This window comes from Nelumbo nucifera, chromosome 5, assembly GCF_055504915.1.
Source record: "Nelumbo nucifera cultivar China Antique chromosome 5, China Antique-T2T, whole genome shotgun sequence".
Lineage (NCBI taxonomy): Eukaryota > Viridiplantae > Streptophyta > Magnoliopsida > Proteales > Nelumbonaceae > Nelumbo > Nelumbo nucifera.
The window spans coordinates 77473417-77617595 of NC_142653.1; the positions used below are offsets into that span (position 1 = coordinate 77473417).

General features: G+C 38.6%; 2 protein-coding genes across 6 annotated transcripts; one reads left to right on the plus strand and one right to left on the minus strand.

Annotated features, from left to right (window-relative positions):
• Positions 1 to 3116: 3116 nt before the first annotated feature.
• LOC104593909 (uncharacterized) lies at positions 3117 to 93020 on the minus strand. 5 transcript variants are annotated; one of them, XM_010254001.3, is made up of 16 exons: positions 92558 to 92904; positions 92342 to 92475; positions 91861 to 91918; positions 91452 to 91667; positions 88962 to 89237; positions 82295 to 82429; positions 82051 to 82176; positions 77233 to 77277; positions 70392 to 70499; positions 64958 to 65100; positions 64744 to 64867; positions 49210 to 49284; positions 43789 to 44142; positions 43612 to 43704; positions 34667 to 34826; positions 3117 to 3468 (listed from the first exon to the last, which is right to left on the minus strand). In XM_010254001.3, exons 1-16 carry the CDS (start codon positions 92747 to 92749, stop codon positions 3227 to 3229), a joined length of 2481 nt encoding a protein of 826 aa, XP_010252303.1. In that variant the 5' UTR covers positions 92750 to 92904; the 3' UTR covers positions 3117 to 3226. The 5 variants fall into 5 exon arrangements, with proteins under 5 accessions (XP_010252303.1, XP_088743918.1, XP_088743920.1 ...); XM_088887792.1 differs by lacking the exon at positions 3117 to 3468 and adding an exon at positions 4203 to 4582 and having other exon boundaries at positions 92558 to 93002; XM_088887794.1 differs by lacking the exons at positions 3117 to 3468; positions 43612 to 43704 and adding an exon at positions 4203 to 4582 and having other exon boundaries at positions 92558 to 93020.
• Positions 93021 to 142041: 49021 nt separating this feature from the next.
• On the plus strand, positions 142042 to 143114 carry LOC104594018 (22.0 kDa class IV heat shock protein). Its single transcript, XM_010254134.3, has 2 exons — positions 142042 to 142482; positions 142591 to 143114. Exons 1-2 carry the CDS (start codon positions 142227 to 142229, stop codon positions 142932 to 142934), a joined length of 600 nt encoding a protein of 199 aa, XP_010252436.1. The 5' UTR covers positions 142042 to 142226; the 3' UTR covers positions 142935 to 143114.
• Positions 143115 to 144179: the final 1065 nt, after the last annotated feature.

The following is a 144179-nucleotide window of genomic DNA, read 5'->3' on the forward strand; positions in this document are numbered from 1 at the left end:
TCAAATATGCTTTTTATATGTGTCTATAATTCCTTTATAACTATTTGAGATTTAGATTTAGTGTTATTCATCATGCATTTATAAGATCCATTCGAATTTCCCTGAAGTATGTATCCATAATTCATGCGATCTTCAAACATATCTCAGCATATATCTTGTACCTTGACAAAGGCCAACTGTCTAAGGATGGATAAATCTAAGGCCCAAAAACAGAAAGCTAATACTAGACCCATTTACAAGGGTGGATTGAAAAACTGTGCTTTCACTGTAAAAGGAGGGAAGTAATTGCTCAAATATTTCAATACATCAGAAAGAAAGGTGGGCTTCTTTGAAACCAAGCAGTTGCCCATAGGCCCAAAGCCCATCCCGGGCCCATATACATCCAGGCCCTGCCTGGACTATAGCCCTCATAATAGGTGTTAAGCCCTGCCTGTCCTAGCCCATGATGCTCAAGTCAGGTTGAACTTTGAATCATTGGCCCCCTTGGAGTGCCCCAAACACTACCAGACTTCAAACTTTACGACAACTTTGCGCTCAAGGACAATTTATGAACTTACTTCCAGTCTCGGACCAAACTATCCATAACTAGCCACAAATTATGTTTTATAACTTGATTCGGGCATTGGACAATTACCATAGTAGAAGTTACTGGTTGGAATTGTTCGTTGAACAGGGAAATCATGTGTAAATTAATCTAAGGCCACATTCGCTTTTCGGGAAGTTACTTATCTGGGTAAGTGTTTCTCAGGGAACATTTACTCAGGTAAGTGCATTTACTCATAATTCTTTTATTTCTCAGGTAAATAGGACAATGCCCGTTTTAGCCATTAAAAGCCATTATTAAAAGGGGCAATTTTGTTCTGCCCAAGTGTTGGCAATTTTTCTCTCGGTGGGAAAGTTCTGGGAGATGGGTATCGCTTACCCAGGTAGGTGATACTCAGGGAAAATAAATTTTCTGTAGACCCTCCATAAATCTGAAAACAGAACTCTTAGTCAATGAAAACCAAAATTCCATTGACCAACTTTCTACCCTCTCAAGTTTCAAAATCCAAAAAACGAATGAACCCTAAAGCAGAGAGACTCCGTGGATTGTTGGAAATGGCTGATCAATCTATGCCTCCTTCGGAAATGACATTTATACTGTTACTAACTCTTCCCATTTTATAACTTGGATCCTAATCGCTGGAAAATCCAGGAGCTGCAGAGATTCTTTCGGTAGAGGTATGCATACTACCTCTATTCTGATCCCAATTGACAGCTCTACTGAGGATGAGGTGGTGTGGAGATGTAATACACATGGGCGATTTACAAATGGCTTGGACTTGCAAGCTCATTCTGCAAGAGCTAACACAATCTTCCTTGAACCCACTGGTATTTGGTGATCCACTTGGAAGTTCTGGAAGATGAAAAATTTACCACCGTGGGTCCATCTCAAATCGGATTTCATCCTCAAAAGATCGTGTTTACACCTTTCAAACAGTCCTTTACAGCCTTGCATTTGGAATATCTTCCCATGAAAAGAATCATACAAGTAAAGAAATATTCCCAATGCAAGGCTACAAGGGACTGAGAACGGTGTGAGCAGTCTTGTAAGGACTGAATCTGATCTCGGTCCATCTGTTCTTGTGGAAGTATCGGGAGCTTCCTGATATGCCCCTACAGGATGTATCGGGGCTTTGACCAGTTCAGGGGGTGGACAGACCTTAAACAACCCCTCAGAACCGGATTTGGAAAAAAAAAAAAAAAGTAAACTAGAACTACCAATACACCTCTATTGACGCATCGGGCATATCGATATTTTGAACCTTGAGTGACATTACTCACCGATAGCAGGGCTTATCTTTTATAAATATGCCCTCTCCATTACTCATGTGTGTACTTAGTCTTTGGCGAATTGGGATCTGCTTCACACAGCACGCCTCAAACCAACTTTACAGTTGCATCCCACCCTGAATTGGGAACATCTCCCATGAACAATAAATATAAGTACAGGATATGTTCCCAATGTATGGCCAAGACATGCTGTGAGGTCAGTGTAAGGCACACATTGTAAGGAGCAGATCTGGACTCGTCTTTGGCACTTCACTCTCTTATTGCTGCATTACATCAATGAGTAATCTTTGCCTGAAAGAGGTCAAAATTACAAAAAAAAAGAAGCACAAAGTCAAGCATGGACCGAATATGGATGATGCTGATTATGATATTCTGCATGCAAATGTTCTTTACACCACTAGAGATGGACTGTAGTTCACAAAGAGAACCCATGAATGATTGTGAACAATAAAATGAATGCTCCATCAAGTGCTGATAAAGCACGTAGCAAATATTTGGCAAAGTCGTAAATGGCAACAGGATGGTTCTTTCGAATTAGGAAAACAAAATGGTATAACCGCATGGAGGTTAAGAGTTTCCACAAAAGTTTTTTGCTTTTGTTTATGTTTTTCGGTATGCACTGCCAAAGCTGATTCAATACACAAATTTTGAGTATCGGCGGGTTGAAAAACTGATACATCTGTTGATATGCACTGATGAGTTTGGATGGCCTCCCCACGCGATGTATTGGGCACACTATGGGAAACGTTTCAAATGCAAAGTCCGGATCTGCCCACGAGAACTCTGCCCACGTTTATCTCAGCCATACACGGAAAACATCTCATCCTCAAAATAGTATTATGCAAGGGGAGATGTTTCCATTTCACGGGGGTAGTGCATTGTGGGTAGGCATGGGCAGAGTTCTCGTGGGCAAGAGATCCAGAGTCTCAAATGCACGGGGGATGTGTGTGAACCTGTGAGGTGCATAAGTGCATTTGAGTTTTGAAGTTTTTTAATATAAATAAATTAAAGTAAAAAAAAAAAAAAAAAAAAACATTTTTCCCATCTTTCTAGTCAGGCTTCAGGCTTTATATCAGGGCCAGACTCAGCACAAGACCTAAGCCCAATGGTCGGACCGGGCTCAGGCTCGGGCTGAATGTTTTATGTTAATACAAAGACAGCCTAGCCCGTCTCGCAAACTGGTCTAGTTGCTCCTCTAAGCAAGTACGTAATCTTGCAGGATACAGCGCTTAGCCTGGAGCAAATGTATTGTTCATCGCAAACCATAGCATATAATGAAAGTATTAAACCACTGCAAGATCCAGCTGTTTATATTTTTATAGATTATAACTGAATAATTGAATATTCACTTAACAAGCAAAATCACACTCAAGACTGGATATTTCCTGAATTGTCACTCAGTTTTGAGGAACATTTTCCTGAATTCATCATTTGATTTTGGCTTCTCATCTCCTTCAGTCCTTGGTTCATTCTTGCCCCACCCAAGGGGTCGGACAACAGCCCTTGGTACCATAGTGGATGTGCTCTTCCCCCTGGATGACACATGAGGTGCAACAGACTCTTTGGAGGCTTCAACAAATCCTTCTAAATCACGATTTTCGTCTGGAGCATCTTCCCCAGCACTTGTTCTTTTACCTGCCAAAGTTGATTAAACGCATTCAAGAAAGGTTGAACCGCTGAACATATTATCAAGATGAATACAGCAGGAGAAATTAAAAGGTTGTTCCATTTAGACTCTATAAACAAATTATAGGTAGATTCTGGAGACAAAACAAAGCTAACATCAATTAAAAATGCAATGGAACTAGAACATGCATGTATTACACATTTATTTCTCAAACGTCAATAGCAAAAATAGAAAAATTAACAGAAGCTGCTTCATTGCAGTCTTTTCTTTTTCAGTGCTTTAATGTTTGTAAATGTCCTACAAGTGTCGCCTTTATGAATTTCAACTGTTTTACACTGTTCCATTGGTGAAACACAAGGACCAAACTGGCTTGGCTTTATTATATTTAATCACAAAAGTCAAAAATGACAGTAAAATCAAAGCACTCTTTATTTCTATGTATGTAGGTATTTGCAGTATCACAGCCCATTCTTCCTTCATAAACCATTCTCTTTTTATTTTTCACAAAATGCTTTTTCTGCTCCCAAATCCCAACTACAACAAAAATGATTTAAAAAGAAGGAAAAAAGTAAAAAACTTGATGACAGCTCATTAAATAGCCCATTAACCCTCACAATGATGCGACAATAGTCAAGAGAACATTTAATTCAAGTTGAGCAAGAGAAGCTACTCCAGGGAGCTTGCATGTTAAAGTCCATTTAACATACATGGAACAAAACAACTGCCTTAAATCATTGGTAAGCACAAATGCGTGGTCTCACTTATTTTGTGAACCTTGAAATTTGTTATTTGGGGGGGGGGGCTCAATAAAATGAGTGATTTCATTAATCAAACAAACAGAAAAACAGCAGATTATATATGGAAACTCACAAATCCACTCTGAACAGTTAAAACTAAAGCAGCCATGATACTGAAAACCCCGTTCTGTCAAGGCATGAGCTACTTCATTACTAGATCTTTTAACAAATAAAAAAGAAACAGAAGCTAGCAGAGTGGTACATAACATCTTTTCATCAAAAGTAGACTTCAGAAGAGATATCAGAGTCAGAGTCCACATGCATAGTTGATCAAGCCTCGGCACTAATGAAGTTTCCAACAAGCAAAACCAATTACTCGTTATTCCTGTCAGTCTCATTAAAAAGTATGTCATTCTCTTATATGGTAAGCTTCTAAATCTACCAAACTACTACAAGAAAAGAGATCAGGCAGTTGTCATCCTTGCCCAGTCCATTGAAAAGGGACATGGTCTCAGTGGCAGTTCAGGAGAAACATCCAATAGAAAAATCAACCATCATTGAACAAAGTAAATGTATTGACAGATGTTTCACAGAAAAATAAAATTCCAATTTTGGTTGAAAAAATGATCAATTGGCTCACTAACAACAAATAACTGTATTTGGGATTTGCAAGTCTAAAATATTTGAACTCCTTGGTCAAAGAAGGCAGTTTGGTCTTTTAATGAACCAATTTTAGGTTGAGTTAACATCTGCAAATTACAAAACTAAGTACTAATTTATTGATAAAAAAAAAAACTAAGTACTAATTGAACAGACTGGTAATTTTCTCTAGGGATGTAAATTGGTTCAGGTGGGGCAGAGTATTTGTTAAATTTTTAATTGGTCCCCAAGCCCAAATCAGAGCTCAATGTAGTTGAAAATTTTCAACTCGGGCAACCTAACTTGCAGTCCAAATTTTCCCACAAAAAATTACACTCTGAATATCAAGTTTAAGCAGCTTGCATTTAGGAAGCTATCATTGATGCCAAAAACTTCGAATCAGGTCATTAAATAAAATCTTCTCTAGTCATCAATAGCTGATCAATGTTAAAATCAGAAAACTTGTAGAGAAAGAAACAGAAAACTCTCAATCAGCAAACGGAATCACTCTAAGTGAAAATACTCACCTCAGCACTTCACAATATGCAAAAGTTCAGTCAAAATCTTCAATATCCACATTTTGCATTCATAGTACATGTAACTCTTTAGAGGTGGCTACCTACTTGGTGTTATCAATATGTAGAGAACACTGATGTGGGCCCCACAGCTACGGTCCCACTGTGTTCATAGGGTAGAAGGTGTTCTAGTCTTTCTAAGGTTAGCTGGTGATCAGTTAGTTATGTCAGTTATTTATTTCAGTCTTATTTTATTTTATTTGTTATGTAAATACTAAGGGCAGATCTGTCCTTTCCATGTAATGAGCATAACCTATAAATACTAAATAAAGTGGCGGCGGCAGAACATTATGCTTCTGTTCCTCCTTTCAACTCTTGTGTTCTACCGCTCTCTCTTCTCTCTTTCTCCTCTCTTATCTATACCTTTTCTTCTATTTTCGAACCTGAAATCCATTAGGGTTCAAGACTGATAGCAGTCCTGAATGTCTACACAATACATCAACTAGTCATTGACTAGCCAATCAACTAGTCAATTGAAGGCTAGATTGACTACATCACTAACTGGCCAGTTGATACTCATGATGTGGTCACCTAGGACCACTAAACATGAACCAGGTCGACTAATCAATTAATGACTAGTCAACCTGGTCAACCACAAATTCATTTAAATCTTTAATTTTGTATCCCTAATTATTAGAAATAATATAGAATATATTTGCATTATGTCATATTTCATGCCAAATCCACTACTGTGAGCTTGTCTTACATTGCCGCTCCCAAGCCCAGATAAAGGAGGGTGCATCAGGTTGGCAGTCGGCACTAAAACTTTAGACAAACTCTCATGATATGGACCCTAATTTGTCTTTTCATGCTAATACTAGGACGTTCTCCAGAAACAACACACTACACCTTAACCAAAGTGTAGTGTAAAGTGGGCAAGGGCTTACTAGGATGGTCCCCGTGAGTGGCCTGCCACGATAACACCTGGTTGTGGTGTCAAATAGGCAATGGTTCTGCATCCTTCTAGACGGGGGCGGATAAAGAAGCTAGTCCAAGAAAAACGACCTCATTTAAGTTTTAACCACTTGGAATGTAGGAACATTAACAGAAAAAACTATGAAATTAGTAGACACTATTAAGAGTACAAGGGTTAATAATATTTCATGTCTACAGGAAATTAAATGGAAGCATAAAAAAGCTAAAGAAATTGATGTTTACAAATTATGGTCTACGGAAGAGGTAAATAAATTAAATGGTCAAGCAATAACAGTAGATAAGGATTTAAAAAAAAAAATGAAATTATAAATGTTAAAAGATTTGGGGACAGAATAATTTTAATCAGACTTGTTTTAGGTGAGGAAATCGTTAACATAATTAATGCTTATGCACCTAAATTGGGTCTAGAGGAAAACATTAAATGACAATTTTGGGAAAACTTAGAAGGATTAATCCAAAAAATTCCAAATGAAAAGAAGATTTTTATAGGAGACTTAAATGGGCATGTAGGGAAAGAAGTATAAGACATTTTTTCTTTTTGATAGGTAAAGAAGTATACGATATTATATGATGCATGAAGGATTTATAGTAGTAACTTATGATAATGGCAATTTTAAACACCTTTTTTCCTTATGAGGATATATCAAATGATGTGCAAGGATTGCAAAGTTGTTCCAGGAGAAAGCTTAACAACGTAACATAGACTACTGGTGATGGATGTACAAATTAGGAAATGGAAGTGAAATAGGGAAGAAAATGTAGAGATAAAGAGAGTTAGTCGAGGGCTATTTTTGTACTTTTACTTTTGTTGAGTTTGGGCTGATTTTAAGTTATTGGGCCCAACTTTTTATTTTTTATTTAAGTTGTTAAGTTAGAAAGTTATTGGGCCTTAGGCCCATTAGTTTATGTTATTTTAAGTTGCGACTGTTCAGCTACTTAAAGTAGCCACCCTACTAAGGGTATTCTTGTAATCTTTCATTCTTTTATTTTAAGTATATAAATCAAGAGGGGTTGGCAGCCAAATCTATTCAATTCTGGCGACATCCCACTCTTTTCTTCTTCTCTCCTCTATTGCTGAAACCTTTCTGCTTCTTCTACTTTTCTTCACAAAGTATTCATCTGAACCAGTTATCAGCAATTTCTACTTGGTATCAGAGCCAGGCCAAAGGTTTCTTGAGGTGCTCTATCATGCAGCCCTAGATCGACCAACTGCATGGTGATATGAGAGGCTGATCAAAGACCTTAGGTAAGCCCAATTTTTGGATTTTCTTTGGTGGATCTGTTCTGCCCTATAGCTGGTCTAGAGTTTCACATCAAATTCAGGAAGAACTAGAGAAAGGGGGAGAGTCCTGTTTCTATAGGACTCTTCAATTTTAACCTAGGAAGTGGCACCCTAATTTTTTTAGGGTTCCTTGGAGTTTTCTGAAGGGGGCGGTTCAAGTCCCATCTGTTTTGGAGGCCTCTCGAGGGAGCAACTGCTTCTTTCTCTTCTCCCACTCCTGTTAAAAGGGAATCTTTTGTGGGAGGACCACCTAGGGTTCCAGAAGGGTGTGTGTGGTGCCTGACAGAATTATTTCTTTTTTCTTCATCTCAGAGTGATTTTCTAACCCTTTGTTGGAAATAATGGAGGGTCACAGAGTTGAAAACAAACCGGGAAGTGAAATGGGACAAGGGAAAGGAGGTGTCGGAGACCTTTCGGGGTTGGAACCACCACTACAATTAAATTGGATGGTACAAACTTTTTAGGATGGTCACAATTTGCAAAGAAGGCCATTGGTGCTCGTGGGAAGTTGGGGTATATCACTGGTGAGGAAGTGAAACCCGAGACTAACAGCTCCTGACGGGTATAGGAAAATTATATGGTAATGACTTGGTTGTGCAATTCTATGCTGCCCCATATAAGTAAAAACTTTGTGTGGGCAAATACAGCTAATGAAATTTGGGATTGGGTTGTAGAAACCTACTCATAGAGTGAAAATGTTGCTACGGCCTATCAGTTGAGGAACCAGGTTATTGCTACCAGACAGGGAGATAAACCTATTGTTGTTTATTTTTCGGCCCTTAAAACCCTGTGGCAGGAGATTGACCATCTGGAGACAATGGTTTGGGAAACTACTAAGGATGCAACTGCCTACCAGACGCTCTTAGAGAAGAATAGGGTTTTTGGATTTCTTGTTGGCCTTAATCCCGAGTATGACATTGCAAGGCAACATATCCTTTCCAGAGATAGTGTTACTCTCTCTCAGGCATATGCCTTTGTATCAGGGGAAGAGAGTAGGAGGAATGTGATGATGAAGAATTCGGGTCTTGAGCAGGCAGCCATGGTCAGTATTGTGAAACCTAAACAGAGTGAACGAGGTGGCAGTGAAATAAGGAATGAAGATAAGAAGGATCTAATTTGTGACTACTGTAAGAAGCCTAAGCACACGAAAGATCCCTGCTAGAAGCTTCATCCTCACCTTGAGTCAGAGTCTATGGGTCAGATTATGCTTTGGCATAATCGTTTCAGACATGTCTTTTCCTTATGTGTTTCTTGTTTCCGAAATTATTTGAGTCTGTTAATTTGTCTAGCTTAGAGTGTGAAATCTGTCAGCTTGGAAAACATTGTAGACATTCGTTTAATGTTAGTAATAAAAGGTGTCCTACTTTTGATGTTATTCATATTGATGTGTGAGGACCATACCATGTTCCTTCTACGGGTGGTTACAGATATTTTCTTTTATTTGTGGATGAATTTTCTCGGTATTCTTGGATTTACTTGATGAGATCCCGTGATGAGGTATTGTCCTTGGTCCGACAGTTTCATCAGATTGTGCTAACATTGTTTGCAGTACAAGTGAAGGTGTTCAGATCATACAATGCCAAGGAATATTTTGAGAAGAACCTTACTTTGTATCTGTTAGAATATGGAGTAATCCATCGGAGCAGTTGTTCTTACAGTCCACAACAGAATGGTGTAGCAGAAAGGAAAAACAGACACATTGTTGACATTGCAAGGAGCATGATGATCACATCTATAGTTCTAGTTCGGTTTTGAGGTGACGCAATCCTCACAGCAGTCTTTTTGATTAATAGGGTATCCTCTCATGTCCTTGGATTCAGCACCCCATTTAGCCTCCTCTCCTTCTTGAGGGGGGGATGTTCCACATCCCTCTCAGGATTTTTGGTTGTGTTTGTTTTGCTCATGTTCTTGGTCCTCACCATTCGAAGCTTGATCCAAAGGCAAAGAAGTATGTTTTTCTTGGGTATGCAAAGAATCAAAAAGGGTATTGTTGCTATGACCCAGTCTCTGGGAGTCGGTATGTTATTATAGATGTCACTTTTTTTGAGTCCACATCTTTTTTCCCAAAGGGTTGTTCTTAGGGTGAGTGTTTTGGAGAAGTAAGTGAGCAGTCTATTCCTCTTCCGGTTCCAATTCCTGTGTCCAGTCCTGTGCTTGATCCTCCTATGTCACCTACCTTACCACCTCCCTTGCGTCCTGTTTCTCAGCGACAACACCTACAACTTTACAAGGAGGTTAATCCCATTGCAAAAAAACCCACATCACTTCCTATCGGTTCCTTGGAGACTCCAGATTCGGTTGACATGGATATAGGTATTCTTCTTGATCCCTCTAATGTTTCAGTTCCTATTGATTCTACTAATCCCATTACAGATGACCTGGACCTTCGTATTGCACTCAAAAAAGGGAAGAGAAAGTGTATTGCTCATTGTATCTCACAGTATCTATCCTACAGTGGGCTTTGTCCTTCTTATCGAGCTTTCCTTGCTTCCCTCGACTCAGTGTCTATACCCAAGGGTGTCAGTGAGGCTCTCTCAAACCTGAATGGGAGACAGCTATGTAGGAAAAAATGGAAGCCTTGATTAAGAATCAGACATGGGAGATTGTGGATCTACCAGAGGGCAAGGAGATTGTTGGATGCAGATGGGCTATATAGTTAAATACAAGGCAGGTGGAATGATAGAGAGGTATAAGGCCAGACTGGTTGCAAAAGGGTACACTCAAACCTATGGCATTGATTACTTAGAGACCTTTGCACCAGTTGCAAAGATGACTTCTGTTCAGATCCTTCTCTCTTGTTGCTACATACTCTTGGCCCCATTTCCAACTTGATGTAAAAAATGTCTTTTTCAATGGGGATTTGCAAGAAGTGTATATGGATCTTCCTACTGGTTTCTACAATGATGTTGAAAAAGGGAAGGTATGAAGATTGAAGAAGTCTCTTTATGGTCTAAAACAGTCTCCCAGAACATGGTTTGATAGGTTCAGGAAGGCCTTGATTGCTTTTGGCTATACTTAGACTCAATCAGACCATATCTTGTTTGTGAAGTGGAGGGGGTCCCTGATGTCAGTTCTGATGGTTTATGTGGATGGCATTGTAGTTATAGGAAATGACCTGAGTGAGATTGACAGTTTGAAGAAGAATCTGCACAAAGAATTTGAAATTAAGGATCTTGGGGAGCTGAGGTATTTCTTGGGCATTGATGTTGCAAGATCAAAGCATGGGGGTCCCTGAAGTCAATTCTGATTGTTTATGTGGATGGAATTGTAGTTATAGGAAATGACCCGAGTGAGATTGACATTTTGAAGAAGAATCTACACAGAGAATTTGAAATTAAGGATCTTGGGGAGCTGAGGTATTTCTTGGGCAATGAGGTTGCAAGATCAAAGCATGGAATTTTTATTTCTTAGATGAAGTATGTTCTGGACCTTTTACAAGAAACAAGGAAACTTAGAACAAAGGCAGCCAGTACTCTTATTGCTCAAAATCACAAAATTAATGCATCAGAAGGTGAGCTGGTAAAGTACATTGGGAGATATCAGAGACCTGTGGGGCGGCTGCTATATTTATGTATAACAAGACCAGACATCTCCTATGCAGTGTGTGTGGTGAGTCAATACATGCATGCCCCACGAGTCCGACATTGGGAGGCTATTGGCAGGATTCTTGCTTATCTGAAGGGACACCTAAATAGAGGCATACTATTTGCTAACCATGGACAGTTGAAGGTAGAGGCTCACACAGATGCTAATTGGGCAGGATGCCTTGATGACAGGAGATATACATTAAGAGTTTGCACTCTTGTTGGGAGTAATCTAGTTTCGTGAAAAAGTAAGAAACAGACAGTTGTGGCAAGGTCAAGTGCAGAAGCTGAGTACAGAGCCATGGCACATAGAGTTTCAGAGCTTCTCTGGACCCATTCCTTGTTAGGAAAAATTGGTATTGAGGTAGAAGAACCTATGATGTTGTACTGTGATAATCAGGTAGCAATTAAAATTGCCCACAAACCAGTTCAGCATGATAGGACAAAGCACATTGAAATGGTCAAACATTTCATAAGAGAAAGGGTGACTTCAGGGGAAGTTTGTCTCCCATACATGCTTCTGATTTGCAGCTTGTTGATGTTCTTACAAAAGGTGTTGCAAGAAACAAGCTGGAGCACAATCTACGCAAGTTGGGAATGTGTGACATTTACTCCCAACTTGAGGGGGAGTATTGAGTTTGGGCTGATTTTAAGTTATTGGGCCCAGCTTTTTATTTTTTAGTTAAGTTGTTAAGTTAGGAAGTTATTGGTCCTTAGGCCCATTACTTTATGTTATTTGAAGTTGTGAGTTGTGACTGTTCAGCTACTTAAAGTAGCTGCACTATTAAGGGTATTCTTGTAATCTTTCATCCTCTTATTTTAAGTAGATAAATCAAGAGGGGTTGGCGGCCAGATCTATTCAATTCTGGCGACATCCCACTCTCTTTCCTTCTTCTCTCATCTTCTCTATTGCTGAAACCTTTCAGCTTCTTCTTCTTTTCTTCACAAGGCATTCATCTGAATCAGTTATCAGCAATTTCTACTACTTTCTTTCTTGTACACAATCTTATGTATATTAAGGGAAGATTTGTCCTTTTATCCTTTTTAATATAAATATCATTCACTTGGGTGTCGACAGTCACTTTTGACACACCCACCAACTGTTGTTCCCTCTCTCTCTCTCTCTCCCAATCTGACTCCGACATGGTATCAAAGCAGGTCACGATCTGAAAGCTTTGTTTATACCTGTGTTCTTTCTGCGCTTTTGGGGTCTCCCTAACAGTATTTGGGAAACCTTCAAGTGCCCTTGAATCTCTTTATTAGGGCTGCTTTGAGAAGATCTATACAGACCAGTTTTCTGGACTGTTGCACCATCAGAAATACTTTTCTTCTCAGATCTCCTCTTAGAAACATCAGATCGGCCTAAATCTTTAGAACCGGTGTCACCTAGAGGAGTACTATTGATGCTCTTTGGTTTGGTTTGGATCGGGTTTGATCTAGAAGGGTTTTGATCCATTTTTGGGTTCGGAAGACTGATACAATTTCCTTTTCTGGACATCTACTGAAAGGTACTTCTCTCTACTTTCTGACTTGAAGTCTTTCTACTCTCTTGAAAGTGTGCGCTGCTGTTTTTAATGGCGTCAAAAAGAATGGATGTTCTCCCTATCAAGTTCAATGGTATGAACTATGCTTTATGGAAGTTTAATTTTCGTTCCATGTTGAGGTAAATGGACTTTGGGGATACTTGGATGGGTCTATAATTAAACCTGATGATTCAGATACCAAGGCCCTTAATCAATGGAAGATTGATAATACAAAAATTGCATCATGGATCCTACGATCAGTTAAAATTGATACTGCAATTCCTATGAGGGGATACTGGACTGCATGTGAGATGTATGAGTACCTAGAGAAAGTATATCAACAATCAAACACCCATAGACAATACCAAATAGAAGTTGATATATTTTCATGTCATCGAGGAGAAAGGAAAGTTCAGGAATACCATGTAGGATGAATTAATCTCTGGACAGAGTATGAGCTAGTGCATATGGGAAAGGATCCTTCAGATTGTTGTGTTAAGTGTCTGAAAGAGCATTTTGATAGAAGGAAGATTATGCATTTCCTAATCCTAATGCATCTCAGACCTGTATTTGAAGTTGTCAAGTCTAATATTCTTAGTCGAGGGACTCTCCCTGATCTGGATACTGTCCTTGGGGAAATCTTGAGAGCAAAAGCTAGGTTTGTTACACAAACTACTCTTGATGGAAGAAAAGATTCAAACTAGATGCTGTTTTGCAACAAAACCTAAGGAGAAGAAGGATTTTTCCCAAGTACAGTGCCATGAATGCAAGGCGTTTGGGCATGTTGCCTCACACAGAAAGAAGAAGAACACATGTACTTGTTGCCAACAGTCCGGACATGTCATTATAGAATGTCGCATTCAACCACAAAAAGGTGGTGGGTCAAATCAAAATAAAGGAACCTATAAAGCTTATCATACTTCCATAAAGAGTTCAAATGCCTCTTCTATTGCTTCAGTGGCTCTAGACAGAATGATACTTCTGGTTGTATGTCTGAAGAAAGGATTCGTAGCTCATGTCCTCGTTTATCTCTTCCGCATTTTTTGCTATTGGTCTATCTAGTAAGTCTCCTACCTACTGCCCTTCATCAAATCACCGTTGGATTATTGACTTTGGCACTTCTAACCACATGACGGGGGCCACATTTGGTCAGTATCCCAAAGCCCATCTCCCTAATAAACACATTGTTATTGCAATCGATGGAAAATTAGATATACTTGGTTGTGATGATTTACATTTATCTACCTCTAAGTCTTATTTTCACCTACCCAAAACCTTATTTGTACCCAAGTTAACCACTAACTTGTTTACTCTGGAGTTTGAGAAGAAAGCTGATTCTATTTCTACTTCTTGGTTGCTTTCTACTACTTCTGGTTTCGAGTCTTTTAATTGTAATAATGATCGGCACTTGTGGCATAAATGCCTTTGTCACCCTTTTCTAAGAAACTCGGTTAGTTCTTTGCTTTTGAAAGTTCAATTTCTATGGCTTCTCTTAAAAATATTAGTAAAGCATGCATTACCCGTGGTTTATGCAAGAGCCATATTTTATTATTTCCTTTTCATTTTAGACATGCTACAACTCCTTTTTATTTAATACATAGTGTTGTATGGTTGTCTCCAGTTATTTCTAGATTGGGATACAAATGTTTTGAAACTATTATATTAACTACACAGTTTCTTGGACTTATTTTCTCCACAAGATAGAAGTTTAGTTTATCCTATATTCTAACAATTTCAGGCTTATGTTTCCACCCAGTTTGAAGCCAAGATGTGTACTACAGTCCAATTTAGGGGGAAAGTACTTTGATGGGGATTTTCATATCTACTTGAAACAATAAGGAATCCAACCCCAAAAATCCTTTCATGATACTCCACAACAAGATGGGGTGGCAGAAAGAAAGAATAAACATATTTTGAGTGTAGTCATAACCCTCTTGTAAGATTCCCATGTACCCTCCTGGTTTTGGGTGGAGGTGACTAGGATTGTTGTGTATGTCATAAACCTTCTTCCTTCATCTGTCCTAAATAACACTTCTTTTCAATGCATCTTTCACAAATCTCCAAACCTATCTATGCTCATAGTTTTTGGCTATGTGTGCTTTATTCACCTTCCACCCCATGAACGTACAAAGCTAATTGCATAGGCAACTTTGTGTCCCTTTGTGGGGTACAACCCTGATCACAAGGGATTTCTTTGCTATGATCCCACAGCCCACTGCATTCAGATTTCTCATTATGTAATTTTTCTTCGAACATGTTAAATTTCCTACTCCATCTACCTCTTTGTTGCACAACTTTGATTCTATAGATACTCCAAGTGCACTGACATCACCCTTGTAGCAACTTCAGAGTTACCTCAGGAGGCAACGGTCTACATCAGTGATTAGTCTCAATGCCCCTCTCCTCTCTACCACCACCTATTGATCCAGTTACTCCACCTATCCCTGTAAGTTCATATGATCCTCCACCCAAACCCATTGCACCCACTTTGCACCGTTCCTCTAGAATTTCTTATCCACCTGACCGCTATGGTTTCTCACCAAACATAGGTCCTTTCCTGTTGTTTTATCCACCACAGACAATCCAATATCTTAACAACAAATTGTAGCAATTCCACATTGGAAAGATGCCATGGACTCTGAGATCCAAGCCATTCTTGAGAATGACACATGGGACCTAGTTAAAGCTCCACTTGAAGCCTCTCTCATTGGGAGTCGCTGGGTTTAGTCTATGAAGTTAAAGTTTGATGGGAGCCTAGATAGGTTCAAGGCTAGGCTTGTTGCATAAGGCTAGGCAAAAATGACCATAGTACAACTCCTATTGGCTATATTTGTAGCAAAACATTGGACAATTCATCAGATGGATGTAAAGAATGCATTCCTACATGGGAAATTGAAGGAGACCGTGTAAATGAAGTCTCCTCCTATTATCATTGATGTCGGCTTTATTCAGAGTTCTTCAGATCATTCCCTGTTTACCTTACATTGGGAGCAGGGATGACAGTTTCTACTTCTCAATGTTGACGATATACTCATTACAAGGAATGATGCAAGAGTTTTTTATTTGAAATGACTGCTTAGTGAATCTTTCAAGATGGACTTAGGTCCTTTGACTTATTTTTTGGGGCTTGAAATAAGCCATAATTCCTAGGGTTACTTTGTGAACCAACATAAATATGCGGTTGATCTTGTTAGAAAGGCCAACCTCAGTGACTCCAAGACAATTGACACTCCATTGGAAAAAAATCTAAAACTTAGTGACTCCTCTTGTGTCATCCCCAAGACAACCACACCTATCTACAATCCATCAGGTTATTAGACAAGGGAGATCGTGTTTTAAAAGTGCAAGGCGCAAAAAAGGCGTAGGGGTCAATTTGCGCCTGAGGCACAAGGTGCAAAGCAAGGTGCATGCACCTTTGTGAAGCAAGGCGCAAAAATAAAATAAAAAATGTCAAAAAAATAGAAAAAATGCAAAGAAATAAAAAATATTAAACATAATATTAATAAAAATATAAACTTTAAATTTTAAAATAAAAGTTTTAAAAAACCTATTATCTAAAATTAAAATACATAAACATTCACATGGAAAGCATATTCAAATGTGAATTAAAAAAAAAAAATCAAACATATAAAACATTTTCAAACAAGTAAACCCACAATCTCTTTTTTCCCTCAATTGCATTACTTAAAGTAGCTAATGTGATGTAAAACATATTACATTCCTAATTCTACGAGCCACCTTTGTGCCACGTCCCTCGAGGTATGCCCGAATAAGTCCATGTTAGGGTCTTAAATTCTTAGCACTCACACAAAAAAAAAATAATGATCTTATAATTTTAATTGTTTTTAAGAAGATATTTTAGTAGGATGAATGAAGGAACAACATTACCAAATAAGGGGTTCTCAGAGCTTCGGTGAGTGAAGAAAGCAAATCGAGGGGCATGGCACAGGGTCTAGGGGCAGAGCACCCGACCCAACCGTTAGGGTCAAAAAAATGCAAAAAACGCAGAATTTTAAAAAGGCACATGCCTGGGCTAATGCACAAGGCACATCAGGCACATGCCTAGGTGCACCAGGCATGCAAAGAGATGCACATAGGACCTAGGCAAGGCGCCTACCCTAAAATGCACCTCGCCTATGCACCTAGGCATGCCTTTTAAATCATTGAAGGGGGGACTTTATCTCATGGCCTCCATTAGCCTCACTATCTATGCAAATGTTGATTGGGCTAGATGCCCAAACACCCGATGATCTACTACAGGTTGGTGTGTTTTCTTGGGCAACTCTCTCATTTCATGGAAGTGCAAGAAACAATACATAGTATTAAAATATTCCACTGAAGTTGAATGCAAAGCCATGTCCTCAGTGTGTAGTGAAATTATGACTCCAAGCTCTTCTACATGACATCCTCAACGAGCCATCACCCTCTATTCCTCTCTTTGCAGACAATGTAAGCGCAATCAAAATTGCATCAAACCCTGTATTCCATGAGGGCACAAAACTTATCAAAGTTGATTGCAACTTCATTCACGATCTACTTCTTGCGGGTACTATTCACTTCCACATGTGCCCTTCGGCCTCCAACTTGCAATTCTACTGACAATGGCAATGACTTGGGCTCGACATATATTTCTCATGAACAAACTAATGCTTATCCTTAAGCATCAGTTTCAGGGGGAGTAAAGATAAAGAGAGTTAGACAAGGGCCATTCTTGTACTTTTACCTTCTTTCTTGTACAATAGTTTATTTTGTACACTATCCAATGTATATTAAGGGCAAATTTGTCCTTTTATATTTTTAATATAAATATCATTTTCTTCATAGTCTCCCCGTAGGTCGATATCACTGTGTCCAGTTCCTTTAACCAACCAACTACTAGTTTAAAATCCTCTTCAATGAGTAATCTTTCGGAATCCCCCACCCCGACCAAACCCAAGTAATAATATGTCCATCTTTATTTTCGAAAATGCTTATTCTAGAAAGCCTTGGGTTTCCCTATATCGCTGCCATCAAAGTTGAGTTTAATGAAATCTTCTTTGGGTGGTACCCAAGCTGAGACAACCCTTCATTTGTTAGTTGAACTCTTTACCACAGCTTCCTAGTTCCTCCAAACATTACCATAAGTGAAGAGAAAGTTTCCAAAGATTTTATCCAATGTATAACCCTTTGCACAATGCAATAAAAAATCCCACCCTCATCAAGGTTCTAAATATCGACACGGGCCGATACGTCGGTATCGGCCTGTGTCGGTGCTTTTTTTTATGTTTTACTTCTTTTTTTTTCTAAATCGATTCAGAGGGGCTGGTTTAAGGCCAGGCTACCCTCTGAAACAGTGGCTGACCTGATACAACCCCTGTAGGGGCATATCGGGAAGCCACGGGCACGATACGTGTCAATACTTTGAACCTTGACCCACATCTCTTTCCCCTCCAAGGAAGATTCTTGCATTTATCTCCTCCTAGACCATCCAAACCAAAGTATCCTTGATACAACTCCATATGATTCTACCCTCTACCCTCCTCTTTGGCAACATAAGGTTGCACATTCAAATAAGCTACTAACAAAAGAATGAGAAAAACCTTTCCCAAATGCCGCAACAAAAGGAAAGGAGATTAGTAAGTGGTAGCAACTCTCTCTCGTAACTATGCATAGGATACACTAGTTTGGGGAAATACACAAGAAAGGCTTTCTTTCTTGCAGGTTGTCCATGTCTTTTAACTTCCAATAGAAAACTTCCCAACCAAAGAGCACCAACCTTGGGCAGTATTGGTCTACATCAGATTTCTTTAGGGAGAAGGATTGGGCCGGGGGAGCAGAACACAAAGTCATGAAAAAGAAGGTACAAGAAAACAATCCTCTAGGATAAGGAGTCCATACCCGACTATCTGGTTTGAAAAGTTGCAAAATAAAGGAATTAAGAGGTTTTCACAACAAAGCAACCAATTCAATCTCCTGGTCTCTCAACCTACTAATAAATAACAAAATTTCATTAGCATAAAACCAAGTTACCCCTAAAAGTGTAACTGGCCCATAAGTACAAAGCCAAACTGGCTCCACAAATAACCATAGCATTGCATTCAAGAGTTACAAACTGAATCCTAGACCTCGTTCACCCCAATCCAAACATTCCTTGATTGCTCCTATTTTAGCTGAGGCATCTGCCAAGCTGTTTGCATTTCTAGGAATCCACTTGAATTAGCTATTCAATTTTCGACCTAGAAAAAGAGCCTCTCTTACTATTGATCTGGTTTTCCATTGGATGTTCTCCTTATTCCATGCCAGCACTGCAATTAATTTCAGCACTTGTATTAAAGCCTGCAACTCTTCTTTTAGAGAATTTGTAACTCCTATTGGTCCTGAAAAGCTTGGCAGAAAGTTACTGCTGCAGTTCCTGATTACTCCAATTCCTGGTTCCCCTTTTGATGATGTGCCAAAGAATTTGTAGATCTATAAAAGGCAACAAAAGATAGTCCTATACATATATTTGATTGGTAAGATAGTCGTGGATATGAATCCTCGACGACTATTATCTGAGACTAGGGGTCACCTTCCCACTTCTAATAATTCATCCAGTTGTACTATTGTTCCTAGTGATCTTGATGCATCCATTGCTTTATGCAAAAGAAAGCATCAAAACAGAAGGGCTACTCATTGTACTTCTATATTCCTATCCTACAAGCATTTATCCTCTCAATATCATGCTTTTTCGTATTCTATTGAGACCCTTCATCTCAAATAGGAAGCTCTAAAGCAAGAAATGGATACTCTTGAAAAATGAAACATGTAAGCTAATTGATCTTCCTAATAGCAAAGAACCTATGGAATGTAAATGGCCATTTACCATAAGTATAGAACACATGGGTCTATTGAAAGGTACAGGGCTAGGTTAGTAGCAAAGGGCTATACATAGACTTATGGTGTAGAATATCAAGAAATATTTTGTTTTAGTGGCAAAAATTAAATTCAATGTGTGTTCTCTCACTGGGAACATCCTACAATTGACAATTACATCAACAATATGTGATAAATGTATTTTTAAATAGAGATGTTCAAGAAGTGTATTATATCACCACCACTTGGAGGTGAAGGTAAGTTATGTTGTCTCAAGAAGCCCATTTATAAGTAGTCACGGAAGGTCTAGTTTAATGGGTAGATGATAAAAAAAAATAGGTCTAGTTTAATAGGTTGCTAACCATGCTCTATTCACTAAGCTAGAGGAAAGAATGATAGTTGCTCTAATTGCCTATTTTAATGATATTGTCGTTATAGGTAATCCAACATAAATTGATGGCCCAAAGATATTTATAGCTGTAGAATTTGAGACTAAGACTGATTAAAATGGTGTCAAACTTGGGCCAAGTCTGATTTGACCTGTTAAATCAACAAAGCTGTGACTTAGTGGCCTTTTTGGTTTTCGAACAAGTTCAAGTCTGACAACATTGTTTCCTAGGTATTTAATTGACATGGTCTAAGAGGATATTTTTCTCTCAGGTAAAGCATATGTTAGATTATCTGAAGTGAAATTGGGAGTCAAACAAGTAGACCCAACTGATCCTAATCATCAACTAGCAGATGATCAAGGAGTGTTACTCAAGGATTATGGCATGAACCAAACGTTACCGGGAAAACTCCTAAAGTTGTGTTCGACTCTGCAAAAGACCTCCTACATAGAAAGTGTAGTCAGCCAGCATATGCACAAATTATATGCATCTCATCTAGAAGCAACTAAGAAAATAGTCTTATTTAAAAAGTTTACCAGGTAGAGGAATCTTATATGACAACCATGGACATCTCATAATGGAGACACATACAGACACCATCTGGGTTGGTTTGGTTCAATCTATGATACATAATCTACATAAGTGTAATATAGTTGTTTTGGAGGCAACATTTAAAATATCAATTTCAGTGTCAATGAATATGTCGGTCATCCAAATATAAGAAACAAGTCAGAAATGGCATAAGAAAATATTTTGTAAATTATAGACATAGTGGAAATATTTTGAAATGTGTGGAAATATACAATGATATTTTATTAAATCATAAAAGCATAATTATGGCCTTCTAGAATTTAATCTGGTTCCAACCCATCAAGCAAAACCAAGAAACTAAGGTTAATAGCCAAAATAATACATTGTGAAGTTGTCCTATAAACATTAAGAGCTAAAACTAAATGATAAAGTTAAAACAAAACCTAAACTCAAAAAATGTGCAAATTAATCTAATACGGAAAAAAAATCTTTTTCTAATAGTAAACCAACCAAGTAATGTATTGCAGAAACAAAAACTAAGATTTAATGTCACATACAAAAAGAATTTCTAACCAGCTAAAAGTAGTTATCATCTGCAATACTATTGCCAACTCATCATGTAACAATACTATCTCACATACTACTACGCATAGTGCAGGTAGCTTTCACTGGGAAATATGCCAATTATAGTAATATTTCAAGATAATACCCATGGAAATGGAAATGCCATATAAACATCAGGAATTATACTGACATTTAAACCATAGTTGGAGGTAATTTAGTGTCAGAGAAATAAGATCTCAGGTAGTCCACTCAAGTTTTCAGCCTGAGTACACATTGACACTCGGTGGTCCGAAGCTGTTGTGGTTGTAATTTCCCCTAAAAGATCTGGAAATCATTATTTTATGATCCTATGAAGTTATACTAGGATCACCAAGCTGCTATCAATATTGCAGATTCTCTTGCTCAGCATGACAAGACCAAGAATATTGAAGTTGATAGAGATTTTATCAAAATGAGGCTCACTGCAGAAGTTGCTTACACTTTGTCAAATCAAAAGAAGCTTTAACCAAGAAGATTTACTGAGGGTGTCAATAAGTCTAAGTTGAAAGAGAGTTTATGTAAATTGGGCATGCTCAATATATCTATTAGGGGTGCAACTTGAGCGGGTAAGGTTGGGTTGAGGATCAATTCAAACCCAATCCTAAGACACAAACCTCAGGTTCAGGCCTAGCCCAACCTGATGTCATGACTGAATTTACCAACCAGGCCCAATCTGAGCTAAACACAACAAAACTAAAGCCATGATGACATGGGTTAAACAAGTTTGCAAGTATATTTGAACACTTTTTGCACATCCATCTTTATTGGGATTTGTAGCCCAATTTAAGAGTAGAATGCATTGAAAAAATGCACAAATGCAATTGATAAATGTAAATATAAATATTTTATATGCATTATATAGAACTAGAAAGGATATTTTTATATAAATAAAATGTATAATTTGTGTGTTTTTGCACATGTTTGTGCATGGGTGTGAGTCTAGGCTAATCATATACATATGTAAAGAAATAAAGATAGCTTAGGGTATATGATAATATAAATGTGTTACATACAAATATACATGTCGAAAATGCACAGTATACATATCCATGTCATACAATGTTGGACAAGACCAACCCGAGTTTAGGTCATACCCAAGACCAAGTTTCCTGGCCTAGGCCCATCCCAGAGCCCAAAAACTCAAGCCCAACCTTTACAAAAGATCAGGTTGGTTGGGTCAAGCAAATGGACAGGCCCACTCAAGTTGCATCCCTAGTATCTATGCCCAACTTGAGGAGTGTGGAATATGTTATGTAAAAACCTCAATGATATCTGAGTTATTTGAATATTATTATAATCCAATCTGCCTTTGAATTCTGTGAGAATAATGACTATAGAAGTAAGACAGAGATGAGAAGAAGAAGAAGAAGAAGAAGAAGAAGAAGAAGAAGGAGAAGAGAAGAAAATAGAGGAGAGAAATCTGGTTCAAACAAGAGAGAATTCTCTCTCTCTTTAGTGGGCCAGATCAATTTATATGTTTCTATTAAATAATAAAAGGACTCCTTTGCCCCTACTTAAGTGAGGGAAACAACTACTAATAGAACATTACACATCAGCAACTCAAACATAAACATAAAGACTAAAATACCTGTACACATTCGACATTAACACTCCCCCTCAAGCTGGTGAGTATATATCATATAGTCCCAGCTTGTTACATACGTAGTCCACTCTCCCCCGACTCAACCCTTTGGTGAACAGATCTGCCCATTGGTTTCCTATGTTAACATATGCAGTATCTATCACTCCACTCAGCACCTTCTCTCTCACAAAGTGACAGTCAACCTCTATATGCATGGTTCTCTCATGAAACACCAGATTAGAAGAGATATGGACTGCAGCCTGATTGTCACAATAGAGTTACATTGGAGTGTCAATAGAGTATCCCATCTCCTATAGATGATTTCTCAGCCACACTAATTCACAAGTAGTATGTGCCATAACTCTATATTCTTCCTCTGCACTACTTGCCACAACTGTCTGTTTCTTACTTTTCCACGTCACTAAATTACCCCCAAGGAAAGTACAATAGCCTGCAGTGGATCTCCTGTCAGATATAGAGTCAGCCCAATCAGCATCAGTATATCCCTCTATTTCAAGTTTTCCTCCAATTCTATATATCAAGCCACAAGCAGGAGCCCCCTTTAAATACCACACAATCCTTAGAACTGCATCCCAATGTGGAACCAAGGCTTCTGCATGAACTGACTTACCACACTAACCGCAAATGAAATATCTAGCCGAGTAATGGTTAGGTAGTTTAGTTTACCGACCAACCGCCGGTACCTTCCAAGATCTTCAAACTCTTCACCCATATCACTGCTCAACTTAGTATTTGCTTCCATAGGTGTTTCAGCTGGTTTGAAGCCAAACAATCATGCTTCTTCCAACAAATCAAGAACATATTTCCTTTGACACAAATTAATACCATGCTTAGACCTTGCTACTTCTATCCCCAAGAAATACTTTAGTTTACCAAGGTCCTTTGTCTAAAAGTGTTCTTGCAAAACGATCTTCAACCTATCAATTCCCACTATCATTCCCGATAATGAAATATCATCTACATATATCACCAATAAGATCTTTCCAGCCTGAGAGTCATGACTGAAGACTGAGTGATCAACCTGGCATTGTTTCATACCAAACTTCTTTACCAGCACACTAAACCTACCAAACCACGCACGGGGAGACTGTTTAAGTTCATAAATGGCCTTCTTTAATTGGCACACCTTACCATCCTCCCCCTGAGCAACAAACCCCAATGGTTGCTCCATATAGACCTCCTCACGTAGATCACCATGTAAGAAAGCATTCTTGACATCAAGCTGAAAAAGAGGCCAATCATACATAACAGCTAGAGATATCACAACACGAACTGAACCAATCTTAACAACCAGAGAGAAGGAGTCCGTGTAGTCAATACCATATGTTTGGGAGTACCCTTTGGTAACCAGTCTAGCTTTCAACCGCTCTGCACTACCATCAGGTAAGTACTTAACAGTGTATACCAACTTACAACCAACAGCCTGCTTACCAAGAGGAAGTGTGGCGAGGTTCCATGTATGATTATGAGTTAGAGTTGGGAGTTCTTCCTCCATTGCATGGCACTACCCTGGAGAGACAAGAGCTTCCTAGACATCCGTAGGGACAACAACAGAGGATAACAAGGAGATAAACTGGCGATGGGAAGCAAAAAGGTGAGTGAGAGAAACATAGTTAGAAATAGGATGAAGGGTGCAACTGCGTTTACCTTTCCACAAGGCAATGGGAAGATCAAGTTCAAAAACTGGGGTTGGGGCTGGTGTGGGAACAACTGTCGGATCTATAGATGATAAAGGAACTGGAGGAGGAGCCGGTACATGTTGGCGATGTGTATACAACTGACGAATAGGTGGACGTTCAACAGGTGGTGGCACCGGAGGTAAAGATTTGGTCACAGCTGGAACAAGGGGAATGGGATCCACAACTGGAAGTGGAAGAGGAGGAGGTGGTGGGGAAGAAACATCACCTGACCCCAAGAAAAACAGAGTGGAATCAAAGAAATTAACATCAACACACACAAAGGAACGTCGAGAACTAGGATTATAACACTTATACCCTTTCTGGTCCAGGAATAGCCAACGAAGATGCACTTAATGGACCGTGCATCTAACTTGTCCCTTCCCGGTCCCAGATTATGAACAAAACAGACATACCCAAAAACCCGTAGAGAAAGGGGAAACGGAGACAAGGTAGGAAACAAAGTGGTAAAAGGAGAATGACCATCAAGAATGGATGTGGGCATCCGGTTAATCAGGAAGCAAGAAGTAAGCACATCATCACTCCAAAAAGGTTTGGGTACATTCATATGGTGCATAAGGGATCGAGAAGTTTCTAAAAGGTGACGGTTCTTTCTCTCAGCCACCCCATTTCGTTGTGGGGTGTAGGTATACGAAATCTGATGGATTATGCCATGTTGTTCCAAATATTCCTAAAATGGTGTATAAAAATATTCACGACCATTATTAGAACGAAGAATTTTAATGTGTACACCAAATTGGTTGCGAATTTCAGCATAAAATTTTTGGAAAATGGTAAACAATTCACTCCTTTCTTTCATTAAATAAAGCCACGTCATCCTTGAATAATCATCAACAAAAATACCAAAGTATCTATAACCATTATATGACATTACTTTACTAGGACCCCAAACATCTAAATGAACTAAAGAGAAAGGACTCGACATACGTTTATCAACCCTAGGAGTAAAGGGAACACGATGATGTCTTCCCAACTGGCATGACTCACAATCCAAAACAGAAAGATGAATCAACAAAGGAACAAGAGACTTCAAAACATTAAGTAACGGATGACCAAATCGATAGTGCCACTAGAGAGGAGAAAGAGGTGTCTGGAGAGTTGTTGACGTACTTCCACCACCATCAAAGTAATACAATCCACCAGCTTCATGCCCTCCACCAATCTTCATCCCCATCTTGAGATCCTAAAAAACACTAGAAGAAGGATAAAAAGTGTTAGAGCAATTAAGAGACTTGATCAACTTACTAACAGACATAAGGTTAAAAGGAAATTTGGGGACATACAAAACTGAGGAGAAAGATAAAGGGTCCACGTTAACATTACCAACACCACAAATGGAGGATGTGGAACCATTAATAAGGGTAACAGATTGTGATGTTGGGCAACGAGAAAGGGAAGAAAACACACTTGAAGTTCTGGTCATGTGATCAGAGGCTCCAGAGTCAATAATCCAAGGATTGGGTTTGGATGCTAGACAAGCCATACCTGAGTGTGCAAGAGTGGTTGCATTCTGTTGATATATGGCTTGAACAAACCTCTCATACTCATCACGAAGAACACTCATTATCTCCTTCCCAGGAACATCTGTGGATGTAGGGGGCATTTGATCAACTAAATTGCTCTCTTGGCCATGGCATGATTGGCCCAAGTTGAAGGTGGACCATGCAAATCATAGCAATAATTGATGGTATGTCCATCCATACCACAGTGTGTACATCTTCTCGGACCAGAACTGCGCCTTCTGCCACAAACTCCCCCTGAATCTCGACCTCCAGTACGACCAGCACCACGATTATACATGGGTCCACCACCACCACTACGGTCATATACCAGTCCACTACTACCACTACGACCATATTAGCTCCCCAAGGTCCACCTCTAACACTACAAAGGCTGATCTATCAAAAACACTAAAATTCTCAATAGATCCAATAGAAATCCTCTTAATTCGAGCTAACACCACTTCTAAGGAAGGGAGAGTTGATCCTCTTAGCATATGTGCCCGCACTGGTTCATATTCAGACTTCACCCCGACCAAAATTCTGGTCACATCTAGTTGTTCTCTCTGTTGTTGTTGAATTTTAACATCAAAGGTGAGGAGGTGATACACATTCAGCTCATTACGAAGATTTCTCATGCTAGCATAGTATTCCTCAAGACTCTGATTACCCTGTTGCAAATTAAAGTATTCTTGATACAGCTGATATACTCTAGTTGTGTTGTCTTGTCCCAAATACAACTTCTTAGCATGGTCCCGCACTTCCTTGGTAGTATCGAAAAACATGAAATTCATACTAACCTTGAGTTCCATATTGTTCCATAACCATGGAATATTCTGTGCATCTTCTTGTTCCCAGTCACCATACTCATGAGATTCAGTAGAGGGTTTTTCCTCCCTTATGTGTTTCACTTTCTTCTTTGCTTTAGGAAAGACTTCTACAGATTTTGCCCAAGGTACATAATTTTCTCCATTCAACTTGATAAAGGTCATCTGAACATTCAGGTAGTCAGTAGGAACCATCACACTAGTTTCACCGTCACTGTTGTCTCCCATGGCTGAAAAAAAGTTTTCTTTTCTTATTACACCTCTCACCACATTGCACACTAAACCACACTGTTCTCAGCACCTGTTATTGCTGAATTCTTCACTCTCTACACAACCCACGACTACTTGAAAACTCACCACACTACTCGAAGATCACTCCCCCTTCAAACTACACTGAAATCTGCATAAACCCTTACACACTAAAACCTGAATTTTCACCACACGATCTGGACCAAATCCACCATTTGATTCACAATAAAAACTGCATAAAAAATCACTTACCTAATCACCAGAAAATCAAACTGTACTCGACACTCCACTGCATCACTCGATTAGCCCTCTTCTCTACATCGATTAGGGGGGCCTTCCTACAAACCACAGCAAACACCCATGAACTGCATGACTGGAGGCATAGAAACAAGCCTCCAAGGGAAGAGGGTGGTCACTCCTTTTCAGCCCCTTTCCTTATCTCCAACTGATGGCGAAGAAAAAAGAAGAAAACCCTAGACTGGATGCGTGAAGATCATAATTCTGGGCAGATTCGATTTTCTCAACCTACCGCTGATACCATATTTGTTGGAAAGTAGAAGATGATTGATTCTCCATAATTTTAGGTCCATCAGTTTAGGAAACTTAATTTCCTAGAATAATGGGATATTAATTGGAGAATCCCACTGATATAGAAATTAGTTTTTTAGGAAAAGTTAGTTTACTATTTTATCACCCTGTAAATTAGCTCTGTAATTCTACATAAAGTTGTGTATATACTCCTTCCAAGATAATACAATCAATTCATTTTTTCTCTCAAATTTTCACATGGTATCAGAGCTGGTCACGACTTAATCCACACATAGTATCTCTTTGGTCATCTCTGCTGCTGGTTCAAGAACTCTCTAACAGTATTTGGGAGGTTCTTGAGTGTCCTTGATTCTTCTTCGAGATCGGCTACAGATCTGAACTCTACATTTTTGCTTCTTCTGGACTGCGGCGCCATCGGATTCATCCTTTTTTCTTGGATCTCTTTGTAGAGACATCAGATCAGTCTGAAATCTTAGATCTGGTGTTGCCCAGAGCTGATTTACTGAATCCCTTTGGTTTGGTTTGGATCAGTTTTGATTTTGAGTGGTTTCGATCCACTCTTCAGTTTGGTGGAGCATTACAGTTACCTTTTTTTTTTTTTTACATTGGCTGAAAGATTCTTTAGGCCTTCATCGGCAACCCTTACTAAGTTTTTCAGACCTTCAGTGTCTGTTTTTTTCTCTTTCTTGAAGCCCGCCCAATATGTCAGAAACCACTGTATCAAATACCACTGCACAATCGGAAGAAGTTTCCTCACATCAAGCATCTGGCGACCTGCAAAACATTCAAGCAGCATATAGGTTGAACGGGAAAATTTATTTGAAGTGGTCTCAGTTTGTTCAAACATATTTAAAGGGAAGAGGAAAGCTTAGCCATCTCTTAGGGACGGGACCGAAGGAAGGAGATCCAAGATTTGATGCATGGGACAAAGCTGACTCCATGATCATGTCATGGTTGTGGAATTCAATGAACCCTGAAATCAACGACACGTGTATGTTTTTATCCACGGCTAAAGAGATCTGGGATGTCGTCCAACAAACATATTCAAAAGCACGTGATGCAGCACAAGTGTATGAAATCAAAGTCAAGACTGGAGCAACTAAACAAGGCAGCAAGACAGTTACCGAGTATGCAAATTTACTGCAGAACCTGTGGCAAGAACTCGATCATTATCGGTGCATTGAGACTAAATGTGCAGCGGATGCAGCAATCCTAAAGAGTTTTATCGAAAAAGATCGTGTTTATGACTTTCTTGCAGGACTCAACACAGAATTTGATCAAGTTAGGGTCCAGATTCTCGGCAAAGAAGAGGAACCATCTCTAAATGAGACTATTTCTCTAATTCGTGCTGAAGAAAGCCATAGGGGGGTTATGCTTGAACCCCAAGTACTAGAAGGTTCAGCCATGACTACAAGGATGGAACAACCGAAAATACTGGAAGGAATGAAGACAGATTTGTCCTCTGCACGGGACAACAAGGAGACTCTTTGGTGTACCTATTGCAAGAAACCAAGGCACACCAAAGAGAAGTGTTGGAAGATGAATGGTAAACCATCGAATAGGGAATGGGGCTACAGAGGAGGACAACAGAAGAGTCGAAGTCAAGCTAACTTCACCACAAATCAGCCGAGCCAAGAAAAGCCTCCAAACAAGACTGAGTTCAATAAGGAGGAGATCGAAAAGTTAAGGGGGCTTCTGGGATCGTTGGAGAAACCTAGTGGTACAGGCTCTCTTGCAATCTCAGGTAAGTTTTCTATTCCTCACGAACTAAATGTCTCAGATGAACCTATTAGGGATTTATGGGTTATTGACTCAGGAGCCACAGATCACATGACTCACTCCTCACTACATTTTAGCACTTATACCCCCTGCCCAAGCAATCGAAAAATAGCCATTGCAGACGGTTCCCTTACTACCGTAGCTGGCCTAGGGGATATCCATATTAATCCATCACTTATACTAAAAAGTGTCCTTCATGTTCCAAAATTGTCCACTAACCTGATATCCATCCAAAAACTCACCCATGACATGAACTGTAATGTGCTTTTCTATCCTTCTTACTGTATATTTCAGGACCAGGATTCGGGGAAGAGGATTGGACTTGCTAAGGAGAAGAATGGACTCTACTATCTTGAAGAATCATGCAAATCAAATATTGTCCAGGATAAGTTATCTCTGTCATTCCTTTCATCATCCAACAAAGACACCATTTGGCTTCATCACTTTAGACTAGGACATCCATCTTTTGGAATTCTGAAAACTATGTTTCCCTCCTTGTTTAAAGGATTGAGTGTTGAATATTTTCATTGTGATGTGTGTGAATTTGCAAAACACAAGCGTGTGCCCTTTCCAATCAGTAACAAGAGAAATTCAGTCCCATTCTTTTTGATTCATAGTGATATATGGGGACCCTCCACAGTTCCAAATGTGTCTGGCTCACGATGGTTCGTCTCTTTTATTGATGATTGCACTAGGGTCTCTTGGATCTTTCTTCTTAAATCTAAATCAGATGTAAGTAGCGTACTCCCAAATTTCCATAACATGATCCAAAATCAGTTTGGGGTCAGAATCAAAAGATTTAGATCGGATAATGCACGGGATTATTTCAACCAAACTTTATCACCATATTTTCAAAAAGAAGGGATTATCCATGAATCCTCCTGCATTAATACTCCACAACAAAATGGAGTAGCAGAAAGGAAGAATGGTCATCTACTAGCTGCAACCCGAGCCTTACTTTTCCACCAGCATGTTCCAAAAACCTATTGAGGGGAAGTTGTGCTTACAGCCGCATACATTATAAATCAATTACCTTCAAGGGTGTTGGGATTTAAAACACCAATGGAAACACTTTCTCAATTTTATCCCGATCTACGTACAACAAATAATCTCACTCCAAGAATCTTTGGGTGCACTGTTTTTATCCATGTTCATACCAATAATAGAGGGAAGTTAGATCCAAGAGCCGTCAAGTGTATTTTTGTGGGTTATTTGTCCACCCAAAAGGGTTATAAGTGTTACCACCCACCTACTAAAAAATTCTTTGTCTCTATTGATGTCACTTTTGAAGAAAAACCACCATATTTCACTCAACCTTATCTTCAGGGGGAGTCCTTGTCATTCATTGAAGATAAGGACAGAGATTTGTACCCGCTTGGTCTACCTACAGTTTCTCAACACCCAAACTCAGCATCTATACCAGTTCAATCCGTATCTGCACCTATCGAACCACCTCAAACCAAACCAACTTCTTCACCCATTCATACCAGACCCATGACAGAGAATGATGAACTTTGTGACTCTATGAGATTGCAGGTATATTCAAGAAGAAGAAACCAGGATCCTAATCTTGTGCAAGTTCAAGATTCAACTCCTAATCCTGAGAATGAGGTAAATACAGTTCCAGAAATTTCTTCTGAATTAGCATCTGACCAAGATCTTCCTATTGCCCTTAGGAAAGGCACAAGAGAATGCACTAAACATCCCTTATATACCTTAGCAAATTTTGTGTCATTTAAAAAATTATCACCATCACATAGGAGTTTCCTAGTTAGTCTAAACACCATTCATATTCCTAATACTTTATCTGAGGCATTATCTAATGAGAAATGGAAAGATGCTATGAGAGAAAAGATGCAGGCTCTAGATAAGAATCAAACATGGGAAATTGTTGACCTACCACCAGGAAAGAAACCCATGGGCTGCAAGTGGGTTTTCACAGTAAAGTACAAGTCAGACGGCTCTCTAGAAAGATACAAGGCAAGACTCGTGGCAAAAGGATATACACAAACCTATGGTGTTGACTATCAGGAGACATTCGCTCCAGTGGCTAAGATGAATACAGTAAGAATTTTGTTGTCACTAGCAGCTAACTTCGACTGGTACTTGGAGCAATTTGATGTAAAGAATGCTTTTCTTCACGGTAATTTAGAGGAGGAGATATACATGGATATTCCTCTGGGCTTCAAAGGAAATCTAAAAGGAAATAAAGTTTGCAGGTTGAAGAAAGCACTATATGGTCTCAAGCAATCACCTAGGGCGTGGTTTGGAAGATTTACTAAAGTTATGCTTGCCATCGGATTCAAACAAAGTCAGGGAGATCATACACTCTTTATAAAGCATTCGGATGCAGGGGAAGTCACAGCTCTTCTAGTATATGTCGATGACATAATTGTGACAGGAAATGATGAAAAGGAGAAGGAAGCCTTGAGAAGATGCCTAGTCAGAGAATTCGAAATAAAAGAACTTGGGAGATTGAAGTATTTTCTAGGGATTGAAGTAGCTCATTCCAGAGAAGGCATCTTTATCTCACAACAGAAATATGTAACAGATCTTTTAAGAGAGACAGGAAAGTTAGCATGCAAACCATCCTCCACACCGATTGAGCCAAATCACAAATTGGGAGAAGCAAATGAAGATCCAACCGTGAATAGGGAAATGTACCAAAGATTAGTAGGAAAACTTATATATCTTGCCCACACAAGGTCAGACATAGCATATGCCATGAGTGTGGCTAGCCAGTTTATGCACAACCCGAAAGAGGTTCACCTACAGGCGGTCTATAGGATACTACATTACCTAAAGGCTAATCCTGGCAAAGGAATCTTGTTTAAAAGAAACACTGGATTAACCCTAGAGGCATACACCGATGCAGAATATGCAGGCTCTCCCATGGATAGGTGGTCCACTACAGGTTATTGTACATTCCTTGGAAGAAATCCTGTGACATGGAGTAAGAAGCAGAATGTGGTAGCTAGATCAAGTGCGGAGGCAGAATTCAGGGCAATGGCTCAGGGAGTATGTGAATTACTATGGCTCAAGATAATCTTGGAAGACCTAAAGATCAGATGGGAAGGTCCAATGAGATTATTCTGTGACAACAAGTCAGCTATTAACATTGCTCACAATCCCGTCCAACATGACAGGACAAAGCACATTGAGATAGATAGGCATTTCATAAAGGAAAAGCTGGATAGCGGATTAATTTGCACTCCATACGTCTCAACGAATGGTCAACTGGCAGATGTGCTGACAAAAGGGCTTTGCAGTGTGGCATTCCAAGGACTTATCTCCAAACTGGGAATGAAAGATGCATATTCACCAGCTTGAGGGGGAGTGTTGGAAAGTAGAAGATTGACTCTCTGATTGATTCTCCATAATTTTAGGTCCATCAGTTTAGGAAACTTAATTTCCTAGAATCATGGGATATTAATTGGAGAATCCCACTGATATAGAAATTAGTTTTTTAAAAAAAAGTTAGTTTACTATTTTATCACCCTGTAAATTAGCTCTGTAATTCTATATAAAGTTGTCTATATACTCCTTCCAAGATAATACAATCAATTCATTTTTTCTCTCAAATTTTCACAATATTATATTCCAATCTGTCTTTGAATTCTGTTAGAATAATGACTGTAGAAGTAAGAGAAAGATGAGAAGAAGAAGGATAAGAGAAGAAAATAGAGGAGAGAATCTAGTTCAAAGAAGAGAGAATTCTCTCTCTCTAGTCGGCCAGATCAATTTATATGTTTCTATTAAATAATAAAATAACTCCTTTGCCCCTACTTAAGTGAGGGACACAACTACTAATAGAACATTACACATCAGCAACTTAAACATTAACATAAACATAAAGACTAAAATACCCCTACACAGTCGACATTAACAAATTTTTTTTTTTGATAAATGAAGAATTTATTAATGGAATAAACCACTGTTACAGAATACACTTGGAGAGGTACGAGCTGCAACCTCTCCAACCCACCAAAAAATAAAAAGGATTACAATTGAGCCCAATACAGATTTTCCCTATTTGCCCCTTGCTTGGCTAAACAATCAGCCATAGCATTGGTAGATCTCCCTACCCATTGTATTCTAACATCCAAATTCCTCATCAAGCACTTGAATCATTTAAGTTCATTTTTGAAGCACCAAAGTGTAGTCTCTGGTTTTTGTAGCCACCCACAACCACCTGATAATCACCTTCTATTAGTAGCTTCTCCATTCCTAGCTGTACAGAAAACTGTACCCCTTGTAGTGCAGCTACTAATTCTTCCCTCGTGGAGCCCCCCTCACCTAAAGGACCTGAAACAGAAAAGTTACAGAACCATTTACATTCCTTATAACCCCTCCCATCCCAGAAAGACCTGGATTGCCCAGACTACTACCACCAAAGTTTAACTTCATGAATCCTTCAGGTGGGGGTACCCAGCTCATGTGCATCTTTGTCTTCAAAGAGCTGCTTGCCATTTCTAACCAATGCCTCCACAGATCACTAAAAGAGAACTGCCAAAATAAATGCAGCGATTTTAGCCACACTATAGCCCTGTATAGGATACACTCCAGATCTTGTTGGCTTCACACCTTCTCTTGGAATATTCTGGCATTCCATTCTTCCCACACTGTCCAAAGCAAAGCTTCTCTTGCAACCCTCCACATTATTCTTCCTCTTCGATGGCGCCAAACAAAGGTAGAAGGGTCAAAAAGCCTGCTTACATCTGCTGGCCTATTCCACCTGCATTCAAAAATCCAGAAGAGCAAATCCCACAAATCTGCTGTAACAGTACAGGAAATTGGTAAATTGTTGCAGTCCTCACCAAAGGATTTGCAAAAAGTACACCAATTGGGTGAGAGGCAGAGAGAGGGCCTTCTCCTTTGTAGATTATCCAAGGTATTTACTTTCCCATGAAACACTTCCCAACAGAAAGCCAAGACCTTAGTGGGGGCAAGCTTACACTAAACCTCCTTAAAGGGAAAGAAATAGAATATAGTGGACGACACAGGGCCTTGAAGAGAGAAGCACAAGAAAAATTACCTGAGCTATTTGAATATTCATCCCATAAAAGAAGATGAATAGGCTAATAACCCTTTTCTTTTGGACCCAAATACTCCTCCAATATTCCAAAGTCCAAACAAATAAGCGAAGTAAAACGTCAATAGTATATTGAATCCAAACAAATGAGTAACGAACAACATACTATAGATTCTATGCATCAAAAAGTATAAATAAAATGTAATATTACAACTACAGCATATGATAAGGTACTTAAATTGTCCTTTCCACCTAGGCATTACTAAAGTGCCAGACTAGGCTTAGCCTTGAAAACCATGATATACACAAAAGGAAAAGAAAGAGTCTTCTTGTCAACATACCATGGTCTGTAATGGTATTGCTTCTAGAGAACTCATGTTTTTGGCTCCGTTTTGGATCTGACCGTACAATACTCAATTTCTTTCCTAGCAATTGTTTTTTGTTCTTTGATACAGCCGCCACAAGATGTGTTTCATCAGAGAAATCAATGTACGCCAGTCCCTTTACAAATTCAAACAATCAGAATATCTGTTAGAAAGATTAAATATGGAGAATCTTGTACAAAGTCAACATCATTGTATAGTTCATTCAACCACTGACAATCAAATGTCTCTGTCAGGCATTTTGTCGAAGGTCATTTTGCAACTTGAAAGTCAAAAGCCATATTTCTACAATGTGATAAATAGCATATAGAACAGATAGCATTGACTCTGGGCTGCATGCAGTTCCAGACCAGAAATCCAAAAAAAAAGAACAAGAAAACTGATTCAAATAAATGATTCCATAAGCATAAAAATTGGTCATATTCAATGAGTCATATCATTCCCGCTAACAAAAGACCTAGTACAGTTAAAAGGATCTAGAGGCATATAGAAAAAACCATATAGAATGCAGGTCAAAGCATTAGAAAAGAACTTCAAAGAATTGGATCAAAGATGATGCCTCAACATATTGGAAATTATATATAGGTTCCTCTAGGGGAAGCCAGCATCAATAAGAAAAGGGAAAGGAACAACAAAATAGAATAGTGGAAATTGATTTTATCGAATCTTCAGAAACAAATGAAAAAGGACAAAAAGGCAAACAAAACAAATTTCCAAACAACAAATAAATAGGCAAAGACAATCTGCAGCTCAGAATTAATGAAAAATGAAGACATTATTGAGAATTTTTTTATCAGCAGACATTATTGAGAAATTGAGAATGCACAATGACCGATCTCTACATGGAACTTGTACAGCTCTAATATTAAAGGCTCCTTTATGATCTCCACCAATGGTGTCTTTATGTGATATCATGTTCTCAAACATGTATACAAACATTAATAATTAGACAGTCACATTCTTTAAATTGCAATTCTTCCAACCAGTGACAAAAATTAAATAAACAAATGCAGACTGTTCACATTCTCAAAAATTGAGAGCTTCTAATGAGTAGCTTTGGACCATACATAAAGTTGCTTTGGCATGTTGAAGAAATTTACAGTGCCTTGGCCAGCAAGCTATCAAGGTTGGTTGGTTCATAGCAAAGAAAATCAGTATGTAGCTTCAAATCATAGTTGTCAAGGTGACGCCTAGGTGAGTAAGAACTTTTTCATGTTCGCCTCGCCCAATGAATTAACTCATTAAGTGCATTACCTAGGAAACAAGGCAGGCACCTAGTTGTAAGGTGGACGCTTATAACTTGTTCAAATTACTTGGAATTTTTTGTTTATTTGTCCTTGCCATTTATTGGTTAGTTCTACTAGTTACAATAGAAACTGTTATACATAATCATTTTTCATTTTTCATTTTTCACTTATGAGAATGCTAAAAAGTAACAACAGGACAGTTGATCATTCAGTTGGCTAGTAGGGTTTTTCACAGCACAACAAAGAGGCAAGACTGCAAGAGCTTAGAGCTGGTTCGTTTCACTCTCAGTCTCTCACACAGTCACACATACAGCTTGTTGAAGGCATTTTTTTAATCCAAATAATATTAATAATTTAATAACCCAATTACCCAAATAAGTGGGTTAGCTAGTCTGCTAGCCAAATCATCAAAACTATAAAAGAGTATCCCGTATGGGAGTTCCCTCTCTTTAAGTGGGAGGGACAGGTGTCCTTCACCTAGGAGGAGGAGGAAGTTACATAATTACCCCACTCCCTATTTAAGCTCCTTAAGGGGAAGCTAGAGGCTCTGACTCTCTTTGGAGAAAACTATCTCAAGAGATTCTTAAGAAAAGCTAAGATAAAGAGAGAAGAAAATATTAGTGCTCAAGGGAAGACAGGGAAGGAAAATAAGTCTCACTAATACAGGTAGGAAAAGAAAAGTTCTCTTCATGAATACTTCCTATATATGTGAAGAAAAGAGTGAGAAGGAAATCTTCTTTGTATCAAAAAGAAAAGAGAGAAATGTATTGTTGAATAGTTTTTCAATTATATTTTCCTTTTTTTTCTTCTCATTCTTGTACACTTAATGTAAAAGAAACGCAAATGAAAAGTTATTTAAGTACTGTATTGTTCTTTTCTTTTGTTCTATGCATTCATTTCTCCAAGTCAGAATCAAGAGGTGTTCTCTACTTTCTTGTGAAGATGTAATTAAGGAGAACGATTCATATGATTACCTGAATGGGCCTTACCCAAAATAATAAAAACTCAATCACTTGATTGAGTGAATTATGTTGCATGAGAATTTATTAAAATTTTCACACCAACACAACTGCAAGTGCAAGAACCAAACAAGTGTGATTTCTCTCTTGTCTTCTTCTCTGTTTCTTTTCTTTATGTTGATTTAGAACAAGAGCTACACCCCATTTTCTTCCTATTCTTTTTTTGAATCTTTTCTCAAGCTTTCTGAATCGATTTCTTGGACAAAAACAGGGGCTCCATCCCCTTCTTTTGTATTAACCTACACTCCTTCAGTTCTTTTAAGTTCTAGCTCCAAACTCGAATATTATGTTTTGCATACATGACTACAAGAACCACAAGCATAAAAGTTAGTTTAGAGGTGTTGTGAGGATTATTTAATTGTTATTTTATAGTTGCTGCTAGTGGGTTGCCCGCTTAAGATGCTGTCAGATATTTTCTTTTTTTTCTTATTAGTTTGTTTCTAGGGAGTGCCGCCAGGGGCATACTTGTAATTTCCATTCTTTTTATATTAAGTTAATATAAATAATGAACTGGCGGCAGCCAGAAGAAGGTTTTTCTTTTTCTCTCAATCGTATCTTCCTCTTCTTCTCTTTCTCTCTCTCATCTCTCTCTCTCCATGAATGATTACATGGTATCAGAGCAAGGTTCTAGGCTATAAAAGAATTTCGGTCTCTCCTATTTGAACCTGCTTCGTCCTCTTTTCCTCCTTTGATTTCTTGGACGTGGAAGACAGAGAAACCCTAGCAGACTACTTGCGGCCCTTCCTTTGGATTCTTCCTTGGTCGTAACATCAAGGAAACCCTAGTCGAAGAAGGGCGATGCAGAAAGAGACTCCCCTTCTTTTCTGTTCGATGCTGTGAAGTCAGTTTCTGGTTGGCACCTTCGTACAGGTGCTGGGCAGGGTATGTGTTCTTGTTTTTTTGTTTTTGGCCAATGGTGTGAAGGCCTTATTACTTGATTCTATACATTCGTTTGGATGCTGGATTGTTAGACTGTATGGGCTGTAGTCGGACTGATAGTATACTACTCTAATGTCTGCCTTGGTTGGTGTTGGACTGATTACTGGGCTGGTTTAATGACTGAACCATCACAAAGTTGATTTCAGCAGTTTTTTGTTTTCTTTTCCACATCCCAGAAATAAATTTCTTGAGGGTTGGTATTCTGTTTGTGGCTGTTGTGTAGTTGTGTGGGATTTGGACTGATTTCAGCAGTAATCTATGGCAAACTATGATTCAACCTCATCAGAGGTTACACCGACCCGCAGTACAGCTGGTATGGGAGGTGAAAACATGATGTTTCCCATGCCCATTAATCCTTTAAATGGTCTAAACTACCTGGAGTGGGCTAAAAGTGTAAAACTTTATGTAACGGCAAGGGGAAAAGCTGGTTACATAAATGGAAGGGTAAAAGAACCCAAGAGTGAGACAGCTGAACATGATAGGTGGGACCAAGAAAACAGTATGGTGATGTCTTGGCTCCTTGCAGCCATGGAACCTGATGTGAAGAAGAACTTTATGTGGGCAGACACCGCTAGTGAGATCTAGGAATAGGCCAAAACTACCTATTCTGAGCAAAGGCATTATGCCAAGGTTTACCAGTTGCAAGCTGAATCCTCAACCTGTAAACAGGGAAATCGTAGTTTGTCTTCCTATTATTCAGCCCTTACTTCCATATGGAAAGAATCGGATCATTATCAGGCTATAGAGTGGAAACATGATGACGATGCTAAGGCCTACAGGAAGTTGGTTTCTCAGTAGCGTTTGTTTGCCTTCTTGTTGGGACTGAACCCTGTCTATGAACCCTTGAGACTTCAGATCTTAGGAAGCAAAGAGTTGTCGTCGGTTCATGAGGTATACTCCCTTGTTCAATCGGAAGAAAGTAGGCGGAGTGTGATGGTTACAACCGAGGGGGAGCAACAAGTTGCTTTGGCTGCAATGAGTAATAACATGGGGAAGAAAAGTGACACCAAGAAGGTTGATGATAAAGACAAGTTGTTTTGTACCCACTGTCGGCGCTCACGACATACTCGTGACACATGTTGGGACATTCACGAGAAACCCAAGTGGGCAGTGAAGAACCAAGAACAGGGTAAAGGGCAAGGTCAGAAGAAGATGAACAGAGCACATAATGCAGCACTATGGCAACCCAAGATACTCAGGTTGTCGGCACTACCCGAGACCACCTTAATAATTCTGACCCCAAAGAAGATATAATGAATTCCTTCAGAGACCACTTGGAGTCATATGGTAGGGCTTTGCGATAGATGGATAACTCAGTCACTGGTACTCCTACTTCATTTGCATCTACATCAGGTAATACGGCTTCTGCATTCCATGTCACTCCCACTGGTTCCCCTTGGATCATTGACTCAGGGGCCTCAAACCACATGACCAATAAGCCAAACTTGTTTCAGACTTATAGCCTTTTGTCAAGAAGGGATAAAGTGAGGCTTGCAGATGGCTCATTCTCCTCCATTGCAGGCCAAGGATCAATATCTCTTCCCCATGGCCTTAACCTGAATTGTGTATTGCATGTCCCTCAACTTCCTATAAATTTGCTTTCAATTAGTAGTATCAAAAGCTCTTTAAACTGTAGTGTAACCTTTTTTCCTAGTGGATGGTCTTTACATTCTCGACAATAAAGCTGGTCTCTCAGTGTCATACTCAGAGTCACATAGTCAGTCAAATAAGAGTCAATTTTTTTTGTGGCATAGTCGGTTAAGTCATGTTTCTTTTGAAATAGTAAAGTCTTTGTTTCCGGTTTTATTTAAGTCATGTTCAGTGTCAGAGTTCCAGTGTCAAACGTGTCAGTTGAGGAAACAATGTAGAACAACTTTTCACTCAAATAATAAAAGATCAAGTGTTCCTTTTCATGTTGTGTATTCTGATGTATGGGGGCCTACTACTGTAATCTCTGAGGGCGGATATAAGTACTTTATCACATTGATCGATGACTACTCTCGCTATACATGGGTATTCCCTATGCATAGTAGAGACGAAGTTCCAAAGATTGTGAAAGACTTCCAGAGGATGGTATTTACGCAATTCCATGTTGAAATACAGATCTTCCAATCCGACAATGCAAAATAGTACTTCCATGGTGAGCTTAATGAGTTCTTTGCCTCCCACGGATCTATTCATAGAAGCTCATGCGCTAGAACAACACAACAAAATGGTGTTGCAGAAAGAAAAAATAGACACCTCCTTGAGGTAGCCCATGGGATGATGTTACACATGAATGTTCCAAAAAGGTTTTGGATGGATGCTATACTTGCAGCTGCTTATGTCATCAATCGCATGCCCTCCAAAGTGCTGAACTATGTGGCCCCTCATCAGTTGTTGTTCCCTCAATCCCCTTTATTTTCCATTCCCATGAGAGTTTTTGGTTGTCGTATCTTTGTCCATGATTTGTCTCCGTCTCGAGGTAAGTTAGACCCTCGGTCCATTCCTTGTATCCTTCTGGGGTATCCCTCCTCTCAAAAAGGGTCGGTGCTTTGATCCCGTTAGTCATAAGTTTTTTGTGTCTATGGATGTGTCCTTTGAGTCCAAGCCATTCTTCCCTGCTTCTCCTCAGAGGGAGAGTAGTAGCGTGGAAGAGGAGAAGCAGGTTCAGGTCCGCCAAGTCTCTCTTCCTTCTATTTCGGACCTTGCTCCCTTTCGTGTCTTCTAACGTACACGTCGTAGAGATCAGCAATGTGATAGAGATGTGGAGCAACCAAACATTGACCAACTGACATCGTTAAACTCCTAGGAGGTAAGTCCAATCCCTATTGCACCTATTAATACCCCTACTCCTATTGTGGATGACCTTGACATTCCTATTGCTCAAAAAAAGGGAGTCAGGTCATGCACTACCAAACACCCCATTACCCAGTTTGTCTCCTATGATCACATTTCCCCCTCATACCGAGCCTTTCTATCCGTAGTTGATTGCATCCCTGTTCCCAGAAATGTTGCAGAAGCCTTAAAATGCCCCGAATAGACAGATGCCATGAAGGAGGAGATTAATGCTCTTCATAAAAATCAAACTTGGGAACTGGTGGATCTTCCAAAGGGGAAAGACCCTGTGGGGTGTAAGTGGGTGTTTACAGTTAAATACAAGGCAGACGGAACGGTTGAAAGGTACAAAGCAAGATTAGCAGCCAAAGGGTACACTTAAGTGTACGGGGTTGACTATGATAAGACTTTTGCTCTAGTAGCTAAGATGAACTCAATTAGGGTTCTCCTGTCATTAGCTGCTAACTTTGACTGGGAATTGCATCAACTGGACATAAAGAATGCTTTTTTGAATGGTGACTTAGAGGAGGAAGTATACATGGTTCAACCCCCTGGATTCAGTGCCAAGGGAAGTGAAAATAAGGTGTGCAAGCTGAGAAAGTCTCTTTATGGTTTAAAACAATCTCCCAAAGCTTGGTTCAGTAAATTTCACATGGCTGTTCAGTAGGTGGGCATCAAACAATGTCAGACTGATCATACACTCTTTGTGAAGAGATGTCAGGAACAAGTTGTTGTATTGATAGTGTATGTGGATGATATCATCATTACAGGAAATTGGAGTTCAGAAATACAAAAATTGAAACAATTCCTTGCATCTAAATTTGAAGTGAAAGATTTAGGACCCCTGAAGTATTTCCTTGGAATTGAAATCGCCCGCTCAGAAAAGGGTATCTTCATTTCTCAAAGAAAATACACCATTGATCTATTACAGGACACAGGCAAATTAGGTGCAAGGCCAACAGATACTCCCATGGATGTTGACCACAAGTTGGGTGACTGTGATGGTGAACCTCTGAAAGATGTGAAACAGTTCCAAAGGTTAGTGGGAAAGCTGATTTATTTGTCCATGACCCGTCCAGACATTCATGCACTCTCCTAAGAAACCACACATGGAGGCAGCAGAGAGAGTTCTTAGATACTTGAAAAAGTATCCCGGAACAAGTCTACTATTCAGTAAAGGTGTGGATGACAGGTGTTGTGGATGACAGAAACTCCACAGAAACTCCCATGCACTCTCCTAAAGGTGGAAGTCTTTAAGATGCTGATTGGGCAGGTGTTGTGGATGACAGAAACTCCACGAGTGGGTATTGCACATTTGTGGGAGGAAACCTAGTGACCTGGAAAAGCAAGAAAAAAAGTGGTAGCAAGGCCAAGTGTTGAAGCAGAATATAGAGCTATGGCACATGGGGTTGCTGAAGTCCTTTGGCTAAAAAATCTTCTAGGGGAGCTTGGAGTTGTTGTTCATAATCCTATGTCTCTTTACTGTGACAACAAGTCAGCCATAAACATCGCCAGCAACCCTGTCCTACATGAGAGGACCAAGCACATTGAGGTGGACAAACACTTCATAAGGGAAAAATTGGAAAAAAGAGAAATTTGCATCCCTTATGTCAACTCCAAGGAACAACTCGCTGATGTCCTCACAAAAGGGCTTCCATACGTGTGGCACAATGAGTTATGTGACAAGCTAGGCATGATAGACATATTCAGCCCAACTTGAGGAAGAGTGTTGCGAGGATTATTTAATTGTTATTTTATAGTTGTTGTTAATGGGTTGTCCGCTTAAGATGTTGTCAGTTAGTTATTTTCTTTCTTTCTTATTAGTTTGTTTCTAGGGAGTGCCATCAGGGGCATACTTGTAATTTCCATTCTTTTTATATTAAGTTAATATAAATAATGAACTGGCGGCAGCCAGAAGAAGGTTTTTCTTTTTCTCTCAATCGTATCTTCCTTTTCTTCTCTTTCTCTCTCTCGTCTCTCTCCATGAATGATTACAAGAGGTTTGTAGGTTAATATTTAAAACAAAAAAGAAAAAAAAAAAAAAACTTGCTCAAGAGGGATAGAGGTCTCTAGGCTTCCTATTTTTATATTCCATTGCCCTAGGTGAGGCCTAGGCACCTGCCTGAGCACCTCATGGTTGCCCATGAACCATGAAGAAGAATCATATGTGAAGCCACTAAAACTAACAACTAAATGTGGGTAGCAAGTTGGATATTGATACTGAAGTTATGTACATAACACATAAATAGCTAGAACAAGATATAAAACATCCACTAACCAGATCTTTGCCCACCACTTCAAGTGCATGCAACATTCAAATAAAGAGTATTAAACCATTTCTTCACCCCACTTTTTCTCCCCTAAATATTCGCTACATATAAAATGTTGCAAGTCTTTGTTATTACTTCTTCCCTCTTTTCTCTCCCCAAAAAAAACCAAGAATCCTGGGCATACTGAAACCAAAAAGTACACTTAAATTTAAAATTTGGATCAACAAACATGAAGTATACATATGGCATGTGGTGCAGCTCTTGACAATCAAAAATGAAACCATAAATTGGGCATTAGAATCTTATGGCAATGGTTTTTGGCTATGGCTAATCAACATGTATCACCCCCCCCCCCCACACACACACACCTGATTTTCTATTGAACTTGTTCCTCAATCTAGAACACACAGTGATTCAGATTGGTGATCTAGGTCCCGTAATGGATGAAACACATACACACACAGAAAAGAGAGAGAGAGAGAGAGAGAGAGAGAGAGAGTTGATCCATAGAACTTGTCAATCTGGATCACACAGTGATCTGGATTCACAATCTAGGTGTCACACAAAGAAGAGAGAAAGGGGGGGAGAGGGAGGGAGAGAGAGAGAGAGACCCTTGATTTTCCATTGAACTTGTTTCTCAATATACGAATAGCAGTAACTCCACCAACATCACTGAAAAACTCACGTAGGTGTTCCTCCTTGGCCTGTGCAAGGTGTTAAAGTTAGTATCATACAGTTTAATGTCAGTACCAAATAACCATGTTTTGCAGTGAGAGAAAGCAACTTGCCTCAAAACTGATGTTTGAAACAAACACAGTGCACTGATCTCTGTACTTCGTGTTCTTTGATGTAGAACCATTGATCCTTTGTTCATCTGTGGATTTGGGTTTGTTGGTCTTGTCATCAATAAATTTCACATCTTCTGCTGACTTCCTTGTTGTATCTTCTGCCAATACTCCCTTTGAGTGATATGCTGCATATTTCTGCAGCTTTGGTTGAGATTGTTCATCTGTTAATCTTGTACCTGATTTTCTTTTTTGGGAAACAACTTTTGCAGGAATCTCTTTCACAGTTGTAATAGAAACACTTTTGGATTCCTGTTGTGCTCTAAATAATCGAAGCTCTTCAAGGCGTGGAGTCACCTGAGGAAGAAAAGGATAGAAGTTATGAACTGACTGAATTTAAACGAAAAAGAAATCACCACCCTTTTCAGTTCAGATTCTCCAGCATGAATATCTGGAAGCAATATCAAGGAAATAAACTACAGATTCAATGTAGCATTATTACTTCATTAACAAAATTACATCATTTCCCATGGCATAAACAACTATATTTCTCATGTTGCAACAATTTCCAGTTTATAAAGAAAAATATCAGTGTTACACCACAACAATTCCTAAACCATCCAAATTATCTTAGTTACATTACATTTAGCATGACCCAAATATCGAAGTATTTGGCTTAAACCTTAAGATTGAAACCTGATGTCAGGATTCAGGATATTCCATATCTACATTCCTTACCAATTTCCTATCGTTAGTCCCTTAACTAGGTAATGTTAAACAGTTCAGTTCCACTAATTAGGTATTCCAAATCCCAAAACAGGAATACAAGCATATTTACATGTCTTGCACATGTTTCAATTATTAACTTTTCAATGGACTTAACATAATGGCACAAATTTTATGGAGTAACAAAAATATTTACATTAATATAACTGTATAAATAAAATAATATGGGCCTGAATTAGGGCCAAGTAGGTACCTTAAAGTACAAGCATTATAGCCTTCCCAATAAGGGAAAGAAGCAATTTTTAACAACAAAGATAACTACATTTATAGGCACTCATAATTCCCTCAAATGATTTCATTTCTGATCCTGTCCATCCTAATTTTCCCATTCATCCATTTCGACATTCGCATTTCTGCCACACCCATATTTTTTGGACATGTTTCTTGTCTGCCCAATTTCCCCACTCATCCAATAGGATTCGCATTTCTGTCCTTCCTAATTTTCCTTTGCATCCAGCTCTAATTCTTCAGGCAATATCCTATTCAATCTCTCCTTTGTTGGGAATTATGAAACAAGGTAATGGAAGAGGTCGCATTCAGTTATTTCTTGATCCACAATCTTAGGTGCACCCTAATTTCTACTCCTATTTTTAACTTGGTCATTAAAAATAATTAATGCCGACTGCACAATTTCTGTTAATGGTCACTAACAGTCACCTGATAGTTTAAAAGAGATGGTAAAAGATGAAGACTTCTAGATAAGTTTAAAAGAGATGGCAAAAGCTGAAGAGTTTTAGATAATAATACTTAATTTACATTGTATATATTCTAATTTCGTCCTATTTATTTTAAAACCTCCAGTTTCTAAGATATTTGTCAATAAACTTGATTTAGCATTTAGTCCTTTGTTGGTTTCATCAATTAATACTATATCATCAGAAAACAAGCACCATAGGACCTCCTCCTGAATAATTCATCCACGAGTAGTGCAAATAAATGATGACTTCGTGCTGAGCCATAGTGAAGACCTATGGTTTTAATAATTGTACTTGACTGTGTAGCATAATATTATGGTTTTAATAATTGTACTTGACTGTTCGAAGAGCTAAGATAGAATGGGAGATTGACCTTGAAGATCAGGGAAGCAAAACTACCGTTGGTGTTGCTAGTTGGTACCAAGTCTTTGAAATGGTTTGGAAGTTTTCTAGAAGTGGGCTCTTCCAGTAGGGAGAAAGATCTGAAAAGAATGTTGGTGGAAGAACAAAGAAAATATATTGTGGAAACAAGAAGAAACACAGCAGGACGTTTCATAACTTTACAAGAGTTTTATGATCTGGGAAGGATGCAGATGGTCTGTTTTCCCGAAGGTAGGAATGGTCAAGGCTGGAAGTAAATTTACGACATAGTACAGGAGATTCTGAAATTATGGGTTGAGGATTCACCACAGCCAAGGTTCTGTGAAATGAAGTTGGGAGATGTTCTCAGTGACTAGATTCAGGATCAGACTCAGGACGGCTTTTTTGGTTGTGAATCCTAATGGTAACTGAAAAATAACAGTGAATGTTGGGAAGTAGTTAATTGACATATTAAGGAATATAAAAGGTATGGTCATTTTAACTCCCTTCGAGAAAAGAAAAGCTTTACTTGATCTGGTGGAGGATAAAATTGAAGTTGCAGCTCTGAGCTTCCAGACTGAGTTTGAGGCAATATCAAATTGGTGTCCCGGCTCTAAAACAAGACATTTTGATTTAGAGGATGGTGTAGTAGTGAGAGTGATTGGTTTTCCGTTTCACCTTTAGAAGCAGGAGTTATTTGAGTCGATTGCATTAGCTTGTAATGGGTGTTTAGATCATTAGATGGACCTTCAGTTTGAATTTACACTTTGCCGCAGTGCAGCTTAACACTGTAAAACCAGATGACATTCCAAAGAAAATCAATTTGTTGGCCAGTGATACTTCGTACAGCATCTGGTTAGCAACCTCAATTGAAGCCACTCTGGAAGGATGCTTGCAGGGTGGAAGACAAAAGAGTGGAAATATTGGTGCTATGTGGCAAAAATCATGTGCACATCGTGAATGATGGAACCCTATTCCCAAAAGTGGTTAAACAAAAGCTAAAGCTATCGAAAGCAGTGGACAAGGAAGAAGAAATGCTAATCTCTTTGCATGAAGAAGGATTGGCATGTAACAGATTTCCTGTCGCCGCTTCGACCAATAGGGGAAACACCATTAATGACTCCTCTGTCAAAATTGAACTTAAAAGGCCAAGAGGGAAAGGCCGAGTGGGTGTTTGAAAATGTAACGAGTAAATCGAGTAAATTGATCCCCTATTCCCATAGTGCTGGGTAGAATCAACTTAGGCTCGAGGTTTAATGGGGGTGGGCCCAGAGCTTGGACCCATATTGATAAAAAAAATTATGGACCGGTAACATATGGGCTGAAGGTTTTAGAGATTGTTTCAAATATTTCACTTAAAAATCATGTGAGCAGAATAAGCCATGTTACTTCAATAGATCCAATGTATGGTCTATCTCTGTCTCACTGTGAGGGGCACAACGGAAAGAAAGAGGAGAAGCATCATTTCAAGAAAGGTAAGACAACCCTGCGTTTCAGGAATTAAAGTGGCCACAAAATTTCTGGCCCTAAGAGGAACTTCAAAAGCAACAATTTGAAAAATAGGAAAGGTGATGGGAATGGCTGGTGACAATGTTTAACCAAGAAAATAGTGTGATCAGTTTGAATCCTGGACAGGAAAGTCTTCCTTCGAAAGACGGACCTCTTCAAGAGACACTCTGGATCTGCTACCCACACTGTTCCAACATCCCTACCAACGGAACACCACTTCCGTGTATTAAGAACATCTTCGCATGAATGGAAAGGAGATATTCCCAATATGCAGCTGTAATATCCCGTGGGTAAGGATGAGGGAACAGCTTGTGGGTAGCAGATTCGAGCCCTTCGAGAGGCCAAAGCAATGGAGAGTTAGTCTTTCTCTGCTGATCTGGAGGTTGTGGGTGTTAACTGTGGGAAAGAAAAAAGCCAGAAATTTTTTACAGCATCAGAAGGGATGGAGCAAGAGCACACTCTGGTTGTTTGCGGCAGAGAAGTAGGGTCTGTTCTTCCCTTGTCTATGGTTGAGAAAGAGACAGTGCCAGAAAATTGAGTTGTTAGGGGTGAAGTTTGTTCACGGGACCTTGATGCAGTCTCTCTTTTGGATGTTTCTTTGGCCACAGTACAAAGTTCTGACACCTCTGAGGGGGTTGTCGTAAGTACTCAAGCAGGTAATAGTTTTGAGAAAAAATAGGTAGTTCTCTTAGAAGTCATAGTGGGGGAATTAGGAAGAGACTGGGCATCTAATTCACATAACCAAAGTCTTTTCCAGGATGAAATATGGGCTCATAAGTGCAGCCCCAAGCAAAAAATTGATGAGTGTATAGAAGGAAAAAATTGATAGACAAAAATTGCTTGCTCAGAGACACTATTGTTGAGAATAGGGGTGATCATGAAAAACCAAACCGAACCGGTGAGACTGAACCAAAAATTCCAGTTAACCAAACTAACTGGTATGTATATATATATAATATACTACTTATTATTTATAATATAATATTTTATATTTATTAATATAATATTATGAAAATCAAAAAACTGAAAAACCGACAAACCAGATGGTTAATCGAACCGTTCAACCGGTTAACCAATTGGCTTTGGTTCGGTTTCGGTTACCAATTTTCCAAAAACCGGTGCTACTGGTTCAGTTTAGAAAAGGTTCATGGTTCGGTTAACTGAATCGTGAGAACCCCTAGTTGAGAATCTATCGAGCTATTTTCTAGTTCGTGGTGATAAGGGAGATAAGTCAGAAGTTTTTACTGAAGAGGTTTTGACAAAAGAAGGTGTGCAGTTGGGGGAAGAGGATGTTTCAGAAGTTGTTGAAGCTTAAGAGAAAGGAGTAGAGTTGGATACAGTTCAAAAATTTGAGCAAAAAGTGGATGTGGAAAAGGTGGTGGAAACTAGAAGAGAGTTTCGGGATTCAAAACCCACAATACCCATTGAATGATGAAAGGCCTCAGATAGGTGACAGTTTTGAGTCTTTTGCTTAGGGAGATGTTCTGTTGGTTGGGCATTTTTGTGGTGTTTAATGAGGGTTGTTGCATGCCTTACAAGCAAGGCGTTTTTCTGAGGAATAAAAGTTAAAAGATTTTTCTTTTGCTCAGGCTTGAGAGTTGGTGCTCTCATGGGTGCTTTCCCATTCTTAGTGGGTGATATCTTATCACCACTATTATACCTTTTTCTTTTCTTAATAAAATTACCTCTTTATTTATTACCAAAAAATATTATGCATGACTAAGAAATCCAGTACTCCATTTATTTCATTTCACATTCTCGGTGGGTTGTCATGCCAAACCACTCGGTTGCAACTGTCTAGTTATTTCATTTCGGTGTACCCTGTTCTTGACTGTTTATTATACATTTTTCTACCATCCATTCATCTGAATAGACTACCATACGCATCTAAATTTCCAAAATTAATTACATCATTAAATAATATCCATCCCAAGAAAGCAATGCTAAAAGATACCGAAGAGAAAACCATAAAACTAATATGGCAGAAATTCTAAATGAGGCAGAAACTCTAAAGTTTCTTTTTTATATATCTTCAACAGAAAAACTCTAAATAAGGCTTGGACTAGAACATTACCTTCCTTACAGCAAGGTCAAAATCTTCCAAAGAGCCAAACTCCCTCTCAAAGCGCAACCAAGAATGACATATGTCCTGAATAAATTTTTATATTAGGAAAGGAAGATATCATCTAAGCCATAATACAGTACATATCACTTCAAGAACAAAACCATGAAAAGATGAAGTTTGTTAAAATGTATACAGCTATACAAATGGATCACTAGGCATATGGTATAACTTCAGTATCATCTCCTGACTCTTTGTTCTTAGCGTTCTTCTATGGCAGATAACAAAATTCAATTCTGACACTTGAAGGAGCATTAATTGGTTAGGGCATTTGAAACAATTCATTCAAATGGAAAGCAAACTGTAAGTTTGAATGCCCCAGTTATCTTCAGTCAAACCTTTTACTCTTTTTCTTTCTTTTTCTTTGATTTCTATCATGAAAGAATAATTCATTACCAAAGATTGCAAAACCACTTTTACAATATGCAAAAAGAAGAACAGGGTAGAATGTATTATTTTTTGATAGGATAACATAGTATGGTTCTCTGCAAACAAACACAAAAAAAAAAAAATGTCAAACCTTTTACTCTTTTTCTTTGATTTCTATCATGAAAGTATAATTCATTACCAAAGATTGCAAAACCACTTTTACAACAAGCAAAAAGAACAGGGTAGAATGTTTTATTTGTTGATAGGATAACAGAGTATTATGTTTCTCTGCAAACAAACAAAACATACATACATACATACATACATATATATATATATATATGTATAAGAGCTTGACACATCAATAAATAAGATAATACATAATACATATATTATGATTAGGAGACTAAAATTTGATGGAGATTTTAAGTGAACATGACTGGATGTTCAATTCAAATAGACCATAGCATTAGATATATTTCATTATAGAGAATGTATGGTTACAGAGATGAATATCTCATTCAAAAGGATCTCAAGGTCAGCAAATATCATTTTTCACACTATGTACCAAGCAGTTATGAACTTGGATTTTTTTAAGTTTGTTAAGAATTTATGTATTGAGTAGGCGCATGGGACTTTGGGCAATTTAGACGTTAACATGTTTAAAAAAGGTATGCTTGTCTTGGTCTATCTTTGGGACCCAACTCCTCCTTTGTCTCCTTGTGGGATCCAGTTGTGAAAGAGATATCAAATCAAGCTATCCTCCTGGAATGCTAGATAGCTGTCAAAGAGAGGGAAGCTAACTCTAATTAAAAACATCCTCTATAGTCTTCCAAGCCATTTACTCTCTTTATTTAATATCCCTTCAAAAGTAGCATGTAGTTCGAAAATAATTCAAAGAGGCATCCTCTAGAAAGGATGGAAAGATGACAAGGAAATCCAGCTCATTGGCTGGGCCAAGACATGCTCCCGAAAACAGAATGGTGGCCTCGGTCTTTACCAGATCATGAAAAATGAAGACAGCTCTTTTAAGCTGTAGACAAGATGGGCTGAATGGCCCATAGACTGTTTTCTTATTTCTTTTCTTTATGTTCTTTGCTGTAATGGGCCTCAACGTGGGCCTTACTTATGTTATGTCTATTTTGAATTATTCGCCTAGTTAAGGGCCTCTCTGTAATTACTGAAATTAAGTTAATGAAAAGGAATTAGGGTGTAAAAGAGGATAAGAATTCGAAAATCTCTCTCTGAACCCTTATTGCCGCCACCTTCTTCTTCCTCTTCTCGCTTCTTGATTCTCTGTTTCTGCTGTTCTCTATCACTTTTCTGCACCATTTTTAACAGTCTGTTTATTTCAGAAGGTTGTTTTTCTTCTTGCTATCAGAGCGGGCTCTCCTTTTCTCTCTTTTCCCCTCTTTCTTCCCATACAGTGTGTATGGAGAACTGAATCGAATGAATAGTTAAAGAAAATATTTCCAGCCCAATTGCTAGTAGTTTTTGGAGAGAATGAGGCTATCCTTGTCGTCACTTTGACAGTATCAAGTGTGTTGCCTGAAACCCTAATTAACTGGAGAAATCTTCTTGCGGGCCCCACAGGGAATTTGACCTTGGTGCTCAGTGATTGAAAGACTTCTTGTACTTCATCTTGAAGATTGATTCAAGTTGCTCAATGTTCTGTGAAGTCTACAAGGTGCAGATAGGTTTTTTCTGTTTCTCCCGGGTTCCGGGTGTGACGCAATTAACAAGTACGACTGCATAGAGGTTGATTCACAACACATTTTTTTCTTGTCTTCATTGATTGTTAATTGAAGTTAGAAGTTACTTTTGGAGTGTTTTAAGAAGATGGATCCTTCAGAAGTTGAAAACAAGCATGTTGTTGAATCTGGATAGGTTCTTGGGGCCTCTGTTGACTCTCTACTGGTTGTGACCACAGTCAAGCTAGATGGAACCAATTATCTAGCATGGTCACAATCAGTAAAAATTCATGTCTGCAGTAGAGACAAGTGGGGGTATATCTCCGAGAGCAAGAAGTCTCCCTCGGAAGATGATCCATCCTATGAAAAATAGGTGCAAGAAAATTACACTATAATCGGATGGTTAGTAAATTCAACGCAACCTCAAATCAGTCAACACTATTTATGAATGAATTCAGCAAAGGAAATATGGGACAGTATTGCTGAAACCTATTCTCAGAAACTGAATGTAGCCAAGGCATATAAGCTAAGGAATGATGTGAAAAAATTTAAGGTAGGGGGAGAGACCTTTAGCTGTTTATTTCTCAATGCTGAAATCTCTTTGGCAAGAAATTGACTTGATAAAAACTGTTGCTTGGGAAAGTACTAATGATGTTGAAACCTACAGAAAACTAGTTGAGAGAAACAGAGTGTTTAAATTCTTGATGGGGCTGAATCACGAGTATGACATCACAAAACATAACGTCTTATCCAAGGATAGTGTTTCATTGTCTCAAGCCTATGCCTTGGTGAGTAGTGAAGAAAGCAAGAGACTTGTCCAGGTTCAAGGGATTGGTCTAAATGACCACTTTGCTAACATGGGGCTAAAACCTAAGGGAACTACAAAAAGTCCAGAGGGTTCAGGTAAGAAGGAAGTTATTTGTGAGTAATGTAAGAAACCAAAGCATACAAAAGACAAGTGCTGGAAACTACATCCGGAGCTTCTTCCCCTTCATTTCCAAAAGAAGACTGATAATATGAAGACAGGAAGTGCCAATATTGTTGTTGGTCCAGATAATGACAGATGCCTAATAGAAGAGAGGACTGCTAGTGAACAGTTAGCAGTTATGAAGCCAGGGTATGAGAAGCGTGGAAGGATGATCAGTCACCTAGAGAGTGCTGCCTCTTATTCCAACCCTTTGGGAAATTCAACTTCTTCTACATTTGCTCATTCAGGTATACCGGCTTCAGCCAATCATGCAACTATCTCAGGTAATCGTAGGATCCCTTGGATTATTGATTCTAGTGCTTCTGACCATATGACCAACCTTTCCACCTTGTTTATTTCTTATGATTTGCATCCTAGCCATGATAAAATCACCATAATCAATGGCTCTCTTGCTCCTATCTTTAGCAAGGGAACCATCAAGGCTACAAACTCTTTGTTACTTCCTTCTGCTCTTCATGTGCCCAAACTAAATACAAATTTATTCTCTTTAAACAACCTAACTTGGTCTTTGAATTGTGGTGTAACCTTTTCTCCTTCCTACTGTGCTTTTTAGGATCTGGAGTCTTAGAAAGTGATTGGAAGTGGTCATGAGGCGAATGGAATATATCTGCTAAATACTCCTGGACAGAGCCAAGGACAACCTGGGAAAGCTGTCTTTGGATCTACATCTTTAGAGTCTGTCAGTCGTGTCATGTTATGTCATTTTCGTTTGGGTCATCTTTCTTTTAATGCATTGAGTTATTTATTCACAGAACTATTTAAGGGAATTAATTTGTCCAGTCTTCATTGTGAGTCTTGTGAGTTGTCAAAACATTGTAGAAGCAGTTAGCCTTTGAGTAATAAAAGATTTTCTTCTCCATTCCATATTATGCACTCTAATGTGTGGGGGCCTTACCACTTACCCTCTATGGGTGGCTATAAATATTTTATCTTGTACAATGATGATTTTTCATGATATACTTGGATATTTTTTATGAAGTCCCATTATGAAGTTCCTAGACTTGTGAGGCAGTTCCATGAATTTATTCTAGCCCAATTTGATACTAGAATCAAAATTTTCGGATCCGACAATGCAAAAGAATATTTTGAAAAAATCCTAACCTATTATCTCATTGATTTGGGGGTTATTCACTAAAGTTCCTGTGTTACGACTCCAGAACAGAATGGAGTTGTTGAAAGAAAAACCCGGCACATTGTTGAAGTTGCAAGAAGTATCATGTTTGCCTCACATGTCCCTACAAGATTTTGGGGGGGCGTTGTCCTCATTGCAACCTACCTAATCAACCGTACGCCATCCAAAGTATTGGGTTTTAAGTCTCCTTCATCCGAGCAAGGACCTTTTTCCTATTCCACTCCATGTCTTTGGTTGCACTTGTTATGTATACGTTCCAAGTACCTAGAGGCATAAATTTGAACCAAAGGCCCACAAGTGCATTTTCCTTGGTTATGCCTCCACACAAAAGGGTTATTGTTGTTTTGATCCAAAGTCTGGAACCCGATTTGTCTCAATGGATGTCACCTTTTATGAGTCTTCTTCTTTCTATGATCCTTCTCTAGAGAGGCAATGTCCAAAGGGGGAGAATTTGTCATAATTGTTTGCTCTCCCCCTTCCTGTCCCAGTTGAGTCTTCTTTTGAACCTCCTTCTACTTCAAATGAGTTAAGGGAAGAACAGTCATCTTATTCTCCTTCCAATATTCCTATTGCCTGCTCCCTCTTATTTCCTACTGGTCCTCTACTGTTAAGATGGTACCAGAGCAAGTCTACTAGATGTGAGAGCAGATCGAACAAAGTCTTCCCACTTCAACTTGTTGTCTTCTCCAGACTGAGAACAAAAAACTGACCTACAACTAGTAAAAAACTTCCTATTTTTTTTCTCTTATCTTTCTTGGTCATGTACCAAGAGAAAATTCAATGAATCTGATTTGCTAAATGTTGTCAGAAATTTGTGAGGTTTAGACCTTTTTTTCTTGGATCGTGTGTGATCCTATAGCTGCGAAAGGGATGACTGTAGCACGCGGATGACATGTTATTTCCTAGTTTCATGTGAGCTAAAACAGCTTGTGAAATATGGAAACAAGCAAAATCTACTTATTCAGCAAAGACACTATGCCAAGATATACCAACTACAAGTTGAACTCTACTTGCAAGCAGGGGGAGAAAAGTCTCTCAGTGTACTACTCAGATCTGACATCAATCTGGAAGCAACTGGATCACTATCAAAATGTGAATAGGAAATGCAATGAAGATGCAAGGGCGTACAAGTCACTTGTTTCTTCTTTTTTTTATCAATAACTTTGAAAATTTTCATTAATTAGAAAACTTTAGAATACATTAGGATACAACAAGAAGCTGTGAAAGAAATCAGCTAAGTAAAATGACCCCGGACAGAATTACTAATGTGCCCAAAACATGTGTTCTTTGAACCCCTTGCTTTGCTAAGCTATCTGCCAAATTGTTGGCAGATCTCCTAAACCATCCCACTTGGATTGACATGTTCCTTGACATGCATTTAAATCTTCGAAAATCATTCTTCAACTTCCATGTCACCTCTTCCCCTTTCTGCAACCATTTTATCATCGTTTTTGAGTCTCCCTCAACGATCAGTCTGTTAATACCCAACTCTTTAGCCTTCTCAACCCCATATGCTGCAGCTAGAAACTCTGCCCTTGCCACATCACTGTCCTCCACAAGACCGGAGTACAAAGCAATAATGAGTCCATTTTCATCTCTAATGGCCCCATGCCTGAAGGGCCTGGGTTACCCACACAACTCCCATCAAAGTTCAGCTTCTTCCAACCATCTGCTAGAGCAGACCAAGCCTCAAAAAACTGTTGTCTCGTAGATGGTGAGGCAGCAATAAGTCCCCAAACCCTGAAAAAAACTTCAATCTTAAAAGCTGAAAACAGCTTCAAGCTTTTTACCCAATGTGCCACCCTCAATGTTATTGTTTCAACTAAAGCTTCGTTGCATTTTTCTTTTCCTTCAAATATTTTATCATTTCCTTTCCTCCCAAACTGTCCAAAGTATTGCTGCTCTAGTCACTTGTTTCTCAGCAACAAGTTTTTGCTTTTCTTTTGGGGTTGAACCCTTCATAAGTCTATTACGGTACAGTTCAGGAGGTTTATGCCTTAGTTCAATCTAAAGAGAGTAGAAGTGTGATGAAATGTACAGAGGGGGAGCTGGTTGCCCTAGCTGTTCGAGGAGGTACAGATTCAAATGTCAGAGGCTCCTTTAAGAAGGATGATTCTCAAAAGAGAGTGGACGACAAGAGTAAACTTTTGTGCACTCACTGTCAAAAGACCAGGCACACTAGAGATACATGTTGGGACCTCCATGGAAAACCTAAATAGGCACAGGAATTGAGTAAGAAATCAACAACTGACTAGAGTAAGAAGACAATCCAACAGAATCAAAACAAATATAACTCAGCTAATGTGGCATCTCAAGAGACTAGTCCCATGGTACCTCAAGAGCAACACCCTAGTTCTAACCCCAAGGAAGAGATTAATAACTCCTTTCATGACCATTTGGATTTATATGGTAGGACTCTTCACCATATGGATTCTGGTCCTACTCCTACCTCCTTAGCATCTACATCAAGTAACACCGCCACTACTTTCCATGCGTCATCTCATACATCCGATTCCCCTTGGATAATTGACTCTGGAGCCTCAAACCACATGATTGCTAAGTCAAATTTATTTCAAACATACAACCACCTCTCTGGGAGAGATAAGGTGAGACTGGCTAATGGTTCATTCTCCACCATAGCCAGCCAAGGAATCATATCTCTTCCATTCGGCCTTACCCTCTCTAATGTGTTGCACGTCCTTAAATTACCTATCAATTTACTTTCCATTAGCAGTATTACTCACTCCTTGCATTGCTCAGTTGCTTTCTTTCCATCATGTGTGTTTCAGGATTTGGCTTTGGGCAAGACGATTGGAAGAGGAAGAATGGTGGATGGTCTATACGTTTTGGAGATTAAAGTTGGTCTTATAGCTACAAAGTCCTTAAGTTCATCTAGTGAGAATCAAGCCTACTTAAAACTTATGTTTCCAGAATTATTTAAGTCTTTGCCAGTTAGTGAGTTGCAATTCCAGACATGTCAATTGAACAAACATTGTAGAAGTTCTTTTCCCTTAAGAAATAAAAGATCTGAATTTCCGTTTCATATTGTCTATTCTGATGTTTGGAGCCCTACTTACTCTACCTACTAAGACTGGATATAAGTATTTCATTACTTTGATTGATGACTACTCTAGATATACTTGGGTTTATCCTATGCAATCTAGAAATGAATTGCTAAAGATTGTGAAAGACTTCCAATGCATGATTTTCACTCAATTCCAAACTGAAATTCATATTTCCTAGTCAGACAATGCAAAAGAGTACTTCCATAGGGATCTCACAGAGTTCCTTGCTTCGTGTGGATCTCTTCATCGAAGCTCTTGTGCTAGGAAACCATAGCAAAATGGTGTTGCTGAAAGAAAAAATCATCTTCTTCTCGAAGTAGCTCGTGGTTTATTACTCCATATGAATTTTCCGAAATGCTTTTGGATGGATGTTGTTATGTGTGTTGCATATATCATCAACCGTATGCCAACTCGGTTACTAGAGTACAAGGCCTCACATCAACTTTTGTTTCTTACAGCTCCGTTGTCCCCCATTCCAATGTGTGTCTTTGGGTGTCATTGCTTCATTCATGACTTGTCCCATACTCACGATAAACCCGATCCTCGTGTCATTCCTTGTGTTTTTCTTGGTTACCCTTTATCTCAAAAGGGATACCGTTGCTATGACCCCGCCTCACACAAGTACTATGTCTCCATGGATATATCCTTCTTTGAGAGTCAACCTTTCTTCTTGATTTCTCCTCAAGGGAAGATAGGGTTGAGGAAAAACACACCCATACTCAAACTCAATTACTTCCTCTTCCTAGTCCTCCTCAATTTCATGTCTTTCTTCGCCGCCGTAAGAGCCAATAGAGTTCAAGAGCCATGGAACCTAAAACTATGCAACCAACATCATCGAATTCTCCAAAGGTAGATCCTCCTCATCAGCCAACTACACTTGTTCCCATTAATATGCTTGAACCTCTTAATATTGATCCCCTTGTTACTAATGATCTTGATGTTCCTATTGTTAAGAGAAAGGGTGTTAGATTTTGTACTACTAATCATCATATCTCTCACTTTGTGTCCTATAAAAATATTTCACCTTCATATCGTGCATTCATTTCTTCCATTGACAGTGTATCTAGTCCTAAGAATGTGGCATAAGCTTTATCCAAACCTGAATGGACAGATGCAATGAAGGAAGAAATTGATGCATTGCAAAAAATTGCACTAGGGAATTGGTGGATCTTCCTAAAGGGAAGGAATCAATGGGATGCAAGTGGGTGTTCACAGTGAAGCATAAGGCTAATGATACAGTTGAAAGATACAATGCCAGATTGGTGGCAAAAGGGTTTACACAGGTATATGGAGTAGACTATGCAGAGACATTTGCTCCAGTAGGCAAGATGAATTATATCAGGATTCTCCTTTCATTGGAAGCAAATCTTGACTGGGAACTTTACCAATTGGACATTAAAAATGCATTCTTGAATGGTGACCTAGAGGAGGAAGTGTACATGACTCAACCTCTACATTTTTGTGCCAAAGGCCACAAAAAGTGTGAAGGTTAAAAAAGTCATTATATAGGTTGAAGCAATCACCTCAGACCTAGCTTAATAAGTTTCACTTAGTTGTTCACCAGATGGGATTCAAACAACGCCAATCAAATCACACTCTGTTTGTGAAGAAAGGTGAAGGGAAAATTGTAGCTATAATTGTGTATGTTGATGACATAGTGATCATAGGAGACTAGAAGACTGAAATACAGAAGCCAAAGAAATTCTTAGCCACTCAATTCAAGGTGAAAGATCTAGGACCCTTATGTTATTTCCTTGGATTGAACTTGCCCGCTCACAAAAGAGCATCTTTATTTCCCAACGGAAATATGTACTAGATCTATTAGAGGATGCAGGCAAGTTAGGGGTGGAGCCAATTGATTCACCAATTGAACCTAACCATCAACTGGGAGACAATCAAGGAGAGTTCTTGAAAAGATGTGAAGAAGTTCCAGAGACTTGTAGGGAAACTCTTATATTTTTCTATGACCAGGCCTGATATTGCTTATGCAGTGGGTGCCCTTAGTCAGTTCATGCACAATCCTAGGACAAATCACTTTGAAGTTGCAGAGAGGATCCTTAGATACCACAAGAAGTTTCCAGGAGTTGGTTTGTTGTTCCAGAAACATGGGCATTTGAAGGTGGAATTGTATACAAATGTTGATTGGGCAGGGGCAGCCGATGACCGAAAATCTACCAATGGGCATTATACCTTTGTAGGAGGAAATTTGGTCACTTGGAGAATAAGCAAATTGTGGTGTCTAGGTCCAGTGCTGAAGCGGAATACAGAGCTATGTCTCATGGAGTTGCTGAAATCATGTGGATAAGAAACATGTTAGGTGAACTGGGTTTTGCAGTTAACAACCCCATGTCGCTCTATTGTGACAATAAAGGTGCTATCAACATTGCTGGTAATCCAATCCTCCATGATAGGATAAAACACATTGAAGTGGACGAGCATTTTATTAGAGAAAAACTTATGAGTGGAGAAGTGTGCACTCCATATGTCAACTCAGGAGAACAACTTATGGACATCTTCATCATTTGCGGCATAATAATTTGTGTAACAAGTTGGGCATGATTGACATATATGCCCCAACTTGAGGGGGAGTGTTGAAATAGTTTACTTTATTTTTTATTTTCTTATTTTGTCAGATTAGGGTCTGTTTGGTCTGTTTAAAGTAATTTATTTTATGGTCGTTAATGTACTTTAGTTACAGCAGGGCACAAGGGACTTTTCCCTTTTATTTATGGTCACCCTATAAATACTAATATATTTTGGCGCCGCCGGTAATTCTTTTTGCTGGCCAATCATTCTTCTTCTTTTCTACCTTCTCCCTTCTTAATCTCTTCACTTCCCCCTCTTATTTCCTGCTGTTCCTCTACTGTTAAGAAGGCCCAATTTTCCTCATAAGGTAGTCAAGGCTCAGAAAGTGCCATCTAAAGTGGCTTTTTCTGGTGTGGACTGTTATGCATGGTAAATACCTCAATAAAGATATGTCTTAAGGAGAGGAACAACAATTTCCTAAACAAACTTCCCTCTTTGCAATCTTTCACAAGAAGAAGCAGACCATCTATTGCTGCATTGCCCTGTTGGTAGGCAAGCCTGGAATCATGTGCTGGCTAATATTCACATTGAAGGTCTGCCCATTCTTTCCTTAATAGCTAATACATTCAAGGTTACCTCAATAAAGATATGTCTTAAGGAGAGGAATAACAATTTCCTAAACAAACTTCCCTCTTTGCAATCTTTCACAAGAAGAAGCAGACCATCTATTGCTGCATTGCCCTGTTGGTAGGCAAGCCTGGAATCATGTGCTGGCTAATATTCACATTGAAGGTCTGCCCATTCTTTCCTTAATAGCTAATACATTGAAGGTCTTTCTTGAAATGGTCTTCTCTTATGGAATATGATTCCTGAAGCAGTTTTTTGGACAATTTGGATGGAGAGGAATAGCAGAATTTTGAAGGCAAAACCTCTCCCTTAAATGAATTTATTCACAACGTGCTAGCTAAATTATATTCTAGGGCAAGGGCTCACAATCTCTCAATGGATTCCCTTTTCTATAAAGAAAAGGGCTGGTATTTCCTGAAAAGATGCTTGCAACAGTTGGGTTCCTTAAGCTCTAAGGATTCAATCAACTCATTGAACTTCCTCACACTGGTAGTTATAGTATGATTGGGTTATTTGTCTCATTTGTTTATCTTATACATTGAAATCACCACCCAAACACCAAGGTTCCTCCCATAAGCCCCTGATAGCTGTTAACTCTTCCCAGAACAATTCCTTATCTCCATATGAGTTAGGTCCATACACATTCATTAAGGCTCATTCCCTTCTGTCTCCCACATTATTAACTTATATTGAGACTAAGTATTGTCCAATCAGCTCCTCCCAACCTCCACCTCGTTTCTCCAAATTGTCAGGATCTCCCTGACGCACCCCAAGATGGGGCATAGCACCAGCTCAAACCTCCAATACCCCAAATACTTCTTATTCACCTTCTATCCACTTCAGACAGCTTTGTTTCTCATAACATTGGAATGTCCGGTCTCTCTTTCATTAAAACATTTCTAATAATCCTCCGTTTTTGAATTCCCTAAAGCCTTTACATTCCAGCATAGGATCTTCATTTCAACCTTCAGTTCACCAAAGACAATGGAAGCTCCTCCCACTTCTGCCTCCCCTTAAAGGTGGTTCCAAACCCAACTCTTTTCAGATCCTCCCAATGCATTTCTTCATCAGAATAATCACCATGAGCCCTAATATACCACAAATTAGGTCTTTTCGTAGTGGAAGAGTTCTCCGTTTGACACTTCCCCCACTGGAATTACTTTTTTGTTTGTTTATGATCCATCCTATCCGTGGAACTATAAGGTAGGACAAGTATGTTTGAAGCTTTCACTGGCAAGGTTCGAACTAGTCCAGAAGGTATCAAATGTAGGGGTGTTCATTATATGGTCTAAACCCCCAAACCGCACCGAACCAAACTGTAATTGGCGGTTTGGTCTGGTTTGGCCTTAAAACAATTTGGTTTGGTTTGGTTTGAGAATTTCTCAAACCGTAAGTTTTTGGTTGTCTGGTTTTGTAAATTTTAAAAATATGTGTATGTGTGTGTGTGTTGTGTATGTATACATTCATTTAACATTTCATACATAATTGTTATTTGTTTCAATTTTGAACTTGTAGACTTGTAGTTTGATGCCCAAAAAGTTGTTTATGTTTGAGAAAGTGTGAATGTAGTTTATATATAAAAGTAATTAGTGACACTTGTTAACATTTCAATTTGATATTTGAATTATATTTGTCACTTATGTAGGTATGCATATTATTTAGGCATTCTAATTGAGTTAAACCCAATAGAAGGGCTCAAGTCGTATTAGAATCCGGACCAAACCGTAATAGAATGGTTTGGTTTCTATACTAAAATGGTTCGGTTTCGTTTGGGAATTTCTCTACCGCAATTTACTTGTCTGGTCCGAGATTTTCACCAAACCAAACCAAACCAGACCGTGAACACTCTTAATCGAATGCGGCAATGATAGATCAACCTTACCATCCCCCAATGAGATCCCCTTGTTCAGCACTTTCTCTTTTACACAATCGCCTGACCCCGGCTCTCTCTTCTTATTTGCACCTAGTTCAGGCAGGGGCGGTTCAACCATTGAGCAAACTTCAAAAGGGTCATCATCAGGTCGAAGTGACTTATCGGATAAGGATGCTCTTAAGATCTCCACATAAGACATTTTCCCTGTTGTTGGATTAAATTCAAAACAATTTAAATTATTGGCTATTACAGTAAAAATGGTCAGTTTCTCTAACTTTTCCTAAATGAAAACCTCTTTACGACCTTTCATTTTTTCCACTCCATTGCTTCCACATGGCACCCAACAATCCATGTCAGCATCAGCTTCCTGCTTTGAGCCCAGTAGCCAGAGTGTCACTTTGGCGTTTGATGGCAACAACACTATTCTCCACTGTTCCCCAATAAACAAGTCAAAAGCTCTGGGATTTTTTCTGGTTTCACCCCCACGATTTTGAGCCATGCTGCGTGCAAATTCTGTATGCAATAAGCTTCTAAAACACCTCCATAAAGCACTGCAATTTTCTCAAAGATAATCCTCTTCCACAGATTGAAAGGTAACCCAATGACTTTTATCCTTCCCTTCTCTGTTTCAATGATAATCATTCAGTATTTGCCTCTCCCAATTTTGGCAGACCTTTTTCTTTTCAGAAAACACCAAGAGAAAGGCCTTTTCCTTTGTCTTAATCCTCTCCATAATTTCTTTCCAATCATCAACTTTGTTCTTCTTGTTCAAGGAGCAGTACATCCTTTCCATTTTCTATTTGTTCTTCTTGTTTAATCCTCTCCATTATTTCATTTCAACCTTATTTGGCAGCTCACATTCCACTAAAAAAATCTTGAATGGCTTCATCCAGCAACACCCAGCCCTGTTTGACTTTTCTTTCAGGTAACTACAACATTTGTTTCTTCCCTTTTCCAAATATCTCTACAATGGAAATGAACCACCCGTTTTTATTTGTTCTGCTCTCCACCAAGAATCTTTTACCGTCCCTAAAATGTTCATTCGTTCAAGTTTCAACCTTGCTTTCTCACCGCAAAAATCACTCTGTCAATAAAACCTTTGAACCAGCTCAGAACCTCCAAGCTACTAAAAACTGTAGCCCTTCTATTTTCTCTGATTTTCAGAGTAGCTTCACCTCTTGCTCTGCTTCTTAAAGGATGAATCTTTTCTTCCCAACAGAGAAATCTTCCTTCCACTTTTCCACCTACACGAACTCCCCCGTCATCTCCCCCACCTTCACTGGTCTGTGTCAAGTAGTTGCAGATGTCCCTCCTCAATTTAAATAAGTGTCTTTATGGACTCAAACAGTCCCCTAGGGCTTGGTTTGATAGGTTGTGTTACTCTTGCCACTTTTGGTTACACAGACTCAATTTGACAACAATCTTTGTTAAGAGGAGAGCTTCTCTAGTGGCATTTTTAATCGTTTATGTTGATGATATTTATGATTATTAGTGATGAGTTATAGGAAGTTCAAAGCTTCAAGCAGTTCCTTTTTACTGATTTTGAGATTAAGAACTTGGGAGAGTTATGATATTTTCTGGGAATAGAAGTTGCCCAGTCTAGGTAAGGTATATTTCACAACGGAAGTATGTCCTTGACCATTTTACTGAAACTAGCAAACTTGGAGTTAAGCCTGCATCCATGCCTATAGATTTAAATCATAAGCTCTCGACCAATAATGAAATGTTATTAGCTAATAAGGGAGTGTTCCAGAAACTTCTTGGGAAGTAATTATATTGGTGCATGAATCATCTTGATATATCTTATGATATAAGTGTGGTTAGTCAGACCATGCAAGCTCCCAAAGATACTCATATGGTGGCTATTGAAAGGGTTTTATGCTACTTTAAGGGAACTCCAAGGAAGGGTAATCTTTTTGCAAAACATGGACATATGAAGTTCAAGGCACATACAGATGCAAGCTGAGCTGGTTGCACTGATCACAAGAGATCCACTTCTAGTTATTCTGCTCTGGTTGCGAGGAACCATGTTTTTTTTTCCTTTTTCTTTTTTTTTTTTTTGGATCAATGAGGAGCATTGCTTCTTGGATAAATAAGAAGCAACTTGTGGTGGCTAGATCATCGATTGAGACAGAATACAGTGTTATGGCCCATGATGTATTTGAGTTGTTGTGGGCTAGATCTCTCCTAGGAGAATTGGTTATTATTTATGATAACCCGATGATATTATATAATTGTATTGCTATAACTAAGCGACCAATAACATTACTCATAACCCGGTTCAATATGATAGGACAAAGCATGTTAAAGTAGAAAGACATTTCATACGGGAGAGAGTAGCTTCATGTGAAGTATGATTGCCATTTATTGCCTCTGAAGAACAGTTACCAAGTGTCTTAAGCTTAACTAAGGGAATTCCAAAGGGGAAGCTATAGAATTATGTAAGCAAGCTGGGCATGGTTTGCCATCTATGCTCAACTTGAGAGGGACTATAGAGAGACTGGAATGGTTGGGCCTTAATCTTCTTACTTGTACCTTTTATATTTTAGTCGCCATTATGTCTTTATGTTAATAGGCCTTCATATGGATCTGTTAAACTTTTTATTTGATACTTTATGAGCTGACCACCATATTAAGGGCATCTTTGTGATTTGCCCATTCTTTGATTCAAACTAATAAAAGTAATTAAAAGAATGGGGAGAGATCATTGGACTCTCTTCCCCTTCTCCCTTTCTTCTCCCACCTTTTTCTTGCTCTTGTTCAGCACTTGTCTTATTACACTCACTTTTTTAGATCAAATCTCCGAATTCATCATTTTAGTTTCTTCTTTTTTTATCAATATTTCATTTTCTTCTTATTTCACATACCCATTAGCTTCAATGCATCAAAAGAGTGAAAAAGACACAGAGAAAGGACCATGTGTCAAAAACTAAAGATCCTTATCCCACAACCATAAACTACAAGTTGATGGTTGATGGTTTTGTCAGACACGTCCAACAATCAAACATGTAAGGAAACAATCTTAAGTGTATCTCCGAACCAGTTGCAAATTTTTGTATGACTTATGCTGATACACAAGTCAAACCATATGTATCAGCATATATAAACAGAAGGGTAATGATTATGAATACGCACGTCACAATGAGTAAAGCAATACAAATTCATCAAAAAAAAAAGAGTAAAGCAATACAAGAAAGTATCAGTATTATGCATACCTCTGAACCAGTCCCACTAAATCTTTTACTGTAGCACCTCTTGTAGAGGGACCTAGCATCTTTTATATGACCTGCTTCAATTTCCATTCTGATATAGCTTTGCCAGGCTTCCAACATTGAACCACTGTGAACCATAAAATATTTAAGAAGCAGAGAGAAAAATAAAGTAAAAATGCCACAAACTTAAAAAGAGCAGGCAAGGTATGGACCAAACCTGGTCTTCAGAAAGCTCTCCCAAACTCCACGAGCTGCAACTGGATCCTTAGCAAGATTTAACTCTAAATGAGCCCAATAAGCATGCAGATGCAATAAATTATCATTACTCATTAGGTGTAGGGAGAGATATTCCTTGGCACGCTGTAGAACATGATACATACGATACAATTCAAGAACATCAGTCAAATTAACCTAATCAATATTAAAAGAATCAGAACAGAAATAATACTATAGCAATGCAAACTTCACTGAACGTTTCCCAATCAGATCTCATTACTGTGAAATTCGTGCACTATAACCTTGCAAATCCTATGCACTATAAACTTCATTAGAACACCATTCAATTTTTTCTCCTCCTATATACCCCAGAAAGTAACAAAGGGGGTGATCCTCCAATAAGATCCCTCACGCTTTGAAAGAGATATCTTCTGGCCAAGACTGCAAAAGCTAATGCACCCAGCTTGCAATCTCCAAATCCAACTCCTCCACCCAACACTCCACGATATATATAGACACACATAACTGAAAGGAGCACTAAATCTTCATTGGAATTTTTTGTTGTATGTATGAATAAGTGGTTACTACTTGTAAAGTATAAAATCATTAAAATTTAAAAGAAAAAGAATATGTACAGTGGAGAAGACTAATGATCTTTGAGTAAGAATCTCTTCAATACTCTTTCTGGCTAGGTTTATATGCTATGATTTCAGCTGATCTTGAGCAAGGCTCTTTCCAACAGCCTCTAACCACACAAAAGCATCTACTCTAGGAGGAAGAGGAACTGAATTGCCTCAAATATCAAGTAAATCAAATTTGTTTTAGCTAGTGTTGCATTAATCCCCTTGAAGTGCCCATGTTGGATTCAGAGATTATGTGTTCTTGAAAGACACTTCTACATGATGTTTACCCCTTTCTCCTTGCTTATATTTGACAAAAATGAATAGTTTATGTACATGATGTTAGCTATCTTACCTATCTTACAATATATGGATTATTTCCTATTATGTGTGCATACTTGTACATGTCCACTGTACTGGTGTCAAATGCATACTTGCCAGATACAACACAAGATACTGCATTGACACTTTTATATGTACTCTATAGCATAACACTTCTGAAATATGGAAAATGGAATGTTTTAAATAATTATATATGTTGGAAAGTTAATTTAATTGGTGAGACATAAGTCTTCAGAAATGACATTTAGCTTCTACAACTAGATATAGAAACAAGATATAAACATATTACATGGGATACCCACACCTATGCCATCTCTGGAATTACTGGAAATGGAAATGCACCAGTAGCCCCACACTATTGACTTACCTTGCCAGTTGGTACCCATCTAAAGCTGACTTCCACCTTGGATGATAATTTTGTATTTCAATATTTCTCTCATTGCAAATATTTGATCTTGGCTGTTGCCTCCAATTTACCCCAAAACTATCTTTGAATCCCCTCCACTACCATATTCTTATATCCCAAAGCTTTTTACTCATTATGCTTGAATACTTTCTTATTGCATAGTTACCATATAATGAAAAGAATGGAGCACACGCACCTCACGGCAGTTACACTTCTATTCAAAGATTCTTCCTCTTCTGTACTACTACAGAACTCTATTAATTTCAAATCAGATTTGATCTATCTATTCTTATTTTACTGAATCACACAAGGCAAGTAATAAAATTTTAAATTGTACTCAAGTTGTACAATCAAGGACAAGTGTAACAAAGTATTCTGGCGCACACCAAGAACTTTCCCAGAATGGAAAGATGACTCATGAGTGGCTACTAGCTACTAGTAAATTTGCAGAGGAACAGGCATTTTAGTACCAAAAATAGGACTAACAGAGTTACCTTGAAGAGAGGAGAGGAAAGCTGATAAAATTCATTTACATGGACATCCGCAGCCTTTTTCAGTTCCTCTTCCCTTTTCTCCAACCCTGCCTATAGTTAGGCATTGCTTGGGAGATATTTCACCAGGAATCTTAGCACTACAGTGATTATGTCAGCCTCAAATAGCTCATTCCCCACCAGGTCTTCTTTGCATTAACCTGAATGAAGCCATTTCTTCAAGATATATACACTGCATTTATTTTGTAATTGTTTGAGGAACAACTCCCCCTAATGTGTCAACTCAACCCTTCTGGATGAGGCCAGATCAAACCCCAACTTTAAAGTCGACTCTAATTTCTATTGCAGCTTCATGCTGCCCCTGATATTGACAATGTCCCTGCCAGCATCCTGATGTTCTTCAATGAATAGGATTTCCACATTCAAAGAGATAACTCCTACTTTTATATCATTGCATCCCACACTCCCAATACTCAACAAATCAAACTATTCTTCCTCACCTTCCACCAAATAGATAACCCAATCTTTATTAAGAAAATCATCCTGAAAATCCTTTTCTGCTCTATGGTACCAGGAATTGGATCATTTCAGAGAGTTAGAACTGGCCTCAGAACTCAGGTAGAGCAGTTTTCTGCGGACTAGGAAACATAGATTTTTTATGTAGGAAACATCTGTTGCCTAGGTGATGGATTTTTTTATGTAGGAAACATAGATCCTACATACTACTACTACTACTACTACTACTACTACTACTACTACTACTACTACTTTTTAGTTTAAAAAATAATAATGTCAAAAAATAAAGAACAAAAAAGTGTTTTATAATACAAAGAAAAGAACTGTTTGGCGATTAGCCAAGGCAAGCCTCAAAGGGTGCATTGTCGCCTAGGCATCGCCTTGACAACTATGCTTAGATATTAATCAAGCAAAAAATTTCCACCACTCTAGGGATAGCTTCTGGTTTCACCCCCATCACCAACAGCGATGCATGCCTGAGCTTCTGCATTTTTTTACTTGATTGATACACTTGAGCTTCTGCATTCTTGCCATAACCAGGATTACGATGCTGATTGGGCTGGTGGTTTTGAACACTCCAGGTCAACAATCAGGAAACTCTTAAAAACACTCCAGGTCACGAAAGTGTTTGCCAGATAAAAGGGAATCTGTTTGAAGTAGGGCCTACTTAGAAGGTGAAGAAATCAACGAAGATATGTTGGAGAAACAAAGAGATTTCTAAAATAAGTGTTTGGAGAGTCTGGACATTTTTGTTTTCTCCATAGTAGGGTTTGTTCGTATCTTGCTTATTGTAGTGGGGATTGGCTCTTTTTGGATGTTTGGTTTATTTTTTTTGTGGCTGATTTGTGTGGATTTTTCTTAGGGGATTGGATTTGGTGTTTGGAGGTGAAGTTTTGTATCTTTTTTTCTCCCAGGTGACTACTGGGTCACCTTGCTTTGTATTAGGGCTTTGTAATGGTGTCTGGTCGGTTTTCTAGTATTTTCGGTCAGTTTCAGTTCAGCCATTATGCTAACCTGGGAAGTCGGGTCGGTTTCAGTTTGGCTGTGTGTAAACCGACCCAGCCATAGATATACAATTATATATTGATATTTTATATTTTAAATTTAAAGTTATTAATATGGGAAAGTGGGGAAATTCCCATATTTCCCAGTTTAAAATATTTTATATTGTAAATTTAATTTTTTAATAACACTGCTGCAATTTTTTAATTTAAATTTATCAATTTATCTTTTAAATTAAATCTTTTGAACCTACCAATCCAAACCGATCAACCCGAGTTGGCTGGTTTTACAGTCAGTTTTCAGTGACCAACTCCTCATCCCAACCAGATCAGTTCAGTTGGCCAAACAGCCTAAAACCAAACCAAACTGACCTGTGAACACCCCTAATTTGTATTCTCTCTTTTTATTTTAATATAATTTTCTTTTTATTACCAAAAAACCTTATAAAGATGGTGGCTTAAGTTCTTCCTTGTGGGTTCAAGGGTTGCAAGAAGAGGCAGAAAGACACTCAAGGGGTATTTTGGTGGATAGGAAAATTTTGGATATGTTTGCTTGGAATTCTGTTCCAAAGAAACACTATTTGTGTAGAGATACAGACATTTATTTTGTGGTTGCACTACTTATTACTTAATTTAACTGTTTTATTATTATTTGTTTTGTTCCTCTCTTTTATATAGGCAGAAGGGGTATTCCTGTCTTTTTACCTCTTCTATTTGACTATTATAAATAGCAATTCATTGGGGTGGCAGAACCATTAGAATCTGCACCTCTTTTTTCTTCATTGTCTATCCTTTCTCTTTTCTTCTCCCTTGCTCCCACTCTTTCTTTTCTCTTTTTTCTGCTTTTTTCTTACAAAAACACAGGTCTGATTACAACTGGTTACAGCCAACTATTTGAATAATGATTTCAGAAAAAAAAAAAATGATTTGTTTTTTAAGCTGAATTTTAGCACCAAAAAATTAATTCTTAGAATGAATTTTGAGCCCAAAAGACGCTTTAATTCCAGCACTTTCCATACATCAAAATTTAAAGTTGATTCTTATAATCACAAAATTCGTCAGAATTAAGTCTCTAGAAGTATGCCAAACACAGCTAGTTGCCGGTGCATGTTGTAGGCTTCTGATCTAGGAGTTGGAGAGATAAGGTGGTTTTGTAATCGACTTGGAAAACAAGTCAAAGGCCTACAATCACCAATTATGTAAAGTGGAGTTGTTTGGAGGAGTTTCCAGATTGATTGGAAAGAAATCTTTAAATTTCACCAAATATTTACTGGTTTTACCAATTTTGTGATCAGGAGGTAAGAAGGCACAAGGTTTCTGTTTTCTAAAGATGAATGGTTTAAACCTGGAATATGATCTAGGTCCTAGGTTGTACATGTTGCATATTAAGGAAATTACCATTCGTCCTGAAGTTCAGGGAGACCATCTCATATGGTCTCCGACTTTTAGAACACCTCTTTTAGATAGAGAATTTGATGAATCAGATAAAGTCCATCAAGCATTTGTTAAAAATCAGATAAAGTCCGCTAAAAGGTGGAGTTGCTCACTTGATAACTCTCCCTTAATTCCATCTTGGCTAATGACGCTTTACATAACAGAAAATTCCACACAGAGGGTGTCTCTGTGAAGCACGGCAATCACGATGAAAATAGTCACCATACATAAATCACAAGAGAAGAAAAGAAAAAGAGAAAGACTCTAACCACCCCACCCCCCCAACGCACATAATAACCCAAAAATGATCAAACTCCACTGAAACAATTTGGACATGCCACAGTACAAATAAGGTAGCAGCATCTTTTTTGTTTTTTTTTTGTGTGTGTGTGTGTGTGTGTGGTGGGGAGAGAAAGAGCAACAGTATTGACTAATAGATGAAAGAAGGTGAATGAACTGTTCTTGTTTTCAACAAAATTCCATGGGAAATATACAGCATATTTTCCATGGCAAAAAACAATACAATTCCAATAAAACAGTTTGAGATTTAAATTAACAAGTGCAATGAAAAACAATCAGAAGTGAAAGATTCAAACAATTTGCGTTGGCATTACAGTAAGGAAACCTGAAATGTGTCCCTGATCATTGTACAATCGAGGCCATCTTCCAACGCATTAGTTGGAGAAATTCTTCGCCGTAAACCATCCACGCGAGTGAGGAATAAATCCAGATACTGCAATAGCAGGGTCCACTGACAAGTTAGTATTTTTTTATTAATCAAAATCCAGTAAAGAATTTACATTAGACACTTCAAAAGAGCAGAACCAACAAAACTGCCACAATATAATTTTTTAAATAGCATGGTAAGAGGCCTAAAGTATCTAAAGGCAGAAATATCTATTTCATCACTCTGCAGTCAAAACAAAAAGCGGTTCATAGGGTACAGCAGCAACAACATTTAATGCACACAGTATGAGCATGCAGTTCTTTGAATATTTTTTTTTTTGACGAATAATAATAAATTTATTGATTCAGAAACAAATTTAGAGTGAGTTCATACATCATCCCAGCGAGAGGCACGAGCTGCAGCCCCTCCTTGAAACGTACAAGTAAACTAGGAAAGATAAACAAGAATCACAACTAAGCCCAAAATAATTCTTCCCTATTTACCCCTTGTTTAGCTAACATATCTGACAAAGTATTTGCTGATCTCCCCACCCACTGTACAGTGACCAACATATTCCTTGTCAACCAACTAAATTTCTTCATTTCATTCTTGTATCGCCACATAGCCTCTTCAGAATTTTTCAACCAACCCACCACCACTTTGGAGTCCCCCTCAATTATTAGTTGTTGTACCCCCAGCTGGTTTGCAAATTGCACCCCTTGTACAGCAGCTAAGAGTTCTGCCCTGATGGAGTTCCCAAATCCCAAGGAACCTGAGTAAAGCAACAAAATCTCTCCCTTCGCATTTCTCAAAGCACCCCCCATTCTAGATAAACCTGGATTACCCATGCTACTTCCATCAAAGTTCAACTTTAGTGAGCCTTCGGATGGAGGAGACCAGCTTGTAATTGATTTGTCCTTTAGAGATGAACATCTCGCTACTGCTGACCAATTTCTCCAAAGGTCATTAAAGGAGAATTGATGAAAGATTTCCAAGGCCTTCAGCCAATGTATTGCCCTATTTAACACACAGTCTTTCAAATCCTGGCTGCTCCTTTCCTTTTCTTGAAAGATTCTAAGATTTCTTTCTTCCCAAAGAATCCAAATCAAAGCAGCACGAGCACATCTCCACATAATTCTCCCTAGTTTTGTAGGCCAATAAAAGGTAGAATGGTTGAAGAGCATGTGAACTTCTGCTAGTAGACTCCAACTACCCCCAAACAACAAAAGTAGCCAAGCCCAAAGGTCTACAGAAAAGGGACAAGATATTAATAAATGGTAACAATCCTCACCGTAAGCTCTACAGAAGATACACCAATTAGGAGAAATACAGAGGAAAGGTCTTCTCTTTTGTAGGTTATCTAAAGTGTTAACTTTCCCATGGAATACTTCCCAACAAAATGCCATAATTTTTGGGGGAACTAGCCTACACCAAATTTCTTTTGACGGAAAGGGTTGGTGAGTAGAAAGTTGAGAGATGGACTTGAAAAAAGAAGCACAAGTGAAGGTTCCATTGGGTCTAGGAGTCCAAACCCTCTTGTCTGGCTTGGAGGGATCCAAACAAACCTGATTAAGACAACCAAGCAAAGCAGAAAGAGAATCAATTTCAACATCCCTAAGACCTCTACGAAACCCAAAATCCCAAGTAGGATCTAAGGGTGTTCCCAAAGGTGAGACAAATTTTGAGACCACCTCTTTTTTGTACAAAGAAATAGAAAAAAGCGAAGGGAACAAATCCTTTAACGGTGTGTCTCCTACCCAAATATCCTCCCAAAAAAGAACAGAGTTGCCAGAACAAACTTCATACCTGATAAAATTGAGGAATTGAGGAAGGGTGTTGTGAATAGCCTTCCAAGGTGATGCTAGGTTAGCTTGCCTCGATACACCAGCATCCCATCCATTCTCTGACCTCCCATGAATGCTTCCCACCACCTCATGCCACAATCTCTCTCTTTCCAAAGGCCATCGCCATAACCATTTCCCTAACAGGGTTTGATTTTTTCTAGTTACCCTCCCAAGTCCCAAACCCCCCTCTTCTTTACTTCTGCACACAATTTCCCAATTAACCAAGTGATCCTTTTTTTCTTGTCCCGGCTCCCATAAGAAATCTCTCAACTTCTCCAGTTTCCTAGCTTCCCTAACCGGTATCCTAAAAACAGACAAATAATACGTAGGTAAGTTAGCCAAGGTAGCTCTTATTAGGGTAATTCTCCCTCCTAAAGAGATATAATTCCTCTTCCATGAGGCTAATCTTTTCTCAAACTTTTCTATCACTGGGGTCCAAAATCTACTCTCCCTAGGATTTGCCCCTAAAGGAAGCCCTAAATATGACATAGGCCAAACAGAAGTGGAACACTCAAGACACTCTGCAATAGCCTCGACCTCCCCTACCTCCAAATTTGTACCCGCTATGCAGCTCTTTTCCAGATTTATTCTCAAGTTAGAGATACTTTCAAAACCTTTTATTAGCTCCTTTAGGTTTGCTACCTTTTCGCTAAGACCTCATTCACAAAAGATCATTAGGTCATCTGCAAACTGAAGGTGGGTGACGGGAACTTGGTGTCTCCCTATTCTCCAACCCCTAATGGCATCTTCGTTGTCAGCCTTAGTAATGATCCTACTAATCACATCAGCTACTAAGGTAAAAAGGAAGGGTGAGAGTGGATCCCCTTGCCTGACACCCCTACAAGCTGGAAAAAAGTCCCTCACCATACCATTTACTAGAATAGAGTAGTGACAAGTACTAATACACCCAAAGATCCAATTACACCACTTGTCCCCAAACCCACAATTTTGCATAACCTCTAATAGAAACTTCCAGTCCACCAAATCATAGGCCTTTTCAAGATCCAATTTACAAATGAATCCTCTCTTACTAGACCTTTTCATTTCCTCCACACACTCATTCGCAATTAAGATCTGATCTGTTATTTGTCGCCCTTGAATGAAAGCCCCCTGTGTTTCACTAATGATAGAAGGGAGGACTATTTTGATCCTCAATGAGAGCACTTTAGCCAGAATTTTATAGATGCTTGTCACCAAACTAATAGGCCTAAAATCTTTTGGGTGGTTGGCATCAATCTTCTTAGGTATCAGGGCCAAAAAGGTGGCATTAATTCCAGGGCTTATAGTGTGATTGTCTGCAAATTCCTTAAAGACTTCAACTAAATATAGGGCATTTTGAACTACAACTTTGGCATAAACAACAGATTCCATGCATTCGATCCACTAAATTTCATAAATGCATGGATTACAATTATGTATACACACATAGATTGACAACCAATCTAACTTAGTACAACCTCATCAAGCCATCAGCTCCATGTTTCAGAATCAAGACCCACTTACACCCAAAAGGTTCTCTTCACAAAGGACTTTGAACAAATTCTCAGGTCTTACTATAATATAGGGCCACCATCTCAAGGTTCATTGCTACCTTAATTAAGAATGAGAAATAGCCCCTAAAACCTTTTTAGGAACAGCAACAAAAGAAATAATAGAAAGATGCACACAATAGAAAGAGGACAATGAATTGTAAGAAATAACTGGTCAGAGAATGATAAGCACTAGAACCCTGGGCATACTAACAGTCAGCCACAGTGCTAAGAACTAGAACCCTGGGCATACTAACAGTCACCCACAGTGTTATCAATGCAGTGAAAGGATGACTATTCATTTTGACCTCATCAGCCGATGTGATGACTAGTCAATGCATAGGTATTGCCTTCTTGATAAAAAAAGATATATTCAAAATTTAAGATATTAATTAAATTTCAGTAATATAGACTACAATTATGGAAAAAAAGGAATGATATTGAACCTTAAATTTACAGTCTTTGTTTTGCAAACAAAGCAAAATCTAGGATAGGGAATCACAAGCTTCGTCTTCCAAAGAAAGAGTACAACGCCTTGACTGATTTGCCCTTTGTGGCAGCTCTATACCAACATATCACTAATTACAATTAACTTGAAAGATTGCCTTCCATGTTTGGGTTGCAGCCATCAGGAAGTCTCTTACTCTGGAAAATCTTACCAAAAGATGTATGAATATTACTTCTTCCACCTGTGTTTTCTGTAACCTAGAGCTGGAGACAGTGGAATCACCTATTCCTCCACTACCAAATAAGCTGACAGATCTGGGCCCACTAAGAAGCTTAGATATAAGTTGGGTCTTTCCAAGGTCAGCTCTGGGAGCCTTCAAAGCTGTCAAGCACAAAATTTGCATCCCCAATCTAAGGCATCCTAGCATCTAATCCCTGCAGCCACCCTCTGGTGCATTTGAATAGAGAGAAACAGCAGGGTCTTCAGCAGCAAAGCATCTCAATTGGATGAAATCTGCCAAAACATCTCTGTAAAAGTCATTTCTTGGACAAATTCAGCTTCTTCTTCTTCTTCTTATGCTGTATAACTTTTTGTATTTAGCGTATCATTACTGTTTGAAAATGCCTATACTTGTATAGCAGCTTACTGTATAGGGAATGTTCCCTCTTTTGAACCAGTTAATATAACTTTACATTGTGTTCTTTCTCAAAAAAACTACTCCACTGCCTTTTATTTTAAGCTTTTTTCTATTTTATATGCAATCATCCAATATTGCTCCATCTTCCATCACAAATGTTTGAAGTAATATCATGAACTAACAAAATGCAAACATATTATATATTATTTCTAATAATTAGAGAAAAGAGATACAAATAAATAAAGCTTAAAATAATTCTATGGTGGACTAGGTAGACTAGTCACTAGTCGACTGAGCTGATGCTCAGTTGTCCTAGGCAAATGCATCATGAGAATTCGCCAGCTAGTTAGTGATGCAGTCCTCTGGTCCTCACCTGACTGGTTGGTCAACTAGTTGATGCTTTGATTACACTTCCCAAATAGCAATAGGCAAACATCATCAAGAATGGATGTTGCATAATAACTTAATTGTTTTGTAAGGCAACTTGCAAACAAAAGATTGGCAGCCAAACAAAGTGAATAGAGTATAGAAGTGAGAGAATCTGATCACTAAGTGATGCAGACGCAGAAGCAAGGAAAGAATTTATGGGGAAACAAACCAATATTCCAAACAAAATTGTTTCAGTTTTTTTTAGTTGCTTATTTTTCACTTGTTGATGTCTTAAGAGCATGATTCTGTTTTTTATATATTCATTTTGAAATTACTATTTATGGTAATTCTCTGGCTTACTATTTATAGCAAATCTCATAATTACTATTTTAGTAAATTCACGGATTACTACTTTTAGTAATTTATGATGTCTCCAAACTAAGTTAATCTTAGTAGGATTAGAAAAGTGTTAATAGAGTTGTTTTAGTAATTGCAGTCCTCATTGGAGTGTCTTTATGGGTCATCTATTGATTTGTCTTGGTTCTAAAGCAATTAGGAGTTGTTTTCGGTCAATTTCCTAGTCCAGATAAGAGTCTGTATGGGGACATCCCAGTTAATAAGTCTATAAATAGAGCCATTGTAATGGGAGTTGAAGAGTGATTCGTCCAAAAAAAAAAACGGTTGATTTAGTGAATTCTGGTTCTTTCCAGAAATTTTTCTCTTTTCACCCCCTCCTCTTACCTGTTTCTCCTTCTAAGTGATAGCAGGCGTCTACATACTTTTCATCCATTGTCTTCATCTCTAATCAGCCACAGCACCTCATTCACCCCACAAAGCCCTCCATTAGATCCTAAGTTGGAAGGACCCCTACCCGCCCTACATCACTAAGTTTCAATTTACACTTCTCAAAGACAAGCAAGAGATTCATTGGCTATGGTGACTTTGTATTGACCATATGATCCAATGCCCTAACATCAATAATCGAACAAGAGGTCAAAACAAGATAACAAGGGACTAATTACCTAATGTAGCAAACACAATTGAAGAACCTGATGGATGAGAATTACCATCCATCTGTGCAAAGGAATCATGATTGAGAAACAGAACTAAATTGCAATTGATTGGATCAGAGACTTCTAGAAAACCATGTGTGCTCCATGATCAGATTAGAGATGTGTGTTATGTCTGAGTGCCAGACTGAATTCCTCATTCAGATGGGTTCCAATAACCACCAATTCAATTGTAGCAAAAGCTTAACCATAATGGCATCCTAAAATGTCAAGCTCATTATTCCTATATTCTTGATGCCTTTTGGAGCAGACTCCTTTTTTGGGCTAGGGCTGCCCTTGGCACTTATGCCCCAGGGGTTTGTACTCATTTCTTATAGCCATGTTATTAATACAATCACAGTACAGTATCCATCCTCGTACATCCATCAGAGGCAACACATATTCTAGAACCATCACATTCAACTATCAAACCCCTTAGTTACTCTCTTCTTATATTGATCCAATTAAGGCCCTCTGTTTATGAATAAACCATCCTAAAGTTCCTTTCTCAGCAACTCAATGATACACTATTTGTAATGAATTGATCATCAGCACATGAAAAGTTCCTTTACTCTAACCAACTCAATCTCAAGATCCTTCTCAATGAGATACTCTGCCAAATTTCTCCTAAAATCTCTTTCTTCTAGTCCATATATTAAAGTAAAGATGCTGTAATCCAAATAACCAAAGGCTCACTATCCTTGATTGTGCTATCAATCAACTCCAATGGAACAACTATCAATTAAAAACACAACATTAAAATTGCATAATAACCAATAATTTCTATGCTAACAGACACGTTAGTATGAATTATGACACAAGGAAAGAAGTAAAGAATAAAACATTACCATACATGCAGTGTAACAAGTTTGAAAATCTAACTTATAAAAACAAGTCAACAAGGTCAATAAGTTTTTATTTACCTCCTCAATGCTTGAGAAAGAACATTGTAGTGATTGCTCAAAAACCTGAATAGCAAGAGATAAGCTTCAGAAGGCCTAACTCCATGTTTTATCAGACAAAATGTTAAACAACAGATAAAATCTGATTAAAACAAGAACTCATGTGAGACAATTAGAAATGTAAGTCTAATTTCAAGAACAAAATACATAAAAGGTAACCAAACCATCAGCCAAGGCATCCAATAATTCCAGCTAAGTTGGTCATTAGACGTCGGATCAAACTACAGATAAAGCAAGGTGGTCATTCCAGACTCAGATTGTCATGGTTAAGTGTTGGAGGTTTTATATATCCTTTATATGCAGCGGCGTGTCACAAGGTGACAAGATTGACTCGCCCCTACTAGGAAAAGGACTAACGGAAGAGGTTTCAGGAACACTTTAGAAGCTTTCAGAGACACTTCAAGAGAGTTGAAGGAGATTCCGGAAGCATTCTAGAAGCATCATGAACACCCCTGAACTTTGTACATACTTCTAGAACATTTCTAGAGCATTCATGTATCCAAGGGAACTAAGATAAGTCTAGAAGGAGAAGTCTAGAAGCAAGTCTAGAACATTCATGTTCCAGATAAATCCCTTAAGGAGGTGGAAGTGCCTATAAAAGGGGACCCCCTCCATCATTTGCACTCAATCAAGCAAGCAAGGAAGCAACCAAGCAATCAAATGTTGTATCCCTCTCTTGAGCAATACAAAGAGTTCTTTTGAGTTCTCCATCTCTCTTTCCTTGTGCTCTTTGTGCCTTTGTTGCCTAAGTGTGTGCCTCAGTGTGAGGGACAAGTTGGTAAGCTACTTGGTCTTAGGAGCCAGGAGAGTGCTCTAAGTAGGGAAAGCTGACTTGAGGAGCGACGAACTGTTGCCCAAGTGCCGCACAAGACGCTAGAGTCTAGGTCCGTGACAAGTGTTATTAGAGCCTCATCAGCACTGAGCACATGGCTAGGGACGGGAAGGACATTGCCTTTGAAGTGGAGGGCGCCACAAGGATTGATGTAACCAAGATGGAGCCCAACAAGAAGAACAAGCATGTAGTAAGAACCGGGAGGCATCCCTGGAAGCTTAATGAAGGCCTGGACTTCTTTGAGAAGGAGGTAGTCAAGTCCGATGAGGTCATGAATAGTACTATTACTAGGACCATTGAGGCCTTACACAGAGAGTATCAAGGCCAAATGGAGGCCTAGCAGCGAACTATTGCCAAGCATCAAGCCAATATGGAGGAGATGCAGGCAGATCACGCTTTATGGAAGAGGGCGATGGCCAATAGAGGACTATCTGCCCCAGCTCGTGAAGTGGTGAAGGTGAAGACCCCTGAACCCAAACCATTCAAGGGAACGCGAGATGCACATGAGCTGGACAACTTCCTATGGCAGATGGAGCAGTATTTTGAGACAGTTGGCCTTGAGGACAAGAGGGCCAAGGTACGTACTACAGCAATGCACTTAGTAGACATTGCCATGTTATAGTGGTGTAGGCGGTGCATGGATGTTGAACGTGGCACATGCACCATGAACACTTGGGAGAATTTTAAAAGAGAAATCAAGAAGCAATTCTACTTGGAGAATGTGGAGTACCTTGCTAGGAAAAACCTTAGGCACCTCAAGCATACAGGTACTCTAAGGGACTACGTGAAGGCATTCTCCACGCTCATGCTAGAGGTACTTGACATGACAGACAAGGATTTCTTGTTCCACTTCATGGAAGGCCTTCAGCCATGGGCAGAGCAAGAGTTAAGGCACCGTGGTGTTCAAGACGTGGCCAGTGCCATGGCCGCTGCTGAGCAGTTAACTAAGTACGAGAAGGATGCCAAAGACCAACCCACCAAACCGGGTCAAGGTAAAGGTGAGGGAGATAAGGCCTATGCAAAAGAAGAATCGTTTAAGCCCAAGTTCTCTCAAGCCCAGAAGGATGGAAAGAGTAGCAGTTGGGGAAACAAAATTAAGGGCACAGAGAAGAAGCTACTCAAGTGCTTCCTATGTGATGAAGCACACAAAATTAGGGATTTCCCCGAGAAGCAAGTCTTCAACCCCCTTATAGCCAAGGAGGAAGAGCAAGAAGATGCCCATAGGGAAGCCAAGATTGGGTCACTACAGTTACTTTGCAGTGTTAAGAAGCTAGAGGGGCTGGATAAGGGGGCAGCCAAGACCACGGCTGGGTCAAGGCTGATGTATGTGGAGGCATTGATCAATGGTGAGAAGACCTAAGCCATGATCGACACAGGGGCGACTCACAACTTTGTCTCAACTAAGGAGGCAAAGCGCTTGGGCTTAGAGGTCAAAAAGAGCACGAGCATTGATTGGGTCACCACAGTTACTTTGCAGTGTTAAGAAGCTGGAGGGGCTGGATAAGGGGGCAGCCAAGACCACGGATGGGTCAAGGCTGATGTATGTGGAGGCATTGATCAATGGTGAGAAGACCTAAGCCATGATCGACACAGGGGCGACTCACAACTTTGTCTCAACTAAGGAGGCAAAGCGCTTGGGCTTAGAGGTCAAAAAGAGCACGGGCATGATCAAGGCAGTTAATTCCCAAGCACGTGAGATCGAAGGCATTGCTCAGGGGGTGAGCATCCAGCTAAAGAGCTAGCAAGGTGCCATAGATGTGACCGTGGTGCCAATGTATGCGGGCTATGCCCATACCTTATGTGCAGATGTTGAGCATCATGGAGGCAGGGGCCCCATGCATGGTCACTTTGGTGGATGGGACATGTGCGATAGTGAAACAAGCTGGGAACACGTAGAAGATTTTTGGCAGTTCAAAAACTTGATTCGTCACTACCATGATGAAGAAGCGATGAGGACGTCGCCAGATTTGGTGGGGGAGAATATCACAAGGTGACAAATTTGACTAGCCCCTACTGGGAAGAGGGCTGATGGAAGAGGTTTCAGGAACACTTTAGAAGCTTTCAGAAGCCCCAAAACACTTCAAAAGAGTTCAAGGAGATTCCGGAAGCATTATAGAAGCATCATGAACACCCTTGAACTTTGTATATACTTGTACATACTTCTAGAACATTTCTAGAGCATTCATGTATTCAAGAGAACTAAGATAGGTGTAGAAGAAGAAGTCTAGAAGCAAGTCTAGAACATTCATGTTCTAGAGAAATCTTTTAAGGAGGTGGAAGTGCCTACAAAAGGGGACCCCCTCTCTCAATTGCCCTCAATCAAGCAAGGAAGCAACCAAGCAATCAAGTGTTGTATCGCTCTCTTGAGCAATACAAAGAGTTCTTTTAAATTCTCCATCTCTCTTTCCCTGTGTGGTTTGTGCCTTTGTTGCCTAAGTGTGTGCCTCAGTGTGAGGGACGAGTTGGTAAGCTACTTGGTCTTAGGAGCCAGGAGAGTGCTCTAAGTAGGCAAGGCTGACTTGCGGAATGACGGACTGCTGCCCAAGTGCCACACAAGATGCTAGAGGAGTCTAGGTCCGTGACAGGCGGCAGGGTATTAGTGTATTTTTCTTTTTATTATTTAAAAGGGGCTGTTTTGTAATTGTATTTCACATTATATAATTAATAAAAGATGGGTTACAGTTGGAGAATCTAAGCTGGTTCGATCTCCTCTGCTCTTAGCCCTAATTCTCTTCACTTTCTCCTCTTCTTCATCTTTCTACCCAGAAATATCTGAGACACTTTTCTTTTATTTTTCTTCGCCTAGATTGATCTCAGACTTTCTCTTCTGCCTTGGCGCATGAGAAAGCTTTCTCCTTATGCAGAGAAGATTACAGGTTAAGAGCTCTAGTCTAATAGCAACAAGGACAGGAGGCTTTCATGCCTGAGTTTGAATAATTTTGTGTTAGTGGAGTTGTTTTTTAAGAAGCCATCTAATTGGCAGTCCAAAAAGGGAAGAATTTATGCAAATTTCAGACTTGTTATTTTCAGGCTTGTCATTTTTTCTTTTTTTGCAGTCTTTTTATATGAGATGTGCATGAGGTGCACGCCGCCTCCTTTTGTCTGGTCTGATTCCATTCCATCTCTCATTAAATACTTGTAAAAGGATTTAACCGAGAACCACCCTTCTCTGCATTCTTTCCACAATAAGCTATCTTCTGAAGCTCTGGAAATTTTTTGTAGCTTCTAACTTCTCCAGTAACAGAATACACTCTTCCACTTCTTGGTCCAGTAAAGGTCTTCTGAACTTCGGGTTCCAAATCGACTGTTCCCCTCTCCACTCACAACACTGCTCAATAGATACTTGTTGATCTGTCAGCTTGTAAAGTCTGGGGCACACCTCACACAGTTTTCCTACCCCAAGCCACTCATCTTCCCAAAACCTTACCCTAGAACACTTCCCCACTTTAAACTTAACCAGACTCCTAAACTCTTGATTGAAGCTCATCATTGCCTTCCAAACACTATTTCACTCATCTTTCAAGATCAATACTTTGACATTACAATAGCTGCTCTAAAGCTTCTCCTTTCTCCCCATAGTTATAAATAAGCACAAGAGGCATAACAGTACAACAGAAGTAATGAGAGTCTTAAGATTCTTTCAAGTGGTTGGGATCATTTTGCTACAGCACTGCCTATAATTCACCTAACTGATGGAGTAGATTTTATTAGTTTTAGAGAAGTCTTATTTGCTGAAAATCCTTCGTTAATGCTGTTACATAAAAAAAAGACCATGCATCCCCACCATTTAACATATAATCTGACTCACCAGCCAATAATTATTAAGAAATGCAAATGACATTGGCTAACTTTCCCCAATTGCCAATCACCAAACAAATATTATCCCAACTTTTCAACTCCATTCAAATAAGGAATATCCAAAAGAGGAGGCAGAGATTGAAACATACAGCAGACAACTCCTCCTCAGAGGCATGAGCACGTTCCAAGGAAAGCAAATATCGAACCCAAAGTTCCCCAATCCAGGTACAATTTCTTGTGGCCCTGGAATAAACACACTTTGCAACATTTGGAATCTGAAATAAAAAGTAAATGATATGAAGTGAAGCAAAAACATATAATTACAGGGAAAGAAAAAGGGAAAGAACAATTACATCTAATGAAGAATTGATTGAAACAAAGTTGAAAGAAAACCTTCAGGATGTGATCCAAATACTGAGTATATTTAATCCAGAGGTCACTTGATATAGGAAATTCTGCAACAGCACGTTCGTATAGAAGTTGAATGCGAGCTGGATCACCACAGGACTGTTCAAACTTAAGGTAAGTCTGCAAAAACCAATAGCATTAGTTTAAACGGATAAGCATAACGATACAAAAAGAAAGTTATATCAATTAATAAGAAAAAAGGAAAACCCACTTTATTGCTTTCATCATATTATATACTCATGTATACAGATTTTCCAGGTAGGTAGATAGTAGATACATAGATAGGAACCAAAGAAGACAAGAACTAACAGTGAGCATGCACATTTTACCATCCACTGAAGACAACCCAATGGAAGGATCACCTGAGAAGTTTTAGAAAAGAATACCAGAATACATCCAAGCCATTTGAGATACAACTATTTGAGATGTGTTGCATTAGATCAAAACAAAACAAATTTGTATTTAATCTTGTTGACCTATTTTCTTTTAAGATATTGGCAAATATCTTAAGTCCTGATCCATAGGAGAGATATTTTGTTTTTTTAATAGGGAGAGCAATTGTGCTCTGATCCTTTTTTAGTGGTACAAAGTGAAAACCTTTGAAACATAATCATATTTACAGTTTATTGGGTATATGGAGAAAAGAAAACAATGGAAGGGAAGAGTAGGGGGACTAAAAGTACTAATCTTGGATTTGCTGATAGTTCACCTGAACTATAAGAAGTTGACAAATCTCCATTTAGATAAGGCATTTGATCTGTTTGGACATTGAGATCATGAAAGTATGACTTTATTGTATTTTTCATCCAGTCCTTAGTGGGAGAACTTCTTATTTTAGGCAGGGGCGAGCACTTAACACCCTTCTCCCTTTTTCTATTTTACTTTGGCAGATTACTCCTCCCCCAAAGCTATGCACCTACAAAAATGCCCAGTTTTTTTTCCTCTTGGTGAAACAAAATTGCCCACTCATCATGTATATGTTTGAGCAAACCAAGATTTAAAATAATCTCAGTCATTCATGTAATTTTTGAAAATTTCTAAAAAAATACAGCCCATGTAAAATGATGTACCAAAAATCACATATAATCTGGCCCTTTTTTTTTATCATCACATATAATCTGGCCCATCAAAATTTATTTTGAAGATAAAGAAAAAAATTATTAAACAAAAATAGAGGTACAAGAAAAGGTGATAAGCAATCACCTGAGGGACATCAGACCAATTAGTCTCCTAAACAGTTTCTACAAAATTCTGGCCAAAGTGTTGGCTGAAAGAATGAAATTAGTGTTGAGTAGTGTGATCTCAAGCAATCAATGTGCTTTCGTCCTGGGGAGGCAAATGCTTGATTCTATTCTGGTGACCAAGGAGATCATAACTCGAGACAAAGGGAGGGAATTCCGGGGCTGGTGTGTAAACTGGGCATAGAAAAGGCCTATGATCATGTTAATTGGAGAAGTTTGGATCTAGTGTTAGAAAAAATGAATTTTGGACAGAAGTGGAGAAATTGGATCAAAGTATGCATTTCCTCGCCCAAGTTCTCAGTCCTAATTAATGGTCAATCAGCAGGGTTTTTTGAAAGCTCTAGAAGCCTAAGACAGGGAGATCCCCTCTCCCCCCCTGCTCTTTATTTGTCTTATGGGACTTCTCTCTCAGCTCTCCCTTAAGGCAGCCGAAAATGGGCTTTGGGAGGAATTTGCAATTGCTCCTCAAGCAGAAAAAGTTAACATTCTACAGTTTGCTATGATACTCTATGTTTTCTTGATGCTTCAATTTTTTTTTTTTTTGATAAATGAGAGTAGTTTTATTAATTCAAAAAATAGTAGTGCATTCAGCCTAGGAAGAGGCACAAGGTGTTACCTCCCCCCTAGGACTGATGCTTCAATTGATCAGTTGGAAATCTTGCTAGGGATCCTCTGCTGGTTTGAGGTGGTGTCAGGCCTTAGAGTTAACCTGCATAAAAGCAAAATCATTCCGGTTGGGCAGGTCTTGAATTTGGAGGAATGTGCAAGGGTTATGGCTTGTCAGGTGGACTTCTTCCCTGTGAAGTACCTGGGGCTTCATCTTGGGGCAAAATGCTCCTCCTCTGCTATATGGGATCCAGTCATTGAGAAACTAGAGAGAAAATTATCTTCTTGGAAGGCTAAATACCTTTCAGCTGGGCGTAGAGTGACCCTTATAAAGAGCACTCTGTCCAATCTCCCCACCTACTTCCTGTCCCTCTTTCCTATTCCAGCCAAAGTTGCCAAAAAAATTGAAAGCATGCAGAGAAACTTTCTTTGGAGGGGTTGGAAAGAAGAGAAGTAAATTCATCTTCTGAATTGGGACCAAGTTTGCTTACCTAGAAAAGAAGGGGGTCTAGGAATTAGGAAGCTGAAGGTGAAAAATACGGCCTTGCTTAGCAAGTGGTGCTGGAGATTTGCTGCTGAAAGAACCTCCTGGTGGAGGAACTTAATTAATTGCTTCCAAGTATGACGTATGGGGTGGATTGGGGTAACTGGAAATCTGAAGACCCTCTCTCTAGTTGTGGATGCTCAGTATGGAAAGGTATCCTAAAAAGTCAACCTGTTTTTCTGGAAAGTGTGGAGTTTAAAGTGGGCAGAGGTGACAGGGTTAAATTTTGGAGGGACCCCTGGTGTCTGAACAGCCCCCTGACTGAAGCTTTTCCACAGCTCTTTCAGTGTGCTGCAGAACAAGAAGTTTCAGTGGCTGATTCCTATATTTTCTCCAACGGCTCAGTGACCTGGTTTCCACGGTTTAGGAGAGATCTGTTTGATAGGGAGCTAAACAAGGTAGTGAATTTGTTGAATCTATTACAAGGCCAAAATATTGATTTACTTAGTGAGGACAAGTGAATATGGAAATGGAGCAAGGATGGAAACTTTTCAGTCTAGTCCTTATCCTCTAAGCTTAGCAGTTCTTGGCCTGTTATCTTTCCCTGTAAACAAATCTGGAATGCAGTTTCTCCCCCTAAATTCAATTTCCTGGTGTGGACTATGGTGCTTAATAAGTGCCTATCAAAAGTCAACTTGGAAGGGAGGGGTCTGCAGCTCTCAAACCTTGCTTGTGGACTGTGTGGACTGATGCCTGAATGTACAGATCATCTAAGTATCCACTGTTCAATACCTTCTAGGGTATGGGAGAATTTTCTAAAGTCTGCTGGAGTATGTTGAGTCATGCCGAGATCAGTCAAAGACCTCCTATTTAGCTGGAATCTGGCAGGTTTGAAGAAAAAAGGAAGACTAGTCTGGAAACAATTCCTGCAGTAGTTCTTTGGTCCTTGTGGTCAGAAAGAAACAATAGAGTTTTCTCTAACAAGTCAAAAAGCCCAGATAAGCTAGTTCGGCAGTCGGACAGAAAGCTGATCTCCTGGGTGCCGGTTACTGCTGAATGTAGCTTAGTTGTTTAGTCTCAGTCCATTTGGAGTCTGTAATTTTAGTTGTTTCTGGGCTCCTTTTGTCCAGGAATCTGTTGTACCTTGTTGTTCTTTGAAATAAAATCTTACCTTACCTTTTCCAAAAAGGTCTCTAATTTGAGAGTGAATTGGAACAAAAGTTGTATGGCTGGGATTAAGAGGTCAGATGAGGTGTCTTCCTTGGCTAGGATTTTAGATTGTGAGTTGAGCGAGTGGCCGTTAAAAGTACTTGAATTTACCTCTGGGAGGAAACCCAAAGTCAGAAAGTTTCTGGTACCCAATCTTGGAAAGGTTCACAAAGAGACTAACAGGGTGGAAGAGGAATTACATCTCTTTAGAAGGTAGAAACACTTTAATTAAATCAACACTAGCAAATTTGCCAGTGTACTTCCTACCTACCTTCAAAGTGCCTGCTAAGGTTGCAAATCAGTTGGAAAAGTAACGACGGATTTCCTCTGGGAACCTGGGGAGTCAAACAAAGACCACCTAGTGAAGTGGGAAGTGGTCTCTGGAACAAAAGACAAAGGGGGATTAGGGATTGGAAATGTCCAATTAAGAAACACAGCACTCTTAGGTAAGTGGTTGTGGAGGTTTCCCAAGGAGCAAGAAAGTTTGTGGCATAGAGAAAGAATACATAGATTGGTAGTTAATGGATGGGATGCTGGTCTTAACCCAAGGGCTTCTCGTTCCACTCCACGGAAAGATATTGTTGGTATCCTACTCGTCTTTTCTCCTTTCATCAGGTTTGATGCTTGTTCGGGTAATAAGGTCTTTTTTTGGGAGGACACTTGGATTGGGGACCATCCTCTTAAGGATAGGTTCCCGGCCCTCTACTCCCTATCCTTGAACAAATTTAAAGTCATCTCTACCTTTCGTGTTTCTAGAGAGTCGTGGGATCTAGGGTTCAGGAGAAGGTTGAGGGAGTCAAAAATAAGGTTGACAAATGATCTTTTCCCTCTTCTAAACTCAGTGTTTTTGGACCAATCTTGTCTGGATAATAGAATTTGGTTTGAAGAGTCCTCCGGTTGTGTTTTTTTTTTTTGTTCTACTTTCTTTAATGCTTTAGTACACTCTTCCAATTTAGTTTACTCTTTCTTTTTATGAATAATTTAGTTTAGTTTACTCTTTTCCTGTAAAAGAAGTGTGGTGTGCTCCTGTACCTCCAAAGGTGAGGGCTTTTTGTTGGGAAGTGGTTCTCCAAAAAATCAACACTTTGGATTTGCTTCAGAGAAAAAAAACCAAAATGGTGTTTATCCCCTCATGTTTGTAGTCTTTGCTTGAAGAGTGGTGAGACGGTAAATCATCTACTAATCTCTTGTCCTTTTGTTACTCTTAGTTGGAATTGGTTCTCCTCTCTCTTTGGGTGCAGGTGGGTTCCTCCTACAAGCACGGTGGATCTTTTTGAATCTAGCTTTTTCCATCAACCAAAGAAAAGAGAAAGGGTGATATAGAGAACAACGAGGGCAGCAACTATTTGGGAAGTGTGGGAAGAGAGAAATAACATAATCTTTCAAGAGAAAGTAAAATACAGCACATGAAGTCATAAAAGGGATCGCCATCAACGTTATACATTGGCTGAAATTGCTGGACCTGTTCAAGGACTTCTCTGTAGATGCCTTGATTAGAGGGTGGAGCACAGTAACAAGTTCTTCCTGCCCCTCTTTAGCCATTCAAGAGGACTGGTCCCCCTCCCCCTTTAACTGTGGCTGTAATAAGTTTGATGGCAGCTCTGTAGGTAATCCATGTCCCTCTGGAATTGGGGGTGTCTTTAGAGATGGGGGAGGAAAAGTCCTGGTCCTTTTTTCTAGCCTGATAGGCTTGGGGGACTCTCTTAGAGCAGAAATTCTGGCACTCCTACAGGGACTCAACTTCTACACAGCTGGGTTTTCAGCAATTGGAAGTGAAGGGAAATTCGAAATTGGTAATAGGCTGGATGCAAACAAACAGCTTAGGTGCCTGGTCCCTTAGACAACCTGTAAGGGAAATTATGCAACTAACAACGGAGCTTGAAGTATGTTTTAAATGGACTAGGAGATCAGCCAAAGCAATGGCAGATACTTTAGCAAAGCTAGGAGTTAGTAGGCAGAAATTTTTTTTGGGCCTGTTTGTAATTTTGCTGAGGGGTCACCTTGTTTTTGAAGGTGACAGTTGTACAGGTCTTCTTAAAGAATTAATGAAAGTTACCATTTCCCATCAAAAAAAATATTAGAAAAGTGGCTCCGGTGACTCGAAAACAAAAGGAAGCACTTTGCCTATAGACATTTTGTATACTTCTTTTCTTTGATGAAGTTTATTTGACTATTTAAAAGAGATACAGATATAGACAGACAAACCCAAGTACGTAATAAATATACAAACAGGTCAGGTATATAACAAGTGTGTGGACATGCAAGCAAAACTCAAAGAAATGAAATAATGACAAATTATAAGCACAACAACAACAACAATAATAATAATAATAAAGTGGTAGTAGTGGTGATGATTATGATAATGGAAACGATGATACCAATAGTGTTTAGAAAACTGGACCGGACCAGCCAGTCGTCCCAGTTGAACCATCGTGATCCAAGACCTTGGCCAGTTTGGTCATACCCCAATAACCACATTCGTTAAAAAACCAGTGAAAACGGCTGATTTTCCGGTTTAACCGGAAAACCAGTGAGCCAGTCCCGGTTTCATGAAACCGCCCAAGTCCTTAACTAATGGAAATTTTAAAAAGTGATTAGCAAGATTCGAACCATGACCTCTTATTTTCATATATTGCTTAATTACCATTAGTCACCTCTTAAATTGTGCTAATTAATGACTCTTTATTGTACATATTACTTTATTATGCATGTATTAAAAGAAAATGTAAATTAAGAGACTTGAACCCTAATCATTTGCTTTAAAACTTAAGAAACTTGCCATCAATACACCATATTTAAGTATATTAAAAGTTGTAAAATATATTATATATAATATTTATATGACCCCTCTAGTATAGATGTATATGCCATGTCATCACAGTTCGACCCCAGTTGAACTTCTGACCTGTGAACCTCTCCCCTCTCTGGTTCTACGCCCCGGTCCGGTTCTTTGAACATTGGATACCAACAATGAAAATGGTAACATCAAGAACAAACAACAACTTTGTCTAGGCTATTGCAATATAGAGCACACTCCCTTGGAGACAAAAATAAAAAGAATTATTAAAATTCTAAAGGTTTCCATCCATGACGTCATGTACAATTACCATACCATGAAGTGTTGAAGCTTCTCATTGTCATCTTCACCCTGCTTAGATATCTGTTGTTCATAAGGTATACGAGCATTATACATTTCCATGGCCTTCTGGTATGCTGAAGCAACATGATTGGGGATTCCATCCAAGTCAGAAGAGTTGCTTTCACAAAGATTCCCATGTACAACCTCCCAAGCTTTGTAAGCAAGAAGGGTTGATCTTAGGTCAACAAGTGGTACAGACAACTGACGATGGAATATGCTTCGAATGCATTGAATCTGCTTTTCCTTTTCCTGGTTGTCATTGATAAACTATCTCATGTGTCATATTTCATAGAACAAATATTAGATACAGAAAAAAAAATCCACAAATAAAACGACAACAAAATACAACAGTTATCTCATTACATAAGCGTGTCATTAAATAAACCAACAATTTGCATTCAAACTAGAAAACCTACCAAGTAAAATAGAAACCAAATAAGGAAGAAATATACATAATTATATAATTTTATATATATATATATAAAGAGAGAGAGAGAGTTTTTAAATGCAATTATATGGTGTTGATAATGTTTCATTGAAATCCGTCATTTGAGAGAGGAAATTAGTGTTAAGGCTCTGTATCTGATCTGGATAGAAATTTTGCACCTGGTTGAGTTTTGCATCCATTTGTTTGTAACTATGATTTGCACTTCTATCTAGTGAAAAATTGCACTTTTTTCTTACTACACTCATCGGTGGTGCAACTTTTGCATCCAAGGCAGCATTTGGTAAGGGTGCAATGCAAAACCAAAGTAAATTTGCACTCCAGTTCAGTTTTGCGGGTTTGGTAAGAATGCGTTATTGTACAGAAAATGAAAGTAAATTTGTTTTTTCAACCATTTTTTGCATTCAAAATGGGAGCAAAGTTTGCTTCCATTCCAGCCTTGAGATCATGTTTGCACCCATCAAAACCAAATAAAACATTGTAAATTTCTCAGTGCAAAACCAAACGGGTTTGAATCCTCCTATTTGAACATTTGCATTCACTTTTTGCACTCTTACCAAACACAGCCTAAGAAACAGATAAAAAATTTGCACCACCCTCCTCCCACCTTGATTCTCTCTCATATATAATGGGACCATGTCATTTTGTCTCCTGTCTTACTCAGTGTTTTAAAAGTGCAAGGCGCAAAAATTGCCAAGGGTCAATTTGCGCCTGAGGCGCAAGGCGCAAGGTGAGGCGCACGCCTTTTTGAAGCAAGGTGCAAAGTTACAAAAATAAATGCTAAAAAATCAAAAAAAAATGCCAAAAATTCAAAAAAAATAAACATAATATTACTAAAAGTATGAAGTTAAATTTTAAAATAATGTTTTATAAAACCTATTATCTAAAATTAAAATACATAAACATAAGATGTAAAGCATATTCAAATGAGAATTTAAAAATAAAATCAAGCATATAAAACATTTTCAAGCATGTAAAACCTCTAATCTCTTTTTTCACTCAATTGCAGTACTTCACATAGCTAATGTAATGTAAAACATATTACATTCCTGATTCTACGAGCCGCCTTTGTGCCACGCCCCTCGAGGCAAGCCCAAACAAGTCCATGTTAGGTCTTAAATTCTTAGTTTTCACACAAAAAATATGGATTTTATAGTTTTAATTGCTTTTTAAGAATACATTTTATTAGGATGAATGAATGAACAACATTACCAAATTGGGGGACCTAGGCAAAGCGCATACCCTGAAATGCGCCTAGGCAGCGCGCCTTTTAAATCACTGGTCTTACTCCTCTCAAACACAGAGCCTTGTTTTCCTCCTACCATTCTCTTTCATATAAAGTGGGGACCACATTATTTTACTTCGCACAAGACAAGGCAAACTCAAATCTAAAGCAGAATAAACCAGGATTTACATTTAGCTTATTTGCATTCCCCTGCATTAAAACCAGTAAATGGATGGGATAGCAAATGCTGCCTTGGATGCAAAAGTTGTTTTGTGATTTAGTCTTTGGGTTGTCTTCTCTCTTGGGTGATTGCTTATGATTGTTCTTGTATTTCTTTTTTCTTTTAATAAATTTTTATTACCTTCAAAAAAACTTATGCATCCAGTTTTGATGTTTTGAGAAATATAATCTTAGGCATTTAGTGACAGGTGAATACCAAATTAAAATATCCAACTTCTATTTATCAAATATCAATAGACATCATAAGGACATAAGACTTAACATCTTCATAGTTATGCCTTCAACTTTAAACTCTTGTTGAGTTTAAAAAAATGTACTTTTTCCCAGACATAATGATAGCACACTTAGGAAATACTTTCTTGTTGGATTTTCTAACATATTGCGCTTTCCCTTAATAATGAAAGCAAAATCAAACATGAGAAAATCAGATAAAAAAATAGAAGAAAAATGAGGTATAAATTAGTCAATAAAAAGGCTTGATGTAGCAAAGTAAGTGATCACTAACAGAAAATGGAGCACCAATATGAAACCTTATAATAGGGTAAAGTTTGACCTCATTGTTGTTATCATCAATAGTATGAAATATAGCTTGCTCAAATTCTCTGTATGCTTCCCAGATTTTATTGCCTTCAACAATATGCAATCCACCAGCAGTAAGAGCACGCTCAAATAAGTCCCTCATCTTCTTGATGCCATCTGATGAACATTCACGTACTGATGGATCGTGTTCTTGAACAAAATTTACATAGTCACACCAAAGAGATACAGACTACACAAAAGAAAGTATATTCAGTTGCATTGGAGAACAGTGACTAAATGACAAAGTCACTTCGATTTCAATATATGCTCAACAAAAATAGGTCAGGTAAAAGAATAGCAAAGGCAGCTGCCTTGAAGCCATAGTGATATCCATTTTTGACAGAATAAAAAATTCATATTACATTTCAAGTACCAGAACCTACCAGATATTCATGCACTCCTCGCTCATAAAGTTTTTCAATTACGGGAAAGGCCTCAGGTCTGCAAAATAATAAAGAATATGCAGCAATGACTGAGAAATCAACTAATCCAAACAAATGAAAAAAAATTTCAAAACCATAATAATAAGGCATCATCCATAATTACAAAACAAAATTAAATTATATAATTTATTTTGGTAAAGAATAAAATACAGTTTCGTTTCTTGTCAAAAGAATTTTTTTAGCAAACAATACAGTTTCAACTTATAACAAGGGAATATCAGGGAAGATAAACCTTGGAACAGATACCATGCCAGGAAAACCTTTTAGTTCCACAAAAAGGTGTTGTTATAAAGATTGAGCCACCACAAGTAACATGATTGCTTTGAAAAATCTCCTCGACCTAGAAATCTAACAACAAAGATAAGTACGTTGATATCAGCCATGGATTAAGAACACTTTAAACAGAGCTAACTAAGCATACCCAGTGATTAGCGAAGCTTCATCCTTCACCCATTCCTGCCACATTGCAGGACTCATAGGGAACAGAACATTCATCGACTCCCTCGCTTCGCGTAGCTTGTCAATGAGGCCGAGTTTCCTCAGAGTCCTTATGTACTGCGAAATGCAAACAAATTAATGAACCTTTATTTAAATTTCGCTGCAATTGAAGCAAGAAGTCAAGCAAGAGAATGCTCACTTGAACATGGGTGTCGTAACTCGAAGGGTTCTCAGCGAGTTCCTTCTCTAGGGTTTCCAGTTGGAGATCTTCGGCGTCATCGTCAAACGAATCGGAATCGGAAGAACAAGGGTTTTCCGTGTCTGACTTAGCTTCAGCCCCGTTGTTCATGTCGTCGAGGTGTTCCTCCTCCATCCCTGCCACTTCCGCCATTGAAAAGAAATTTCCACTTGTATTTTGTTCTCGTGTGAGATGAGTAAATGTTTCCAAAGTTCGGAAATCAGTAGTTAGAGATCCGCAGAAATTTCCACTTGCAGGTTGCAGCAGGCACGGGCAGGGTTCCGGTTGGAGTCGGTTTTGCTCGTTTCTCCTTTTGTCCTTTGAGCTGAATTCACATTGGCTCCCCACAATCGCACCCTACACACGCTACACCCATCCCAACAGTGCATTCGAATGGGAGTCGGGAGACGTTCCCAAATCCCAATGCCCACTGACGTGTGCTCTGTCAGGTGTGGGGTGCTTGGGGTGGGGAGCCAATCCAAACTCCTTTGAGCTATCCTCAAGGCACAGGCAGGTCGTAGGTAGGTCAATGTCAATCGGTCGGGTTTGTTCCACTCATAGCAGATAAAACACGATAGGATGGTTGATCCGACAAGTTGGTCCGGTTTATCTATCACCCAACCGGAAGGTTTATTATTTTATCCTTTTATTTGGGCAAATTGCTGAAATTCCCTTAAAGATTTTGGCCATTGTTGAAACTTCCCTTGAAGTTTGGTAATTGGAATCACTTTCTTCATGTAAAATTACTTTTGAGTTATTAGTTCTTAATGAATTCTTACTATTATATATATTAGTATTGGTTAATAACTATGAATTATGAATTAATAATTATTATTAATTATTAATTATAATAATTATTTATTATTAATTGTAATTAATTAATTATTAATTATTATAATAATTTTTAATATTATTTCTAATTGAATTACATAGACAAGCGAAAATTCTCATATATAAGGTTAAGAGGAAAGAAAAGTTCACCAATACAAATATATCTCTTAATGTAATTTTTACACTTTTAGATGTCAAACGTCAGAGCAAACAAACAAGCCTAGAGTCTCAAACACTAATAGAGGCCTAGAAAACATCCCTTCCATACACCCTCCAACTCCTCACTCCCATTATTCACAAATCCCAACTCTAATGTCAAACCAAAATTTTCCTTCATCATCACCTCTCTTGATGAATTCCTTACATCAAAATCTCACAATTCGGATGATTCAAAGGGTGTTGATGTCGATGCAAAAGCTGCGAAAAGCTTTAGAAGTTTAGATGATTCAATCTAGAAGACTACAATGGAGAGGACACATAAGAACCTATTCTTTCCGGCTCCAATCTCAACCGGCTTTGGTTCTCATGATTTACATATATGAAACTAGCAAGGACCTGTGTGATGCACAGGATCTATTAAGCGAAAATTAAACAATAAAAAGGGTCATTTATTAAAATACCCTTATAGTTTCATGGATTTACTAAAATCTACCCTATCGTTAGCATTTTACTAAAATACCACTTATAATTTGTAATGGATTTAATTATTCTTCCATTACATGATAGTGGAAAATGACATTATTGACCCTAATGCTCATTTAAGTAAATTTAATCAAAATAAAATACAAAATAAAATACCATTTTTGCCTTTAATAAGACGCGAACAACCACTCTATTAGCTATATTTGTTCAACTTTGTTTTATGTACAAAAAAGTGATAAGGCCATAAGGGTATTTTTGGAATAAAAAATAATTGGCCTAATGGCAAAACAAACACTCCTTAATGAAAGGTTAATATATGGGATGTTTTATAAAATGAAAACTATAAGGTAGGTTTAAGTAAATATATAAAACTAAAAGGTGTGTTCTGGTAAATGACCCTAATAGAAACACATAGGAGTAGAGTTCACATTTGTGCCCCACAAGGGGGCACCCCACAACGTCCCACAGCACATCTCCACCGTGTATTGGAAACATCTCTCAATGATAGTATCAAAGCCAATGATGTCATCATCGGGAGATGTTCCCAATAAATGACGGGGATATGTTGTGGGACATTATGGGGCGCCCCCTTGTGGGGCATAGATGTGAATTCATAAGAGTATACAATTGTTTTATATTTTCAATATTTTTAAATAATTAACAATTATTCATATTTTATATACTATTTTTAATAAATATTTTATAATACAAAAATAACAATAATTAATTTCAGTTAGATTTATTCATCAAATTGATGAAACTGACCAACCCGATAAACTCGACCCAAGTTGGTAGGTTTTCTAGTATTTTAGGTCAACTTTGGTTAAAAAATTTCCCAATTTGACCAAATTAGATCAGTTTCACGTTGGCCATTTGTAAATCGACCAAAACCAAACGACCTAACCTTGGATATATATTAATATATTATATTTTAAATATAATTTGTAATATGGAAAAGTGGGAAATTTCCTATATTTCTTGGTCTAGAATGTTTTATATCATAAATCTAATTTTTAATTTTTTTTAAATTGAATTGTAATTTTTAAAATTAAATTAAATTTTTAAGTTTAAATCTTTTGAACTAATTGACCAAACCAAAAAATCGACCCAAACCGATACAACTTGAGTGGCTTGATTTTCACAAAAGGTCAGCCAGTTTCAGCTTACCAACTCCCCAACCTGATCGAGTCAATTTGATTGGCCAAAGAGCCTACGACCGAACCAAACTAAATCATGGACACTCATAATTTAAGCTAAATTAGAAGTCTAATCTCTGATAAATAACAATAGTTTAATCTCCAATAATTATTGAAAATTTATAGAGAAAATACACAATTATTGAAAATACATTGATAATGAAAAAACAATAATTACAAAAATACAATAAGTACTAAAAATATATTAACTTAATCAATAAAGAGTATAATCTCAAATAATTGTTTAATCTCTTATAAATATTAATCAATAAGATATAACAAAAATACAATAAGTACAATAAATTAAATTTAAAAATTTCAATACTAGTAGTTTAATCTCTAATAAGTATTGAAAGTTTTCTGTTAAAATAACAAAACAAAATAAATATTATATATAATCATTGAAATACATTATTAATAAAAAACAATAAATAATTACTGAAATATAATAAATATTAATTTTAGTATATGTAATTATATAATAAATATAGATTAAGAGTTTCAAATTATTATTAATAAAAATTATTTTTTTGAAAGTTATTCTCTCAAATTATTACTTGATGTAAGTGAAATTAGCTATTTACAATATTATGTAAAAATATTAAATTATTATTAATTTCAATATGATGTTATAATTATTTTTCTATTTCTCAGAATTTTTAAATTTATTACATAATTTCTTTATTTTAACTATTTAAAATCTAGTTATGTTAAATATTTTGTAATTTAAATACTTAAATAATATGTAAAATATTTAAGTTTAAAAATATTAATTATTAATTGATATCCATAAAATCATAATTTATACTATTATTACATAATTTCATTATTAGCTTTATAATATATTAAATTATTATTAATTTAAATATTATGCTATAATTATTTTTCTACTTTGAAGAAATTTTTTAAAATTTATTACATAATTTCGTAATTTTAACTATTTAAAATCTAATTATGATAAATATTTAGTTGTTTAAATATTTAAATAATCTATAACATTTTTAAAGATTTTTGTTATTTTAATTTTATTTATTTAAAGATATTACATATTATTAAATATTTGAAAAAACATTTAAATTGATAATCCAAAAAAAAACATAATTTAAATTGTTAGTACATAATTTTGTGATATATTTTTTAAAAATACAATATTATTTTTTGTGTTTTTAATAAATATTTTAAAGTTATTATATAATTTTGTTAGAATATTTAAATAATTCTTAAATTTTTTCATCCAAACTTTCTTTAGATAGATATAGATAAAAAGTTGGGGAGAGGATAAATAGGAATTAGAGATAACTTATGAGAGAAACTCTGTACTAAACTAGAGATAATTTTGGAGATAAATAGGAATTAAAGATAATATAGAAGATAAATAGGAATTAGAGATAAATTTGGAGAAAATGGGAGACATAGTTTAGGAGAAATTTTAGAAGAATATATTATTTAGGTTATTGGGAAAGCGCATTTCATTGGTTGTTTCAAAAATGACATGGAATACAAAAATAAAAAATTAAAAAAAAGGAGAATTTCTTAACCGCTTTGTGAGAGAGAGAGAGAGAGAGAGAGAGAGAGAGAGAGAGAGAGAGAGAGATGCCATGCAAGTTTACTTATGATTTGCTTTGACTGTTTGGAGGCACATACAAAGAAACATCAAATTAAACCTAACTTCCAAGGCTTCATTAAATGATTTACCAGGTTGGTATTTTTTTATTTTGGGTAAATTGCTTAAACCTCTTTCGAAGTTTATAACCATTGCTAAAACCTCCTTTGAAGTTTCTAACTATTGCTGAAACCTCCCTTAAAAATTTAGTAATTGCAATCCCCGTCCTGAACTTTCCAATACAATCACAAGTAGACCCCCTCTAGTAGAATCTTTTTAAAATAGCATGAAAATATCCAAAATACCCATACAATTACTATTGATGTTGGTTTATTTGGGAAAAATACAATATTAACCTTATGCACAACAAAAACAGAGAGAATTTAAAGATGTAATACCTTTGAGTGATTGATATGAAGGGTAAATTTAAAAAATAAATCAATTTCAGAAAAGAGATTGAAGGACTTGGGGTGGTGATCATATGAAAAAAAAATTAGAAAACAAACTTCTTTGCTAAAGTTGGATTTTTTATTTTTTGAAAGGAAACTTAGAAAAGTAGGGAAATGAAGGGAAAGGTATGAATAACTATACAAGGTTTGTTAAGGTTTCCCTGCCCTTCCCTACCTTTTCTTTCAAACTAAACACAACCTAAAAGTAATTGCTTGTTTATTTTGGACATTTTTATGCCTTCTCTTAAAAGGTTCTACCAGAGGAGTCTACTTGCAACTAACTCTAGGGGAGGTGATTGCAATTATTAAACTTCAAGGGCAGCAACAACCAAAAGTTCAGGGAACGTTTCAACAATCTACCCTTTCATTTTTAAATAGAAAATGATTTTAATTCAATGGTGATGTCTGAGTTCTAAATTAGTAAGTGGAGCAATTGGTCGAAATTCATTATTTAGACTTTTGGTAAGGGAAAACTAAGAAAGTGAATCAAAAGGTATATATCAAGTTATCAACAATATTATGCTCTAAGCTTAGATTTGCATTGTTTGAAACCCGATATGGGTAGGATTTGTTACTTTTGCTATGTTTGGTTGCAGTGCCAATTTAGATGCAAAACTATGGCAATGCAACGTTTTGGGTGTAAATTTTGATTTATTTTTATTTCAAATTTTACCTTATTTTTGTTTGATTGCAGTACAAACAAAAGGAATTAGAGATAATTTAGGAGAGAAACTCCCTACTAAATTAGAGATAATTTTGGAGATAAATAGGAATTAGAGATAATGTAGAAGATAAATAGGAAGTAGAGATAATTTTGGAGAAAGTGGGGGAGGTAGTTTAGGAGGCGATTTTTTAGGTTATTGGGAAAGTGCATCTCATTGGTTGTTTAAAAAATATCATGGAATAAAAAAATAAAAAAATCAAAAAAAGGAGAATTTCTTAATCGCTTTGTTTTAATATAGATAGATAGATAGATAGATACATAGAGAGAGAGAGAGATCCAGGTTTACTTATGATTTGCTTTGACTGTGTGGAGACACATACAAAGAAAGTGTCTTTGTTTGGATTGGAGGCACATCCATCGTGTCTTAACTACATCGGTGTAAAAGTGCATTTACACTGGAAACAAATGCAGCCTTAAGGTTTATTTATTTCACCTACAGTTCTTTTTAAGCTATGTTTGGATTGAAGAAAAAGGTAGGGAAAGGAAGGGAAAGGTAAGGAAACTATACAAGGTTTACTTTCCTTTCACTACCTTTTCCTTCAAATCAAACGTAGTGTAACTAATGTGGCTTTTGAAGGCGATGCAAAACAAGGTATTGACCTTCTGTTGGGGTAGTCTCTATGTCCACTGTGGTGTATGAGCACTATAATTGCAAATTGCAAAGGGCTTCTTAATCATCTAAACTCATTCTTGGTCAATCATATCAAGAGAGAAGCTATTTTGGTTGCACAAAAAATCGCAAGTTTGCACTTCGTTGTAAATCTATTACAATTTGGTCAATTTGTCTCGACTTTTTGACAGTCATTATATCTTCTCAAAGTTCCATATGAGATTAATGAAAGCCTCTTTTTTGAATTAAAAAAAAAAAATCTAAAACACCTTGGCTAATCAAAAGTGGCTGGCCCGCCCCTATATAGTGGCCATCTAGACACGGGATCTCCTCCCAACAAAAAAAAAGTTCCAAAATGATCTATGCCCGAACAACCCATCGTAATAAGATTGGGACAAACTATGTATGAGATGTGTAGCACAGATGATGGAATACTTTAAATTACCAAAATATACAACTAAACTTTTTTATTTTATTTTCTTGACATTTTCTATTAATCCCTAATTGACCAAAAAGACCTCCATTTTCTCCAAACAAAAAATCCAAAATAACAAGAATCATTTAACTAGCATAGTAGATATAGTTTTTTTTTAATTCATGAAATTTCACTCATATGATTGTCTTTTAAAATAAAAAAATTATCCACTCATTTCCCCAACAATTCAAGAAAAACCAAATGAAGCCATAGATTTATATCTATTAGAAAGACACCTTTACCATTTCTTTTGAATATTGAATCCAACTAGAAATTTGCAAGGGTCTATTGAAGCAATCAAGTGGGCTTCAGTGTTATATTTAGAAAACTGGTTGAATCATAAATTGTTCAAATAAATAAGAAAATGATAGTTTGGGGATTTAAAAAATATAAACAACTAAATGAAACTCGATGAGGGGTGATTTGGCCCGATCTAATGAGTAAGGGACACGTGGATGCGCCCAGCCAGCTAGACGATAAATCAGTGTATGGTGCCATGATAGCAGATCACAGGACCTCGGGAGCTTGGTCACTTTGGAACCAGAGCACCTTGGAACCAGAGCACCTCGTTACTAGGACACCTCGGTACCAGGGCACCTCAGTACCCACAAACGCTGAGGTGTCACGTAACCGAACCTAGAATATGACCTATGTTCGTTAAGTTTTGAATTCAAATCCAAGGTTTTTAAATCCAATCGGATTTTGGAAAGTTTAAAAATAATTAACTTTGTAATTTTCTTCTTAAAAAATTGAAGCGTAGTCTAATTAAATATGAATTCGATTCAAACCCGATTTATTTAAAACTATAAAGAGAGAATGATAACAAAGGGGGTATTAATGGATTGACAAGGGTAGTTTAAGGAGAAAAAAGTTAAAACCAACCCATGCATTGCATGGGGCTCTTCTTGTTGAAGTCTACAAAGTTGTGTTGGTTGAAGTCTTGAACTTGAGATTATGAAGGTGTGGAACCTACCATCTAGTGGTATTGTGACTCCCATCCAAGAGCAACCGGTGTGAAGAATCAAGAAGGTTAGGTGCCATATGATATTTAGTAATCAATGCTTTTGTATTGGGATTCGAGAGTTGATAGCACATGTTAGTAGCCAATAGAAGCCTCAATCAATCAATTAGTAATCATAAGGGTAAATTTCTTAAACTAACCTTATGGTTTAGTTAATTTATTAAGTGTACCCTTACTCTTTGAAAATTGATTGATGTTACTCCTACTACTTTTGACAATGGACTAGTACTTCCCACACCGTTAATGTCTCATCATAAACCGTTCAAATGTGCCATCACGTGATTGTTATAACTTTCAAAAATTCCAAAGTTACCCTTTTATGTTCGAAAATGCCCTTTAAATTAGGTAGAGACGATTTTGTCTTAAAGCACCCTTATATGGTTGAGCTACTCACTAGTATCAGTTCGAGAGGGAACATGCTCGAAGTTGGTTATCTCCAACACCGTCATTTACACTGACATTTCAGCACGAGAAGGAACACCATTGGGGAAGCATGAGAGGTAGTATTCGAATTTGAAGTCCTTTGCATGGCAATTGTGCACATCCGATTTAATATCAGCACAAACTCAGAAAGATATGTGACAACTATTTGTAGAAATGCCTGACTGCAAAGTCGCATGCCTTGCCCGCCCCCTTGCATGCCCACCCTGCATGCCCTGTCCGCTCGCCCCACTCACATGCCCCCGACTGCTCCCCTTGCATGCCCCGCCCATGTGCCCCACTTGTACTCCCAGATCGCTCACCCCACTCACATGCCCTGCCCGCCCCCTTCCACACCCAGCTCGTACACCCCACTAGCATGCCCCACTCGTCCCTCTTGCCTGCCCAGCCTTCATACCCTACCTGTCCCCTTGACATGCCCACCCCGTATGCCCCGCTTGTCCTCCTCATATTCCTAAACCACCAAACACCCCTTGCATGTGCAACCCACCCGCTTGTCCCCCTTATACTCTTAGTTGGATGTCTTATGTCCATCTAAATGGTGTTCTTACCATTTCCATTTCATCCATAATCTACTTTGGTCAATAGCTACTTAACACTACTTAAGCATGTAGGCTTTCTCAAGTTTCAATTTTAACCCTTCTTTTATTTAGTATGTCACCTTCTAGCTCAGTGAAGTAGAATTATTAGATAAGCACCTTCCTAAAAAGCACCAGGTTTTGTATGCATGGGTTTCTAAATTCAAGTTCACAATGCAATTTGGTTTCTAGGTTTGATGATATTGTTGGGAAAATGTTTGAAGTAGGGTATTAGATTGGTGGCTTTGGGCCTAGAGAGAATATGGATGAGTGGATTGCTCTCTTTAATGCAGTTACTATAAGAAACTACCCTCAAAACTTGGGGATGTCTTTGCTTCTTATTAGTAAAGGATTGCATATTGTCATGGAACCATTGGGGATCTGTTGGCTTCAAAGCATTGCAACTTAAGGATCGTACCATTCTCTACGGTATAGGGCTAGAGCCTGGCTTAGCACTTTTGAAAAGGAAAGAAGGCACAAAAGCAATTACTTGAAAATAATGGAAAGTCGCTTTCCTTGGCCTTCCCATTTGCTTGCCTTTCTAAGTATGGAACAACTTTTATGATGTATCCCTGAATATTTCCATTCTTCATGGTTATGGGAAAGATGAAAAATCTTAAAAATACAACATACTCTATGAACACTTTGTTTTTGTGTTGCATGGAGAGCAGAAGACCAGAGGTGAGATTAGGCTAATGAAGTAATGAACATGGTGAGACTATGTTATCTAGTTTTTTGTAGGATTATGTTATCTAATTTAGGGAATTCCTTGTTGTTGATAGCTTACTAATCAGGGGAATGAGGATAGAAAACAACAACTGTGTGTTATGTCAAGAAACTACTAATCTCGCAATTACCTATTCCTATATTGAAATAACAACTGTTTTTCAGTTCGATTTGACACTATATTGCAGTGGAGTTGGCTTTTTAATATGGGCTCTTGCAATGAACCGGTTGTAGTGATTATGAACAATCATGTTGTGGAATCACATTGATCTAACAATCAAACCAATAATAATTGCAAAAGAAAGATGAATATGGTATGTAGGTTGTAGTAAGATCTAAGCAGACTAATTGTGATTTTTTTAGATGGCATATGCATTTGGTAGCTTGAATATGGGACATAGTCATAAGCTGGAAACTTGATTCACTACATCAGTAATGTCCAGATGAGAATGCAAGATGCTCAAATGCAGTGATAATCCTTAAGTCATTGAGAGGGGCATGATTATGCATCAGAGTTAGAAATAGAGACATTAAAGCTTTGCAAGGTTTAAAGCCTGTTATTGGACTTTATCAACATCAAATTAGATGAGCATTGGTGAGATTTTATATTTAAGAAATCGTTGAAGCTTGCATAGTTCATTCAGAGCAAACTCTTAACCAAGATGTCAATTTGTGTAATATAACTTACAGCTCGTCTTAGCTAAGGGGGATGTCATTTGCATGTTGGAAAAGAACATAAATGCTTTGTAGCCGAAGGAGAATACAACACTGCACCTTGCAGCCGAAGGAGAGGTCTTCTCTTGTCGGGTAGTGTTTGATCATTATGGGATGAGAGGTTAAGTGTAAGGCCATTGAGGATTATACCTGATGGGTTAATCTTACATCTGCTCACAGTCCTTGGGCCTTCATAAGATGGTTGGACCCAATGACCATTTAGTTAAATGTTGGGCCCATTAAGAGTCCATAGTGATGGACTTAAGGGTTCATTGCATTCAGTAGTGAATTCGGCCAGGCCTTGTAATAGATGCTAGGCTGAATCCATGTGGCTGATGTATAGATGATTGATAGGGTCCCACGCCATAGAAAGAGAGCCAAGCTAGCCAGCATTAAAGAGGAAGTGAGCCTGAAAGCTTGATGGGCCTAAAAGCCCATTTCAAACTGGGTTAATTAGATTAATTAAGTAGGGGTGGATTTGAAATTTGGATCAACAGATAAGATAAGGGATTATCCTTATCCATTTAAAGAGTCCAGATCCAAATAAAGATTTAGATCAAAGGAACTTCTAATTTGATTAGGAAGGCTGATCTTTATCTACAAATAAGGTAAGGGATTATCCTTATCACTTAAAGAGTCCAGATCCAAATAAAAAATTTGGATTAGGAAACTCCTAATGGGATTAGGAAAATTTATCTTTAAGGCTATAAATAAGAGAGCAGGGCGAACCTCCAAAGATACATTCGCTGAATACAGAGAGAAGACAACAAAGTTAGACTGCTCTTGCCTTCTGCTCTATTTCTTCCTGCTCTTGCCACCCAACCCTGTTCGATCTCCAGTTCTTGGATTGGATCAAGATTCGATCTTGATATTGTTTCTTGCTAGAAGAAACAATTTAAAAGATGTGCTCACTATCACATTCGATTCTTGCTGAAGAATCACTAGTTCTTGGTGAAGAACTACCTGCTGATCCTAACTCATTCTAAGATGTGTCATCTTCAGTGGAGGAAGGATTCGGTACCCTCTTTGGGCATTAACACCTACGTTGGGAGGAGCATTCTTGCATGAATTCCGTATCAGGTATATCCCTCCCTTAATTTGGTTTCAGATTTGGTCTGGTTTGATTACAAGAACGAACCTTGAAAATGTAGTTTTCTAAATTGGGAATAAGATTCCCGGATGGGAGTAAAGAAATTTTTGAAATTTCGCCCAACCTTCCTGCAGGGTTTGGCCATCCACATGATGGATCTCCCATCCCTTCAGCCCACCCGCCCCACTCAGGCAAGTATAACATTTTGATTATTATTGATCTAATATCATCCTTAACCAAAGCTGAATTTAACTTTATTTGTTTTAGGATATTGGTGGATGTAAATTCTTCTCATGGATACCTATCCATCAGAACATGGGGAGTGTAATTATCAAGGGGGATGAACTAGGGCTGTCTAGAAGCAAGGAAAGATCATTGAATGATGCATTAGATGAAGCTACAACAGTTGTCCAATCAGAATAAGACAATTTATCCAAAATGTCAGACTTCTATGATAAATTATTAAAGCGTATATGAAATTTACACATTAAAGATGTATAATGTTTTCGCTCAGGTTATACAATCTTTTTAAATTCTCTAGTACTAAAATCGTGGAAAAACTTCTCTTACTTTAGTATACGGTTAGTGGTCATGTCTTCCCATCTAGATTGTGGTTGATAAATTGGTTTGAATTAGTCCAAAATGTTGATGCATGAATTAGATGAAAGCCAATGCTTTGAATCTTTTCAATCCACAATAGTATTACAATGTACAAGATTATCAAGTAATTAGAAAGAGCACTAGTTGGATGTCTTGTGCCCATCTAAATGGTGTTCTTACCATTCCCATTTCATCCATAATCTACTTTGGTTAATAGCAACTTAACACTACTTAAGCATGTAGGCTTTCTCAAGTTTCAATTTTAACACTTTTTTATTGAGTAGTATGTCCCCTTCCACCTTAGTGAAGTAGAATTGTTAGACAAGCACCAAGTTTTGTATGCATGGGTTTCTGAATTCAAGTTCACAATGCAACTTGGTTTCTAGGTTTGATGATTTTGTTGGGGAAATGTTTGAAGCAGGGTGCTAGATTGGTGGCTTTGGGCCTAGAGAGAATATGGATGAGCGGCTTGCTCTCTTTAATGCAGTTATTGTAAGAAACTTCCCTCAAAACTTGGGGATGTCTTTGCTTCTTCTTAGTAAAGGATTGTATATTATCATGGAACCATTGGGGATCTATTGGCTTCAAAGCAATGCAAGCTAAGGATTGTATCATTATCTATGGTATAGGGCTAGAGCCTGGCTTAGCACTTATGAAAAAGAAAGAAGGCACAAAAGTAGTTACTTGAAAATAATGGAAAGTCAATTTCCTTGGCCTTCCCACTTGCTTGACTTTCTAAGTATGGAACAACTTTTATGATGTATCCTAGAATATTTCCATTCTCTATAGTTATGGGAAAGATGAAAATTCTTAAAAAATAAAACATACTCTATGAACACTTAGCTTTTGTGTTGCATGGAGAGCAGAAGATCTGAGGTGAGATTATGCTAATGAAGTAATGAACATGGTGAGATTATGTTATCTAGTTTTTTGTAGGATTATGTTATCTAGTTTTGGGAATTCCTTGCTATTGATAGCTTACTAATAAGGGGAATGAGGATAAAAAACAACAACTATGTGTTATGTCAAGAAACTACTAATCTCACAATTTCCTCTTCCTCCATTGAAACAACAATTGTTTGTTAATTAGGCTTGACACTATATTACAATGAAGCGGGTTTTTTAATATGGGCTCTTGTAGTGAATCGGTTGTAGAGATTATGAACAATCATGTTGTAGAATCACATTGATCTAACAATCAAACCAATAATAATTGAAAAAGAAAGATAAATATGGTATGTAGGTTATATAGTATGGTCTAAGCAGACCCATTGTGTTTTTTAGATGGCATATGCATTTGGTAGTTTGAATATGGGACATAGTCATAAGATGGAAACTTGGTTCACTACATAAGTAATATCTAGATGAGCATCCAAGATGCTCAAATGCACTGATAATCCTTAAGTCATTGAGAGGGGCATGATTATGCATGAGAGTTAGAAGCAAAGACATTAAAGTTTTGCAAGGTTTAAAGCTTATTATTGGACTTTATCAGCATCAAATGTAGATGAGCATTGGTGAGATTTTATATTTAAGAATTCACTGAAGCTTGCCAAGTTCTTTCAGAGTAAACTATTAATCAAGATGTCCATTTGTGTAATATAACTTACAGCTCGTCTCAACTAAGGGGGATGATGTCATTTGCATATTGGAAAAGAATAGAAATGCTCTAAGGTGTTAAATAATAGTAGAAGTGGTAGTATACTGGAATGCATGAGATAAAAGTCCATTGAATTGCTGGATTTGACTCATGGAATCTATTTTGACCACTAATTTATGCACTAGAAAAAATGCCATTTAGAAAGGCATCAACAAATGTTTGAGCCTCTGGGGTATGATCAATTGCATTTTCTTAGCCATGTAGAAGGTGTGAGGAACAAATGTTTTAGCCCATGCATACATGTGTATGTGTGTTTAAAACGACTCATGAACCTTCCATGTGAAAGAACCCACACATTCCTTTTTCCATACTTTTATTGACAAGTTAAATTTCAGTGCGAAAACCCTTGCCAAATCTGCAAAATAAACTTTTTTGTAAAGTCATGCATTTTTTAATAAATTGAGAAAATGAAAAGTTGGATGGCTATTTGAAATACTAGGCTGATGTATAGTGTAGGAGTGAATATAACACAATTGACCCAGAGGCTCCTCTTTCTAATAGATGATCTGGATGGGCCAAAGAATATATATGATCAAATAGATGGGTCATCTATTTCTTCCCTTATTTACCTGTTTAGAAAACCATTTTTTCCTACAGATGCAGATGCATGCATAGATCCTTTTGTCCCATCTAGAAAGATTCTTCCTGATTGTTAGATTTGTACTAGAAAATCTAAGAATTTTCACTTTTTCCCTAGAGTGTGGGTCAATTGTTTGTGCAAATTCATGAAATATAGATGGTAACTTTTTGTAATACCTAGAGTGCTAGACATAAATCATGTCAAGTAGAGAGGCACGATTCTGAATTAGTTCGTCAAATTAATCATTAAATACTTGAGTGAACTAGTGTTAGTTGCTTGATTAATGTAATATAGGTAGGTCATATATCATGTATTTTATTGCCTCAAGATCTATATATTTTTGTGACTCAACTAATGTGGCAAAATGTTGTCTAAACACTTAGGAATAGACACCATGCTTGTGTCTGACTATCCAATTTCAAGTAGAAAAGTGCAAAAATGAGTTGCCTCCTAGAAATATCTGGGTAGCATAGATGTTAAGAACAAACACCATGCTTATGCCCTTTTCCCAACCTATGGCTTATATTATAGTACAAAGGATGGCATCCAATGGTACCATTAGGAAAAGCTGATGATGGATAAAATCATTTGACTAAGAGTCTCTTCCAAACTAAAAAAATGGGTTCTATGTATTGTAGCTACTCTAGAATCATGGCTAAAGGTGTCAGGGGGTCAAATGTACCTGTATTCAGATATGGACACTAGTAATAGGGGAAATTATCAATGGTATGGATACCTTTTTTCTATTACTGTTGTCCAAATGTGAAGCCTACAAAGAAAGGGAAAAGAAGAGTCAAATGTACATGTATTCAGAACTGGACACTAATAACAGGGGATAATAACTCAAGTTATTATTTAGCAATTAATGATTTTGCCTTGTCCTTTTCAATGCCTAATAGCAAAGATAGTAGTGCTTACAACCAAAAAAACTTTACAAGCACAAAACTTTAGCAGTAGTGCCTACAACAGAAGTAATAATAGTAGTGACAAAAATTGATGTGAAACCAAATTCTTTACAAGCATAACGAGGGAGAGTGTGTACATCACAGATCCATGGTAGTAGTGCCAACAACAAAAAAACCCTAACTACATATATCTGGATCTTGGTCACAAGAGCTTTCCAAGCAAAAAAAGTCAAAAAAATTAATCATATATAATCATCAAGCAAAACCAAATATATAAACAAGTTATAATCAACAAAAACATCAAGTGTTTGTCACTTGAAGAAGTTTTCTTAATGAAGTTATGTGTCAAGATGGCTATGAATATCTTAATTTCCGGATACTCTGTCCGTCGACCTAAAAAAAGTCAATGAGAGAGTTAAGTAATTTGCATAGGGTACACAATATAGCAATCTATAGCATGAAAATTTACATGATTACCTGACTGCTTGGTTGGCCAATATGTGGATGTTGCAACCCTCCATTGCCACCACTCATAGATTGTTGAAATTGCAAGCACAATGGGGATGAATGGTTAGCTACATAATTTCAGAGTATCTCAAATGATGCACATATTGCATAATGACCAATGCAAACTCAAAATATTGACAAACCTGTCTGGCTGTTGTGGGGACCCCTATGTTTTGTTGATTGAACCTCTTGATGGCACCCCTCCTTGGATTAATAGCTTTCCCTCTTGTAACACCAGAGGTTGTTCCTAATGAGGATCCCACCTCATATATTCTTGGAACAACTGTTGCTAGGGATGAAGAGGCCATCCCTCTAGTGCTTTGAACTGTGTGGATACTTGCACCCCCTCATGATATATGGGAGTTTCCTTCATACCATATAGGTAGTTTGAGCTTGTTATAGAGCAGGCATCTCCACCTACATTGCATAGTTAAACATTAGTACTCAGGTGGTGATACTAACTATTATTTTGTGTTGATGTTTAAACAATAATACATGTACATTAGAATTGCTAGCCCTGGGAGGAGGAGAAAAACAATTCCTTTTATTGTTCCCAGTTCCACTACAAATCGAGCATCTAACTGTCTTATGCTTTAGTGGGCCATGCTGGGATGGGTCTGCCTCATCTTCTTCCCTTCTCATACTAATTAGAGGTCGATCTGGCCTTCTCTTCACTACTAGAGGTTTGACTGGAAGGTGGTTAGTTGTTGCCCAATACTTTTGCCCATTTAGTGCATGTATAAAGTGGCTATACACTCTTGAATATGTGGCCTTTTGAAAGGCCCTGTCACACAACTCCTCCACTGTACCCCGAGTGTATGTTAATACTGCAAGTGCATGATAGTAGGGGATGCCACTAGTCTCCTATACTCTACAAGTGCAAGTCTTAACATCCATCTCAGTGTCATTCTTTACCAAATCATCCCCTATTATTTAGTGCTCATAATGAGTAAACCTAAAAACCCTAACTGGCCTACAAGTGCAGTTAACATGAGTGAGTAATGTACACTAACTCAACCGAGAGAAAAAGTAAAATTTACATAAATGAATATGCTTTTTAAATAAACATCACATGACCTCTCCCCTCCTTCTACTGATGATTGATTCCACCCTCAACATTAGTACAACTGGCTGTGCATTGGCAACCTCATGTTTCTCAAGGATTTTTTGCATCAACAATTTTCTTATATCATCTAGCATTTCTACAATTAGCAAAGACCTAGACTCCCCAATCCAAGAGTTAACTAACTTAGTCCAGTTGTGTGTAATGTCATCCAATTTAACAATTGGGTCAAATCCATGTTTGGACCATGTTTTAAGGGGGATCCTACATATCATATGTCTCTCTAGAATAACTCTTGACAACTTCTATGTAGTGGGTGAAGTTAGAGTGTATGTATGACTTTCCAGCAACTCACAGAGCATCCCACAATGCTTTTCCCTTGAATGTTTTCTTAAAATTTTGATACAAATGCTGCATGCAAAAGCGATGGTTTGCACCGAGCATGCATACCGACACCCCATTAACTATACCCTGTGGTGTATTCGGAAGTGTGTCATTAACCACTTCGGAACACCAGCTTAGAGATTTATAAATTTTTCCAATCCTCACATAACCTTAAGCAACGTAGTACATGGTGAGGAAGGGGTCAAACCCATAGGGAAACAAAAATGAAAATTATTATTTTTTGTTTTGGATAGATAAAAGGAAATCCTCACATAAGCTGGTGCTAAAATTAAAGGTTCGGAATTAAACAAGACAATAATTAATGTTCAGAAATTAAAGAACACTGAAATCAACAAAAGAAACAAACAAAAGTGATCCAAAATTCGGATCTAGTGGCGGTAGCTATCCGGGAAGACAAAATACAAGCTTTCTCCCTATGTTCATCCCTTGAACCCCTCGAGACACCTTAGCCTTGAACTGGACGAATTCAGATATACAAACACACAAACGAATAAAAATTATATTTAAAAGGTTGGTAGAATAAAAATAACATAAAAGAAAATAAAGAAAATGAAAATGATGGCTGATCAAATCCAGTGGCGGTAGTTACAGATTGACTGGATTGCTTGCAAGAACCCCTCCTGACAAGATCTAGGTGCCCTTCCCTTTTACAACCCTTGAACTCCTCAAGAAACCTTAGCCTTGTGAATTGGGTGAATTGACCAACCCTTTCTCCAGGGCCCCTGGGATCCTTTTTATAGAGAAGGGTGGACATAACTGAGATTAGAGAGAAAGAGGGGGGGCAGCATCTAGGCTTTTGTAGAAATATGGGCACCCTAGGGTTTGAGAATGGAGGGTTAGGCTTGTTATAAGGTGATCCTAAGGCTGGGAAGAGAAGTAAAGGGTGCCCAATATTATGTATGGCTGAGATTTGGGCTCCTAAGATTGGATGGGGGAGATTTAGGTGCCTAGGGCTGAAAGGTGGAGATTAAATGGAGTGGGTGGTGCCCTATAGTGAATGGCTGAGATAGAGAGTGAAATAGAGGGCTGAGATCTAATGACTAAAGGCTGAATGGTGGGGATTAGAAGTTAGGTGGCACCCTGGTGTTAGAATGCTAAATAGAGGGTGCCCTAGAATGGATGGTGGAAATTAAAAGGAATGGAAAGTGAGGATTTAGCAGTTAGGGGCAGCTAGGGTTTGTTAGAGGTGAAAAGGATGAGTGGGGAGGCGCCCTAGGGTTTGCTAAGGAGAGGGGAGTATGCTAATATAGTAGGAGGGTCGCCATTCTTGGTTTATCAGATTGGAGGCGCCTTCCTGTGCTCATTTTTTCATAGAAACATTTCCTCTCTCAGCTGGAATTCACACCAGCTTCCAAAAAACTGCATTTCAGCCTTGAAACTTCCCCAATTTTCCCAGGATTTGCACATGGACTCTCAGAGGTCGAAATATTGAATTTAACTGGGAAAATGACACATTTTGACTATTCTAAGGCCTAGGTAACCCTAAAATGATGCATGCTAAGGCATCAAAATACAGAGTTATCACCCTACCACACCAATTAGTATGATTGTCAGTAATTGTTAATACATAGTATAGTAAAGAAACAAACAAAGTCAAATATAACACACATACCTTCTGCCTATCTAACATAAAAGCTTACCTATGTGGGTCACCAATTGCCAATGCATCCTTAAGTTCAGTCATGAACCACAACCAACTTTCTTTGTTCTCAACCTCCACAACAGAATTTGTAATGAGGTATATGCCATTATTCCCATCAAGTCCTACAACAAGTAGAATTACCCCTCCAATTAAACCAATCTTTGTGTGATAACCATCGAACCCAACAATTTTTTTCTGCATCCCTCGAAGAAGCCTTTCCTAGAGGCTTCAAGATAGATGAACATTCTCTTGAAGGTGCCATATGTGTCATCTACTATGGCTAGTGAAGCGTGTAGTTTGACAAGAGACCCAGGGTTACTTTCCAACAAAGGTGTGCAATATTGAGCTAACATAGAATATGACTTAGCTAGAGACACTCGGATCCTATCAATGGCCTGCAGTCAGGCTCTGTGTGTCTTCCTCCATGAACATTCCCCTATTCCCCCAACATAGCTGAATACGAAGCCTTGGTCTTGGGTTTGATCAAGGCGAGAGACTCCGGAGCTAAGAGGATCAGGGTAACGGGGGATTCTAAATTGTGAATTGGGCAGCTAGACGGGACCATGGTAGTCAAGGAATTGACAATCCTACCATATAGGACCCTAATCCAAAGAATAACCCATGACCTGGACGTGAATTTCGAACACTAGAATATGACCAAGAATAGGTTTGCCGATGCACTATCCACCTTGGGATAAAAACTCCAATCCGAAAAAGACCCAATCAAAATTACCATCCAGACATTTTGTAAACCATTGACTGATTGGCTGGGGCACTGGGTGGGAAAGGAAGATGAAATTACGGTAGATGATTGGAGTACCATCGACTAGTAAAGCGGTGATGAAGGACAATAAGATAGTTTTGAGGTTCCAATTGGTAAACGGAGTACCATCGACTGGCAGACAGGGTCAGAGCGAGGTGTCTAGGGTTAAAGAAAGCAGAGCTCGTCCTGAACGGAACCCACAAAACTTATTGTGGAGACATAACCAACACTCTATACAAAAGGCTGCAAAGATTGGGATATTATTGGCCTGCAATGAAGACAAATGCTACCAGGATACAACACGATTGTGAAAAGTGCATCCCGGAGGTGGATGGAAGAGAATGCCTTGCAATAGGAGAGGAAGATTAGAGGAGTATATATATAAACTACTTGGATGATAACACGTTGCCAATAGACCTAGCGATGAAGAGAAGACTTCTATCTAGAGCCAAAAGGTTTTACCTTTAGGAAGGAGTGTTATACAGGAAGTCTCACACTATGAAGCCCTTGCGATGCTTGGCCGATGAAGAGATAAAGGAAGCATTAGAAGCGGCCCCTAGCTATGAGCCCGCCCCACACCAAGGACAAGTGGCTCTGTACAATCATATTTTACACCTAGGTTTCTACTTGCTCTACCATGGTGGAAGACACTCAGAAACACGTGCACAATTGCCATAAGTGCCAAATACATGCCAAAAGGATACACCGACCAACCAACAGCCTCCATCCACACATCCACACATCCAGACTCGCTTTCTTTTTCACACAAAGAGGGCTCAGATTGGGCTAACCAAAGACTAGACAGGGCATCTACAAGACTCGAGGAGTCTTGACTCACCGATCAACGAATTGCAGAATTATCGGGGTTGGTTTTAACTCACCAATCCTGAACCTTTCATAAATAATAGAGGGGAGCAGATTTACACTGGCCCCAAGATCCAATAGGGCCCGATCAAAAGTGATTCTAGACATGACACAACTTATTAGAGGAGCACCAGAGTCTTTCATTTTTCGGGGAAGTTGGTTTAGGAGAACCGCACTAACATCTGCTGAGAGCATCACTTTTTGTGGGGCCAATCATGGCTCCTTCTTTTGAATACACAACATTTTCAAGAACTTGGCGTAAGCCAGAACATGTTGGATCATGTCGAGGAGAGGGATGTTAATATGGACTTTCTTAAATACATGTGGCCAATAGATTTTTCCAACCTAAGGTAACCCATTCTCTAGTCCATATAACCCTGGGTGGGTTAATCAGCCCAATTTCAATTATTGGACCCAAGTCCAAGAAAACCCCTGCTAGGTATGCAATCTCAGTAGTCTGAAGCACAGACCCACTGGGAGTACAATGATTACCATGGTACTAAACCGGCTCATGTTAGACAGTGTATGCCCTTAGATCCAATCAGAATGATGTACATTATGACATTTATTGTAAATGAATAAAGTACATATTTGATTCATGTTATTATGGTGTGTTTCTATGTAATAGGGATTTTGAGGCCCGAAGGAGGGACTACCAGGAATGGGAAGAGAATAATTCCCTAACCCGTTGCTACATCATTGCTTCGTTGGATAATTCGACATAGAGGCAGTTTGATCAGATCGAATTGTCGAAGGACATATTGGATAATCTAAGGACGATGTATGAGGAGTTGAATCGTTCTACTCGTCAGATGGTCCTGAAACAGTTAATGACCGTGCAGATGTCCAAGAACCAACAGGTTCATGACCATTGTCTTCGGATGATGGGTCAAATTAATGAACTTGAGGCTCTTGGATCCGGGCTTGACCATGTCATGAAGGTAGATGCCATCCTGAATTCTCTACCTCCTTCCTTCAATGAGTTCATCATGAACTATAACATGAACAAGCTGAATGTCAGCATTCAAGAACTCAACAATATGTTGCAGGGGGCTGAAGAACTAATAAATAAGGATGAGCCCATTGCTATGCTTGTTGAAGCCAGCAAGTCGGGCAAGAAGAAGAGGAAGGTTAAGAGAAAGCCCCAAAAGAAGGCTGCCAAGTCTAAGAGGCAGAAGAAGGATAGAGCATCAGATGCTCGTCACTTCTACAAGTAGACCAACCACTGGAAGAGGAATTTTCCTCAGTACCTGGAATCCAAGAAACAAGGTAATTTTGAATCATGTGTCATAGAAACCAATTTGTTGGTAACTTTTGCTTCCTGGTGTATTGACTCTGGGGCATCAACTCATGCGCATAACTCATTGTAGGGGTTCAGGATAAGCAGAAGACTGAGTGACGGAGAAATAACTCTTTACTTGGGGACTTCTGCAAGTGTTGCACCTACAGCCATAGGAACCATAGAGTTATTTTTCATAGAATGACCTATTGTACTAACAGATTGTCTTTATGTATAGAATTTGAGAAGAAATTTGATTTCTGTTTCAAAATTGTGTGCGGATGGATATTTTATTTTTTTGTTTATACGATTACAGTTAAAAGAAATAACAAATTCATCGCATACGGAGAACTTGAAAATGGTGTTTATGTTCTCCATCCTTCTCTAGAAACTAACATAGCTGAAACTACATCGGATGATATCCCCAAGAAAAGAATCTGTGATACAGTTAATCCCACGTACCTGTGGTATTACCGACTTGGCCATATTAATATAGATCGTATTACAAGGTTGGTAAATGATGGTCCTTTAGATTTTTTAACTATAGAAGATCTTTCGACTTGTGAACCTTGCCTTCAGGGTAAGATGATGAAACAACCATTTAACGGTAAGCCTGAAAGATGTACAGGCACGCTTGACCTTATACATACTGATGTATGCCGTCCTGAGTGTTAGGACTTGTAACCAGCACGTATATTTTATTACATTCATCGATGATTATTCTCGATATGGTTACGTGTACCTAATGAGACACAAGGGCTTTGTGGGCTATTCATAGGCTACCCCAAGGGCTTTGTGGGTTACCTATTCTATGACCTAAGAGAATAGAAGGTGTTCTGTTGCCGAAATGCCCATTTCTTGGAGGACGATTACACACTGAACAATCATCGTCAAGAAGCTGTTCTTGATGAGGAGAGCTCAAGGTCAGTGGAAGATGTCCCACAAGTTCCAGGTAATGACCAACCTAGAAGATCTACATGGGTTTCCAGGCCTCTAGTTTGTTTCGGCTATGACTAGGATAGTTACTTGGTGGAAGTTATACGGAAGCTATGTTGGACATAGATTCCTTGAAGTGGGTAGATGCCATGAGAGCTGAGATAGACTCGATGGAGACCAATCGAGTCTGGACTCTGGTAGATCCGCCCCCTGGGGTAAAAGCAATTGGTTGCTAATGGATCTATAAGAGGAGAAGGGCCCCGATGGTAAGGTTGAGACCTACAAGGCTCATCTGGTGGCGAAAGGGTATACTCAGAAAGAGGGCACCGATTATGAGGAAACCTTTTCTCCGGTGGCCATGTTTAAATACATTAGATCTCCTAGTTATAGTAGCATACCATGATTACGAGATTTGGAAAATGGATGTCAAAACAGCGTTCCTGAATGGAGATCTTACTGAAGATATCTATATGCAGCAACTGCAAGGTTTCATAGCTGCGGGTCAGGAGCACATGGTATGTAAATTAAATAGATCCATATATGGACTTAATGAAGCTTCTAGGAGTTGGAACATCCGGTTTGACTCTACTGTTAAAAGTTTGACTTTGAGCAGAACCCGAATGAGCCTTATGTTTATAGGAAATTCAGTGGTGATAAGATTATGTTTCTGGTTTGTATGTAGATTACATTCTTCTCATTGGGAATGAAGTAGGAATGTTGAATACGATGAAAGTGTGGTTTTCATAGCAATTCTCCATGAAAGATCTTGGAGAAGCCTCCTATATACTAGGTTTTCGACTCTATAGAGATAGATCAAAGAGGATAATATGATTATCCCAATCTGCTTATATTGACAAGATAGTCAAAAGATACAACAAGGAGAACTCCAAGAAAGGAAATGTTCCTTTTAGGCATGGAGTCAATCTCTCCAAGGGCATGTCTCCCAAGACTCCCGAGGAGATTGAGGGCATGAAGGGCGCTCCCTATGCTTCAGCCGTAGGGAGCATCATGTATGCGATGCTGTGCACTCGTCTTGACATTGCTCAGGCAGTGAGTGTGGTAAACAGATTCCAAGCCAACCCAAGGCCGGAGCATTGGACTGCTGTGAAAAACATACTTAAGTACCACGGAGGGACCAAAGAGTTTTGTCTGGTGTTCGATGGTAGTTCACTACAGATCCAAGGGTATATTGATGTCGACTTCTAGTTAGATCGAGATGATAGAAAGTCTATATCTGGGTATTTTCATGATATGATCATGTGTTGTTTATTGGAAAAGCAGCAAATAGGGGTCTACGGTGGATTCCACCGCCAAAGCCGAATACTTTGCCGCAACTGAAGCTATCAAAGAAGCCGTATGGATTAAAAAATTCATTCAGGAATTGGGAGTAGTTCCATCCAACACATCACCCATTCCACTATTATGTGACAACACTGGACCTATCGCTCAGGCTAAGGTGCCACGAGCCTACTCGAAGTCGAAGCACATCGAGAGGAAGTACCATGTACTGCCAGAGATAGTTGGAAGAGGGGACGTCCTGATTCAGAAGGTAGCATCAACGGAAAATGTAGCAGAACTATTGACTAAGCCACTGACACAGAAAGTGTTTGAGAAACACGTGGAAAGTATGGGACTCCGGCTTATACCAGATTGGACCTAAGTGCAAGTGGGAGCTATTAGATAGTGTATTCCCTTATCTCCATTCAGAATGATGTACATTATGACATTTTTTGTAAATGTTAGTATGGTGTGTTTTTGTGTAATACCCTTAAATTGGATACATATGAGACTTGTGTTAGTTTAGAATCTTCACAGCCATTGGATAGATCTGAAGAGATTTATCCTGCCAAGGCTGTCACTGATGTGCCGCCAAGTTGGTTGGAGTAGCTTGTCTTAGTTGCCATGGTGAGACCTGAGGTACATGTAGTGTGGGTTTTCTTAAAACCCTGAACCGGACCAAAATTCCAGTATTGCCCTGGACCTTGGAGATTGATGGGCAAAACTAGAATGTTACATCGGATCCCTATACTCGATTATGATACTGCACTAGGTGTCAGATTGGGCTATATTTGATGTGCCAATCAGTGAGATCCTTAGAGGGGGTCCAAAGTTGGGTATGTTGGGACAATCCAAGAATTCATCTGAGTGGGTGATCATAGTGACAAGATCAGCCCCTTTGTCGGGCAAAGTGAATGATCGGTGATGCACTCTCTCTGATGGAAACCAAAGCTGCCGGCAGCCGATTTCAATCGTTGAAATTTGTTTTGAAAAATATATTTATATAGAGACATGCATACATATATATATATATATATATATATATATATATATTACGATTTCAAAATATTTGTAGAAGGTTTTAATTCTCGAGATCCATGTGAGTAGAGAGTGCAAAATTGTTCCTTGCAATCGAGGGAGATGTCTTTTTTTGTTGGGCAGTGTTTGATTATTATGGGCTGAGAGGTTAAGTGTAAGACCATTGTGGGTAATACCTGATGGGCTAATCTTGCATTTTCCCATAGTGCTTGGGTTTTTATAAAGTGGCTTGACCCAGGGACCACTTAGTGTAAGTGTTGGGCCCATTAAGAGCCCATGGTGATGGGCTTAGGGGTTCACTGTTTCCAACAGTGAATTCGGCCAAGCCTTGTAACAGAGGCTGGGCTGAACCCATGTGGCTTATGTGTAGATCAATGTTTGGGTCCCACACTATACAAGGATACCCAACTGGGCAGCAATTTGGAGGATGAGTGAGCACATGGACTTAATGGGCCTAAGCCCAAATCGAATTGGTTAAATTTGATTAACTAAAGAAGGGCGGTTCTGGGATTTAGATCAGTAGGTAGGATAGGGAGTTATCCTTATCCACTCAGAGAGTCCAGATCCAAATAAAGATTTGGATTAGGAAACTCTTAATAAGATTAGGAGGGATGATCTATATCTGCAGATAAGATAAGGGTTTATCCTTATCTCTTAAAGAGAGTCCAAATCCAAATAAGATTTGGATTAGGAAACTCCTAATAGGATTAGGAGGAGCTCTTTTTAAGGTTATAAATAGAGGAGGAGGGCGAACCCCAATTCACCCAAGCTTATTATAGATTCAAGATAGAAGACAGTTCCAGTAATATTGACGCCATTTTCTGCTCTTGCCTCCCTCTATTGCTGCCGCCATTGCCAGTTCGTTCTCCATCAGTAGGAGTGATCAAGAAGTGTTCTTGGTGTTAGTTTTTGGTGAAAAACTGACCTGAAATCGTGCTCTCACACCCTCCATCAAATTCTTGCTGAAGAGTTCGGTTCTTGCTGAAGAACCACCTACTGATTCTGCTCCATCCTACGATGTGTCATTTTTAGTGGGAGCAGTCTTTGGCATTCTCTCTAGGTGTGAACACCTTCGTTGGGAGTTAATGTTATTCCGTATCAGGTACATTCCTCTCCTTTCTTTTGGTTTCAGATCTGGTCCGGTTTAGGGTTCAAGATTGATCATTGAAAATGTAGTTTTTTAAAATAGGGAATGTGATTCCCATATGGGAGAGAGAGAAATTTTTGAAATTTCGCCCTACCTACCTGCAGGGTTCGGCTATCCATTTGATGAATCTCTCATCCCTTCAACTCAACCATGTCGAACATATACACAGTTCCAATACAACCTATCTAACTCCATGGCACACCAATTTCAGAGGCCACAAATGCATAGTCAATTCGAGCAAATGCATCCAAGGAAACTTCCGGCCCAACTTATTAGGCTTACCCACAACCTCCTCTAGCACGTACAGTAGATGACCAATTCATGCAAATTCAGTTGTTGATCCTAAATTAGTAGCAATCCATTTATAGATTAGAGAGCCCAATAGGACAGCTAGCCGAAGCCAAGGTGAGGAGAGAAGTAGGGAAAATACCGAGTCAACCGGTTGCAAATCCTAGAAATCAGCCACCAGGTTTCCTCCACAACAAATTCAGCTTCCTCCTAAGAACCCTTGATGTGAAAATACCAAGGCCATTACAACCTTAAGGAGTGGGAGGATTTTAGAGGACCTGTGTGAGAAAAATAGAGTTAATGAAAAGGAGCAGGAAAACCCTAAGTTATGGGGAGAAGAAGAAGGAAAGGAAATTTTAGAAGAAGAGCCTTTAGTAAACCAACCCGTAGTTCCCTTTCAAACTGCACTCATAGTTAGGCCAGTGCTAAAGAACAAAGAAACTCACAACGAGGAGAGTCGGGAAGTCCATATTAACATCCCTCCCCTCAATGCGATCCAACATGTCCTAGCTTATGCTAAGTTCTTGAAAGAGCTGTGTACTCAAATGATGGAGCCACAATCGGCCCCACAAAAATTGATGCTCTCGGTATTTGTTAGTGCAGCTCTCCTAAATAAACTCCCCATAGTATGAAAGACCTTAGTGCTCATCTCATAAGTTGTGTCATCATTGGAATCACCTTTGATCATGCACTAGTGGATTTTAGGGCCAGTATAACTCAACTTGTATCCATTTATGATAGGTTCATGATCGGCGATTTAAAATCAACCCCGATAATTCTGCAACTTGCTGATTGGCCAGTCAACACTTTTCAAAGTGTTATTAAATATGTCATGGTCAAGGTAGAGGGTTGTCACTTTCCATTGGATTTTATCCTCGACATGAACCCAATTGAGGAGCTGAACCATATCCCGATAATCTTAAGATGTTTGTTTCTAGCAATGGCCAATACAAACATAAACCGTAAATCGGGAGAAATGAACACTTCATTAAGGTAGCAAAAAGTCCAATTATACGTTTGTAGTGCCCCTAAGTATCCAAACATAGGGGAAAATGAGTTCAAGGTAGATATAGTGGATAACTTTTTAAATGACCTATTTACCCCTTGGTTAGCCTCTTTTGATCCCTATCTGTCGGAAGATGAAAGTGAGCCAGAGAGTATAGATGGAAAAGTGCTTTAATATTCCCAACTGAAGACGTTAAACTTACTACTGGTTGGAAGGTAACTGAACATAGTTTTTAGTGTTTTTGCTTTTAAGATTTGTTTTTCTTATCTTGATTCAAGAGTAGGTGGAAAACCTTGAACCCCTCAGGAAAACCCTATTCATTGCTCCCTTTGGCCCATATCCTTTTTGCATCATTCTAGTCATGCCAATAGGGACAATGGCATTTAAGTTTGGGGTGAGGAAAGAGAGAGAAAAATTAAAAAAAAAAAAACGTGAGAAACTAATCCTTTAGAAATGTAGAATTAAAATTTCGCTGAAAAAATTTTAAAATTTTTCCATTAAAAGAGAATCCCAAACAGAGAAAGTTGAGGAAACTGATAAAAGAATATCAAATTTTGTAGAAATTGGTAGCAAGTGATAGGAGTCAAAGTTGGTCTCATTTGAATATTGTCGAAACCGTTTAGAAATAGGAAAATGCTCCCAAATTTGCCCCTACCAAGATAAGAAGAGAAATATTGAAAAATTAGACAAAAATTCTTTGAAACAGTGGACTACGCTAAACAATGTTTCTACACAAAAAAAAAAAAAAGAGAAAAGAGAAAAAATAAAGTCAATGGACACCCTACACTTAGTAACCGGGTCTTTTCACCTAAGTTAAGTGTCAAGATTTGCGTTAAATGGGAAAGGGAATGGCAAAGACACTCACTTAACACTTAGCAGCCGGGTCTCTTCACATAAGGCAAGTGTCGAGATTCGCGTCAAATTGTGGAAGATAGAAATAAAAATAAGTGTGCATGTCAACTTCAAGGATAGAAATCCATTGTAAAAAATGATAAGAATACCCGTCTGATTTTAAAATCAATCTTAGATTATCAAGATAGTTTGCAAATGGAAGGGTATATAAGATTTTTAAGCCAAGTTTCTGTAATATTCAAAACAAGGCGGTTTTACCCCTAAACCCAATACCGATCTATACTGAGTTTGACAATGCTGGAATTAGGATACTTGGCAAATTTTGTCAGGGATGATCTTGAGATGGGAATGATCTCTATGATCAGTGTAAGTTTAAGGCTGCATTGCTAAGGGACTAGTAATGATTAAGTTGGGGGTGTGATAACTCTGCATTTTGATGCCTTAAGGGCATCAATTTAGGGGTATTTTCGGCCTTAAAGTAGTCAAATTGTGTTTTTTTTTTCCAAGTTAATTTCAATGTTGTGACCTCTGAGGGTCTCTATGCAAATTCTGTGCAAAACTGGGAAGGTTTCATGGCTAAATTGTAGTTTTTGGGAAGTTGGTGTGAAGTCCAGCTAAGGGAGAGGGCGCTTTTGTGAAAAATTGAAAGCAGGAGGGCACTTCCTATCTGCTAAACCCAGTTTGGCGCCCCTCCTACTGTATTAGCATGCTCTCCATGCCTTAGCAAACCTAGGGTGCCTTTTAACCCATTATTTTCACTCTTAACAAACCCTAGCCGCTCCTACTTGCTAATTCCCCACCTTCCATCCCTTCTAATCTCCACCATCCATTCTAGGGTACTCTCTTTTTATTATTCTAACCTCAGGAGCCACCTAACTTCTAATCTTCACCATTCAACCTTTAGCCATTAAATCTCAACCTTTCATAATGTTGGGTGCTTTTTCCTTTTCTTTTCAGCCTTTGGATCTCCCAAAGACCATCCTAACCCTCCATTAGAAACCCTAGGGTGCCCATAACTTTGCTAAAACCCAGCGGCCGCCCCCATCTTTCAAACTATTCCCAATTGTATCCACCCTTCTCTATAAAAAGGACTCAAGAGCTCCTAAGAAAGGGTTGGAATTTGTCCCCAGGTAAGACGGAAGGCTGATCTTGAGAAGTTCAGGGGTAGAGGAAGAGGAGGACACCCAGGCAAGAGGAGGGGTTTCTACTTGCAGTTCGCCAACACCACTACTTCCACATCTGGAATCGGATCCCAACTAGTTTCTTTAGTTTTAGATTTAATTTATGTTCTTTCAATTTCAGTTTCGTTATTTACTTTTTGCAGTTTATTTTCATTCCGTTTGATCTTCGTTTTATTTTCTGCAGATCTGGAATTCGGCCAGGTAAGACAGAAGGCCTAGCTCGAGAAGTTCGAGGGTCAAAGGAGAGATCCAGAGACTGCTACCTCTGATCGGATTACAAATTTTTATTTTGTTTCTTCTGTTAATTTATTTTTGTATTTATTTATGTTTCTACACTTTTATCTTTCAGTATTGTTCGAATTCCATATTTTCCTCAGTTTAATTAATTAATTTTTTATATTTTTTCACTTCCCTCTTATGTTCTCTTGTTTGGATTTGATTATGTATTAATTTTTCCCTCACTTCCCTGTGGATACAACCCGCTTTCACCCATTTTACTACATTTGTAATTCTTTGAGAATCGAAAAATTTTATAAATATTAAACTGTTGTTTCAAAGTGGTTAATGACACGTTTCTAGACACACCACATTTTCAAATTGAGGATTCTTAGGAGGTGGTTGAATCTGCTAAGGAGGAAAACCCAATGGCTGATTTCTAGGATTCACAACCAGTTGACTCGGTAGTTATCCTGCTTCTCTCCTCGCATTGGCTTCAGCTAACTGCCCTATTTGGCTCTCTAATCTAGTGATGGATTGCTGCTGAGTTAGAATCAACTCCTGAAGCTGCCTGAATTTTTCATCAACTGTACTGGTCTAAGGAGGTTGTGGGTAAAATTGATAAGGCTGGACCGGCTGGTTCCTAAGGTAAGTCTACTGGAATTGGCTCTGCATTTGTGGCCTCTGAAATTGTTGGGCCATGGAGTTAGATAGATGGTACTGCTGGGACTGTGTGTTAGGTTGATGTGTCCCCAAGAAAAGTTAGTGTGATTTTTCCACCCAGGGTTTTAAGTATTTGAAAATGGGTCATTATTAGGCCTCGAGAAACTCTGGGCTACCTGAATCTGCTCTTGGATAAATGGCGGAAACTGGGTCGCCATTGGACAATCATCAACTTGGTGGGCTGGGCTGGCACAAAGGGAGCATGTTGGGTAGGATGACAAGGTTGGGTATGGGCCAATTTGTTGACAAAGTGCAAGGACTTGATCAAATCCTTCATGCCATCCCATTAATCTTATCTAGTTGTTGAGACACATGATTCCAATCTATCTGTGGCTAAGGTTGGAAGTATTTTTCCATTCCACAAACTCCTGCCATTGAATTCATTTTATTTTATTTTTAATTTTTTTTATTAAGCACAAACAAGTAAAACACATGACCTAGGAGCTAAACTAAGGTTTTCTAAACTAGTGGTTCAACCAATGACCATTTGCTCTCGCAAGGACCTAATTAAGTAACCACAAAACCCGCTTAGGCTTAGCCAGTTAACCTCTTTCCTTAGACACCAACCACCGGTTTTGGAAAGTAATTATAAGCTTCCCTAAAATTCAGTACACTTTTGAACCAAATGTGTGGGGCCTCCTAAAGGATCTTGTTATCCAAATTTTAAATTAAGGTTTAGGGTGGGTGAACCACACGTGAAAGTGTGGTGGTTTTTGGGCCAACGAAGGGTGATGAAATCCCCCCCTTATCTTATTTAAATTGGATTGCCCTTAAATGGATTAATGGACAAACATAATAAACATAATAAATGCAACTAATTACAATGCATGAACAATTATCTCTAATATGCAATTTAGTATTTCGACATAAAATAATAAAACAAACCAATTCAGCAAAGGGAGCAATTAATTACAACAATAATTAATCACAGAAAATAGAAAAATAAAGGAACTATTTTTTCAAAGATTAAGATGGGAGTTCACAACTCTAAAGATTAAACAAAAAATAAAAAAATAAGAGTATGCAACAATAAAAATCCAAGAAATGAAATGAGTTTCTAATCTCAAAATAAAGAAAAAACAGAACCTAACAATCCTAAAAAAAATAGATATAAGAACAAAACAAAAAATAATCCTAAAAAAATAAATCAGATCTATCAAGAAATAAAAATAATTAACTAAGAATTCAAAAACACTACTTTACCAAAAATGATTTGAAAAAAAAAACAGAATTAAATTGGGACGACTACACCTGAGTCGCAATCCCAATTTCTCTTCTTTTCTCTTTTCTTCAGTAGTCTGGCAATGTTCTAGTACTCCACCTTTTGCTATTACATCCTTCAAAATCAAAGAGAAAAAAGAATTAAAAGGAGATTACAGATCATGTAATCAAATGAAAATAAAAAAATAATAATGAAACAGATCCAAACAAAGCAAATAAAAATTTTTTCTCCGTTACTTCCCCATCAACAACACGAAAAACTTGGTGTGCCCAGTATGCGTCGTCAAACACCCGTGGCACCAGTTTAAAGATTTGTAAATTTCCAATCCTCAAAAGTAAATAAAGAATGTAGTTTAGTGGTGAGAAAGGGGTCGTATCCGTAGGGAAGCTAGGAAAAATTTGTTATGTATTTCAATCTGGACAAAATAACAAGATTTGATATTGCAGAAACACAAAATTTAATTAACTGAACTGGAATCTAAATAAAATTATAACAATGCTAAAAGTAAAAATTGTAGAAAAATAAATAAAAAACAGGAATAAAAAACTAAATAAAAAAATCTGCAACTCGGTTAGTGGTAGTAGTCTCCGAATCTATCCTATGACGCTCGAACTCCTCGAGCTAGTCCTTCCGTCTTACCTGGTCGAAATTCATATCTGTAGAAAGGAAGGCAAAAATTAAATTTGATAAAAATAAATTGTAGAAATAAAATAAAAACTGGATATTAAAGAACGAAAAATAAAACACACACAAAAAGTAAATCTAAAACTATGTGAAACTGGTTGAGATCTGGATCCAAAGGTGGCAGTAATGGCTAGGTGAACTGCAAGCAGGAACCCCTCCTCTTGCCTGGGCTTTCTCCTCTTCCTTTAACCTTTAAATTCTTAAGAACAACCTTCCGTTTTACTTGGGGGCAAAATCCAACCTAAAAGATCGCCAGAATAAAAAGAAAATAAAGAAAACGAAAGGGATGGTTAATCAAATCCAATGGCGGTAGTTGCAAATTGTTTGAACTACTTGCAGGAACCCCTCCTAACAAGATTTGGGCGGCCTTCCCTTCTACAACCCTTAAACTCTTCAAGAAACCTTAGCCTTGTAAATTTGGTGAATTGACCAATCCCTTCTCCAAGGCCCTTGGGGTCATTTTTAAAAAGAATGGTGGACAAAGCTGGGATTAGAGAGAAAGAGAGGGGCGGTAGCTGGGTTTTTGCATAAATATGGATGCCATAGGGTTGAGAATGGAGGGTTAGGATTGTTGTAAGGTGATGATAAGGCTGAGAAGAGAAGGAGAGGGCGCCCAATATTATGTAGGGCTGAGATTTGGGTGTCCCAAATGGAGGGAGCAGATTTGGGCACCTAGAGCTGGAGAAATGTGATTGGTTGGTGTTATCTGGCAGCCTAAGGTGATTGGTTGAGGTTTAAGGAGTGAGATGTAAGGATAGGATGCTATCTAGGGAGAGATCTAAGTGTATGAGGGGCTACTAAGACTTGGATGGTTGAGATTAGAGATTATGAGAGAGTGGAGGGTGGAGATTTGATAGCCTAGGGCGGCTAGGGTTTGTTAGAGGTGAAAAGAATGAGTGGGGAGGCGCCATAGGGTTTGTAAGGAGAAGGGGGTATGCTAATATAGTAGAAGGGGTGCCTATCTTGGTTTGGCAAATAGGAGGCTCCCTCCTGTGCTCAGTTTTTCATAGAAACACCCTCTCTATTAGTTGAAATTCACATCAGCTTCCCAAAAACTACATTTCAACCATGAAATTTCTCCAATTTTCCCCATGATTTGTATAGGGACCCTCGGAGGTCTTAATATTGAATTTAACTAGGAAAATGACCCATTTTGACTATTCTAAGGCCTAAGGCATCAAAATACAGAGTTATCATTGTCTTACCAAACATGGTTGCAATGAAACTCTAACTTGCACAATTACTTGAACTATGACTGAACCCCGACCGTATCTATCTTGGAGAGCCTCGGTTTCTCAAAGCTCGATGACCCTCGATCCTTGTGTAGGAAACAAAATTGCATTCCCCTACCAAGTGATCCAACTCTCCTTTCAATGAACACGGTAATTATCTACCAATTTAAATAATGTGGTTTGAGATAATCCCTTCGCATTCGATAGTATCTTAGATATTGAAACAACTCTCTGTTTGTTTTTCTCTAACAATTTGCAACAAAGTTTACTATGTCTGTTCTATACTTGATTACGGTAAAGTCTTGATGTATCCATATATTCTGAAAATACAATAAAGTTATAATCCTTTGTCAATACATGCTTCGGTTCAATACAATCTATGTCCTAACCCTTGGATATGTTTCCCACATATACATATACATATATGCACTCATATTCCCTGGCAACCCCAAGCACGCTCTTAATCACCTCGCAACCCCAGGCTTGCACTCATATTTCCAAGAAACCCTAGGCACACTCTTATCACCTGAAAACCCCAGGCTTGCACTCTTATTCTCTAGCAACCTTAGGCACATTCTTTTTCACATGGCAACCCCAAGCTTGCACTCATATTCCTTGGAAACCCCAGGAACACCCTAGCAACTCTAGGCATGCTCTTATAACCTGGCAACCCTAGGCTTGCACTCGTATTCCCTAGCAACCCCAGGTGCGCTCATATTCCTTGGAAACCCCAAGAACACTCATATTCCCTGACAACCTTAGGAAGGCCCTGACAACCCCGGACATGCTCATATTCCCTAGCAACCCCCGAAAGACCCTAGTAACCCTAGGCACACTCATATTTCCTAGAAACCCCAGGTGCGCTCGTATTCCTTGGCAATCCCAAGAAGGCCCTAGAAACCCCAGGCACACTCATATTCCCTGAAAAGCCCAGGCACGCTCTCATATTCCATGGCAACACAGGAAGGCCTTGGCAACCCCAATTGTGCTCATATTCCCTGGCAACCACACGCGTGCTCACATTCACTAGAAGCCCTAGGGAGGCTTTGGCGACATTAGGTATGATCTTTCTCTAATCTATGAATGTAGACACTTTACCTACTTGTAAATGCAATGGTCTATAGGGAGACAGACTTCACTCCTCCCATATCTTGACAATAATACTGCGGTGAAAGAACAACACTAACTTCGACCCTTGATATTTCACTTCCATAGGAAGGCTCAGATAGCCCTCTCATGTGATGGCCAAAACCTTACCACAAAGGGAACAAAGGTCTACAGTTCATAATCAACCTTTACGGATAGTTGCCTTTCAAAACATGGTTGTGATGAAACTCTGAACAATTGTTTGCACTATGACTGAACCCTGACTGTATCGCCAATGGAGGGCCCCGGCTTCTCAAAGCACGATGACCTTCAATCCTTGTGTGGGTAACAAAATTACATACCCCTGCCAAGTGATCCAAATCTCCTTTCAATGAACACAATAATTATCTACTAATTTACATAATGTGGTTTGAGATAACCCCTTTGCATTCGATAGTATCTCAGATATTGAAACAACTCTATGTTTGTTTTTGTCTAACAATCTACGATAAAGTTTACTATGCTTGTGCTATACTTGATTGCGATAAATCCTAAACGGGTGCCTGACATTATAATACTTGGATTCTATCATTTCCGATGCTACCTAAAAGCCTACGCAGTCCCTTCCAGTGTTAGTGGACACTTGTAACTTTCTTTCTTGTCAACAACGTTCAATGCTTGCGCTGATCTCCCAAACTAAGTGGTGCGCGCAATTTCCTTTTTCCATTGGTAGTTCGTAATTAAAGGCTGATTATATTCACAATGGTATTCAATTGCAATAAACTTTCAAAACACTTACTAAAAGAAATTGTTTTTAACGAAGTGCACAAAGCAACCAAAAATGATTGTCTTTTATTACCATTTGATATCAGCATTGATATGATTACGATAAAAATTCATAGGTCATGCGGCTTCCAAGCCGCGTTACACACAACTTTGATTCAGATTCTTTACTACAAACTAATACGCGACAAAGCTTTATTACAGAATCGTAAATTCTTTCTCCAGCGGTTTGCGATGAAATGCATAATACACTTATAATGATAAATCAATTGCGATTAAAAGCCAACTATACTTGGGCGCCGTATTATATGAAGTACATTTCGATGTGAAGCTCTTTCTTATGTCTAATTTGCGGTGAAGCCTCATTTTAAACTTCCTAGACATACAACGAAGTTTCATCGAAAGGTAATCACAAAGACTAACGTAAAGTAATGAGTGAACCCCCCCAACCTACGATGGGATCACCACGCACAAAGACCTGAACACAGTGTGCCAAGGCCGGTAGCCCAATGGCGCTGTGATAGAGACACTAGCATACAAATCGATTAATATATTTGGCAAACCAGAAAAAGACAAAAATCACATCTTTTCCCTTTTACACTGATTTACAAACTAAACAACTATGGATGTCTGAAGAAGCCCAACTCTTTCTCAAATTAATCATGTCTTCTAAAACTTGCCCTCACACTTCAAAGTCCATCAGATCTTTTATCTCCGCTTCATATTCAGCGATTATCTTCCATTGACGATCGCATTCCTCCATAAGGGCTTCCAGCTTTTTAGTAGCTTTCGAGTGACTGGCCCTGACTATTCTTAGACGGTAGCACACATCCTTCAACGAATGACCAAACACCAACTGCGGTCCCTTGAGACCAGCCTTCCAGAATGGGTGGGCTAACAAGATGACGCGTTCCTCAATCTGCCCCATATAAAAGCCCATAGCAGAAAAACACTTGCCTGAGAAAAATCCGGCCATGAGATTTCATCGCATGGCTGGTTCATAATACAGTCCATCATGGTCGTGATAGTATTGAGGGCAAGCCCTACGACCACTAGGGGAGGGTAGTACGCGGTAACCAACCACTGTGGATGATGATTGCAGCAAAGCTCGCCACCACACCTGACATCGAATTCCTATCATTCCTACAAAGCCCCTAGATGCACACAGGATCGATGGCTTCATACCCCAAGGAAACAATGTTGTTCTTGTTGCAATACTCCACGAGTAACTACTGGATCAGCGTGAGCTCCTCCTCGTATGACAACCCCTCAACTAATGACACCACCTTTGATCCTGTGCCTCCATCTTCCTTGGTCTGAATCTCTAGGTCAACAGGAGCTCTATGAAGGAAGGGGAAATCCATCATATGGATGGCCAAACCATGCAAAATGGCTGGGCGAAATTTCAAAAAAATTCTTTTACCCTTCCAAGAATCATATTCCCAATTTTAGAAAAACTGTGTTTTTTAAGGATCGCTTTGCATTGAACCGGATCAGATCTGAAACCAAAAAGAAGGGAGAAGTATAACTAATACGAAATCCACATGTGTATCTCCCAAAGTGGTAGTTCACGTCCAAAGAGGGTACCAAAACCAGCTTCCATTGAAGATGGTGCAACTTGAATTGAAGTCGGTTCAGCAACACAGTCTTTTAGCAAAAACTATAATCCAACATCATGGATCGAGCAAGGGTAATGAGCACAAATTGAATATGATATTTTCTTGCAAAAGTCTGAAATCAGAACTGATCTTTATCAGTTCAAAAACTGGAGGTCAAACTAGGGATGTGATTTTTGGAGCAGTTCACCCTCCTCCTTTTATAAGCGTTGAGGATCAACACTCTTAATCCAATTAGGAGGAGTCTAATCCAAATCTTTATTTGGATTTGGACTCTTTAAGTGGATAAGACTTATCCTCTTATCCTAATTGCTGATCCAAACCTATATCCATACCCATATACGCTCATGTCACATGACTGCTTAAGCTATCATGTGACCACTTGATTAATCTAATTAATCATGGGCTTTAGGCCCCTTAAGTGGCTCATGACCCTAGATAGTTGTTGACCCATTTGGTTATCTTTGTATGGTGCGGGACCCCAATAATGACCTCACATAAGCCCATATGGGTTCAGCCTAGCTTTTGAGAAAAAAGCGTGGCCGAAATCACTACCAAGTATAGTGAACCCCCGAGTCCATCAATATGGGCTCTTAATGGGCCCAACATTTACACTAAATGATCATTGAGTCAGTCATCCTATGAAGGCTCAAGGATAATGGACTTAAGTGAGATATAACCCATCAGGTAAAACAACCCTAAATGGTATCTTACACTTAACCTCTTAGCTCATATGATCAACTACTGCCCCGATAGGGAAGGACCTCTTCCCTGACTGCAAGGTGCAGTGTTGCACTCTCTGCTCAGAAGGGTCCCGGGAATTAAAACCTTTTGCAAACCTTTTTTTTAATATATATTTGCAAAACAAATCTCAAACAAGTTTGAAATTGACTGCTGACAGTTTTGGTTTCCATCAGAAAGAGCGTAGTCCCGATCATTCACTTTGTCCGAAAAATGGGTTGATCATGTCTCTATGATCACCCCTCAAGTGAATTCTTAGACTACCCCAACATACCCAAGTTTTGACCCCCAAAGGATCTCACTGATTGGCATATCAAAGACAACTCAATCCGACACCTAGTGTAATACCATAATCGAGTTTAGGGGTTATGTGTAACTTTATAGTGTTTCCCACTAGTCAAGGGCGTAACTGGAAATGGTCTGGGTCCAGCGTTTCGAACAAACACACACTGCATGTGCTTTGGGTCCAACCCTGGCAACTGAGACAAGCTGCCCCAACCTTCTTGGCAGCACATCAGTGTCAGCCTTGGTAGGATAAACTTCCCCAAGTCTATCCAACAACTGAGAACATTCTAAACTAACACGAGTCTCATAAGTGTCCAGTTTAAGGGCCATTACACAAAAACACACCAATTATAAAATGAATGAATCATGTACTTTTATTCATTTACAATAAATGGATATGTACATCAATCTGATTGGAGCTAAGGGCATACACTGTCTAAGAGGAGCTCCGACCTCTTCCTCGGTCTGGATCTCTAAGTCAACAAGAGCTCCAGCCTCCTCCTTGGCTTGGATCTTTGGGTCAATAGGAGCTCCAATCTTTCTAACGACAGCGGGAGTGGAGGCCTCCTCGCGATGAGTCTCTGGCTCTAGCTCTGCCCCCATAGGACCTTCTTCTTCCTGTGCCACGATAGATGGAGCAATACCACCAATGCTAGCATTTTCTGCAGCCTTCCAACCCTGAGTGGGGGCTGCAATGGTTGTACTTCCTGTAATACCTATCTGATGATGGGCGAAACTGGAACAATAGATGGGTCCACCTCCCAAGGAATTTGCGATAAGGTAAATTACAAAAGTTAGTATAAGTCAATTGCAAGTAAATGAAACGCAAATGTGCACGTACCTCCCTACTCGCACCCTTGGAAGGGGCTTCTGGAACATCTGTACCCGGTGGAACTTCACCGGGCTCCATAGACTTCAAAACAAAAAAAAAAAATGAACATGAATCAGCTACAAAAAGGAAAATAAATTGGAGCAATAATGAGACAATAGGAGTAAAGTAACATAAGTTCCTTACTGAATTTTCTTCTTCTGGCCCCCTCTTTCGTGGACGGGCAGCCCATCTTCTTTATGTGACCACTTGAGAAGCGGACACAAGTAATATTACTGGAAGGCACAACTATCATTGATTGCGATGATTCTACGTCCGATGCATCCTTTTCCACTCGTGTTGGAGCAGGGGGCTCCTGCCTAGCCTTAGTTTGGCATTCTCGAACTTGCGATTAAGCCACGTCCAAACCAGCGGGCCGCAACACAACTAGTGGCTGTGATGGGTGAAGCACTCTTGCTGACCTCGGCCTCTTTGCCACAGGAGGATGGCTTCTCTCTCCCTCCTCTGAAATCGAACACTTTCCCTCCCGCTTTGTCCTCACTTTCTTCGGAAAATGTGACGGAGGGGTAGCCCAACCTTCACCTTGGTCAGTAGCATGACCCTCAGGAGGAGCTATGATGTAACGTGGGCGGGGGTTTGTCCTCATCAGCATCTAAAAACCTCCAAACAGTGCACAAAGGTATGCAAAGTGGAGGGACTTGCAACCTTGAACCCTAGAATACCATACAATGGGGAAGTTCTTAGTCTAGTCGGTAAGCACTTAGCTAAGTTTTTCTGGTGCGGTAAAGGTACGCAATGATGCCAGGCCAAGTTACTAGTCGTGCCACGCCCGTGGCAGGACTATTACCAGGCCTAGTGCATTGCTGGTCGCCGTTCTCAGGGACTATTACCAGTCTCCACACGAAACCATCGAGTGAAGCTAGCCTTAAGTTAATCTCGCTCATTTTAAACTGCTTGTGTTTGCTAGCCTAGAGCCAACATTTTCCTCTACAAACCTCAACCACCTTCTCCTCATACTTGTCTCCTTCCATGGTGGCTACGGCTACACACTTAGGAGAAAGATCATGAGGTGTGACGCTGAGGTTAAAGTGTTCACATAGAAACATCAACAAAAAGGGGGCATCGATGTAACTGACACGCCTCTTGCAACCGGGGTCCATTATTTGCTGAACGGTATTGTCCATCTATTCGTATAAATAGCCCAGGAACATAGAGGCCAAAGGTAGTGGTGGCTACTGGCAGCCAGGACGGCGAGGGGCCCCAAAACTGTATGCAACCCATAGTTAGGGAGTCCTGGGAACAAAAATCGGGAGGCAACACACAGAATGAAGGTGGCACTGGCTGTCTGCCCCACGTACCATCACATCTCCCCTACCACGGGACTCAAACCAATGCTCCAACCCTTGCTCTAACGACAACTTTCCCTGAGCGGTAGTCTTGTCCACTTGAACCTTGAATGCAACAAACTCTGCGATGAGCTCATCATAGAGCCCCCTTAGATCAAAGGGAATAGACTCAATGTGTTGGAGATGCTGAGCGGACATGAAACCCCCAATGGGCAGTGCCAATAACGCAGCCACGTCCTCCATGGTAATGGTAATCGCACCAAATGTGCCGACGAAGGTGTAAGTCTAGCAGCACCAATGTTCTAGGAGGGGCTTTACATATTTCACCCCTTCTCTTCCTTGTACATTGGTGAAACAATCCACAAAATGGAGAAGACCGAAGTCTTGCAACATTCGGTAGTGCATTAGGTTCTCGAGCACGAACTCTGTCCAGGCACTGTAGTTGTTAAGAGATTTCGAGTTGTCAATCTGGGGCTCCTGACACTTATACGAAACCAACCGATTTAGCCGATCGTAGACACACATCAAATCCATGTCGGTGATGACATCAATTAGTCCACCTTCGCCCCTAGGCACTAGCATTGGGGGCCAAAAACCCTGTCCCCCGTCAGCCACCATGGTTGTCTCCTTCTCCTCCAATAACAATTCCGTTGTGTCCACTTCCCTCACGAAGTCGACGAATGGACAGTCAACCTTCTTTTGGCAAGGAGCCATGGCAAGAAGACAATGGTTAAGATGGAGAACGAGAAGGAAAATACAACGAGGGTTGCAAGACAAGCAAAAGGACATAAAGAGCAAGTAGACAAACAATAGCAAGAAGACGAAATGGAGATTTGATGTCTTCCCCTAACCTTTTATAGATAGTTCTCATGTGCTGGGAATGACAAACGGCTTCAGGGAAGATGAACAGATGCAAGTATGGGACCCCAATTGACGCTAGGAGTGAGCAAAAAAAACTGAAAAACCGAACCAACCGAAAAATTGATTGAAACCAAATCGAATAGTCAACTAACTAAATCGGTCAGTTTGGTTTTGATTTGGTGTTTTTAAAAAACCAAAGGCACCGCTTCGGTTTCGGTTAACCAATATAAAACATTGGTGGTTAACCAAACCGACCGGTATAAATGTTTTTCTATATTATATATATATATATATATCTATATATATTATATTATAAGTTAATAAATATGCATTATATATAAATATATATTTATGATATATTATTTATTATTTAAAATATAATATTTTATATATATTATAATTTTTTATTTTATATTTATATATATTTATAATATAGATTATAAAACTAAAAAATAAAAAAACCGGCGAACCGAACCGGTCAACCGGTTAACCAACTGGTTTCTATCCGATTCTGGTGGAAAACCGGTACTACCGATTCGGTTCAAAAAAAAGGCCCACAATTCGGTTAACCGAACCGTGAGCACCCCTAGCCGATGCTTGACAAAAAAGCAATCTACAGAAATTTACAAATATGCTTTTCAAAGGTGAGACAAAAATGGCACATTAATTTAAACGAAGTGCCATGTCATCAACTGCCACATTAAATATCGGATATTCGGATATTGCATCCATGTTACACACGCGAATAGACCGCATTTATTATAGCATGGCGGTTAAGAAAATGCTAATAATACTCACCATGTCATCATTACTTAATGTCTCCCTTGATTTCCATCAGTCATTGAATACGATAAGTCATTGAACCCTACACCATTAACCGACACAGTGCACCCGCAACAGGCATTACTTTGACATACAAGGGGGCTTAACGCCCACACTGGTACAACAACATGGACGCCTTTTGCTAATTTCCATCTTATCAATGGTTAGGGGGGTTGAAGCCTGCAAATCTGATGCAGAGTTGCCCTCTGATAGTGAGCAAATCACCCAAAGACAGGGGGCTTAACGCCCACACTAGTACAACAACGTCAATGTCTTTTGGTAATTTCCTTCCTATCTATGGTCGGGGGGCGGAAACTCGCAAATCCGATGCAGAGTTGCCCATTGACAGTAAGCAAATCACCAAAAGACAGGGGGGATAGACCACAAAAGAGATGAAAAGCAATCGAAGAACAAACAACTAACTCTTGTCCAAAGCCATTAACGTGTAAAGACACATGATCATTTGAGTAACTGACTCACAACTGGTCAATAGGCGGGGGGGGGGGGGGGGCTGACGAAAGTCCAAATTAACTTTCCTACAACCACATGAATTCACAAAATAGAGTAGATCCCCAAACTCAACGCACAAGTATTTACTGACTCATTATAGAACCTCAAGACAAATGTGAAGGCAAAATGCTTATTGATAAGATTCCACTTACCAATCAGCAAGGGGGCTAATGCATGTACATAGTGATTGCTCAGTCCTTCAAAGCCCATAAGACACTGTTTTGATACCATATGGATGCCTGCGATTATCCTTTAGCTTATTGGCCACCTGTGATGAACTCGTAGTGCATCGCACATTTGTGATAAACACACAACCCATCGCACAACCACGATGGACTTATGCTTGACATGAGCCCAAATAGGGTGAGGTTAAACCAACAATGAATTTTATACGCATTCGGTCCTATGATGAACCTTCAATGCCCGCGACTCTGCAATAAACCTTAGAGACCTGCGGTCTGGCGATGAACTCCGGAGGAGCGTGGTCTTGTGATAAACCCTGGACCATTATGGAATCGCGATTTGCTAAGAACTGGGCTTGAATATCGACCGCACGTGTAATTTTAAGTTACACGCATAATGAGGCGCCATGTAGGTTTAATAAGAGGTCATCCGCTAAGTAATGATATCACTAGCGCCACGTCAGTTAAGTAAGGTGCGAAAGGTGGTAGCATACATGGGTTATGAGGATCCTCGGGTAAAAGGAAAGACAACCCTTGAGAGATCTCATAAAAACACATGGCAAAACCCTAGTAATGCAACTTAATGACTGATAACGAATCTGATTATTCCCTTTCCTAGTATAAAACAAACACTTTTGGCTCCTTCCTTTCGGGACCTCGGGATTCTTCCCTATAAATAGGGATCCCCCTCATAACAAAAGACATTCACTCAACCATTGATTAACCCTATCTTTGGATTTCCTGCTCATCCGTCTCATCACACCCCTTACCCTAGCCTCCCGATTGATTCTCTATTCGTAGTCTTCCTCTGTCTTTCTAGGAGATCACTCTCCTCATAGCCTAATCACACCCTACCTACACATTCAAATATTAGAACAATATTCTCTACATTCAGATGTCAATAAAAGAAAAAAAGCACAACTATTTACACTACATTTGTTAGAGGTGAATTACTTTAGAGGTCAAAGAACTGTGTAAATGAATAGGCCCTTAGTCTCATAATATCCCCTATTTAATAAAGTTTAATACAATTGCATCTTATTAACGCAGTAGCACAGAAAATTCTGATCCAACGACGTTCTTGTTATGATGGATTAGGTCAGATTGGACTTGAATTGGTCTTGGTTTGAGTTTGAGTTTGTGTTGGTTTGGTTTCTTGACTTTATTTTGTTACACTGTTCTTATTTCTTTGATGAACTTGGGATGTTCTCCTATGTGAATTGCTTTCCTTGTTGTCAGTTCCAAAAATAATACAAAATCAGCAAGTTTGAAAATAATTTGGTTCTTCAAATAAAGATATAGAAAACATTTTCTTGGTTATATATGTGTTTTTTGTTTACAATCTTGATTGTCTAGTTTAAAGAACATGTTTTCAACTTGTTATTTAATTTCATGTTCCGTAAATTATATTATTTCTATACTATAGAGTCTACTTTTTTAAACATCATTTTGATGTTTTCAAAAGCATGTATTGTGTTTTGAAATAAATGCAACTTGTTTTTTCTCTTCAAAACAAAGAAAAATCAAAAATATGTTTTTGTATTTTTTCCTAATGTGACAATTTCAAAATCAAAGAAAAAAAGAATGTTTGTGTTGTAGAACGTCGAATAAATGTATAAAGACAAAGCTATGGTGCTTCAAGAGTAACATATTGACATCACACTATGGTGCTAAGTTGCAAACTGGTTGGCTATGGATACTTCAGATCTACTCTTGGTTAGCACCAGGGATTGGGGGGGGGGATCCCAATATGCTCTGACCTTGTTTATTTCCAGAAAATGGGGGTGGGTAAGTTGGTGAGTCTCATAGAAAACAAATAAACTCACACTCATTTTCTGATATTAGTGGGTCATCCCACAAAAAAAGAACGATTCCCGAGTGGCTCATTTACTTGGAGAAGTAATACTCTCATCAAATTTAGGTAAATTATTTAGCCATGCACACCGAAAATCACTAATACGTGATGGAATAACATTGTCCCTTCAATAATGCCATTTTTTTAGAAAAATTGCTCATTGTACACCTTTACTTAGGAAATAAAAGAATATTGATAAATGCTCTTATCCGGAAATGTGTTTCCCAAAAAACACTTGTCTAGATAAGTGCAATCACCCAAATAAATTATTTAATGAGACATGAATGATGTTTTACAGTTCAGTTTGGAAAGGATATAAAATATAAATGTACACTTTGCAAAACCTTGAATACAATATTTCTAAATTTTGTATTTGCGATGTGTACTCTTCATAAACTAATCTAACAAAATCACCCAAATTTTGTATAAACTCAGTGGGATTGGATTCAATATTTGGTTCTAGCTACATCCATATTTGATCTAATTATGCCAAAATCCGATATGCCTGACTCAGATTGTAAAATTAATGGAAGCTTGTATTAATCTTGATATGAGCAGATATTTATATTGTATTACAGAAGACTCTAGAATGTAAGTTACAACTGAATTGTACATGTGGATAACAAATATAATACTCCCCCTCAAGTTGGAGATGGAGGAGGACCGACACCCAACTTGATTTTAACATGTGAAACTGATCATTGCCCAAGGCCTTAGTGAAGACATCCACTGGTTGATTTTTGGTGGAAATATGGGAGGTAGCAATGGTCCGAGCTTGGGTATGTTCTCGGACAAAGTGATAGTCAATCTCAACATGCTTTGTTCGCTCATGGAACACCGGGTTGGAAGAAATATGGAGGGCTACCTTATTGTCGCAAAAGACAGTCATGGGTTGAATATGGTTTAATCCAAGATCATGAAAAAGTCTCTTAAGCCAAATTAGTTCACTAATTAGAGCAGCCATGTAATGGTATTCGACTTCTGCTGAAGATTTTGAGATTGTAGGCTACTTACGTGTCTTCCAAGAAATAGGTGAAGAGCCCAGGATGGTGAAGTAACCTATTGTGATCGCCTAGTGACAGGACATCCTACCCAGTCTGAATCACAGTAGCCATGATCTAGTGTGGACTTCAAATATCTAAGAACATGAATTGCAGCATCATAGTGAGCTTGTTTAGGCTTGCTCATGAATTGGCTAAGCACATGTACTGAATATGTGAGTTCAGGTAAGGTAATTGTTAAATAGATCAACCATCCAACCAATCTTTGATATCTATCTAGGTGTGGAAATGGAGGTCCTTCTGCAAGAGTTAGTTGTTGTTGTTGAAGCATAGGAAAAGAACTTGGACGACACTCTAGCACGCCAATCTCAGATAAGATGTCCAGAGTGTATTTCCTTTGGCAAAGAAAGATGCCGTCTAGAAACCTAGAGATTTCAATGCCAAGGAAGTACCAAAGTTCTCCAAGGTCATTAATGTGGAAGCAGCTATTGAGATAATTTTTAAGTTCAGCTATCGATTGGAATCATTTCCGGCAATGATTATATCATTGACATATACAAGAACTGCCAAGAAACTATTTGGCTAAGAAGAAACAAACAATGTGCAATCAGCTGTAGACTGAAGAAAACCATGATGCTTTAATGTTGTGGCCAGTGTGTCAAACCAGTTGCAGGACGCTTGTTTGAGTCCAAAGATTGATTTTTGAAGATGACAAACTCGTGTGTCACCCATTGGTAAGAAACCCATAGGTGGCACCATGTAAACTTCTTTACGTAAGTTACCATGCAAAAAAGCATTACTTACGTACATTTGGTGAATACCCCAATGACGAGCTACAACCAGAGCTAAAAGACATCTCATTGTAACCAACTTTGCCATAGGAGCGTAGGTGTCGTTGTAATCAACTCCAAGAGTTTGGGTATAACCTTTGGTGACTAATCTGGCTTTGTAACGATTAATAGTCCCATCAAGTTTATGTTTGACCTTATATACCCACTTTCAGCCCATTGGGGATTTTCCCGATGGTAAAGAAGTTAGAGTCCAAGTACCATTTTGGGCAAGGGTTGTTACTTCATCATGCATGACTCGTTGCCAGTTAGGATGTGCAGTGGCTTCAGCATAGTTTTGTGGTTCTGTGGTGTTTAACAAGGCAGATGAATGGGTTGATGCTGAAGGCCCAATAAAATGTGATATGGGATGTTGTGTGCTAGGGTTTGTTGGACCATTGTATTGTAAGGTGGGACAGACAAACTCTTGGAATCGCTTGGGGGTCGAATGGGGCGGCTGGACCAACGTATAGGTGGAGTAAGAGTGTGGTTAGGTTCTACTTCAGATTCATTGATAACTGGGGAAGGGTCATCATGGGCTATAGCGGGCTGATAATTATGGGTTGTAATGGTATAAACAGGAGTGTCATCGGTTATGGGAAAAGGTACCATTGGTTGATCAGAGGTCTGTGGGGTATTTGGAATGTTTAGGGAAGGAAATTAATCCTCATAGAAACGAACATCCCGTGAAACAAAGAACTTCTTGTTATCAAGGTTAAACAACCGGTAACCTTTTTGTCCTTTCAGGTGTCCCATGAAAACACAACAATGGGCTCGCACAACAAATTTATCATGGGGTTTGCCTTGAACTCGGGTATAACATAAACAACCGAACACCCTTAAGTGGTTATATGTAGGAGGCTTACCATGCAGCTTCTCATAAGGGGATTTCCTATGCAACTGTGTTGTAGGCAAGTAATTTATCAATAAAGTGGCAATAAGCACACATTCACCCCAAAATTGTTTTGGAAGCCCAACTTGGAACCATAAGGCACGTGTCATTTCAAGTAAATGGTAGTGTTTCTACTCCACTACCCCTTCTGTTGAGGGGTGTCAACACATGTTCGCTGATGAAGAATGCTATTGTGCTGAAAATAAGTCTAAATGGGTTTAGACAAGAACTCAAGCCCATTATTAGATTTGACTATCTGAACCGAGGTGTGAAATCGAGTCTTTACCATTTTACATAACATAGTGCGAAATTGTAAAGTATCTAACTTACGTAACATCAAATAGACCAAAGTGGCTCAACAGTAGTCATCTACAATAGAGTGAAAATAACAAGCCCCAGAGTGGGATGACACCTAGTATCCTCCCCAAATATCACAATGAATAATTTGGAAAGGTGCAATGCTTTTATTATACCTAAGGGGAAAGGGTAATCTTGTAAACTTAGCATGATTACATGCATCACAAGATATAGTAGTTACAGATGGAGAAACATGCAGTTCTTGAATCAATGACAATCGATCATATGCACCATGTCCTAACCTATAATGCCACAATTGAGAATTAAAATCAATTGAACTAATATGTAAAGTTGTAGAGTTTGGTAGTCCAGTAAAGTGGTAGAGACCATCTCTCATTTCAGCCACTCTAATCAGTTTCTTGGTGGTTAGGTCCTATAGGACACAGAAGGTAGGAAAAAACAAAGCCACACAATTCAGTTGATTAGTGAGTTTATTCATAGATACCAGATTACAATTAAAATCCGGAACAAGGAGAGCATTCTCTCGATGAATATGATTAGTAATCTTGATAGATCCTTGAGCTTGTACAGGCACTGCAATGCCATTGGGTAGCTGGACTGGTTTACGAACACTAGCTGATTGTGTATCAAGAGCCATATCGGACTGTGCACCAATCATATGGTTTGAGGCTCCTGTATCTAGAATCCAACTAGAAGAATGTAAAAGTTGACAAGCATGAGCCTTACCAGCATAATTTGCTGAAGTAGTATGTTTTTTCTGAGTTCAAAAGATCCATCAGTTGCTGATGCTGATCAAGACTTAAACCAGCAATTCGAGAAACTGAGTTTGAATGTCCAGTTGTCTGAGTTGCATTCTTTGAAGAACTTTTGTCTGTCAACTTGAAAGATGAATATTTCCTTTTGTCTACCCAACCTGGTGGATAACCCAGGATTTCATAGCAGAAGTCCTTCGTGTGCCCATTGCACTTGCAGTGGTTGCATCTAAATTTCAGGTGGGTAGATTTATCTTGCAGCTTCGATGATGCAGCGGCCACATGTAGTGCTACTATTTTGATAACAGGTACTCGTTGAGACGAGAGACTTTGATGGCGTTCTTGTTGCATGATCAATGCATAAATGTGACTGACATTAGGCAAGGGATGAAGACTGAGGATGTGAGATCGAACAATGTTAAAGTTCTCACTCAATCCCACCAAGAATTGATATACTTTTTCTTTTTCGCGTTCAACAATGAATTCCTTTGCTACACCTCCACATGAGCAGCTTGGGATTGAATTATAGGTTGCTAGAACTTCGTGAAGTAAGCTAAAATAAAGAGATTCTCCTATCGGAGCAGTGCTAAGTCTCTCTTGAGTTGAAAGATTCAAGGGGCATTTTCTTATGAGAATCACTCTTCCAAATCACACCAAATCTCATGAGCAGAATCGACATACGCCACACTTTCATGCAATTCATGGGACAAGGAGTTGAAGATCCAAGAAATGACCATGGAATTGCACTTATTACAGGCCAGTTCTTGAATTTTTTGGTTTCTTGATCGTCCCCGTCCACGAAACCAAACTTGTTCTTGACGCACAATGCATTTCGCATTGTTTTGTTCCAGGTGAAGTAGTTTTCTCAATTTAATGGATAGGAAACCAAGATTGCACCTGGACTATCTGAAGGATGCAAAAAGAAAGGAGAGATTGAATCAGAGGTAGCATCCGAACCACCAGTTGTAGCATTGCCAGCCATTAATTCCGACGGTTTGTAGATACACAGAAAGAACGGAGAAAGAGCCTGAGGCGCTCTGCTACCATGTAAAATTAATGGAAGCTTGTATTAATCTTGATATGAGTAGATGTTTATAATGTATTACAGAAGACTTTTGAATGTAAGTTACAATTGTACACTTAGATAATAAATTATGTAATTCAGATAGGGTATACATTTAACTCAAATCTGCTTATTGTTTTGTTTAAAATAACCAAAAAAGTAAAAAAAAAAAATTATGTTTGATTTAATTTATACAATATATAAATATTATTGTTTATATGTATGTATATTATATATATATATATATATATACTTATAAAATAATAATTTTAATCAAACTTTAATTTTTATTGGATCGGATGTCGAATGGGGTGTTGGACTTTCCGAGTCCATCGACAGTCGTAGATGGCCTAGCCCCACTGTAGATCTCCCCACGAAGCAAAAACAATGTTAATAGAGCTGCAAATATCTAGAACTCTCCCGTCCTTCCTATCAATCCTTTTATACTTTCCACGTTATTAAAACCTCGAACCTTCTGGGTCTTCTTGCACTAGAAAAAACCAGATCAAACCATAATCGCCGTTCACGAACAAGACTACTACTATTCTCTCAATTCCTACTTTTCTAAATTCTGCATTCCACCACTATCTCGCCGATAACCAACAACGTAATAGCAGCCAACTTTCTTTGTTGCTTTCTTACTCTTAAAATCAAATAGGCTTGTTTAATTTGTTCACAACAGCAGAGAAAATGAGGTTGTCTGTCATCTTCGCCATTACGCTCCTCACGGTGTTGACCTCGTTTTCAGAGGCTTCACTGCTGCCGCTGCTAGACCGCCCAGGAAGTCTTCTGTCGGATTTCTGGGTAGACAGGTTCCCGGCGGATCCATTCAGAGTATTGGAGCATCTTCCTTTTGAAATCGACAGGGATGAGTTGGCCATTTCTCCTGCGAGGGTTGACTGGAAAGAGACACCCGACGCTCACTTTATCATGCTCGACATTCCTGGTAAGCTCTCTCTCCAAGGGATCAGAGTACTGTTTGTTTCTTCTGTTTGTAGGTAATGCAGATTAGTTGCAGAAACGGGTTGATCATTTTGAATCTTAATTAATGTAGGTCTGGAGAAGGAAGAGCTGAAGATAGAGGTGGAAGAGAACAGGGTTCTGAGGGTGAGTGGAGAGAGGAAGAAGGAAGAGGAGAAGAAAGGAGAGCACTGGCACCGAGTGAAGCGATCTCATGGCAAGTTCTGGAGGCAGTTCCGGCTGCCGAAGAACGTGGACTTGGAGTCGGTGAAGGCCAAGCTAGAGGATGGCGTCCTTACAATCTCCTTGGCCAAGCTATCCCCGGACCAGATCAAGGGCCCCAGAGTGGTCGGAATAGAAGGTGATGAGGGGGAGCAAGCTAATAAGCTGAGCGAGGGCAGCACCAGCCGTGCCAAGGACAAGAAACAAGAACTCTGAGGCATTTTAAGCTGGGTTATGTTAATAAAATAAGTGTAGTAGCCTGTATTCTCTAAGCTGATCACACTACAAGAAAAATGATCTTTGGCAACAGGCATTTCATTACAGTTAAAAATGGTTGTTGCCAAAAATTAAGCATTAACAACAATTCGTCCAGGCTGTTGCTAAATCAAATGAATTGGAAACAAAAATTACCTAATTGTTGCTCATTTTACACATAACTGTTGCTAAAACATTGAATTGGAAACAAAGCTCACCACCGTTTGCTTATTGCATATCCATTACTAAATTAGTGAATTGGAAACTAATGTGAATTATATTAAGCCATTGAATCTTTAGCAACAACCATTGAAAATTGTAGTCACAAACATATTTAATACCGGTAGGGGTGTATCAGGTGTTTCGATACTGTTTTTTTTTATTTTTTTCAAAACTGGTTCAGGGGAACCGGTCTAGGACCTCTCCATCCCCTAAACCGGTCAGACCCCCGATACACCCATTGTAGGGGCGTATCAAAAGGGTCCTGGAACAATACGTAACGATACTTCGAACCTTGTTTAATACATTGACAAATGGAATAAATAACAAAAATTCATTTTAATGAGTCAAGCTTGGATTAACTCCAATGATTTGATTATTTGACATCCAAGTAATTAATTAATCAAAATAGGATCAACTTATGACATCACAATTAAAATAATAATATATAGAAAAAAATTATTAAATAAGATAATAAAATATAAAAAATTGAAGAAAACATATAAAAATTATATTAAATATTTAAATATAATGATTAAGATGTTTAAAAATGTAGAAAAACACAAAAAAGGAAGAAAACTCAATGCTTTTAGGTTTTAACCTTTTATTTCCATTTTTGGAGTTCAATTACGATAACAAACTTAACTAGTAATGAGACCTTGAGGCAAGAATGATTAACCTCTAGGCTAATTTTTATCAATGTTTTAAAAAACTGAGTCAAAGGGAGGTTGAACTAATTTTGCCTCGAGGTCATGAGTCACCAGTGGTTTGACCATTTGGATCATATAGGTCAGACCATGGCACATCAACATATATATGGGAAATATCCCAATGCTTGTTTGGTTTTTACTTTTAACCATCAATGAACCAATATCATTAACCAAATTAATTAACCAACCATGGTCCTTGGGTCACAAATTACACACTAAATTAAACTTAAGTCCTAATATTTAGAATTTTTGTCTAAAAAAACAATTAAAATTAAAA

Excerpts from the sequence above, each read along its gene's own strand:
- LOC104593909 (XM_088887792.1), bottom strand. The coding sequence starts at position 92,749 with ATGGCGGAAGTGGCAGGGATGGAGGAGGAACACCTCGACGACATGAAC. Across the intron at positions 91,919-92,341 it reads GAAGCTTCGCTAATCACTGG|ACCTGAGGCCTTTCCCGTAA; the intron begins GTATGCTTAGTT and ends ATTATTTTGCAG. Across the intron at positions 91,668-91,860 it reads GAGGAGTGCATGAATATCTG|TCTGTATCTCTTTGGTGTGA; the intron begins GTAGGTTCTGGT and ends TCTTTTGTGTAG.
- LOC104594018 (XM_010254134.3), top strand. The coding sequence starts at position 142,227 with ATGAGGTTGTCTGTCATCTTCGCCATTACGCTCCTCACGGTGTTGACC. Across the intron at positions 142,483-142,590 it reads TATCATGCTCGACATTCCTG|GTCTGGAGAAGGAAGAGCTG; the intron begins GTAAGCTCTCTC and ends TAATTAATGTAG.